This window comes from Dama dama, chromosome 19, assembly GCF_033118175.1.
Source record: "Dama dama isolate Ldn47 chromosome 19, ASM3311817v1, whole genome shotgun sequence".
In the NCBI taxonomy this organism is placed as follows: Eukaryota; Metazoa; Chordata; class Mammalia; order Artiodactyla; family Cervidae; genus Dama; species Dama dama.
In genome coordinates this window covers 45,741,649-45,885,827 of record NC_083699.1, presented here as the reverse complement: position 1 = coordinate 45,885,827, position 144,179 = coordinate 45,741,649, and the positions used below count along the sequence as shown (strand labels likewise).

The 144,179-nt window shown below is 39.4% G+C and overlaps 3 protein-coding genes across 6 annotated transcripts; 2 read left to right on the top strand and 1 right to left on the bottom strand.

The window, feature by feature from the left end:
* Nucleotides 1-38,001: 38,001 nt before the first annotated feature.
* ATP13A3 (ATPase 13A3) lies at nt 38,002-115,316 on the top strand. Of its 4 annotated transcripts, XM_061166845.1 has the most exons (33): nt 38,002-38,146; nt 59,114-59,212; nt 59,662-59,835; nt 60,708-60,884; nt 61,180-61,250; nt 63,048-63,128; nt 64,285-64,354; nt 67,064-67,198; nt 67,881-67,953; nt 71,052-71,183; nt 72,296-72,475; nt 72,617-72,774; nt 73,469-73,657; nt 75,188-75,249; nt 78,947-79,097; nt 80,869-80,985; nt 81,598-81,615; nt 81,758-81,911; nt 82,008-82,128; nt 85,539-85,663; nt 87,316-87,491; nt 88,022-88,144; nt 88,224-88,303; nt 89,221-89,263; nt 89,352-89,461; nt 89,768-89,864; nt 90,781-90,853; nt 92,475-92,652; nt 93,584-93,771; nt 98,648-98,736; nt 103,767-103,847; nt 105,670-105,759; nt 111,887-115,316. In XM_061166845.1, the coding sequence occupies exons 2-33, from the start codon at nt 59,162-59,164 to the stop codon at nt 112,082-112,084; spliced, it is 3,765 nt and encodes a 1,254-aa protein (XP_061022828.1). In that variant the 5' UTR covers nt 38,002-38,146; nt 59,114-59,161; the 3' UTR covers nt 112,085-115,316. The 4 variants fall into 4 exon arrangements, with proteins under 4 accessions (XP_061022828.1, XP_061022829.1, XP_061022831.1 ...); XM_061166846.1 differs by lacking the exon at nt 63,048-63,128; XM_061166848.1 differs by lacking the exon at nt 71,052-71,183.
* Nucleotides 115,317-119,797: 4,481 nt separating this feature from the next.
* GP5 (glycoprotein V platelet) lies at nt 119,798-122,525 on the top strand. The gene has a single exon (XM_061166849.1). The coding sequence runs from the start codon at nt 120,140-120,142 to the stop codon at nt 121,928-121,930; it is 1,791 nt and encodes a 596-aa protein (XP_061022832.1). The 5' UTR covers nt 119,798-120,139; the 3' UTR covers nt 121,931-122,525.
* A 20,912-nt stretch (nt 122,526-143,437) lies between these two features.
* Nucleotides 143,438-143,754, bottom strand: LOC133073943 (ATP synthase membrane subunit K, mitochondrial-like). Its single transcript, XM_061167922.1, has one exon. It carries the CDS (start codon nt 143,737-143,739, stop codon nt 143,563-143,565), a length of 177 nt encoding a protein of 58 aa, XP_061023905.1. The 5' UTR covers nt 143,740-143,754; the 3' UTR covers nt 143,438-143,562.
* Between the last annotated feature and the right edge of the window lie 425 nt (nt 143,755-144,179).

The following is a 144,179-nucleotide window of genomic DNA, read 5'->3' as shown; positions in this document are numbered from 1 at the left end:
ATGGACTATAGGTTGTCAGGTTCCTTTGTCCATGGGATTTCCCAGGCAAGAATATGGGAGTGGGTCACTATTTCCTTCTTCAGGACATCTTCTCAACTGAGGGATTGAACCTGGGTCTCCTGCACTAGCAGGAGGATTCTTTATCACTGAGCCACCAGGGAATGAAGAAGCAGCAATATCTTGGTAGCCTAGTATAATCTACATGATCGCTTCATTGTATCCGTATTCTTGCCTGGAGAATCCCAGGGATGGGGGAGCCTGGTGGGCTGCCGTCTATGGGGTCGCACAGAGTCGGACACGACTGAAGCAACTTAGCAGCAGCAGCAGCAGCCTACATACCAGGGAATGAATTGTTGTAAAATTTTTATGGCATACAGCATTATAGTCATATTCATAATACAGTATTGGAACATTGTTACAATCTGTGAAAACCCACTTTCCTGTGATAATAGGCTGAAATACAGTTTCTCTAAGTACTAGAGAGAACAAGAGAGGCATACTGTACAGTAATGTAATTCTTTGAAAGCGAATCTATAATATAGTAAGAAAAGTAACACAGTATTAGTTCAGTTCAGTTCAGTCACTCAGTTGTGTCCGACTCTGCGACCCCATGGACTGAGGCACACCAGGCTTCCCTGTCCATCACCGGCTCCTGGAGTTTGCTCAAACTCATGTCTATTGAGTTGGTGATGCCATCCAACCATCTCATCCTCTGTCGTCCCCTTCTCCTCCTGCCTTCAGTCTTTCTCAGCATCAGGGTCTTTTCCAGTGAGTCAGTTCTTCGCATCAGGTGGCCAAAGTATTGGAGCTTCAGCTGTACACATTATTCATATTAAATATCACTCACCTTATGCCTATGTAAGGATAGACTAATCCATTTCAGTACAAGTTTGCACATGATGTTAAGGGTAGACTAATGCATTTCATTACAAGTTTTGCACATGATGTTCATTGCACACAATGAACGCTTAGGCTATAATGATGACACAGAAATGTCTTCTACAGTTTTCGTCATTCAATTATTAGGTTTTCACATGAAGACACTCACAAACATGTACAATAAACATTTACTTACTATTCATTAGGTAGAAGTGGATCATCATAGAGGTCTCCATCCTCATTGTCTTCACAATGAGTAGGCTGAGGAGGAGGAAGAGAAGTGGTTTGGCTTGCTGCCTTAGGGACGGCAGAGGCAGAAGAACTGGAGGAGTCAGGAGAGGCAATCACACTCAGACATACATTGTTAATTTCTGACTTTTATTTTGCCTTTTCATTTCTCTAAATGTTTCTCTAGTGTTTCTATGTAATACCAACTCTTCTCCAGTTTGCTATGTCTTAGAAGTCAAAAGCCATCTTGAATATCTTGAATAAGCAGAATATTTCTGCCAGATTGTCTAATATCACTGTTTTATGGCACTGCTTTTTCTACATCTTCCTCATGTCTGACTCTGGTTCAGAAGTGCTCATCTCAAGTCCTCTTCTGTTAATTCCTCTAGTGTGATGTCTATTAGCTTCTGAATTTCTACAAGATCCATATCTTGAAACTCTTCACCCCCTCACCTTTTTTTTCCTATCCACAGTCTCTTTTATGATTTCCTTGACTGGCTGTGTCATGAATCCTATGAAGTCATGCATAACATCTGGCCAGGTTTCTCCAGTAGGAATTTATTGTTTCAGGCATGATGACTTTCACAGCTTTTTCTATAACAATGATGGCATCTTCCATGATGTAATCTTTTCAGACTTTCATGTTGTTCTTTCTGTTGAGGTTTTCTTCTGTAGCATTGATAGTCATTTCCAGACAGTACCATGAATAAATAGCCTTAAAGATCCTTATGACCCTCTGATCTAGAGGCTGAATTAGAGATGTGTTTGGGGGCAAGTAGACTATTTTGGTGGCTTCAAGTGTTGAACTTATTTGGGGTGGGGGGTGGTGCAGGCAGGAACAGTGTCCAATATCAAATGAACTATGAAAGGCATTTCTTACTGGCAAGGTACTTATTGACTTCAAGGACAAAGCACTGATGGAACTAATGCAAAAAAATTGTTCTTATTGTCTGAGTCTCTTTGTTGAGCAACCAGAAGACTGTCAGCTAGTGTTTATCTTTTCCCTTCAAGGCTCGAGGGTTAGCAGCTTGTTAGACAAGGGAAGTCCTGATTATAAACCTGACTGCATTTGTACAAAATAGTAGTATAAGCCTCTTGTCCCTTCCTGTCCTAAATCCTGGCACTCACTTCTCTTCATTACTAATAAATGCCTTGTGCGGCAATTTTTCCCCCAGAATAGAGCAATTTGTCTGCATTAAAAATCTGTTCAGATATTCTTTCTCCTCAATGATTTTTTTTTTTTCCTCAATGATTTTCTAATGGCATCTAGGATCTCCTGGCTGGCAGAAGCTGCTTCTTCTATTGTCTTCACATTTTTAAAGCTGTGTCTTTTTCTAAAATGATCAAACCATCCTTCGCTGGCCTTGAATTCTTTAGACCCCTCACCTTCCTTTTGCTTTAAGGTGTCATGTAATGACTTTGTTTTTTCTTGAAACATACTGGAGTCTATAGGTATGCCTTACCTATGGCAATATTGACTCACATAAAAGCTGCATTTTCAACACATGATAAAAAAGTATTTCACCAAAAGTGCAATGTTTTCACCCTGCTGGTGTAGCTGCACTGACAGCTTTGTGGATTTTCTTTTCTTTTTTCACAATGGTCCTTACTCTAGGTTCATTTATCTTAAAATGGCAGCAACCTCAGTTGCAGAACTCAATTTATGGTGCATATTAAGCAATTTAACTTTTTTCTGTAATGTCACGACTTTTTCTGATTCTTCGGAGAACTTCCAACATCTCTAGTGGCACTTCACTTGGGTCCCATGATGTTATTCAAGGTTTAGTGTATTGCACTAAACATGATGAAAAATACATGAAAACTGCTAGGGAGAAATTTTTTCTTTATTTTTAAAAAATTTTTTCATTAGCACTAATTACTTTACAACATTGTGCTGGTTTCTGCCATACATCAACATGAATCAGCCCCAGGTATACATATGTCCCCTCGCTCTTGAACCTTACTTCCATCTCTCACCCACTCCCACCCTTCTAGGCTGTCATAGAACACTGGGTTGAGCTCCCTGGTCACACAGAAAATTGGGGGAGAAATTTTTTTACTGTCATTTAAAATTTATTAGACAGATGAACCACATACATGGAGATGATTAGTGCCACATGGTGTTTAAAGTGGATACTCACAACACTTGAGCTTATGGCAATAGTAACAGCAGTTGGCTACAAAATTGTTACAGTAATGCTTAAGTAGTGTGTACTACTTAAGATTTAATACAGTCTGTGAGTGTTTTTTGCATATAAGTTTTGATACATTTTAACTTTTTAAATAGATTTTTATATATTTTATGGTAAATGATAAAATAGATGAGCATCTAGTATCTACATAGATTTTTATGCATTCATGACACACTTCACTTAAAAAATTACTTTTTATGCTTCTAGGTTATGTGGTTTGTCTGAGAGTTTTTTCAAATTGTCACAAATCTCCAAAATTTTTTTTCAATGTTTATATTGGAAAAAATTTAGGTACAAGTGTATCCACACAGTTCAAACCTGTGCTGTTCACAGGGCAATTATATTGGCAAAAAATTTTATATTTATCAAGGGACTTATATCCATGTATATAAACTGGGCAATAAATGGGCAATAAAATTAGACAATGTATCACAATATTCTTTTAATTGCCCTCTGCAGATAACACCTTTGCCGTGTGGGGCACTATAGTAATGTTTGCTTAAAAGTTTTTTTGCTTTTTTTCAGGAACAGGGACTAGCCTTGCCTAGTTCAAACAGGTTGAGACCACCAAGCGTTTAGTTGGGCCCTAAGTGTCTGATGATGAGCTTTTGATGTCCAAGGGCCAAAAAAACTCCACCCTCAGTTAACGCCAACACCACCATTTTTTGAACATGTGTCCCATGAAGAAGCATGTAGCTCAGATACACCTGCAAAGAGTGTATCTCACAGGTTTCCTCACCTGTCTTATATCTCTAATGACCTTTCTTCCTGATACTCATACCTTGATTTTATCCTGAGCCCGTCACCTTCAGAAGGCAGATTTAAGACTTGTTTTTCCATCTCCTCACTTGACTGCTTCCCAAATAAACCTTTTCTCTGCTGTATACCTTGGCATCTCAGTATTTAGCTTGCCACATGTTGGGCAAACAAACCTGGTTTGTCACACCAGCACTCTTACTATTAGGTTTTTATACAAGATAAATAAAATCATATATCCACATAAAATTTTTTAAGTAATCCGTGAAAGGAAAAAAAATTTGACTCCTCCAAATTAAGAGCATTTATTCCACAAAAGACCATATTAAGAGGATGAAAGAAAAATCTGAGAGAAAATATTTGCAAACCACATATTAGACCAAAAGCTAGTTTCTAGAATATACAAAGAATTCTCAAAACCCAACTGCTAAAAAATCCAATTAGAAAATGGTCAGAAGGAAAGAACTGACGTCCTGAAGAAGATATACAGATGGTAAATAAGCACATGAAAAGAGGTTCACCATCAGAGGCCATGAGGGAAATAAAATTTAAAGCACATGAATTATCACTACATACCTAGCAGAATGGCTAGAATAAAAAATAATGGCAACACCTAATGTTCATTAGAGTGCAGAAAAGCTGGATCACTGACAATCTGCTGGTGAGAATGTAAAGTGGAATAGCCACTCTGGAAACCAATTTGGATGCTCTTACAAAACTGAACATGTAGCTATCATATAACCCAGCAATTGCTCTCCTGGGCATTTCTCCCAGAGAAAAGAAAAAACTCATGTTCCTGCTAAAAAACTGTACACAAATGTTCAAAAACTTTATGTCAAATAGCCAAAAATTGAAGACAAGCAAGTATCTTTCCACGTGTGAATGGTTAAATAAACTGTGTACATCCACATTGTGGAAAACTACTCAGTAATAAAAAGGAATAAACTCTTGATGTATTCAATGACTTAGATAACTCTCCGGGAAAATATGTGGCATGAAAAAGTTGATTTCTCCTAAATTACATATTGTATGATTCCATTATATTATATCCTTCAAATGGCAAAACTACAGAAACAGATAAGAGATTAGTGGTTGCCAGGGCCTGGAGAGGGGAAAAGAGAGGTGAATGGGGATATAAAGAGGCAACACAAGAAGCCCGTGTGATGATGGGACTGTTTTGTATCTTGATCATATCAAAGAGGACAGACCTAAGGGTATATACTGTGTGACTCTATTTACATGAAATTCTAGAAAAATAAAAAACTGTAGTGAAAGAAAAAGATCAATGGCATTGCCAGGGCCCAGAGGGTGAAGATACAGAATGACTGCATATGGTTTCCAAATAAATTTTGGGGAGATGGAAATGTTCTATCAATATCACCATTGCAGTGTTAGTTAAATTACATTGTATATTTGTTAAGGATTTCCCTGGTGGCTCAGTGCTGAAGAATCCACCTTCAATGCAGGAGACACTGTTTAATCTCTGGGTCAAGAAGATCCCCTGGAGAAGGAAAGGGCAACCCACTCCAGTATTCTTACATGGAAAATCCCATGGACAGAAGAGCCTGGCAGGCTATAGTCCATGGGGTCGCAAAAGAGTCAGAGATGACTTAGTGACTAAATAACAACAAATATTTGTTAAAATTCATTGGGATTTCCCTGGGGGTACAGTGGCTAAGACTCCACACTCCCGATGAAGCAGGCCAGGTTTGACCCCCGGTCAGGAAACTAGATTCCACAGCTGCAACTAAATAAAATCCCGAATGAAGATCTAACAGCCTGTGTACTGCAACTAAGACCTGTTGCAGCCAAATAAATAAATAAAAATAAGCAAATATTTAAAAGAAACCTCAACTAATTGTGCACTTAATATTGATGATGAGTTTCATTAAATTATACCTGACTCCCAAAATGGGGCTAATACATTCAGATGAATTTGCAACTTTTTCACTTAACTTTGTGTCATGAACTCCTAGCTTCAGGGTGTATAGCTTTTCCTTCTTTTCACAACAGTTGCATAGTATTCCATTGTATGGGTGCCTCATAATGCCACAATTAATTGTTCCCTTTTGATAAGCATTTGGGCCATATCCAATATTTTATTTTACAAATAATGTTTTAATAGTTAACCTCATCATATACCTTTGCATACTGTGTTTTTATTAAATGGATTCCTAAAAGTGATATAGCTTGGTTAAATGTTATATACAATTAAAATTTTAGTAGTAAGCATCACATTGCCCAATAAAATAAGGTGGTTTAACTTGTACTCTCGCCAATGATGAGTGAGAGTCCTGTGGTTGTTCTAAGGGATTCTTTTTAAGCTCATTTACTTGTTCCTTTTCCCACAGCATTTTCGTGCAGTTGGTGTTTTCCTTTTCACAACTCCCACAGGATTTCTGTAGCTTTGAGTTTTGACTGTTGATGCTTTGCTAGGATTTGTAGAATGACCTAGTTATTTGATGAACACTCAATAAACAAGGAATTCATATGACAGTGGGGAGCTGGACATGAAAAGCAATACTATATAGCAGGATAAATGGCATGATACTTGTACATAAGTATCAAACATACTGATAATAATGATAAGAGAGATGATGATGATAATGGTAACATTAATAGCTAAAAATTATTGAGCACTTACTATGTACCAAGAAGTAGTCTAAGAACTGCAAATATATGTATTTAATTCTCCCAATAATGCTCTGAGGTAGAGACTACTTCTACTGTTTTCATTTTATAGACTCCTTGGCTGTGCATTGAAGGTTGAATAGGAGTTAACTAGGTAACGAAAGGTTGTGGATTAAATGGAATCAGGCAGAATGAAAAGTGTGTACAAAGGTCAAGGCAGAAGAAGGAAAAGTCAATTCAGAGGTCCCATGAGTAACAGCACGTGGCTGGCAACCAAAGGGAACAGGACAAGAAGAAGCTGGAGGAAGTTCATGATTGGGTGGATAGAGATGTGTCTCATTTTCTCTTGCTACACACACACACACACACACACACACACACACACTGCAGTTGGCTGTTCTCACCTTTTTAACCTATGGTTTCTAGCAGAGAATGGGGGAAGACTTCTCATTAAGAAGCAATGCCTAGTTTCAGATCCAAAGATTAAGAGCCAACCAGACAAAGAAGAGGAACCACGTGTTCAGGCGGAGGAGGTGGCGTGAAAGGTCATGACGGGAGTGCTTAAGGAACTGACTGGCTTAAAGTGGCTGGGTATAAAGAGCTAAGGGAGAGGGACCATTGGGGAGGCCAAAGAAGGTGGCAGATGCCAACTCAGGTAGAGCCTGTAGGCCACATTAAGGACTCAAAACTTTGATTGCAAAATCACTCAATGAAAAAGAAGTGATTCACTACTCTAGACAGGCCCTGTCTTGGAGGCCAAAGGAGATGCAGTGATGTGGGCTGGACTTCTCTGGTGGTCCAGAAGAACTTGCCTGCCAGTGCAGGGAACACAGGTTCAGTCCCTGACCTGGGAAGAGTCTACATGCCACGGAGCAACTGGGCCTGTGGGCCGCAACTATTGAGCCTGTGCTCTAGAGTTCAAGAGTCACACTACCAAAGCTTGTGTACCTAGAGCTCATGCTCTGCAACAAGACAACAGCAATGAAGACCCAGTGCACCTAATCAAAAAAAAAAAAAGACACATCTGTTAACATTTTAAAAAGTGATGTGGACTGCCTTTAAGAAGCTCACCGATTAGCTAAGACAGTAAGACATGAGCAAATATAAGGGAGCCAATCAATGATAAAGGGCCACATATAAAAAGGAGTGAATGTGAAATGTTGGGTTACAGGAGGGAAAGAGAATTGGCTGGGGAAGTGGGATAGTGAGGGGTGGGAAAGGAATGAAGCCTTGAAGGGTGGGTGCCATTTGGAAAGAGATGGGGAGACAGCCTTCTATAGCAGACATTTCAAGAAAAAACAAATGAGATCTATCTGATACATTTGGAAGAGACTGAGTCAGCCCACCTAGCCAAAGCATGGATGTGTGCAAGGAACATGAGAGAACCTTAGAAGAGGTGCATAACATCAAATGAGGAAGGGTCTGACATGCAAGGCTGAGGAATTTGAATTTAAATTTTTGTGGGCAAAGAAGGGCCATTCTGCCCTTTTCAGTGTCAAACAACTTGAATAAGGGATTTTGTTTTACAATTAATCTGGAACAAGAGAGATAACCAAGTCAGGGAGCCAACTTCAGAGGTCAGTGCTTACGCCAAAGTTCTGTACAAGGTTGGCCAAAATAAAGAAGAACCGAAAGACCAAAGGGAATAATGCACTGCATTATTTACATCTTTTTGCAGGAAAGTAATTTTCTTTCTTACCATGACGTACATTTTCTTTTCATGGTAATCTGCCTTCAAAGCCTTGAAGATGAATGTATTTAAAGTTCTGGAAGCCAAGTCAAAGGCATAGTATGGTGTCTTTTAGGAACATGTACTCAAGATTCTTTATTGGCATCTACCACTATATTTCATGTCCACACTCCTGTTTGCTGAGTTTCCTTTTTCTACAGGATGTTCATTATTGAAGGATTCTTGAGACAATAATAAAATACATTGCAATTATTGCAATTATTTAATTGCAATTATTTAAAAGGATATTTGCTTCTCTTGAGCGTTTTTACTCACAGCACTTCTGTGGGTTTTCTCACGCCAATAACCAGTTCTCCAACTCTCCAGACACCAACTGGGTTCCTACAATTCAGCTCTGTTCTGACACCCGGAATTAGCCCAGACTCTACAGAGTTAAGGGTTCAGTACCACAAGACTGTCCCACTTATAAGGAACCCAATATTTTCAGATGCCAGTTGAAAGTACTGGGTCCCTTGGGTACCCACACTTCTGTCCAATTTGGTTACAGAATCAGGGGTTCCCAAACTCACCCCACCAGCTTCAGGTTTGATCATTTGCTAGAATGACTCACAGAATTCAAGAAAACACTTTACTTTCTACCAGTGGCTTATTATAGAGGGTGCAAATGAAGAGCCAAATGAAGAGGTATACAGGGTGTGGTCCAGAAGGGCCCTGAGCCCAGGAGCTTCTGTCCCTGTGGAGATGGGGTGAGCCACCTTTCCAGAAGAGCAATGCATTTGCCAACATGGAAGCTCTTCCTGCCCCAGGTTTTTATGGAGGTTTCACTACATGCGTGTGATTGAGTAAATCACTGGCCATTGGGAATTAACTCAGTCTCTAGTATTTCTCTCCAGCCCAGAGTTTGGAGGTCTGAAAGTTCCAACCCTCAAATCACAGGGTTGGTTCCCATGGCAACCAACCCCACAAAGAAGTTACTTAGAGACCCACTAGAGCCTCTTTAGCATAAACTCAGGTAAGGTGGAAAGGGGCTTATTATGAATAAAATACCCCAAACATTTCTTTTCATTTCTATCACTCAAGAAATTTCAAGGGTTTTAGAAGTTCTTGTATCAAGGAACTGGAGGTGAAGACCAAATATGAAGGTATTGGGTTGGCCAAAAATGTCCTTTGGATTAAAAAGAATTAGTCAATTATTTATTTTGGCTGCTCTGGGTCTTCATTGCTGAGTGGGGGTACTCTTTGTTGCAGTGCATGGGCTTCTCACTGTGGTGGCTTCTCTTGTTGCAGAGCATGGGCTCTAGGGTGTGCCGGCTTCAGTAATTGCAACAGAGGAGCTCAGTAGTTGCGGCTCTTGGGCTCTAGAGCACAGGCTCAATAGTTGTGGCACATGGGCCTAGTTGCTCCATGGCATGTGGAATCTTTCTGGACCAGGGATCGAACCCATGTCCCCTGTATTGGCAGGCGGATTCTTAACCACTGGACCACCAGGGAAGTCCTCCTTTGGCTTTTAAGTAAAAATAAAAGATAGACTTTTCATTTTCACCAAGAACTTTATTGAACAATGTGTTTACTGTTTTGTTCCACTGCCTTCTGTGGTTTTTTTCAGGCAACTTCACAATTCTGTCTTCCCCAAACTGTTTATCTTTTGGAGCAAAGGACTGTTACAAGTGTTTTTACAGTCTTTCAATGAATTAAAATCTTTTCGTTAAGAGAATTTTATAAAGACCAAGATAAATGTACATCAGAAAAAGCAATGTCTGATGAATACAGTGGATGAATCAGAACTTTCCAGCCAGCTTGTAACAATTTGCTTGATCATCTAGAAGCATGCAGTCTTGCATGATCCTGATGAAAGATTATGTGTTTTCTGTTGTCTAATTCTGGATGCTTTTCATCAAGTAACTTCTTTCAGTTGGTCTAATTGGGAGCATTACTTGTTGAAATCAATTGTTTGGTTTTCTGTAAGAAGCTCATAATGGAGGACTCCCTTCCAATTCCACTATATACACAACATCACCTTCTCTGGATGACCAGCCTTTGGTCATCCAAAAAAACTGGTTTATTTTGTGGTTTATTTTGCTTGCCCTACAATCTCTTCCATTTCACATTATCACACAGTAGCTAGTTTTCATCACCCATCACAATCTTTATTAAAAATGTGCCATCTTTTTAAAGTAAAGTGTTTCCAGTGAACACTTAGTGTTTCTTCATTATTTGGCCCTCCCTTGTAAAATCAGACAACTTCATGAGAACCCGCTTAAAAACCATGGAGCATCACCCCATCCAAAAACACACCATGTTCACACTTACACACCCCCACCCCAAAACACACGTACAATTTTGCCTGCAATCTGAGACAGCTGAAACTTGTAGCCTCCAGGTTAAGTATCACTGTCCCTGTGTGTCCAGGGGACAAGTGCTCAAGTGCTGTCTGAAGGCCACAGAGAATTCAAACAAAATTCTGTTACCTCTATAGTATTAAGTAAAAGGAAGAGAAGACATGAAATGTATTTCAATGATAAATTTTATTAGATTTTTGAAAGGTTTAAATGGTAAGATTCATAATAACAAAAAGCTTTGCATGTACACACCATAAAATGCTAATAAATTTAAGGGATTCAGTTTCCACTTGTATATACCATATGGTACAGAGCTTAAAGTGGAAGAGAGGTCTCCTTATTTCCCCTTCCCCACTCCCATACAGTTGTCCCTCACTGGACTTGTTTTCAAGGATTTGTAACGTGACAAAGGCTATGCTGGGTCACAGGTGGTGGGAAAAATAAAGATTGTGAAGACTCTTGTCTTCTAGGGAGGTTTATAGCCCTGGGGAGAAGAACAGGTGTATAAAAAAAATCACACTAATAAAAGACATCAATGATGTGCTAAAATAGACTTGTGGGAAAGTAGCAGAGGAAGGAGGTAGTATTAATTTTGCCTGGAGGTGAATTTAAAAGGAGACCAGCAGAATGGGAAGAATGTTCAGGCCAAGTTTGTTTGTTTGTTTGTTTCTTCCCCTTTCAGCCATAGGAAGAGAGAATTCCAGGATACTTCTACCCTGGACTTGTCACTTGGACTCTCTACCTGCTATTCCAAAAAGAGAAATGACCAAGTACATTCAACCTTCTCTTCAGTAATGGATGAAGTGGCTAATGTGTGTCAGGAACACTGCCAGGCAGTTTCTAGCTGTTATCCCGAATTCTGATGACAACAAAATGGTGGTCAGTGTTAGCCCCATTTTTTCTGAGGAAACTGGGTTCTGAGTTGGGACTTCTCACGGTCATACAGTTAGAAAGTGACTGAGACAGGACTGTCTTTTTCCTCGACCCCACTTGGTTGCTTTAGGACCATGTTAAGGGCCCTTATTGGAAAAGACTGTGATGCTGGGAGGGATTCGGGGCAGGAGGAGAAGGGAACAACAGAGGATGAGATGGCTGGATGGCATCACCGACTCGATGGGCATGGGTTTGGGTGGACTCCGGGAGTTGGTGATGGACAGGGAGGCCTGGCGTGCTGCGATTCATGGGGTCTCAAGGAGTCGGACATGACTGAGCGACCGAACTGAACTGAAGCGGCCTTATGATGTTGTGTGGTGCGTTTAAGCACATGCACACACAGAGGACATTTGATACTTGTATGAATAAATGGATACCTGAGGAAAAGAACAAAAGACTAAACTTTCCCAGGGAGGCAGTTCCCAGGAAGCCTGTCTTTGCATCCTGCAGAATGAATTTATCTAACTAACTATTGCCGTACCAGCTGTCAGACCCTGGGGTCCAGAGGGACTCGCCCCAGCAGGGTGTGCCAGCCTCTGCTATAGGCACAGTCTGGAGAAGTGTACGTCTGCCCAGCCGGAAGCCATGCTTGTGTCTGAAAATTCACAGCACTACCTCTCAACTGTCCTGTCAGACTTTGCCACCACATGCCCTGGATTTCACCACATGTGAAGGGGACTTGCTTTGCCTACAAAGGCTATAAGCTTCCTGAAGATGGGAACTCCATCTGCACCAATGTTACCAAAAGGAACTCGGGTCTGCTCACCTAATATGCAGCAAAACCAGTCTCCTTCACCAAGGAAAGTACAGCTTTTTTTTGCAAAGGGACAAGCAAGAATAATGGGCAGTTCATGCTCAAAAGCCACAAACTCCCTGATGACTTCAGGGAAGGGTCTTTAAGGTAACCTTTAAGGATGAGGGTCACGGAGTTCATAATCAGCTCAGAGACATTCTTCTGATTGGTTGGTGATGAGGTAATAGGGTAGTATTTCAGGGTCTTAATCATCAACCTGGTTCCAATCAGTCTGGGGTCTTGGTGCTTGCAGTATGGCATCACCATACTAGTGATGGTGAGCCTAGGTAGGGGGGGTCTTAGTTTATGTAGAACAATACAAAATTATGCATCCAATTGTAATCTATCTTTGGGAGGAACCAGGAGTCCTGGGACTCTATTGTTTTAATCATTAACTGCTTGAGTCTGTTCTTTGGAAACTCAGGGAAGGCAAAACAAGAAGCAGGGGCCATGGAGGAACTTTTGTATCCTGGAGGCCCTCCTTTTTTTTTTAATACTCATCAGTCTTGAGGGGAACAGAAGCAGGACAAGAAAGGGAATACAGTTTTGGATAGAGAGGTTAACCATCAACTCAGCAGGGGAACTCAATTTTAGTGGGACTTGGTTTTATCACCACCCTGCTCCCTGTGGCCCTTGAGGGAACCAGAGCAGCTCTAAATTGGGAACCGCCATCCACCATTTTCATAAAGATTTACAGAGGCATAGCTGTCACTTGAAGCCTTTTAAATTATAGTGTCAAATACAATTACTGTTATTATTAGAGTAAGCACTTGATAAGTGCTTGCGAAATAATTAAACAAATGATAAATAAATGTTCCAGGAATTCAGATTAGCGTAGGGGGAGAGGCCACTGAGTAAGGGAGACTGGAGGGAGGGAGAATTTGGCTACGATGGCATATGGGAATGAGATTGGCAGTGGGGAATATTTCTAGAAGGGAGAAACTGCACCAGTATGCGGTTCAGCGACAAGCACTATTTATATGCAGCAACATCCTGGTAGTCAGAGGAGTTCTACAAGGAAGTTGTGTGGAAAGGTAACTCAAGATAGCTAACTTTGATCAAGAGTCGCTTTGTGCTAGGCACTAAGCTGTGTGCTTTACCTGGGTGGCCTCCTTTCATCCTCACAACAGCCCCATGAGGTGGTTACTGTTATAGTCATCAGGAAATTGAGACACAGAGAAGTTAATTAACTTACCTGAAGTCTTTGTTGTTAAGTCGCTCAGTTGTGCCTGACTCTTTGCAACCCCATGGACTGCAGCATGCCAGACTTCCCTGTCCTTCACCATCACGCCAAACCATGCAGTGATTTGAATGCCAAACTGTGCCCTTGGACTCCCACAGTGGCAAAGGAGAGCTGCTGAAGGTTCTTGGACAGAGAAGTGATATGGTAATATGGGTGCTGCAGGGAAAAAAAAAGCAATACAGCGCAGTAGTTAGGAGTTTGGGCTTTGGCACCAAACTATCTTTGTTTTTTTTTTTTTTAATCTCAGTTCTGCCACTTGGCATCTGGGCTCTCTTAGATGTATTATTTAACTGTCTATGCCTCAGTTTCCTCATCTATAAAATGGGGGTAATAAAAACATCTAGTTTTTAGGGTTTTATGAGGAATATTCCCTGGTGGCTCAGATGGTAAATAATCTGCTTTTGATGCAGGGACACCTCGGTTTGATCCCTGGGTTGGGAAGATCCCCTGAAGAGGGGAATGGCTACCCACTCTGGTATTCTTGTGGAGAGAATTCCATAGACAGAGGAGCATGATGGGCTACAGTCTATGGGGTCACAAAGAGTTGGACATGACAGAGCGACTAACACTTTCATTACTTCAAATGAGATAATAAATGTAGAGCACTTAGAAACATCGATGGCATGTATGTGCGTGATAGCTCTTAGCTGTTATCGATATGTTAGCTATCTGCTAGGTGAACTGGAGAGAGGTCAGAGCAGGGGCCCAGCAGAGGCAAGGACTGAAGCAGGGATGTCTAGGGTCATGGCAACTGGAATAAAAGGGTAAGACATTTTAAAGTAAGATTTAATCAGATTCATTTACTGGAAAATGAGATAAAGAATAGTTAATAATGACTCTCAGATTCCTGGTCTCATTACTGGGAGGAAAGGGATGTCTGACAGTGACAGGAACACCAGGAGAGGAGTTAGTTTGTGGGGGGCAAGACCACATTTATGGAAGGCATGGGGAGCATGTCAAGGAAACTCTGTGTTCTATCGCTGGCTCTGCCACCAGCTTGGCAGAAGCCTCCTTCTTCCTCTGGGCTTTCTCATTAGCAAAATGAAGCTTTTACGCTTGAGAGCTCAAAATCAGATATTTTCCAATTTCACCTGAGAGTACCCTAAAGGGAAATGATGCTGTCAGAATGGTTAAGGCTTTTTGAGGTTCAAGGGTAGATGACAAGAGGAAGGCAATAATAGAACAGGACTTCTCCCCTTTTTCTACTTTAAATTGAGTTATATTTGACATATAACACTATATTAGTTTCAGATATACAGTATAGCAATTTGATATTTCTATATATTACAATATGATCACTACAAGTATAGTTATCATCTGTCACCTTACTAAGTTATGACAATATTATTGACTATTCCTAGCATATTCCCTATGTTGTACATTACCTTTCATCCCTGTGACTCACTTATTTTGTAACTGGAAGTTTGTGCCTCTTAATCCCCATCACCTATTTCACTCCTTCCCTCTGGCAACCACATGCTTGTTCTCTGTATCTATGAGTCTGCTTCTGTTTTGTTTTTTTTTCCATCGGTTTTGTTTTTTAATTCCACATATAAATGAAATTAAAAAAATAAATGAAATCATACAGTATTTGTTTTTCTATGTCTGAGTTATTTCAATGAGCATAATATCCTCTACATCCATCCGTGTCATAATGGCAAATTTCATTCTTTTTATGGCTAATATTTCATTGCATATATATATATATACACACACACACACACACACACACATATATATATATATATATATATACACACATCACATCTTCTTTATGCATTCATACACCAGTGAGTACTTAGGCCCTTCCACATCTTGCCAATTGTAAATAATGCTGCAAAGATACAGAGGTGCATATACCTTTCTGAATTAGTATTTTTGTTTTCTTTGGAAAAATATCCAAAAGTGGAGTTGTTGGATCACATGGTAGTTCTAATTTTTTGAGGCACTTCTCCGTAGTGGCTGCACCACCAACTTACAATCTTACCAACAGGGTGTAAGTGTTTCCATTTCTTCCCATTCTCGACAACACCTGTGATTTGTTGTCTTTCTGAGAACAGCCGTCCATTCTGACAGGTGTGAGGTGGTTCCCCCTTTTTTTCCTTCATTCCTCCTTAAATCTTGCACCTCAGCCAGGCTTTGAAGATAGCTTGTCACATGGATCCCTGGAGGAGAAGTATCAGAGAAAGTCAAGTTCAGTGTTTATTTGATTTAGATGCTCTCTCTTCCCCTTGATAGGTTTTTCAGACTTCCCCTTGATTGGTTTTTCAGACTTTGTTTTTCTACCAGATTAGAGAAGAAAGGGAAGTTTGTTTTTAAAAGTTCACTGTCCTCAGCACTGGCATGAGAGACACAGCAACAGAGAAACTAGAACCCTTGGTGGTGGCAGCAGCCCAGGAAAGCTTGTTTACCCAGAGGGCACACCTGAGGGGGTGGAGCACCCTCTGCCTGGGACACACTTGGAACTAGCCTCCAACAGGTGTGTGCAGCAAGCTTACCGTTCAGAACGGCTATTGGAGAACGGGCAGGTGCTTTTATGAGAAGAGCCGCATTTCAAAATAGAGTTTTACATCAAGTAAAATAGAATAACAAAGCCGAGGCTTAATAATGAAGATATTGAATGCATGCCAATCAACTCAGAAACAAACACTGGGAGAAACATTTGTTAAAAATAAGTACTACTTCCACAACATAGCAGGACAGTAGCACAAAGGAGGGGCTCTCTCCTTTTTTTTTTTTTTTTTTTTTAGAGCTGACAACTGTGCTTAGACAATTTTCTTCAGGTTGGACAATATTCAGGAATTAAAATCAATTCTTACATATACTGGTTGATAGTCATTTAAAAATCTTAACTGGTTCTCAGGTTTAATGATTGGAGGAAACTGTCATTAAGTAGCCTCCTTTCAGGCTTACTTGGTGGCTCAGTAGTAAAGAATTTGCCTGCCAAGATGCATAAAAGATTATATTTTTATTACTATTCAAACGAGTGATTAAATTTACTCTTTGCAGTGAGCAGGAGTTCACATGCATTCTTTAAACTGCTGGACTTTGTTGTGCATCATTTAAAACATTTTGTATGTTTCTTCTTGTCTATGTTTACAGTGTGTTCTTGAATAATGTTCATTTGTCAGGAGAACTATGAAAAATAAATTATGTGGATACTGGAAAAAAAAAGAAAAAAAGAATCTGCCTGCCAATGCAGGAGATGTGGGTTCAATCCCTGTGTCCAGAAGATCCCCTGGAGAAGGAAATGGCAACCCACTCCAGTTTTCTTGCCTGGGAAATCCCATGGACAGAGGAGCCTGGCAGACTACAGCCCATGGGGTTGCAAAGAATCGGACATGACTTAGCAACTGAACAAAAACAGGTTCCTTTCAGTTAACACAGAGTCATCACTGTCATTTGTGTCAGCAAATATTTATTGGGTATTTTTGTATTATGTAAGGTCCTATTTATCAAAAGTATTTTAAACACTTTAAAGCACTGTGCAAAAATGTTAGTGTGTTTGGTGGAAGCACAGATTCCAAAAATTTCATGTCCCACATTTTATAGGTAGAGAAACTGAGGTTCTGGGGAGCAAAAAGACTCACCAATCATCATTCCCTAGTTTCACTACAGTGCCAGGTTGTGATCATTCAAGGAGATGAGACATGCCAAATGACTGATAGTCTAGTTCAAGAGAGGATATCGAGAAATGGAAACCATGGGGTTTTTAAAAAATTTTGTTTGTTTTTGGCTGCCCTAGTCTTCATTGCTGCACATGGGCTTTCTCTTGTTGCAGTAATTGGTACTCTCTAGTTGCAGTACTCTCTAGTTGCTGTGCCCAGGCTTCTCATTGTGGAGGTTTCTCTTGTTTTGGAACATGAGCTCTAGGATGGGCATGCTCAGTAGTTATAGCACATGGGCCTAGTTGCTCTGAGGCATGTAGGATCTTCCTGGACCAGGAATTGAACCTGTGTCTTCTGCATTGGCAGGCAGATTTTTAACCACTGGATCATCAGGGAAGTCCCAGCCATGGTGTTTGTTCTTTGTTTGTGTCCCATTCAAATAGCATGACAGATGCTTCTGAGGATGAACTGGAGACCTAGGAGCCTGAATCTTCCATGCAAGTTTGGAGAGACAGTAGTGAAACCTAATAGAAAAGAGGGCACAGAAATGAATAGAAGTGTATCCAGGACTCCCTGGAGAGATGGCAGGCTGCTGAAGACTGCTGGTGACTGCCCTGAAGCGAGCGTTCGATATCTAAGGAAAAGTCTGGGAAACTTCAATGATTGGTTAAGTATCAACACAGAAAACATGGGGAAAGAGTGCGGTGTGGTGTGGGCAGAACCCATCTTTGGCCCCATCACTCCACTGGAGTCAATCTCAGTGAAACAATCAAATATGGACAAAAGTTTATATTTTCCAGAATTATTTATAATTGCCTCTGTACTCCTCATTTTTCTTTCCACTTCTTGCACTAATCATGCTGAAATTCTTGTAGTTCCTCTGTACATGATGCATCTTTGTTCACATCCCTAGGCCTTAGTATATGGCTTCCCTGGTGACTCAGTGGTAAAGAATCCACTGCTCATGTAGGAGATGCAGGTTTGATCCCTGGGTTGGGATGATCCTCTGGAGAAGGAAATGGCAATCCATTCTAATATTCTTGCCTGGGAAATCCCATGGACAGAAGAGCCTGGTGGGCTATAGCCTGATGGGCTATAGTTCATGGGGTCACAAAAAGAGTTGGACATGACTTAGCAACTAATCAACAGCAACAAGACCTTAATATATACATTGAGTTGGCCAGAAAGTCACTTGGGTTTTTCTCTTACACCTTACAGGAAAACCTGAATGAACTATTTGGTCAACCCCAAATATTGTATATGTCATATTATACGTACTATTTCTAACTCCTTCCACTTTTCATTTTTATCCATCCTTCTACAATGAGCAAATTGTCACCTCCTTCCAGAAGCGTTTTCTTGTCACTAAACATTTTGGGCTAAATTGGGTCTCCTTAACATTCTTGTGTTAAGGCCCTGACCCCACCCAAAGCCTCAAACTGTGACTGTGTTTGGAGATAGGGCCTTTAAAGAGGTAATTCAGTTAAAATGAGGCCCTTAGGAAATGATAACTCAATCTGACCAATGTCTTTACAAGAAGAAATTTGGAAGTACAGACACCAGGGGTGCACAAAGGCGGAGGAAAGGCCACATGAAGACACAGTGAAAGGCCACTGAATGCAAGGCGTGGAGAAAGACTGTGTAAGAAACCAAACCAAACCAAACACCTTCATCCTGGATTTTTAGCCTCCAGAACTATGAGAAAATACATTTCTGTTGTTTAAGCCACCCAATGTGTGGTCCCTGTAGGTCCTTTCCTCTTTGGGTTATTGTAACCCCTTGTGCCTCCTCTTGTCACCTTATTTTCATATTGGGTTTCTGCTTCCCAGGTCTTCTTTCACCTTTTGAGTTTCTTGAGGTCTGTCTAGACTTATTCAATTTACATCTTCAAACCCAGCCCAGTGTCTGACCCGACACCCAAGGGTTCAATAAATGCAGGATGGGTGAATTAATCTGAATGAAAACAATATGCCTTGTAAGTGATGAACAATGAGGAATAGGATAAGCAAATTATAGCATCTTCAAAGGACTAAAACATGCTTATGACTAATTTTGAATAATGTAGGGGAAATGCTTATGTTCTTATATTAAGTGAAAAAAAGGTGGAATAACAGATTCTACCCTCAGGATGTACACAATGTATATTAAAAAGTATATTTTAACATACAAGATGTATATTAAAATGAATCAAAGGAAATATATAAAATGTGCCCAGTGCCTTCTCTGGGTAGTGGCAGGTTTGTCTTAGTTCTTACCTCCTGTTTTGGAAATTTTCACCCCAGTGTTTCCTACTGAGAGTCAATCTGTACTTACCTCTTTTGTTGCCTCTCTCTGTAGTTCAAATTTCTGGTTTCTTATTTCTGTTTTATGAGTCAAGACTATAAACTCCTTGGAAAAGTAGCAGTGTTTTTGTACTATTATTTCTCTGGTACTTGGCACATCCTATTAAACACTAAACATTTAGTCATTCACTAAATAATTCTTCAATGAATAATGGCAATAGCAACCACAAAAATGAAAGCCTTTTTTTTTTAAAGGAAACTCTCATTAAATCTCTTTTCCTTATGTCTGGAAATCTGGAAATATGTGAGCAGAGATGATGGCTTGTCACTATGAATGGAAGCCAGTAATGAATCAAATAACCTTGCATCAGGAAAAAAAAAAAAAAAAAGAATGAGATAGGCCCACAGTGATGAAAAGTGTTATGCAATATGGGAAAACTTCCTAAAAGACCCTGGGTCTGTCCACCCATGCAACATGCTGGGGTTGGAGAAAGAAAAATCTGACTATATTTTGTCAGATTTCTTTCGAATCCCTTCAGAGTACCGGTCAGTCTATTTGTTCCTCTGAAACTCGAGGTCATGGTAAGATAATACATGAGTGTTTACAATGAAAAATTACTATCAAAACACATGGAAAGTTTAGTTCCCACAGCTAACACTTTTTTCTCTGACTTTAGCCTGTTTATGGTGAAGTTTAATAGCAGACACCCCCAGCCACACCTGGAGATGGGATGTTTCCATAAAGGTCAGGTCAAGTTCTCCTTCCGAAGAGTGACTAATACAGGGAAACCCGCAGAGCCCCACTGTGAGCTCGGCACCCTGGGTCCATCTCAACTTCACATTCAAAACAGAAAGAAGCTTAGTGGGCCCGAAGCAGAGGTGGAATCTTAGAAAAACACAGCTGCCGGGGTTAGCATGCGCATGCAAATGCTCCTCCATGTAACGCCTGTGCCCCTTTCTCATTTACTTGGCTCTGAAAGCTGAACTTGCGGCCTTTAATTCCAATAGACCTGAATGGATGCTTCTTAACTATGCCTTGGATGTAGTAAATTAACACCCTGTTAGGAAGTCATTCAGGTATTAAATATTTAGGAACTTATTACAAAAGAATTGCAACATGTAAGCCCTCAGGCAGGAAAAGATGTTGCTAATCTGTTCCATGTATGGAGCAGTGCTAGCTGACAGGACAGGCTGCTGGTCATAAATCCATTTCATCAAATCCTATCTTGTAAATAACAAAAACATCCAGTATAACCTCGTTTCTTCACTTTTCCTACTTCTTATTATTACTTTTTTTTTTTTTTTTTGACCATGCTGCATGGCATACAAGATCTTAGTTCCCTGAGCAGGGGTTGAACCTGCGCCCTCTGCAGTGGAATCTATGGAATTCCAACTGCTGGATCACCAGAGAAGTCCCACTAACTTATTTTTAGTTTATTTATTTATTTATATTTTTTGCTGGGCTGGGTCCTCATTGCCGCACGGGCTTTTCTCTAATTTTGGTGAGCAGAGGGCTACTCTGTAATTGAGGTTCGTAGGCATATCATTGCCGTTGGCTACTCCGTGGGCTCTAGGACACATGGTCTTCAGTAGTTGCAGCTCTTGGGCTCAGTACTGAGCCCATGTGCTGCAACTACTGAACTGCAACTATTGAGCACAGGCTCAAGAGTTGTGTCACAAAGGCTTAATTGCTCTGAGGCATGGGGGATCTTCCCCACTAGGGATCAAACCCTTATCTTCTGAATTGCCAAGCAGATTCTTTACCTCTCAGCCACCAGGGAAGCTCCCTTCCACTAATTATTATTAATTTTCCTCTCTGTGGTCCCCTTTAAGTTGAAATTACATCTTAGTTTGCAGAGAGAGAGAATATTCATTAATACAGCAAAAATTTCCAGGATTGAGTACCTTCTCTGTGCCAGACATCACTCTAGGCATTTGGGACAAACCAATAAATAAGATAAAGATCTCTGTATTTGGAGCATATAAGGAGCATATATTCCAATGGGGAAAACTGACAATAAACAATAAGCATACTAGCAAACACCCTCTTCCAACAACATAAGAGAAGACTCTACACATGGACATCACCAGATGGTCATTACAGAAATCAGATTGACTATATTCTTTGCAGCTGAAAATGGAGAAGCTCTATACAGTCAGCAAAAACAAGACTGGGAGCTGATTGTGGCTAGATCATGAACTCCTTGTTGCCAAATTCAGACTTGAAGAAAGTAGGGAAAACCATTAGACCATTCAGGTATGAACTAAATCAAATCCCTTGTGATGATACAGTGAAAGTGACAAATAGATTCAAGGGATTAGATCTGATAGAGTGCCTGAAGAACTATGGATGCAGGTTCGTGACATTGTACAGGAGGCAGTGATCAAGACCATCCCCAAGAAAAAGAAATGAAAAAGGTAAAATGGTTGTCTGAGGAGGCCAAACAAATAGCTGTGAAAAGAAGAGAATCTAAAGGCAAAGGAGAAAAGGAAAGATATACCCATTTGAATGCAGAGTTCCAAAGAATAGCAAGGAGAGGTAAAGCCTTCCTCAGTGATCAATGCAAAGAAAAAGAAGAAAACAATAGAATGGAAAAGACTAGAGATCTCTTCAAGAAAATTGGAGATACCCAGGGAACATTTCATGCAAAGATGGGCACAATAAAGGACAGAAAGGGTATGGACCTAACAGAAGCAGAAGATACTAAGAAGAGATGGCAAGAATACACAGAAGAAGGGATGCTATATGTAGACAGAAAGGAAATTTTTCCTGGCAGTAAGAGGAGCTCTGAATTTGGAGTTTAACCCTGAAATTGATCATATCCCTTTATCAGTTTCCTCATCTAAAATTTAATTTTCTTTTTAATGGATTGTTGGGTTCAAATGAAAGATTAGGAAGAAGGGAATGAGGAAGCAGGTCGCGTTGGCTTTGCAGCCCATGTAAGGATGTTTTCAGCTTTTCAAGTCCACACAGAAGTTGACTGAACAGACCAGGTGGTTCTTTGAACAGAGAGTGGAATCTTGGGAATGAGACCTGGACTTTGCTTCTCCCTCTACCGCTGAGCTAATTTCCTGAGCCTGGACAAGGTCTATGTCAGAGCTGCCATCTCCAGGGTTGAATTAACTCATTCCTAATGTTCCTTCCTTTCAGTTCTGAGGTCCTGTGACCTACATGTGATAGGAGCAGCAATTGTGATTGCATTGCAACTCAAAAATCTCTCACATTGGCAGGCATCAGACCTAAAATCTTCAGACAAGCCTATAGGCCTCAGCCCTGAAGGCATGGGACCCCCCTGAACATCCAAATGAGAACTATAGAGAAAGGTAGAGCTGCATTTGCTCACAATTGTAAGGAGTTTGTGGGGTCCTTGAGGCATAACCATGGACCTTCCCCAACTGAAAGTGACCTGTGGGTTATTCTTTAAGAATCAATGCATTTAAGGAGGGTTGTTAATTTCCCCTGAACTTTCTATGAAATATGAAAATATTCCATACATTTTGAGAAACTGAAAGAATAGTACACCAAACTTCACATCTTCCATTTAAACTTCAAAAAATGTTAATATTTTATTATAGCTATGTATCTATCTTTGTTGTTTTATTGTTGTTGACCAATTAGAAAGTTGCAGATATCAAGGCACTTTCTTCCAAGATAGTTGCCCCAAGTATCGCTTAAGAATTAGAACAATCTCCTATTATACCACACCACTATTATCACATATAAGAAAACCAAGACTGATGAAATGTAAATTAAAAATTCCCTTTATTCTAAGAATCCTTTTAGATACTTCAGGATTCCAATCTAGGTCCACGTGTTGCATTTAATTTTATGATGGCTGGTCTATTTTATTCCAAAATGGTTTATTCACAATTTTGTTTTCTGATTGTTTATTTTCAAAATATTGACATTTTGGAATAGTTCAGACCAATTGTCTTATGGAATGCCCCTACTTTAGGATCTGATTGATTGTTTCCTACTAGTGTCTAACTCATTCCTCTATCCCTTGCTTTCCCTGTAAACAGGAAGTTAGAGCTAATGGAAATTTGTGAGTTTTAGTTAGATAGAATACAGTGTACTCTGGGAAGAGGTGGTCCATTTTCTAGGTATTGACTGGATTACTTAGAAGATCACTTTAGAAGATTATATTTAGCCTAGTAGGACTCCACCCCCATCCTTGACCCACCTGGGAAGGGATGCTATATCTAGACAGAAAGGAAATTTTTCCTGGCAGTAAGAGGAGCTCTGAATTTGGAGTTTAACCCTGAAATAGATCATATCCCTTTATCAGTTTCCTCATCTAAAATTTAATTTTCTTTTTAATGGATTGTTGGGTTCAAATGAAAGATTAGAAAATTCTTTTTTTAAAGATCTGTTTGGAAGTAGCTCTGCTTCAGGGACTGACATCCAGTTCAGAGACATCCTTGATTCATCTCAAGTAAGTGAGCAAAGTGTGAAACTATCTATCTATTGTCTATATACCTACCTACCTATCCATATAGAGTAATGAATTTTTGTCATCTCAAGACTGACTGGAAAGAGTAATGTGGGTCAGTTTTTCAATGATGATTTAAGATAGTGATAATCATGGGCAATTTTGCCCTCAAGGGGACATTTAGCAATGTCTGAATACATTTTTGGTTGTCTAACTGAAGACCTGTTACTGGCATCTAGTGGGTGGAGACCAAGATGCTGCTGAATATACTACTATGCACAGGACAGCCTTCCCTCACCAAAGAATTATCTTGCTCAAAATCCTGATTTAATTTAAGGTACAATTAAATATTGAACCTTAGCCCAAAGTCCTGCACCAATCCTTCAAATATTGGGATTTGAAGTAACTTAAATTCCATGCCATAACACAGCAAATTACAAATAGAAAAGAAAAACAAAGAAAAAAATGGAGATAAAAATATGTTAATTATTTCAATCAACATAATTGCTACAGTTCAACTGAGCTTTCTCCAAGGCTAAAAAGAAATCACAATCAGTTGTATAATTTTGGTGATTAAAAAGAATAATTCCTAAAGGACATTGCTTTTCCAAAAATAAATTGTAAAATGTTATTTTCATAATGTATTTTATAATATGGTAGCAATAAATGACCTGATAATGGGATGGGCAATGTTTTCAGTATTCATGCAAAAAATGCAAAAGTTAGTTCCATACGGCTATTTATAACAGGAACTTAGATAAAAGCTATGCAGAAAATATTCAGATGAAATGCCTTCAGGGTAATTCTGAGAGGCACTGGATTAATATCATTCCATTTGGAGACTTCTGTTGGTCTAATTTGATTAATGAATTAGATTATGATACCTGGAGGGATATAAGGTCTAAGTAAAGGCAAAACTGAACCATGGCCTGGAGCCCTTATTATGTTTTTAAAAACTTTTTGTAAATATACTATTTAAAAAAATATCTTTATTGAGATATTTTTCACATACCATAAAGATCACCATTTTAAAGCATGCAAGTCAGTGGCTTATGGCAAATTCATAGAACTCTACAACTGTCATCATCATCTAATTTCAGAATAACTTCATTACTCCAAAAGGAAACCCTGTACTTATTAGCAGTTACTTCTTCATCCCCCTGAACCTCCTTCTCTCACCCACGGCAAACATTAGTCTACCTTCCTGTCTCTGTGGACTTGCTTATTCAATCTTTTTATTGCCAAACAATATTCCATTATATGGATATACTCATTCATCAATTGATGGGCATTTGGATTGTTTCCACTTTATGATTGTTATGAATGATGCTATGAACTTTGGCAAATTTTTATCATGAAAGGGTATTGAACTTTGTCAAAAATTTCTGCATCTATTAGGAAGATCATATGGTTTTTGCTCTTTATTATCTAACATGGTGTATTGTTGTTGTTGTTATTCAGTCACTAAGTCGTGGCCAACTCTGCGACCCCATGAACTGCCCTAACCTAGAATACCAGCCTCCTCTATCCTCCACTATCTCCCAGAGTTTGCTTAAATTCATGTCCATATTGAGTCTGTGATGCTATTTAACTTTCTGATCTTCTGCTGCCCCTTTCTCCTTTTGCCTTCAACACGGTGTATTATATTTATTGATTTTCATATGTAAGATCAACCTTTATATTCCTGGGATAAATGTTACTTGGTGATGGTATAAAATCCTTTTTACATGTTTTTGGACTTGTTTTCTAGTAGTTTAAAGACACTTGTGTCTATATTTATAAGGAATGTTGGTCTGTAGTTTCTTGCAATGTCTCTATCTGGTTTTGCTTATTAGGTTAATGCTGGCCTCATAGACTGAGTTAGGAAATGTTCCCTTCTATTTTATTTTTTGGAACAATATGTGAAGAATTGATATTCTTCTTTATTTAAATGTTTATATACTTTGTTGGTGAGGTCATCTGGTCCTAGGCTTTTCTTTGTGGGAACTTTAAAAAATTACTAATTCAATCTCTTTATTTGTTACAGGTCTACTCAGATTTTCATTTCTGCTTGAGTCAGATTTGATAGTTTGCATCTTTCTAGAAATGAACCCATTTTGTCTAGGCACCTAATGTGTTGAATACTATAATTATTCATAGCATTCGTTTATATATCTTTTAATTTTTATAATATAAGTGATGATATTCTCTTTTTTATTCTTGATTTTGGTAATTTGAGTCTTCCCTCTTTTATTCTTGATTATCTAGATAAAGATTTGTCAATGTTGTCAAAATTTTCCAAGAATTAAGTTTTGGGATATCAGTTTTCTGCAATGATTTCTTATTCTCTATTCAATTTATTGTCATTTTAATCTTTATTATTTTTTTTGTAAATATACTATTAAAAGTTTACATCATATTCCATCATGTGGATGTGCTATGAATTACATTCCAATTTTACTGACTATCTTTAGGTTTTCTCTTCCACCATTTTTCTCCATTATGAATGATGTCTGAGTGACCATCATTATGTAAGCATTTTCTGTGTTTCAAATTCTTACATGAGTTAATAGAGGAGAAATGTCTTTGGAAGGGCACACTGGTCCTTTAATTTACCCAGCTAGTTTGTTATTAGGTTTCTATTACTGAAACATCTTGGGCAGATGTTGTGAACATTTCTAAAGAAACTTGATACATATAGGATTATTCCTTCTTAGAAAAAATTAGATAAAGAAATAAACACATAAATGGAAGAAGTCACTTTCAAAGTTTCAAAATAGGTATTTGAGGGATATGATGGTCTTTTTTAATGTGTCAATTAGATTAGAGTCCCCAGATACTCAGTCAAGCATCGATCAAGGTGTTGCTACGAAGGTATTTTGTAGATATGATTAAAGTCCTTTGTTGACTTTCAGTAGGGAGGTTATCGAAGATGATCAATTGGTTGAATCAGTTGGAAGGTCTTAAGAGCAGGGCTGACTCCTGTCTGGAGAAGAAGAAATCCACCTGAGTGTTCCAGTCTACCTTTACTGATGGTCTGCCCTATGGATTTCAGCCTTGTCTAGTCAATCCCCATGATCGTGTAGGCCAATTCTTTGCACTAAATCTCTTAACAGATATCTTCTACTGATTCTACTTTTCTGATTGATCGCTGACTTTTACAAGGAGGGCCAGATTTAATAAAATTTTTAAAAAGTTAAAAATTCTAAAACTCCTTCTACTACATTTATTAAGGCTGTAAGCTAATCTATTCAAACTCTATTGAGAGTCTACCACCTAATGTTTACTCTTCTAGTTGCTTGGGTTATAGGAATGAACAAAATAGAGAAAGTTTCTGTCTTCGTGGAGGTTACATAGCAACAATAACAATATTGACCACCTGCTACTATAGTCACATGTGGGGGATAAAAAGGTGAATATGACTGTACCTTCTCTTTTGGAGCTTGCAATAAGTCTGTGAATATTTGAATTGGTATGAAGGAGAGTGAGACTGAGCATGAATTTTAATTGTAGGAACACATAATTTCTAATGGAGAGATAAAATCAAGTGTTTCAGACACCCGAAGGAATATTCCCTTGAAGGAATATTTGAGATCTTTAAGATCCTGAGACTTCAACTTCATTTATATTTTAAAAATGAAATTAAGTTCATAAATGTATTTAAAGGTATCCTAAAGAAATCATATAAGGTTAAAAAATTATAAACGGAATTGTTAGTAAAACTCCAAGTGGTTTCACTTTGGTGTTCTTTGTGGGCAATGTAAACAATTTATATTTAAAGAGTCCAGTGTCAAAAAGCAATAAGGAAATAGTGAGATGTTTCTTGTGTTCTCCACCTTAATGCCTTGTTTTATTTCATTTTGTGCCTGCAGCTGCTGTGGAATTTGCAAAACCTTGAGCTGTTTGGACTCTGCTTTCTAGCCTGGATTAGGTTCCAGGTAACCTCATGGTGGAGTTGTCTTTTGGATCAACTTACTTTTGAAATGCTCCTGAAAGAAATTCTTTGGTAATGGGACTTCCATACAGTAGCTCAATCAGTACAGTATTGTCTTAATTTGCCAATTTGGTAGAGGTATTTTTTTCTTTTGAGAAAAGAAGAAAAAGAAGAAGAGCAAATGGGTTCTTTTTCTTTATAACTATAAAGAAGCAACTGTCTTCAGCACACAGACGATAATAAACAGCCTTCTAGTGATCTTGAGTTATGAACCCATAGTTTGTAGCAGGATGAAAAGCTATCGACCTGAATGAGGCAATCATTCCCACCCAGCTGACATATGCCGGTCCTTTCACCTTCACTGAACAATTCTTTTCTGTTGCCTGGAGTATAAAGGAAACAATCACCTGTAGCTGGACTTGTTCCTCATTCGTTTTGGAAGCCAGAACTACCAGCTCTGAAAATAGGTCATGAGTATAGTAGTCCCTGAGAGGCTCACAGGAAGTAGTTGCAAAGACAGGGTAAGTTTTTAACGACTGTCCAAGAGGCCAGTGAATGACAGGTGTTCAGGAGTTTCTCTGCTTGGCATCTGAAACAGCCACGTGGAGGAGCTGCCTTGGGGACAGAATGACAGGTGTGAGCCTGGCACCTGAGCCCCATAAACGTGGTGACTTTGCTCTGTTGTACAAGAAGCCATGACTACACATATTGGGAATCATCATGTAGGGCTCAAAGGATGATCATGGAGGATTTACGGCATTAACTTCAGAACCCAATACAATAGTTCCAGGTGGAGAGTCAAGGTTGTGATGAACAATTTCTGAATTAATTCCAGTTCTGTGAGGTTGGGATCCCATGACATCAGGCATATGTTTCTGCTAATAATTGTTATCATGGATCATTTGTTACTGAAGTTTACACCTTATTGTTATAGTACAAATGCCAGGGGACAGTGGCAAAATTGTTATGGTACAAATGACAGGGTACAATTACAAACCTGACTTTATGTTTCACTTGTCTTACTGGCTCAGAACACAATTTCAGAACCAGTTTGACCTTGGGAGTTACTAGGTTCTTAATGAAAATCATTGTCTCTCCCATACAAATAGGCAGGATACCACAGAGCAGGGATCAGCCAACCTTTTCAGTAAAGGGCCAGATATTATAAGTATTTTGGGCTTTGTGGTCATATGGTCTCCATCACAAATACTCAATTCTGCTATTGTAACACAAAAGCAGGTGTATGTTTATTTATGTAAGTGTTTACATAAACAAAAATGGTTATTTATGTAAATAAACAGACATGGTTGTATTCCAATAAAACTCTATTTATAAAATCAGGGAGCTGCTTTGACTTGGGGCCCTAAAGTGTAAGAGCACAGACTTTGGAGCCAGGTTCAAATCCTGGCACTATTGCTAGTTGTGTGACCTTTGAGAACTTAGTTAACTTCTCTGTGCTTTGGTCTTTCACATCTCTCAGTTGATAGTAGTTGTTTTTGTTCAGTCGCTAAGTTGTGTCCACCTCTTTGTGATCCCATGGACTGCAGCAGGCCAGTCTTTCCTGTCCTTCACTATCTCCCAGAGTTTGCTCAAATTCATGTCCACTGAATTGGTGGTGCTATCTAATCATCTTATCTTCTGTTGCCCTCTTCTCCTTTTGTCTTCTATCTTTCCCAGCTTCATGGTCTTTTCCAATGAGTCAGCTCTTTGCAACAAGTGGCCAAAGTATTGGAGCTTCAGCTTCAATATCAGTCCTTTCAATGAATATTCAGGGTTGATTTCCTTCAGGATTGATTGATCTCCTTGCTGTCCAAGGGACTCTTAAGAGTCTTTCTCCAGCACCACAATGTGAAAGCATCAGTTCTTTGGTGCTCAGCCTTCTTTATGGTCCAATTCTCACTTCCATACATGACTACTGGAAAGACCATGCTGCTGCTGTTGCTAAGTCACGTCAGTCATGTCCAACTCTGTGTGACCCCATAGACGGCAGCCCACCAGGCTCCCGTCCCTGGGATTCTTCAGGCAAGAATACTGGAATGGGCTGCCATTTCCTTCTCCAGTGCATGAAAGTGAAAAATGAAAGTGAAGTCGCTCAGTCGTGTCCGACTCTTCACTACCCCATGGACTGTAGCCTATCAGGCTCCTCCATCCATGGGATTTTCCAGGCAAGAGTACTGGAGTGGGGTGCCATTGCCTTCTCCGGGAAAGACCATAGCTTTGATTATAAACTGTTGTTAGGAAGATTAAATAAGTAAATGTGTAAGATATTTAAATAGTGCTTAGCTGATAGTAACTGCTTTATAAGTGTTCATTAGATAACCAAGTCCTATATAAGTGTTTGTTAGATAACCAACCATCCTGTGAAGTAGGTAATAATATTCCTATTAAAATTGAAATTTTAAGAAATAAATATGTTACTTCTAAGGAGGTTAAGATTAGAACCTAGTTTTCCCATCTCCAGTACAATTCTCTTTTTTTTTCATCAGAAGTGAAATCATTATATCTAAACACAGGGAAATTCATAGGAACAATTAGCTTGTATTTTTTCTCCCCATCCATGGAAGGGGGTACTATAAGCAGTAGTGTGCTGGCACTGATTTGTGTTGGCTCATTAGAGCAGATTGCTACATTTTCAGGAATTTTGTGAGCTGTGTCTACTGTTGGTAGCTGGAATATGGCTGTGGTGGGAATATTGACACCATGAAATTGGCAGGTGCTACAAATCAGGGCTTTTTCCCTCCAGGAGTACTGGTTTACCAGCACGTGATGGGCTACATGCCAGCAGTGAGCAGTCCTCCAAGCATGGGTCCTATGGTTTGAACAGTGAGTTTGTAAACCACATTCAGTGGCATGTGACCCACCAAATCCTAGGGCACCGTGGCCTGAGAAGAATGCAGATCTCTGGCTTTCTGTCTTGTGGCAGAGACAGAGAAGATTACATGCTTTGCTTAGCAACAGAAACAAGTCTGTGGTGGCCTCTGGACCCTGATTTCTAGACATCTGACTCACAGCTCTCCTTCTCTTCTTGTTCCAACACACACACACACACAGACACACACACACACACAAACACAGAGGCATGTGTGGTTCAAGCTAAATAGGGACAAAATGACTTAGGAAGAACTAAAGGAAGTAGAAAGCTTGTTAGGCGAACACCATAAAGTACTTTAATGGTCACTTTTTATAGGAAAGGCAGTGAGTGCTATGGCATTTTTGCAATTTTTTTTTTTTTTTTTTAGTTTTTCCTAAGGTGTAGTCCTTCCTCAAAACTGTCCTCTAGGCTTTTGTGGAAGCAGCAGAAGAAATAGCAAAGAGGCTGGAGTCAGTCAGTAGGACAGTAAGTCAAATTGCTTCCTCTTATGAAGTTGTGAACCTCATTTTTCTTCTCTATAAAATGGGAAGCTTAGTCATTTCATTGTTAGTTTTGCATTGTGATTGTGAAAATCATTGGAAATTTGTTATTCATTTATTTAGCATATTTATTACTGAGTACCATCATGAACTGGGTCCTACATAGGTGCTAAGGACGGATAAGTCAGGTACCTGCTTGTGAAAAGTCAGGGTCTGGGTGCTTAAACAGATAATCCAAAGGGTTTGGATCCAGAGGCTAGATCCCTACAGCTTCATTTGGTTGTACTGATCAAGAGTTTGACCCTGAAGCCAAGCTTCCTGTGTTGAATCCAGGCTGTGTGTTGTTTATTAGCTCTGTGACTTTAAGAGAGTTATTTATTAATAGTATATTTTCCTGCTCTGTAAAATGAAATTTTAAGCTTTCCTCAGTTTCATCTGTAAACACTGAGATGACGATAGTACCTACTTCCTGAATTATTCCAATGATTAAATGAAATAATACATGTAAAGCTTCCTCTGTTTCTTCATCTATAAAAAATGTAGATAATAGTAGCCACAGCTTTTAGTGTTGGTATTGCTGTAATGATCAAATAACATATGACAGTAGTTAGAATTGTAAAAGCAAAAACATGAATATAACATAGACTAATGGAAGACAGACACTAAACAAGGTACTTATTCAAGATTGTAAATGCAGTGGAAAAGATGAACAGAATAGGAATCCTTAGCCTGAGAGTCAGGAAAGGCATTTAACAGAGATGGTGTTTGAGACTGTACATTCATTCATTCACATTTGACAACAAACATTTGACGGTCTACCATATGTCAGGCTTCATGAGAGTGTGCTCAGTCACTTCAGTCGTGTCCAACTCTCTGCAACCCTATGGACCATAGCCCGCCGGGTGCCTCTGTCCATGGATTCTCCAGGCAAGAACATTGGAGTGGGTTGCCATGGCCTCCTCCAGGGGATCTTTCCAACTCAGGGATTGAACCTGTCTCTTATGTCTCTGTCATTGGCAGGCAGGTTCTTTACCACTAGTGGCAGGTGGTAATCGATCCCTGGGTTGGGAAGATCCCCTGGAGGAGGGCATGGAAACCCACTCCAGTATTCTTGCCTGAAGAGTCCCATGGACAGAGGAGCCTGACGGGCTATGGTCCTGAGGGTCGCCAAAGTCAGACAGCACTGAAGCGACTTAGCAGCAGCACGAGTGCCACCTGGGAAGCCCATGCAAGGCTTCATCCAGTGCTAGATGTGTAGTGATAAACCAAACCAACTCAGCAGCACCAGGAGACGGCTTCTTGGGAGGGCAGGGGAAATGCTTTCTGTGTCCCTTCCCCTTAATTCCAAAACTCCTTTGCCCTTTACAAACATGGAAAACTGATACTTTTTCAGTCTTACATAAAGTGCCATGCAAACCTAGCCTCAAGACAAACCATCTCCTCTCTCAAAAAGACTACCACTTTTAAGCCCCTTCTAGAAAAATTCTGGCACCGTAATAAGTCCTCATCTTTACAGAGTTGAAATCTGGTGGGGGAGATAGTGTTAAATACATACATAAACTCACAGGTAACTAAAATTGGGATGATGGTTATAAAGAAAATAAATGGAGGGCATCAGAAAATAAAGGAAACAATGACTAGCTAGGGAAGGCCTTTATCAAGAACCGATGTACACATATTTAAGCCAAGGGCTGAATTTGCGAGGGTTAGCCAAGCAAGGAAACAAGGGAAAGAGAGAAATGGTTGTGCAAAGTCCCTGAGGGCAGGAAAGTGCAATGTGTTTGAGGAACTGAAAAAAGGCTTGTGATTGGAATGAGGTGAAGTAGGGAAAAATCTAGGATGGGAGGAAGGTGAAAGACAGGAGTGCCAGTAAAGGTGCAATGTGGGGCAGGCCACATCCAACACTGGACTATGTAGGTCAAAGAAGTTCACATTTTATTTTCAGTGAAATAAGGAGCAATTGAAGATGTTTATCAGAAGCTAGGCTCCAAGTCACACATAGTAATTCACTTTGCTGTTGTGTAAGAATGGGATTGGAAATGGGTAAGGATGAAATGGTTTCTGGGAGGGCAGGCATTCCTGATGTGAAGAGCCAACTCACTGGGAAAGACTGAAGGCAAAAGGAGAAGAGGATGGCAAAAGATGAGATGGTTAGATAGCATCATGGACCTCATGGACATAAATCGGAGCAAACTGTGGGAGATAGTGGAAGACAGGGAAGCTTGGCACGCTGCAGTCCATGGAGTCACAAAGAGTCAGACACAACTTGGTGACTGAACAACAACAAGGATGAAATTCGAAAAATCAGTAGGAGGGTAAGGCAGTAGTTCCAGGTAAGAGATGGAAGTGGCTTGAATTATTCTAGTGGAAGTAGAAATGGTGAGATATGAAAGGATTTGTAGTGAATTTGATAATGAATTGGAAAGAATGACCCCTAGGTTTCTGGTTTGTGGAGCTGAGTAGGTAACAGGGCCACCAGACCAGAAAGCCTGGGTGAATGTCTGGTTTGGGGAAGAAGGGCAAGAGTTGAGTTTTGGATGAGGGAATTGATGAGGTACTAGTGAGATGTTACGTGACATATGGCTCATGGACATATGGCCCAGGGATTCTGAAGTGAGACCTGGGCTACAGATTTATATAACATATAATTATGTTATAAATGTACATACAGATGATAGCTATCACCATGGTGTTTGATATCATTTGGGGGAGCAAATATGGATAAGTGCTGTTATCCTTTTGGGGGGTTCCAGATAACTTTGAAAAGCTGATAGAAGCTATACTTCTTCCGTTAAAAGTATTTGTTTTCATTCAAGTTTAAGGAATTTACAGACCTCCTGAAGCCCACCCACAAGTTTTGTAAGGTCCATAGATGACAAAACCAAAGCAAACCAAAACAAAGACCAAAATCCAACAACAACCCAAACAGACTGTACAGACAGAAAAACGGGCCCTGGATTGAGCCTTGGGGAGCAGCACCATTTAGAGGTGAGACAGAGGCAGTAGCCACAAGAGTCTGAAATGATACACACAAAGAGGGTGGAGGAAATTCCAAAGAGACATCAAAACAGAGAAAAGTGTTTCAAGAATGGGAGATAAAGTTGCTGAGAGGGCTGAGAGATAAAGACTGAAAAGTATCCACTGGAGTTGGCAATAGCAGTGACCTTTGGGAGGCCCAGGACTATACTTAGAAAGGTTAGAGCTCTTAGAAGGAGGCACTGTCTGCCCCTCTGCAAAAAGGTGAGTGAGGGAGATACTCCATGCACGTGTGGGTTAATGCATAGATTTGTGGGTGTTCCCTCTTGATGGTCTACTTTTTTTTTTTTTCAATGAACTAGAAAGGTAAAATGATGGTAAGAGGGGAAGACAATCGAGAATAAGGGTGGAAAGTGACGTGAGAGCTTACCAAATGACTGAGTGACTAATCACATGCACACATGGAGGACTGTTACCTATTTGGAGTTGTGATTGAAGGTTGGGTCTTAAGGAATGAGGAGGATTAGAGGGAAGGGCTGGGCTCAGCATGAACAGAGGTCCAGCTCCAGAATTATCCTGGGCCAAGAACCAGTCAGCCTTCCAGAACATTTCAAGGCTCGCTCCACTCCCTTTCTCTTCATCTTTGGCTTCTCCTTTCCTGGCTTGTCTTTCCCCTTGACCTGTAAACATGCTCAAGCTTTTCCCAGTGACTCAGCAGCTCCTCCCATCAGTGTTCAAATTCTCTTCTTTCCATACCCAGAACATCTGTAACAGAAAACTGTTTGAAATATTCAATTGCCCTTTTTCTTCCTATAACTTTTTCTTGTTTGGTTGTGTGTTGCCTTACTTTGGGGACGTTGGCTGCTTCTTGAAGTCTGGACCTCTCTGTGGTCTTTTAAAGGCATGAGTGCATCGACAAGTTCCTGTTGGGTTCCTCTGAGATACATGCAACAGCAAGACACCAGGGGGAACTCCTGCAGGATTTTAGATACGTTTGTGTTTTAGATAGTTCACTCTGGAGGCTGAGTGGAGGATGAATTTGTCTGAAGAGAATGTTAGGAGGTTACTGTAATAGTTCAGGCTGGAAAGGATGACTGGAATGTTTGCCAGTGGAAATGGGGGTAGAGATTTGAGGTTTATTAGGGAGGTGAAATAGAAATGACTAGATGATTGGTTAAGACAAGGGGCTGAATCAATAATGACTTACACTTGGACTTTTCTAATGGTTCAGTGGGTAAGACTTTGCCTTCCACCGCAGGGGGAAGAGTCGGGATGGGTGGGCAGGTTCCATCACTGGTCAGGGAACTAAGATCCCGCATGCCCTGCTGCAAGGCCAAAATAAAATAAAAACACTCACATTCATTCTCAACTGTCTAATTCTGATGGCTGTGGATGCTGGTGCCAACAGCTGAGGGAGGGGCTGCTTTGAACGCAGAGGGCAAGTTTAGTTTTAGACAAGCTGAGTTGGAGGTGCCCCTATGATACCTAGATAGAGCTTCCTGGCAGACAGTTGGATATTTGGGTCTAACTCTTGTGGAAGAGGTCTGGGCTGCAATTGCTGATTGGGTAATTGCAACTGTGAGGTTGGAGTTCATCTCCTAAGAGTGGAATAAGAAGAACTGTGGGTTTGGAGTCTTGCATATAAGGTGGAGATTCACAACTAGTGGCACATAAGGATGCCACCCAAGGAGGCAGAGGCCTTATTTACTGAGATGTGAGAACTGGAAGAGTATACTCTTCTGCAAACCAAGAGAATGTTGAGATTCCAGAAGGTGGGGGTCATCTGAATTGTCATATGTAGCAGAGGGACCCAGAAAGAGAATGCCTGCAGGGTGCCTACTAAGATTTGGGAGAATGCAAGGCAGGGATTCTCTTGCCCAGGCAGGGTGAGGAAGGGTGTGTGTTGGGGAGAAGAGGGGAAGCTAGAATGCCCAGTGCTGAGAAATGAGGAAGTGGAGACAGCAGAGAGACCACTGTTTAAGAGGTCATGAGAGGGAGAGAAGCCCTTGGAAGCTAACTGGAGAAGGGCACTTAGAGCGGAGGTTGAGCACCATAGTTTTGTTTTTAGGAGCTAAGCTTGTTTAAAGGCCAAGGGAAAACAGCGAGGATCCAAGCAGCTGCAAGAGGTGAGGAAGGAAGGTTTACGGGCTCAACCCCACCAAGACAGCTTCTTACAGTATGCCCAGCAACTACCACACTCCTTATCTCATTTACTCATTTGAGGGAGGAAACAGACGGTGAGACTGATCCCATGGGCTGGAGAGAGGGCTGTAGATCCATCTGGGTACCGTGTGTGCCCACGCCACGAGAAAGTGCGCGTAAACTGTCCCACTCCACGTCACGTAGGGGCCCAGGAGCAGCGTGTTCCTGGCTCCCCGTGAGGCGACATCGATGCTACGAGTGTGTGCTGTCTCAGATGAGGTGTCACCACGTGTCGCGGATCAAGGGTAGCAACCCCCGACTCGTAGTATCATGTGCCAGGAACCAGAGCCTGAAAGCTCCCGAGGGCGGTGCACCAGAGGTCGGGAGTCTCTTCCTTACTTCCGCCCCTGCAGATGGGAGTTCTGTTGGCCGCGAGGTGAATGACACTACAGTGATGGCGGGGCCTAAAAGGCGCGGGCGAGAGTCTCAGGGCGGAAAGATGGCCGGAGCCCGAGGCAGCAGGTGGCTGAGCGCGCTCCGTGTGCGCGTTGCCCAAGGGACGCCGCGAAACCGAACTCGCCATTTGTTACCCGGCCGGAAGATTAGTTCATCTCTGTGCCCCGAGATAAACCTTCTACTAGGGGAAGTATTTAATTTGCATCCAGCGCTGTCGGAAGAAAATCCCTACCCCTGGAGGAGGTGTAGTGGGCGCGTGGGAGCTTTCTCTTGGGTACGCCTTCCAGTCATCTTCCCAAGGCTGGGCACCGCTGAGCTGGTTGTTAAATGCGATCTATAGTTTTTGGTTTCTGCAAGGGCGAGTGTAATGTTAAGGAACTGCGAGCCGAGCCAGGATCTTACCTCCTCTCCATCATTGTTGTACAAGCTACCTCTGTGACCTTGACTCTGGGCAAGTCAGGCTAGGCCCCTCACTACAACTCGGTTTCCCTGTTCATAAAATGAGGATTTGGACTGTAATCTGGTCTTTGCACGGCGGTCAGGATGGCAAATACCACGTCCTCCCACCAAAAAAAAAAAAAAAAAAAAAAGCCGTCCTGCGTTAGTAACACCTCCCCAACAGACAGCCCCTCTGCAGCGCTCTTCCTCCCTCTTTCTCTTTGGCTCCAGCCTGGGGAAGAGGGGCTCAAGGAGAAGATGTGGGCGGGGCCCGGCCTTCGCCCCGCCCACTCCGGCACCGCCCCTCCCGACGTACCCTCTGCGCCCCTCCGCCTTCGGCGCTGGATGAGGCAAGCACGTGACCTCACATCCGGCGCGGGAGTCCCGAGCTAGCAGCGCGCGCTCTCCTGTTCGCCCGCTGGCTCTCCCCGCAGCGTGATCCAGGCGCCACCGCTGAGGGGAGGGGGGTTCGCTCCGTCGCTGGAGGCGAGAGGCAGTTTCGGAGTGCAGAACGCCCCCCTCCCCTGCCTACCTCCCCCTGTCGTCTGCCCTTGTTCTCGCCCTGCTCCGGCTGCACGCAGCCGCCGCGGACGCAGAGGAGGAGAGCGCGGACGCCCTAGCGCCCGGCTCGGCCCGGGCCCCGCCGCGGCGCCTCCCTCCCCTCACCCGGAGCCGCAGCGCGCGGCGGCGGCGGCTCCTCGGGCTCGAGAGATCCGCTGCCGCCGGCGCCGGCCGAGGGCGATGGGGCTGGGCTGAGGTGAAGCGGCGGCGGCGGCTACAGCGGCGAGCCCGGCCCCGGCCCCACACGGCCTTTTGGCAGCTCCGGACGGGAGGCCGCCCGGGAGACGGCGCGGGGGCGCCAGGTGAGTGGCCGTAGCTTCCCCGAGACGGCGGAGGGCAGGGTGAACGGGGCGTGGAGCGGGTGGTGGTGGTGATGTGGGAGGTTGGAAGAGGGGAGTGGTATTGTTGGGGGTGGCGGGCCCCAGGTGAGCTCGGGGTCGGCCTCCCCGGGCCGGAATTGGGCATCTTTTTTCGGGGAAGGTCTATGTAGGGTGAGGAGGGGAGCTCTAAGACTGCTGATTGTCTGGGACAGGTGAGGCGAGAAGAAGGGCTCCACGTTGTGGGTGTGAAGGCCTGGTTGGGACACGCCGCTAGTTGGGGAGGCAAGTGTGTTGGGGTTTGGGAGTGAGATGGTGAGGTGGTTCAACGCTTTTAGAAAGTCCTGGAGATGGTGAGATCGAAGGTAGCAGTATTGGCAGGGAGCTTGATGGGTTTGCTCGTGTGCTCACTGAGGAATCTTGAGTTCGTCCTAAGCCACGGAGTAGTAGCCTTGCCAGTCATCGCATTAAGCCGAGTGAGGCCCAGAGAGGAAAAGTGACATAACAACTTGCCCAAGGCCTTTCACTTCGACTCTAGAAACACCTAGGGCCCTTTCCTCCAGTACTTCCGTGACCTCTCTCTTTATAGCTTTTCCTTCTCCCCATGTCTTCCACATTCTGGTGGATGTGTGACCTGGTTTTTTCTTTTTCTTCTGCGGGCGCGGGGAACCGAGGGAATCTGATTTTGTTGTGGTTGTTCAGTCACCAAGTCGTGTCCGAGACTTTGCGACCCCATAGACTGCGGCACTCCGGGCCTCCGTGTCCTTCACCGTCTCGGAGTTTGCCCAAATTCATGTCCATTGTATGGGTGATGCCATCCAACAATCTCATCCTCTGTCGCCCTCTTCTTCTGCCTTCTATCCCAGCGTCAGGATCTTTCCCAATGAGTCGGCTCTTCACATCAGGTGACCAAACTGTTGGAGCTTCTTCAGCATCGGTCCTTATAATGAGGATTCAGGGTTGATTCCTTTTAGGATTGACTGGTTTGATCTCCTTGTTGTCCAAGGGACTTTCAAGAGTTTTCCAGCACCACCAGTGATTGGGGATTGACAATAATTCAGAGCTTCCGAATTTGGAAAGCTTTTGTAACAGGTGTTTATCGTTCCTTTCCCCATAGCTCTGACAGAAACATCCTTGGATCTTAGTGTCTGGACATAGATCTTGGTGTCTGGATCTTGGTGTCTGGACACCATTAGATCAGGTGAGGGTGAGACAGCTAAGTGAGATTTTTGAACATTAGAACAACAAAGCCTGTTTTTGATCAGAGAATTGGGTAAGAAAAATGTTGATCCTGGTTGCTTTGAATCCTAAGTAGTGCAGTTATAATAAAGTTATTAAGTAGCAATTTCTTTTGAAAATAAAGTTGACAGTGTTTGACTCCGTGTCCAATTATGTAGTAAGAGGGGTGAGTTCTTTGTCCAGGAAGTGTTATTTGGGGTAGCTCTGGTTATTAAAATTATCATACTGTTACTTTGCTTAACTTCCCTGTTCTTCTTTTTCTTTCTTTTTTTATTAACAAAGGAGAATACTAGTACTTACATCACAGTTTTGAGGACTAGCTGAGAGCATATGTAAAGGAAATAGTAAATAGTTTTTTTCCCCCTTCCATTCCATATACTGCATCTGGCTATGCTTGTTTAGTATGGTGGTTTTGTAACCACTGTGAGTATAAAGTTTCAAGACGTGAATATACTTTATTGCTAAAATTGATGGCAATCCTAGGAAGTGGGTAGTGATGAGTGATATGGGGTGTCCTGTGGAATTTTGTCTTTCTTTTGTAACTTTTCCCACTGGTCTAGGTGATGGTGGAAATGGGAACTTCATCCCTGTGAATGACAATGAGAATTGTAATTTCTAAAATCTTAGGAGACAGAAATAGAATTTTGTAATGATATTGATTACTTGGTTCATTTAAAGCTGGTTTCTGTTCACTGGTATACTGGGTAACCTAAGCGGGAGACCTTGTGAATGCATCTTAAGTTGAATAGGAGTTAGCAGCTTATCACTTACTGAAAACAACATTCTTAAAACAACTGTCAGTGGTATGCTAAAGGAACATAGTCTAATGTCTGAGATCTACTTGACACATATTCAGAAGGTTTGTTCCAGTGATGGAATGTGTTCTGAATGTGCTAGATAGGTCATCTGGTTCAATCTGGATCTAAGAGTTAGCTGATGAGATTTAGTCTTTGGTTTTGGAACATAGTTTTTCTGTGTGAAATGAAGACCACTGGTTTTTTGGAGAGAGTAAATCTGTAGTTATCAAAACTGTATTCTAATTGACCCACTTAACTAGTCCAGGTAATGTGCAAGGAAATTATAGCGTCTTTAATCTTCATTTGTTGAGAGTAGAGGAATAAGAGAGGATCAGAATTGGGCCACATATTTTAACATTCAGGTTAAAAAGTAAAAGGTTCTAGGCTTTTTAATCTGGGGAAAAGTCAGTATCATTTATAAGGTAGAATATGTTGAATTAATGGTGACCTGAAAGTTGTTCAGTCGTGTCCGACTCTTTGCGACCCCATGGACTATATAGTCCATGGAATTCTCTAGGCCAGAATACTGCAGTGGGTAGCCTTTCCCTTCTCCAGGGGGTCTTCCCAGGGATCGAATCCAGGTCTCTCACATCGCAGGCAGATTCTTTACCAGCTGAGCCACAAGGGAAGCCACAAGGGAAATTAATGGTAACTAGTAATTATAAAATTGAGATAAAAATATTTGTATTAGTAAGATTAAACATAGAGGCAATGTGAAATGTCATGAATAAATGGTAATTGGAAGAAACGATCTCTGTTACAATGGTGAGTTGAAATGATGTTTTGATCTTCAGTAAGAAAGGAAAAACGTGGAATGAAGGAAAGGGAGAGTTGGCCAGGTGTCAAATGTCTGAGAGTGAGGAAAGTTGAGGATGAGGAATGCTGAAGAGTTTCCATAGACCAACTGTCCTGTTTCCTAACACCAGACCTCATGATACCTAAACCCAAAGGCTTGTATTGGGGCCTTTGCTAGATGAGATGGTAAGTCATTAACTCATAACAAACTTAGAGACTGTCCAAATTTAAAAAGAACTTATGTACCATAAGGTGTCTCCACAAGGGAAGAGTTCTTACAGATTTATGAAAATTTAGCTGCCCAGAGGCACATGTCTTTGAAGTTACAGGTGAAATGCATCTTTCACCCCTTCTATCACCAAAGGCCACTAAAACTAGTATGAACTGAGAATGCAGGAAGGAGTAGTACTCTGTGTTTGAAGTCTTTTTTTTTTTTTTTGCATGTGACCTGAGATGAGTGAAGTAAGTTGTAATCAATCTCTTAATCAAAATTTCTGTCTACTTAACCCTTTCACTTACTTGCTGTGGATCTTGTTTTTAAACAATCTGTTGAGGGAATTCCCTGGCAGTCCAGTGTTTAGGACTCTGTGCTTCCACTGCCAGGGGCCTGGGTTCAGTCCCACAAGCCATGCCCCCCGCAACCCCCCACCTCCCCCAGAAAAAAAAAGCCATTGACAGTCAGATACTAGTTAGGTTAGAAATAAAATTTCCAAGAACAGTGAGTTAGAGTAGAATTTCATGATTATATGATGTGAAACTTGCTGATGTCTATATAATCTTTCTCAAAAATTTTAAATAAAAATATTTCTCACCATTGCTGGTAGCGAAGTGAAGAACTGTTCTACCTTAGCACACTTGATTAATTGATTCTTACTTAGTTTTTCTTATTTTTTTCACAAAAGATTTATGAGTTGGACATTGAAATAAGGAGGTATGAGATTGGAAAATAATAATGTTGAACAGTCAAAGGTTATTTAAATTAGTCCCTTCTTTTTATAGAAAAGGAAACTGATGTCTGGAGAGGTAAGTGACCGCGTGTTGGTAAAGGAGAAGCTTTCTGTTGGTTGGGTCTTCTTTTCACCTTGTCTTTAGTTTGTACTGTGTAGTAATGGCACATCTCAAAGCTTGGTGGATGTTTGTGGGTTTGTTTTTTCCCTCTGTTGAGAACCAGCTTTAAAGGATTGCTTTTGATCATTTGGCAGACTTCTATTACCTTTTGTTTATTTTAAAGTAAGTCATGGAACAGCTCTCACATGTGTTTAGTATGGCTTCTTTACAGCATCCTATTGCTCTCTTTTTCCCACTTGTGAAGTAGGATGAAAAATACATTGGTAGCTTACTCTGCTATATAAAAGACAAATGTTTGGATCTTCTTTCTGCTCTAAAGACCTGAGTAAAATGAAATCCAGTTTTATGTAGGAGCTTTGGACTTAAATTCTCATCTAAGGTAAAATCCTGTGTAGTCAAAATTACCCGTGAAAAAGGGGTTTAGGAAGGCACCAGTTTGAAAACTGGTTAACCGACGTACTGTTTTTCAGTTCTCACAAGCTAGTGTTTTCCCCAGCTGTTAGTACAGGTGACTTTTTTTCTGGAGTCGTAATCTCGACGGGTGACTGGACTTTGGATCGACTGAGGAACAGCAGTCAGTCTCAATTGCGTGCTCACTCTGGGACGAGGATGTGAGGGCAAGCATCCTACCACCGTTATTTAGAGTATTTTTCTCTCTTGTTTTTCTTTTTTTCTTGCAGCACAGATAATTGGATTGATGTAATTAAATCCATGTGTGATGTGATTCTACAGTGTGAATAATACAGAAAGAAATTAGGTGTTTTAGAAAATCTATTTCCCTCGGGTTATACTAGGTGTTTTATACCACACACTAGCATAATTAAGGGCTAAGGAATAAAGTTGGGATTACTGGGGCACTGTTGGCACTTTTTGTAGTTTTAGGTGGATATTCAGCTGCTTTCAGTGTTTTTAAGAGTGAATGTCACCTTACTAGGAGCAAGATTTGCATTGTATTAAAACAACTATAAGTTGTTAATGTTTTCCATGAAGCTTAAAGTATTTGAACTTAATATCACTCTGGTGGTAGCACAGTAAGAAGACCCCATTCTTTAAAGAAATGTCATGGTGTCTGAAGATTTAACAGTCATATGCCCCAGTAGAGGGCATGGTATATTGGTTAAAATGTGACCTCAGAACCTTACACACATAAGAGATTTTGAATTCCAGCCTCGTCACTTAACTACCTCTGTACTTAAGTAGTTTTTAGTTTCTTCATTTGCTGAATGGAGGTATTAAAACCTAGAGAGTTCTGAGGGTAAGAGGCCCAGTAATTGGTAAATTACTATTGTTAGTTTATTGACTTCCCTGGTGGCTTAGACGGTAAAGTGTCTGCCTACAATGTGAGAGACCCGGGTTCGATCCCTGGGTCAGGAAGATCCTCTGGAGAAGGAAATGGCAACCCACTCCAGTACTCTTGCCTGGAAAATCCCATGGACGGAGCAGCCTGGTAGTCTGCAATCCATGGGGTCGCAAAAGAGTCGGACACGACTGTAAACTTGCAACTTGCACTATTGTTAGTTTAATAATGTTTAACATAATCAAAACAAGTCGTACCATGTGTGTCTCTGTGTGTGTGTGTGATGAGAGAGTGTGTGGATTGTGATTGAGGATTGCTTGTTTCAACTAGAGTAGCAGGCCATAATGACATACTGTTCAATTCAGGCTGTTAATAGGAAAAATACCATGATTTGGCATCTTTGGTAGCAACATCCTAAAAAGTGTTAATTTCATGTGTCTCTAGTATACATTTGATGTATATTGTTACTGGGTGTGTCTTCAGACTAGTCCCTGCCCTGCCACTCCTCCCGCCCCCCCCCCCCCTTCTCTGTATTACTGTTAACCTGTTGTTTCTCTCTCTGGCTACATTTGTAAAATTTATTTTATTCTATTTTATTTTTTTTCTGGCTACATTTATAAAATTTAAAAATATGTTTAATTATGTTTTCTTAATAGGATTTTATGTTCCCTTATTTAGAAATTCTGATTAGTGAAATATGTCTTCATCTTTTCCTTAAAAAGAGGGCTTGACATTTGTTTCATTTCTGTGGCCTTTGGATTGATTTCTTTAAAATGTGAGTCACTGGTTCTTCTTGGACCAAATATTTTTTCCTTTCTATTTTTATTATATCCCCAAGCACCAGAGGTGAAGTTCTTACTTGTCTGCTAATTATCATAATATAATTCAGTTTACTAAGTAAAATGTAAAGTACTACAGGCAGGTGATCTAAGTAGCACTTAATTACTTGAAAGACTAACCTAGCAAATTCTTAGTTAAAATAGATTTTTATCTTATCTATTTGTTATTTACTTATTTTTATTTATTTAATCTATTTTTATCTGACTTCTTTTGATGTGAAAATATACTTGTTATGATCCATGGGTGTTTTCAGTTCAGTTTTTAGTGAGAAGAATAGAAAAACTGTTTAATTTTGTCAGGTTCAAAAGCATCTTAATGTGTTTTCCCCCAAATCCTTTTTCTGCATCCCATAGTGAATGACCTTTCTGCATGTTCTTTTAAAAGTTGTGGCAGTTATCAGTTACTATAATGCATAAGAGTTGTGATTTTATAGGCAGTAAGGAAGGAGGCTGGGTTAGGGCTTCTTAGTTGAGCCCTGAGATTGTGTTAGCATATCTAGCTGTTGGATACTCTGTTAGATCCTGTGGGTGCCCAGCACAGAACTGAACGTTGGGTATACACTGAGAAGTGAGTCTGCCTTCTTGGAGGTACACAGCCTAGCAAGGGAGCTCAGAACTGCTGCACTGCACCCCATTTACATGGTATTCTTTGGGAATGTGGGCCCCTCCTCATGGCTTTGGGTCTCTTTCAGTTGAGAAAAGTTCAGAAGCTTCATTACATACAAGTTAATCCATAACTTTATCAAACAAGGTCTTTCATCATAATTTGATTCCGTGCCATCTTTTAAAGCTCCGTTTCCAGCCGTTCATCAGAGGCCGTCCTGAGCTCCAGCTAGTTCAGGCAACGTGTATTCCCTGACATTTTCTCAGATTTTGTACCTTAGCACTTCTGCATGTGGTAATTCCTCTACTTGGATTCCATCCCTCTCTGGTTTCCGGTCTTTGTACTGCTTGTTTGCCCGTTGAACTTCACCCGTCAGGTCGTCAGATCTTGGATCGAGGGAGAGCTGGCCCTTTTCTGCAGACTCCTCTGTCCCCGCACACCTCTCCTCCCTCCCCGGGCCCCGCCTGCTCTCAGCGCTCCCGTGGTGCATACTTCACTGCAGTCTGCAACCGCTTTGTGTGACATGTTTGTTTGCTTACTTACTTGTCTAACCTAGATTTGGCTTCTTGAGGTTAGAAATGTAATCTTTGTAATCTCCAGAATGTAGCACGTACTTGGCATGTGTGGACATAACATTCCAACAAATGCTTTTTTATGAAATAGGAAGTAGTGATCAACCATAATGATTCTTGCTGGAATGCTAATATAGTATTATTAGATTTATTTTGAAATAGTAGAGTACTTTGGCAAAATCTTGGTTTCCTCAATTTGCCTTTCCCTAAATCAAACAATTGGTCTGGGGTTAGGTTTGAAGATACTAATACTTGGTTAGGATAAAGGCCCTGTTTTAAGTTCATTGATGAACATGTTGGGAGACTCCCTGTCCATAGTAATGAAAAATTGACCATCAGTGGTCTCTAGAACAGAAACAAAGCTTTTCAGTCCAAGAAGAATGGGTGATCCATGGGCTTGCCACAGCACCAGCTCCATCTGCAGCTGCCGGCAGCACCCCTACTGCTCCTGGGCAGGGGTGGATGAAATGACAATGGGGAAGCCCTGCAGGGAAACTCAGTCAGAAGTACTCTTAACTCTGACATGAGCCAGCCTCTCTGCGTACTAGGCCGCACTGCCCACTCCATACTTAAAAAAGAAAAATTTCATTACTTAGAGAGTCATCAAAGCTTCCTAGAGGAGGTTGTTGACCATGGTCTGGAAGGACTAGCAGGAGCTCTTCAGCCAGACTAAGGTAGGTAGGGGAGGGCATTCTTTGCAGAAGGAACAACATATATAAAGGAATGGAGTGAGGAATCAGTAGGGCTCTTAGAGGAACTGCAAGCTGTGTTCTGTGTAGATGGGATTAAGGTTTGTAGGAGGTGAATAATAACCATTGTTGACTGGAGGATGATGTTGACAGCTGGGCAGGGCCAGGTTCCGGAGGATTTTGTCTTCCAGTTAGTTGTGACTTTGTCTGGAGCCCTGTCAGGCCTCTCTTCTGCCCCAGTTTCCTATGGAGGGCAAACACATGGTAGTATTGTGTGTTGTAAACTTTCCAAAGTCTTGCTAGTGAAAAGGCTGCTTCACTTTAATTCAGCACTTTTCTTCAATTTATATGAGCAGGCAATGCCTTAAAAATTTTGGAGGGACTTTTATCAATTGGGAAATGCTGCTGCAGACAGTAGGAAGCTCTGGAAATTTTAAACAAAGAGAAATGATCCTATCTTGTTCTTCTATTGATTTGAATGAGGGAGACTGGAGAGGGCTCTGGACCCGAGCTGAGGCATGCAGGTGCAGATAGGGGAGGTGAGTATGAGAAAAGCAGAGATGATAAGACAGAGCCCAGGTGGATATAGAAGGTGTGGGATAGGTAGGAGTCTAGGATGACTTTCAAATTCGTGGCATGGTTTTTGAGGCAGGGGCTATCTGTTAAAGAAGTAGAGGGAGCTGGTAGTAGTGGCAGCAAGTGGGAGAGCAGGTTTTTGGAAGATGAAACTAGCCTTTTGGGTGTTAGCAAAATGTGGTCAGTATATGTTTGAATCTGTGGGTCTGGGAGAGAGCAGTGCTGACAATACTGATTGGTGGTGGCCATGGTCGATGGGACAGTGGTATCACCCTTTACCCCTGACAGAAGCATAGAGAATATTAATGGCTAAGAAGTGGGCAGAAGAAGTGGAGGCTTGGGGAATATTAATAATTAAGAAGTGGGCAGAGGAAGTAGAGGCTTGGTCACCTGGCTACTTGCCTCAAGACCCAGGCTAGTGTGATAGGAAGTAGAATTCAGCTGCATTATGGAAGGTAAAAAGGTCATTTGTGCTCTGTCTTGGGAACTTAGTCACTGTTTTCCGTATGAAAGTATGTATTTCAAGTATGTGTTGCTTTCAGATGAATTTTTGGAAAATGGATGGTGCTATCTACATGACATCCCTTAATTTGTTGGTAAGGCTTTTCGATAATAAAGTCATTCTATGCTTGGCTTTCTAGGGAAAGTGCAAAATGCTAATCTTAGTTAAGTGAAGATTATTTTCCTTCAGTCTTTAAAAGACAATATTGATTGAAAGCTGGTAAATAAAGTAGATAATGCCAGTTAAAATATTTTGGACACTAAAAATCCTTCTACAAATGTTAGTCAGTATTATTATAGTTGACGTAGTACCCAAACACATTGATTTTTTTTCTTTAATCCTGAATAGTGGATTACAGAATGACCATAGGAAATGAGGAAGTTTAGATTTCTGTGATAGTTGTACCTTGAGTAAGGCTGTTATCCTCTCCAGCAGAAATTTAAAGTTCCATATCATTGAAGTGTTTGTTGAATGCAAATGTAAGGTCCTTCCCATGCTGAGTCAACATGGGTAAGTTTCAAATTGGAGAAAAAAGAGTAAGGTGGGTTTTCCCACATTCACTTGATTGAAAAAAGCTGATGCAAGTGCCTATCAACTGTAATTGTGAATCTGCAGGATTGGGTTTTTTGTACAGAATGGTTTCCTGGTGATTTTGTGTTCTTTGGGGTTGAGTCTTTATAATGTTTGAAAGAATGAAATGTGAGCCATGCTGAACTACTGAGTTAATGAAGAAAAATTATTTGGAGTTTGTTGTTATAAGAAAAATGAACAAATCTGTAGTCCATTTGTGACTCCTTAACATACTGAAGATTTAGAAGTATAATTCTCTGGAAAGTTCTCCTGTTCTCCCCTCTCTTTTTCTTTCCCCTCTACTCTTCCCTGTCCGCCCCCCCCCCCCCCCCACACACACACTGTTTCTAATCCTGGTCCTTCCTTTCCTCTGCTGCTGTATTTTGATACTTTTCTGTGCAAATGATCACTTTATGTTTTAATATTCAACTACAGTGTAGTCTTTTGGAATACTTTTAATCATCAACTTAAACTGAGCATTGTAGTGCCAGTAAAACACTTTACTCAGCTGAAATGACAATGCTATAAACACTGTCCTAGGAGCATGCACTGATGGTTGCATCACTGGGGTTACTGTCAACTGCAACAGTGACGTTTATTTAAGCTATATCCCAGTTGTACCTATGCTAAAATGTGAAATATGAGTCTTAGAATTAATGTGTCTAGATTTCAAAGACCACCTTTTAAATTGCTGATTGAAATGTCAAACAAGCTATTATGGATTTGGATTAATAGCATTACAGTTTAGAAGAAACAGTAATTTGCATTAAAATGGAAGAAACATTCATGATATATTGCTTAACGAAAACCTTTACCGCACCTCTATAAAGTAACTTTTTAAAATTGAAGTATAGTTGATGTACAATATAATGTAAGTTACATGTGTAAAATAATGGTGATTCACATTTTTAAAGATTAGGCTTCATTTATAGTTATTATAAAATATTGTATTCCCTATTTTGTACAATATATCCTTGTAACTCACTCTATATATAATAGTTTGTACCATTTAATCCCTTTACCCTAAAAGTCTAATTTTTAGTTTGGGGAATTAGGTTCAAACAATTTGATTTATTTACATAGTTATTAGAACTCTTGATTTGTCAGTTCCTATTGTATTAAATGCCCATGCTATACAGTTTCTTCTGAGTTTAAAATACTATCATTTGTTTCAAGTAGATTTTTTGTAAGTACCCATTCTCACTCCCAAAGGAAAAAAAAATCCAAAACTTTTATATTCTGTTTCAGAAGTCTAACAATGCAGAAAGGAATTTGAAGAAAGGGTTAGTGATAACATACATGTATAGGTACGTGTGTGATTTTTAATTGGGATTGTTGGATCAGAGTATGTAGGAGGTTTAAGTTTTCGTCTATAGTCAGTTGATTTTCCAAAAAGCAAGTATAGATTCACTCTTAGCAATGTATAAAGGTGCTTTTTTTTTGTTGCCAGTTTAATAGATAAGTAATGTTTTATCACATCATTTCATACTTTACCTTATCTTGTTCTCCAGTAGGATCATGTGCTCTTTAACTGTTACTGTTTTCCCTCCTCCCTGGTTCTACAACATTGTACCCTAAATTCTAGTTTTAGAGGAGTGTGAATTGGGGAATAATCTGTATGAAGGGAATAATACATCTGCCTTCCCCTCCCCATTATCTTGTGTTTTATGTTTATTGTGGTGTCTTATTTTCCATTGAGATACATGAAACAGTATTATGAGCAGCTCCTACTTTGTCATATTAATATTTGCATTGGTACTAAAAAAATTTTGTATAAAATTTCTTACCTTTAATCATACTTAATTGCCTTGTCAAAGTTGTGAAAACTGTCAGCCTTTCTTGCCTGTGTTGGAGCACCACCTAATGGTGAAAGAGCGCAACAGCGGACTGTATACACAGGCAGTACTTCAGGGGGTCAGAAACTTCCATGGTCGGAATGAATCGTGACTTATTACAACTGTCTCATTTTAGTGGAGGAATTGAAACCAAGTTGGGTGAAGGAACTTGCGAAATAGTTCATGGGGAATTAGTCGACATTTAAGAACAACTTAAAGCTGACTCTTGAGTTCTGTACTCTTCTTTCTGTTTTTGTTATTTTTTTTTGTATTTTGGGATAATGGTGTATATCTCTTACTGTTCCTAATATAGTAACGAACATGGCATATATGCTCACTTAGGATTTATAGATTAATTAGTTTGATAAAATAATTTAGAATTTGCTGTTGCTTATGCTGTATCTCTGGTTAGTACTTTTCCTCAGTGGAGCCAAAATAGAGGAGGAAATAGAAAAATAAAATAATAAAAAAATAAAAAGAACCAACTGTAGCTTTCTTGAAATAAATTTGTTAAGGGAACCTTCAAAATGGCTACTTTATCGTGTCTGGGGTAAAATAACAGTGTGAGAGAGTGCTATTCAGGCAGAGAGAGTGGAATGCTTTAATGAGACCATTTGGAGGTTCCCACAGGTTCAGGCCCACAGGTGGCCATGTGTGGTAGAATTAGAATTCTGTACATATGCTCAGTCTTTCTTCTTTCTTTCCTTATCTATTTAAAAACATTATTGCACATAGATGTTAGGAGCATTCAAAGAGTACTGGAGTCTCCTCCCTTCCCATCCTGACACCCTGTTGCCCCAATAGCTATGTCACCAGTTTACAGGTCTGTTCAGCCTTTTGTTTTAGGGGTGGGTGCCAGTCTTCTTTTGAGGCCTTTTTGGTTCTGCCAGTTTTGAATATTCACTGTTTAGGACTGGTCTTAACCACAGTGAGCCTTTCTACTAGTAAGATTTTGATATCAATCTAGCAATTATAGTACTTTCAAAACTTTCCTTGAGTAGGGAGTTTTAGAAGGTTGAATATATGAGGAAGATTTAAGGGGAAGTATAAAAGTTTTAAGATCAGAGTAACTTGAATAAATGAAAAAAAACTCATTTTAAGTAGACAAACTTAATTATTTAACTATGTGAACTTAGTTATGTATGTAAATGATTAATTTTACTTATTTCCTTTGTAAATTAAAATAATAAAAATGAAGCATAGATGCCATTTGTCAGTTCAAAGGTGCCTTCTCCCAGTTTTCACTGATTAAATGCTATACAGTTGATTGTAATACTCAAAGCCATTATGTTATGTAATGATAGTCTTACCACGTGGAATTTCTCTGAATAAATGGGTTTGTTTCTTTCTTTAAATAGTATATATAATGAAAATGATTAAAATGTATGCATATATGCTATAGTGCAGGTTAAGTTAGAACTCTTAATGTTCTTAAATTGACCCTAAGACAGAAAATTGCATTACCTTTCGTAATTATAACTTATTTTGTTAAGCTATCACATTGTTTTGTAACTTACAAAAAAATAAGTTATACAAAGACTGCACTTTGCAAATGTAAATACAGTTTTGGTTTGGTGTATATTGGATACAATGGTCTTCCTTAAGCCTAAACACAGAAACAAAAGCATGTATTATAAGAGAAAGTTCAAGATGGGAAGTGATAAAATGGGTATTGAGTAGAGCTTTGTTAAAATTTAGCTGGTATCCTTGTAAAATTTCCATGTATTCACTAAATTATATTATGTCATTCTTATTGTTAGGAGCTGACTTGAGTGTTAAGTTTTACCCTTGTCACAATTTTGTTACTGCAGTTGGGAGATTGAGATTTTTTAATTCTTTTTACACAAATATTTGTATAGATATTAAAATTAAGGTTGTACAGTGAGTAAAGATTTCATGTTTGTTAGGGCACATTTTATTTCAGTTGACTCCTGCACATTTTATTTCAGTAGAACTGCTTTTGAATTGCAGAAGGTCATCTTAATTGCTGAGGATGCTACACATTTGACAATGAAATAGTACTCAGAATGCTGGCTGTGCTGTTTATTCTTTAGGATTTTTATGACACCTTTTGCTTTGTGATCTTGAAAGATGTATTTATCAAATCTTTATTTAACATGAGTAGATTTGTTTAATTCTAAGGAAAAAAATCTAGAACTACAGAATAAAGTAGGATGATTCATTTTGTTTTTCAACAATACAAGGTAGCCCCAAAGTTGAGTGCAGTTTTAACTTTTAAGACTTCAAAAGTGCATGTTTACAGACTTATGAAGTGTATCATTTGAGAACTTTTTAACTCTTGATTTTGTGGTCATTAAATAGTATGTTTTTATTTCTTTTAACTCCAGTCTCCCTGAAGTTGGCAAATACCAACTGAAGTAAACAATTAAAAATATTTATTCAGAATATACTTTGCTTGAGGTTTTACTTGAGTGGCAGATCATTAATGAAATCACCTTGTAAAATTATCTACTTTGGAATTTTAGGCATGTACACATCCTCAAAGAAAACCTGCCACATACACTGTTATAATATTGTTACATACATATCTTATAGGCACATACATATCCTCAAAGAAAACCCTCTACACATAGTCTTATAATATTGTTATAGCTCATGTGAAACTCAGGTTTGAAGCAAAGATACCTGAAGTTTGGGGATTTCTGTTCTTGTTGAGGCCAACTCATTCTGTTTTAGGAAATGAGATCGGACTCTTATTCTAGATTTAATACTGTATATAATGTAGAAAAAAGTTAACTTTCACAAAAATTAGATTTAGTGAGATTTATTCCTGATAGCTTCCTTTTGTCCTGTGCTGCTGTTTTTACTCAACACAAAAAAAATCAGGTTCATTGTAAATGCAAGGAAGGGTTTGGTTAAGCACAATAGCCTATAAGCTGCTTGCTGTTTAGATAACATCAAGGCTTGTCATGCACTGTGGAATTGGGACTTCAGTACACTAGCTAGATGCGATTTATTCAAATATTAGGAGCTTTTCAGTAGCAGTCAGATGGCAGAAAGGTGTATCTTTTGAAAATCCACTTAAAATTGGTGCATTAAAAAATTCTGAATTTTAGTGTCTTAGTCATTTTGAAAACAGTTCAAAAAGAACTCAAACAAGTACGAGGCAGAAAATTCTTGTTTGAATGAATTTTTATGCTTAGTTTTATTTTGTTTTTTGTTAAGAGTTGGCTTTTGAAAGTTCTGCTAATATCGCAGTTGGAAGGAATGATGATATAGTGCTATTGGTAAGAAAAATTTATTTGTTTTTTTATGGTCTAGAAATTGACTTGATTAAAAAACACATGCACTCAAACCACCAGAAGTTATACTTCTGTAAGTCAGTGGATTTTAGAAGTTTGATATTAAAGCTTTAAATATTTAATTGGAAAATTAGTAGACTAGGTTTACCATGTATTTTCACCTTTATATGTAATTTATTTTGAAATGTTTATATAGATTTTTATCTTCATAGATATGTCATAGAAAATGTTAAGGGATTTCTATTTATGTACATATTTTTAAAATTTAACTATACATTTTCAGCATGTTTATGTTCATTTGTAAGCTGTTGCAGTTGTCTCACGGGGTTTTACTAAAAGTTTATGTGAAAAGTGAAATCTTGGTAATTTCCTTTGAAGTATAATATGTCTAGGGAGGATAGTAATTGGTGACTTTTAGAGAAACTTTTTATTTGAATTACTTAAATTATTTTTACTGTTTCAACTTTGATAAAACTTGGTAACACATAAGAACTTTGCCTTAAAAAGTAAGTTAAATTTCAGAGAAATAACACTTGTAAGATGAGTAATGAGGTAATATGGTTAAGAATTATGTTTAAAAAAGTGTGAATTCAGATTGTTCTAGGCAGTGCATCATGTAATAGCTCATTTAAGTATTTTTGCTGTGGTCATATGAAATGAAAATGTAGTTATCTTGGACTAATGTGTACTCTCTCAAGAGATATTTTAAATAGTTATGAGTATAGGAAATTAATGAAAAGATTGATTTTTAATGGTAATTTTTTTTCTAAAATTATAAAAGCATGTTATTTATCTGCAAATATATTCTATGCTGAAAAATTAGAACTTAGGCAAGTGAGCATCTATGTTTGTACGCAATGGATAAAAGATGAGAGTGAAGAAGGATTAGATTCAAAACCCAGGAGTAAGAGTTTATGGATAATACCTGATACATAATACGTTGAGTCAGTAGATTTGGGATTCAGAGGTAGAGTCCTCAAGATCTTATCCCTTGGTGCCGGGAATGACTGTTCTCTGAAAATTTTCTTCTGTTTTCTCCTCAGATGCGTGGCTTTTTAAAAAAAATTATTCAAGCATGATTGATTTACAATATTGTGTTAATTTCTGCTGTATAGCAAAGTGATTCAGTTATTCACACACACACACACACACACACACATTCTTTTCCACATTCTTTTCCGTTATGGTTTATCACAAGATACTGAATATAGTTCCCTGTGTTATACAGTAGGTCTTTGTTGTTTATCCATTGTATATATAATAGCTTGTATCTTCTAATCCCAAACTCCCAATCCATCTTTTATACATATTAAAAAGTAGAAAGAATAGTATCATCTTTGAAGAGTAGAAAAATTAGTATAATGAACTCTAATGGACCATCACTCAGCTTTTAAGTCAGTTTTAGCAGTTATCAACTCATGGCTATTCCCTGGTCCATAATGATTTAAAAAAAAAAATTTTTTTTTTTTTGGAAGTAAGTTCAGACCTGCTGAAAAGTTGGTATGTTTGTATCAAGTTGCTTGTTGGTTCCTTGATTCTCCTTCTGATATCTGCATAATCTACCGCAATGTCTTCTGCCGTAGTCCTAATATTGATAATTTGTACCCTCACCCCCACCCCCCGACTTCCTCGTGCAACTAGAAATGATAATTTTATTGATGTCAAAAAACCAGGTCTTTTTCTTTAATTTCATTTATTTCTCTAAATTTTAGTCTCTCTCTTAATTGCTTATACTGGGTATTACTTGCCATTCATTTTCTGCTTTCTTAAGAACCTTATAAGAGTGTGCTTTCATTTCTCAATGTTCTTTGTGTTGTTGTTTTGTATAATTACCCACGTAGTTACAGTTTCTGGTATTCTTCAGACCTTTGTAGATATCTGTATTACCATCAGTTATCTTTTTTACCCCCTGTGTCTGAGGACTTCCTTTAACTTTTTATAGTGTAGGTTTGCTTTTTTTTTTTCTTTTCTTTTTAACCAGCTTTTATATCTGTAAAAAACTTAGTTCACCTTTGCTTTTGGAAGATATTTTTTTGCTGGGTATAGAATTCTCATCATAGTTTCTTTTTCTTAATACTTCAAAGATCTTCCTCTGTTTTTACCTGCATTGTTTTTAGCAAGAAATTTAATGTCATTTTAAATTTATTTTCATCACAATTTTGAGCAGTTTGATGGTGATATGCCTTGATGTAATTTCTTAATGTTTTTGCTTAGTGTTGGTTGAACTTCTTGGATCTGTGGGTTTATAGTTTTTCATATAATCTGGAAATTTTGGGGCCATTATAGAGTTACATATTTTTTGTTCCTTTCTACCTTACATGTATATCAGAGTATTTGAGGTCATTTCACAGCTTACTGATGCTGTTATGTTAGCTTTTTCCCCTCTCTTTAGTCTGTTTTTTCCTCTGAATTTTTAATTTTGGACATTTCTGTTACTTTGTCTTCAACTTCTTTGATTTTTTCCTGTAATATCCAATTTACTGTTAATTCCATCTAGTATATTTTTCATCTCAGACATTATACCTTTTGTGTTCAGTTTGGTTATTTTTTTGTATCTTTCATGTGTCTGCTTCACATGATCAGTCTTTCCTCTTGTTTTTTGAGCATGTAGACTACAGTTACAGCAGTTATTTTAATGGCCTTGTCTACCAATTCTGTTAATCTCTGTCAGTTCTAGGTCCTCTTTTGTCCATTGATTTTTTTCATTATGGGATGTCTCTGTTTGGTTCTTTGTAAGACTTAAGTTTTAATTGGATAGCAGACATGGTAACTAGATAGTTTACATTCCTGTAAATCTCCTTGGGCTGTATTCTGTGAAGCATTTACTTGGAAACAATTTTATTCTTTCAAGTCCTAGAAGTTTTGTTTGGCAGGACCAGAGTAGCTTTTGGTTTGGGGCTAGTTTGAACCTACTACTGCTGAAGCAAAGTGAAAGTCACTCAGTCATGTCTGACTCTTTGTGACCCCATGGAATTCTTCAGTCCAAAACACTGAAATGGGTAGCCTTTCCATTCTCCAGGGGATCTTCCCAGCCAAGGTCTCCTGCATTGCAGCCGGGTTCTTTACAGCTGAGCCCACAAAGGAAGCCCAAGAATACTGGAGTGAGTAGCCTATCCTTCTCCAGCAGATCTTCCCGATCCAGGAATTGAACCTGCATCTCCTGCATTGCAGGTGGATTCTTTACCAACTGAGCTACCAGGGAAGCCCACTGAAGCAAAACCCTCTGGGTCCTCCTGATTCCATGCAACTAATGAGGTTTCCCAGTGTGGTTGATGGGAACAGGTACTCTCCCCCATGTGAACCTGCTGCATTCTTCCCCTAAAACCTTTTGAATGGCTTTCCCTGGTCTTGGTAGTTTTCTCACACAGAAATGCCAATCAGTATTCAGTTGAAGACTTGAGAAGAGTCCCTGCTTTGGAAATTTTTAGTGTTCATTCTCTGTACACACCTCTTCTCTGGTAATCTGCCTTGCAAACCCAGTCACTTTGGCACTTCCTTAGACTCCCAGCTTCATCTCTTCAACTCAGGAAGATTGTTGGGCTCCCCCTGGGTTCCCTGTCCTACTTTTTTATTTATATTTTGGCATCCTGTAATTACTCAGTTTGTAAATTGGGACAATTATAGAGCTCACCTAGGTACTTCCCATTTTTATATCAGTTTCTTCTGTTGAGTGAGACAGTTGTCAACAGTTGAAAGAAACAGTGACACAGTTGAAACAGTGACAGTGTTTTTTTCTTGGCTCCAGAATCACTGCAGACAGTGACTGCAGCCATGAAATAAAAGACGTTTGCTCCTTCGAAGAAAAGCTATGACAAACCTAGACAGCATATTAAAAAGCAGAGACATTATTTTGCTGACAGAGGTCCATCTAGTCAAAGCTATGGTTTTCCCTGTAGTCATGTATGGATGTGAGAGTTGGACCATAAAGAAAGCTGAACTCTGAGGAATTGATGCTTTTGAACTGTGGTGTTGGAGAAGACTCTCGAGAGCCCCTTGGAGTGCAAGGAGATCCAACCATCCTAAAGAAAATCAACCTTGAATATTCATTGGAAGGACTGATGGCTGAAACTGAAGCTCCAGTACTTTGGCCACCTGATGAAAAGAGCTGACTCATTGGGAAAGACCCTGATGTTGGGAAAGATTGAAGGCGGGCGGAGAAGGGGACGACAGAGGGTGAGATGGTTGGATGGCATCACCGACTCAATGGACGTGAGTTTGAGCAAGGTCCAGGAGATAGTGAGGAATAGGGAAGCCTGGTGTACTGCAGTTCATGGGGTCGCAAAGAGTTGGACATGACTGAATGACTGGACAGCAATTTTGGTTGATGTCCAGTTCCTTGAAAACTGTATAGTTTTAGATATTTTATTAATTTTGTTATTTTATTGGGTTGGCAAAAAGTTCGTTTGGGTTTTCCATAACATCTTACGGAAAAACCCAAATGAACTTTCTGGCTAACCCAGTAGTTAGGATGGCTAGTCTGGTCTCTGTTTGTACATCTTGGTTGGAAGCAGAACTCGCTTCCATTTAAGCATTTGAAGAAGTTCTTCTCAAGAAGCATATTTTAGGTGGTGGTGAGAAATGGGGGTCAGAATTATACGTTTTGGTTGTTAAAAATGAGTGGGAAATCCTGAGCGATGACCCTGAGATTCAGGCCAGAATTTAAGGAAGGACCACAGATTAAAGGTTAAGAACCCCAGATTGGATTCTTTAGTGGGGACAGTGTCAGAGCAGAGTTCCTTTGCCTTACCCTTTGAAGATAGGCATATGCACATTTGAAACCTTGCAGGATTGGACTAAACCTTACAGGCTCAGGCAACAGCAGCTGACCTTTTCTATACGGAAAGAGGTTGGATTTGCTCATTCTGCATGTAATCTATGGCATCAGGTGTATAGCCCTTGAGAACAACTGCTACCTCAGGTCATATTGATTTGATGGAACAGGCTTATATTGGTGGGATGACTCTAGTACTGTACTTTTTTACAGCTGCATCACACCCTAGTGTGAGAAGAAATTGTCACTAAATTACCTAAAAGGTTTTTTATGATAATGAAACTTATTTTCCTCTGAAAAACAGGATAACTCTGAGGCTTCTTTTCCATGATGGCACCAAGTCCAATGTATATTGTGTGTGTGTGTGTGTGTGTTTGTAGTCAAACTCTTGCATTTTATTTCTGTGGAAAACCCTGACTCTACTTACCATCAGCCCTGTCTTCAGGGCTACCACAAGGTAGAGAAACTTTGAGTGCCCATTCAGGGACACATCAGTGTTTTTTATAGGTCATTTTCTTGATGACATAAATCAGGAGATTTCAGTAGTCAGATGTGGGGGATTAAGTTGAAATTCTGCAGTTGTTTTACTTACCTATTAATTCATATCAGGTAAACATTATATAGCTAAATTCTTTATCAGGTCACTCAGGAAGTATTTTTTGAGTACCGGCCACGTGTCAGGATTGTGCTATCCACCAGGTAGATGACTGGAGGCATGGCATCTGAAATGAGGGAGGTAACATTCGCACCGTGTTCCGCAGAGGTCAACCACGTCTAAAGCAGTGGCTCTCAAACACTCATCCATCTCAGGGCTCAGACCTTTTTACATTCTTGAAAATTATTGTGAACTCTAAGAAGATTTTGTTTATGTGGGTTATATCTATTATTGCCACATAGATCTTTAAGAATATTAACTTACTAAAGCAGTAATAGATAAGTACATTTTCCCAAATATATATTTTCCAGAAACCCAAAAAAGAAAAAAAAAAGAAAGCAAGAAAATCTGCACTGTTTTCCATTTTGCAGCTCTCTTTAATGTTTGAATTTAATCTTTTTTAATACAGGAGAAATTTTTTTGTCAGTGAGTTCAATAAAGTTTCTGCTAGAAATGAGCATCATGGGTAGTCAGAAACAATAAGATTACTCAGTGGACTTGGAATCATGGTGGTCTACAGTAGGGGTCCACCTGCATTAAAGATTCACCCTTGGCCAGGGATTGCCATACATGTGGTAGGTGCTCAGTGGATGAGTCTGGAGATTGAAAAAGGAAGATTCTGTAATTTCTCTTAGAATTTAAATGACTTTGCAGCAGGGCTAGTGCTAGTATAAATTAATTAGTGAAATATATCAAGTTTTATAATAGTAAGTAATTCAGTTTCAAGAATTGGCACACCATTGAAAATATCATGAGAATCAGTTAACACTTTAGTGATTACTTAAATATCAGTTAAACTTTTATCCAAACAAGAAGTCTGATAGTATGCAGTTACTATACAGTATGCATCTACTAAGATGTTTGTTACTCTTTCCCTCAGTTATCTTCAATTGTTCTGAAGCACACTACCTTTCCAACCACTGTAGATATGGACAAAGAAGAAAGAAAGACTATCAACCAGGGTCAGGAAGATGAAATGGTAACCAGCTTTTACAATTTACTTGTGAAGTGTGAGTTTATTTTTCTAGGGAAGTAGAAAAGTACATTTAAAAAAACACTAAAATGAAACACAATAAAACAACAGCTAAGTCCATGTGGTTTTTTTCCCTTCTGCCTGTGTTTTTGAATTGGGCTTATGTAATACCTCTGGTATTATTCTCCTACGGCTCTAGTGTGCTTCCTATTTCACTTGTGAACTGTTAAAACTCAGAGGAAAGAGATGTTTTTTCATTTGATATAACTTAAGTTATGTTAGCTAATGCTTATATATAGTCCAAAATTTCTAATTTTTCCTTTATAAGAAAGTTTAAAATCAGCTTAATAAAACTCAGCTCTTTCTTCGTGGTGTGTGTAGGGGAAAGATAGGGTTGTTACGTTGGAACTCTCATAACATTTGATATGTGGTTATTAATCACTGTGTCCATGCAGGAGATTTATGGCTACAATTTGTGTCGCTGGAAGCTTGCCATCGTTTCTCTTGGAGTGGTGTGTACCGGCGGCTTTCTTCTCCTGCTCCTCTATTGGATGCCCGAGTGGCGGGTGAAGGTGACCTGTGTGAGAGCTGCAATCAAAGACTGTGAAGTGGTGCTGCTGAGGACTACTGTAAGTCCACATGATTACTTGTAGTGGATTATTTGTGGGGTAAAATGATATATTTATGTGTGTTTTGTTCAAAATAAAATATGATGAGAACATCATTGCTAGGATACAATGAGAAATACTAATCCTGGTATTTCTAAAGTATCTGTGTTCCAAGTGACTAATATCCCAGTGATTTGAGTTTAAAGGAATCTTGAAAGGGAAAAAAAAAAGCAAAAGTGTTAGTCACTCAGTCATGTCTGACCCCTTGTGAACCCATGAGCTGTAGCCCACTAGGCTCTCCTCTGTCCATGGAAGTCTTCAGGCAAGAATACTGGGTGGGTAGCCATTCCCTTCTCCAGGAGATCTTCCCAACCCAGGAATGGAACCTTGCTCTCCTGCATTGCAGGCAGATTCTTTATTGTCTGAGCCACTCAAATCTACCCTCTTTTATAGCTCTTGATGCGCTGAGAGATTAGATAAATGGCTGGTCTGTCAAGGTTACCTGAAAGGACTGTATCCCAGATCTCGTCTATGCAATGTTGCTGCCCCCCAGGTTTTGTTTTGTAAACCTAATTGGAAGTATTTTATAAGAGGCTTTAATACCTAGTCTCAGTATGTAGATGGATTAAATCAAGAAATTACTTAATAATCTTTTATGAGATCCTCTATCAGTAAAGAATGACATATATAAAATGGTAAGTGATCAAGAACACTTTATGTTTGAATTTATGCATCTTCATGAAATGGTTTAACATTTAGTGAGTAGAAAGTGACACTTTCTCGTTTAGAGGTTAGTATTAATAAATAGCATATCATGTAAAGAATGGAAACTGTATATATGGTTATATAATATGCATAATTGACTCTTTACCCTTATTCCTTTCTCTTTGAAGGATGAATTCAGAACATGGTTTTGTGCAAAAATTCGCTTCCTTTCTCTAGAAACTCCCCCATTTTCAAGTTCAAAATCTCTGGTTAATAAAAATGGCCATGCAGTTCACTTAACTGAAAATCTGGCTGAAGAGAATAGGCTTGAGATGAATAAATACTCACAGCCTCAGTCACAACAGGTATTGTTATCTTAGTCTCAGTGTTTCTTTAAAAACTGGAATTGTTACATTTTATGCTACTGTAGATAGCCTATAATTTTGTACTTGTACTTATTTTTAAGATAAAACTATATGCATATAAAATACCTGTTTATCACTACATGTAAAGTTTAAATATTTACTAGAAGAAATGGATTATGTCACATGTGATTGCTTTAATTTTAATAGTTGTTATATGCTAAATTTGTGTTAGTAAACTTAATTATTAGCAAGTGATGATAATGCTTTTGATGTAACCTTTTTGTATGTTCTACAGATTCGCTACTTCACTCACCATAGTGTGAAATATTTCTGGAATGATAGCCTTCACAATTTTGATTTCTTAAAGTAAGTATTCTTCTTTTGTTTGGATTGTATGAGTGTATTGATTATGTTTTAGATAGAAAATAATTCATTTTAGTGTTATATAAGATGGAAGATTTCCCTTCACTTAATTTTAATAACTCTCTGGTGGTATTTGAATACTCAGCAATACTCAGTAACCAGTTTAGAATAAACCCCATCTGCAGGTTGTACCCTGGCAAAATTGACACAGAAGTTAGAAGCACCATGCTCCCAAAATCTAGTCTAAATCCTTTTCTTTTTGAGGATTCATCTCAGAGTAAATTTTGAGTATACCTCTTAGCCTGCCTGAGTATCTGAATTAGCACCTCTCAATTTACTGATGGTTTCATCCATTTGTATTCAATACTTGAGGGATGGAGTGATAGACAAACATTAAATTTAACTTTCATATGTAGATAAAGATGAGACATGGTCAAATGTGTTAAGCCTTGGGTAGAACAAATTGGAATACTTCCTTAAAATTTGATTTTTATGGAAACTTCAAGTTACATCAGCACTGAATTTACTAGGATTTTATTTATTTATTTATTTTTGCCTGCGCCACATAACTTGTGGGGTCTCACTTCCCTTACCAAGGATTGAACCTGGGCCACAGCAGTGAAAGCCCAAAACCCTAGCCACTAGGCCACCAGGGAACTCCATTAGGATTCTATTTTTATTGCTGTTAAAGTGATTATCATAAATACCTATTAAGTATCCTTGCTTGAGAGTGGCAAAGGAATTCTTTTTTTTTTTTTTAGGGATTCTTAATATTAGCAGTAAGAAGAGAATCACCTTATGAACATTTAAAATATTCATGCTTGGACTTTTTTCCTCAGATGTTTCCTAAAGAATCATGTAATTCCTAAACAATATTACTGTATTCCTAAAGAATTGGAATATTATGGAATGGAGCAGGGCAGTTCTACCTGCCTAGTTCCGAAGACCATTCCTAGTTAAGAACCATTGCTTTTTTTTAGAGAATACTGCCAGTGAACTGTCATTTTGTTCTTAAAAAAATTTTGACTTGGAGTTGATCCCTGCTACCCTGGGGGAAAATCGCAAACATGTTTGCTGTGGAGGCTTTGCCAACCACAGCAACTTGTAGGATTTAAACTTATTCCAATGATTGCAGTTAATTATGGAGCTTAGTTTTTTCTTTCAGAAAAAGTAGAAAAAGATTTGGAGTTAATTCTCTATAGAGTTTTTGTGAATAGTATCTTGGTTTAAATAAGCATAATTAAGACATTTGAGAGGAAAGTAGGTATGTTAGTCGAATCTCAGTTTTAATCATTACAGATTTTAGACATTGTCTGTGACTTAGACGAATTCCGCACTTCTCCTTAGATGAGAGAAGGATTCAGATTGATGCTTTTGTAGAAAGAAAAACAAGTGAGTAGGACTTACTAGTGTGAAGCTTCAAAATTTAAGAAAGGAAATTCGATAAAAAGTAAAGTTTGAAACACTCGAGTTAGTCATACTTTACCTTTAATTTTTTTGGTTATTAAATGTTACAGCTTTGGCACAGACTTAAAGGATAATAATATTGTTGTATAATCTTAACCTGTGATAGATACATTGGGTAGCTTAGAAGTTGCCACATTTGAGATTTAGGCCTTTTATTACTGTTTATCTTAGGAAGTGGATATTTAAAAATTCTCATCCATTGTCTCAACTTTTGTTAGGGTTTTCTATTTGTAAGGAAATCACACTTTAAAATCAGGAATATAGAAAAATGAGGCATTAAGAAATTTGGATATTTTAAACTTTGTTTAAAGTAAAAACTTTGGATTTATTTAGGGGACTGGATGAAGGTGTTTCTTGTACGTCAATTTATGAAAAGCATAGTGCAGGACTGACAAAGGGGATGCATGCCTACAGGTAATCTTTATCCAACTAAAGTTAGATCTATTATCAAAATTCTGAAATAAAGTAGTTTACCCTTTTACCATATAGTTGTAATATTAACAAGTATTTAAATATTATAACATAGTAATTGACAGCTTATTGATATTTTATTTGGGTGAGACTCTCTCAGTTTAAGAATTATAAAAGTGTTGAAGCTGATTTTGAAGTGAATATCCCTGAAAATATACTGTATTTCATCATTTCTAAGGTGCACACTTTCCTACATTTTAACATGTCTAAAAGGAGGGTGTGTCATACAGTGGGTGGAGTGTCACCCTTTACTTGACAGCATTTTAATCTTTCTTGATAGTACATAAAATCATGGAATGTCTTATGATTGATAGCATCTTCGATTTACTGAAATATTGGGAATTGTAAGCATGAGCTCAGATTTACTCAAATGAAAATTTGTAAATTGGGAGACAATATCTTTTTTATAGTGTTATTCTTTGCTAAGGTATAAAAGTATACCAGTGTATTATGTATTGTAAACGCCGTTTTCAGATTAAATTAGGAATTTTCTTGTACTCCTCTAGCATGTTCTTTTAAAGGGTTGCAATATAAATTCATTCATTCAGACTTCTGCTTCATAAAACATGAGAATTAATTTATCATCTAGAGAGTACTATTATAAAGAATTTAAGTGGAAGGTTTTAAGCAACTTTTCTTAAGCATTAAAAAAAGGCACCAAATGTATACTGTTTTGAAATAAACATTTTTAGTGCAGTATTCTTATTGGAAAAATAGTACAGGACACCTCAAATTACTTATATAGTCTCTTGAAAAAATTAATTGCAGTTCAGAATTATTGAGCTGTATTGTGTATATGGGTGGAAAAGAAAATCTTTTGCTGACATGGTTTATTGTAGATGAGTGGGAGAGGTACTTGTCACACAAAAGATAAAATAATAGCAGTGTAGTTATCCAGTATTGACTATGTTGATTTAAATACTGTAGATAGAGAATTTAACTTGTAGAAGACAATTGTTTAGAAAAACGAATGTTTTAAGTTCCAGAATTAAGGAGCAGTTGGTGTTTTGAGCCTTATCTAATGCAATGCCTTCCGTAAATTGCACTGTTAAAATACAGTGTAGTGTAATATTATTATTATTATATTTTCCTGTTATAGAAAATTGCTTTATGGAGTAAATGAAATTGCTGTGAAAGTGCCTTCAGTTTTTAAGCTCCTGGTTAAGGAGGTAAGACAATTGTACCTGTCTTAACATTTGTGATCAATAGGTTTGTCAATTGAAAAGAGCCAGAATTTAAGTAATAAGAAGATAGTCTTGTTTTTTTGTTTCCTAACTTCTCTTTGCTTATTTTTTTTCTTGGAAGGTCAGAAAGCTCTTTCTCCAGTAGATCAGTAATTTGGGGGCATGATTACTTTTTTATTTTGTCTGATTTTTTTGGTTTTCTTGTCTATAGATTTTTTCTTATTCTCAGGAAGTTGTGCATCTAAACCTTGCCCTATTTTGCAGATGTGTACCTCTGTCTCCCCCACCCCCAATTTTAAAAACAGTTTATCATGTTTTCTTCACGTGGTACACTCTTAGGAACTAGGCATCATGCCAGATGTTTGGAGTTAAAAACATAACATGATGAGTGACAGGAATTTGTACTTTAGCCTAGGGGGAATACAGGTCAGTAGTTACTGTAGCGACTTTAGTTTGTAAGAGCCATAGAGGAGGCCTAAGTAAAGGGTTGTGGCATGTAAAGAAAGGGAGTAAGCGGCTTTGCCTAGGAGAGTTAGGCTCTCCCGTTTTCTTTCTGATTTTGGGCTAAAGATCAGAATTAGCTGTACTGGGTCAGTACTTTGAGTAGAAGTTAGATTGCCTTCCATCATTTCTCGAGAGTAGCTGTGTAATTGAGCCTTAGAGCACAGCAACGTGTAACGAGTCGGAATTAGAAAGACTGGCTTGTAACATGACTCCATCTGTAACCAGCTCTGATCATTAGAAGCCCTTCTCCCTGCTGCTCTTGTATTGGTAAAATTGTAGTAAATCCTTTAATGGCCTCATTTGATTTTGAAGTAAAATAGGATTATATATGTGAAAGTGCTTTGAAAAGTACAGAAACATCAATTTTAAGACATTGGAGATTATTAATGAAATTGATAAAATACTATAAAATTTGGGTAGTCAAAGTCCTTTAGCAAGACTCTTTTTTTTTGGGAAGTAAACCTGCCAATTGGTTTTTTATTGGCCAAATCAGATGCAGACATCTTTTAAATTTTTTTAGATTATGAAAGGATGATAACACATTTATAGGAGACTTGGAAAATGCAGAAGAAAGTTACATATAGTTCCACTATACATTACAGTTATTTTTTTAAGTAAATTAAGGTTTTTAATTGGAGTTTCAATATCAAACTCTCAAAAATTAATAGAATAAATAGAAAAGTAGAAGGATGTAGTAGACCTAAAAAGCAGTATGAACCAATTCAATGTAGTAATAATTAAGATTTATATAATTTTCACATAACCACAGGATACAATTTCTATACAAGTTCCCATAGGCTATAAACCAGAAGACACTGGAACATATCCAGGGACATAAAACAAGGGGGAAAAATTTCATGGTCCAAAGGTACTGAAATCACACAGTCTATTCTCTTTACCACTGTGGAATTATGTTAGAAATCAATATCAAAATATACTTGAAAATAACACACATACTTTCAAGTGCTATGTGACATTTACTGTTAGAGATCTTTGACTAAGCCATTAAAAGCCTCAGTAAAGTTAAAAGACTGAAAAAACACAGAAGGTGATTGCAGAGAAGAAAGGATTTAAGTGAGAAATTAATATCAAAGATACTTTAAAGGTCTCATGTATTTGGAAATTGAATGTCCATGTTTAAATGATGGGTGTATGTAAGAAGCCATAACAAGGAAGATTAGAAAATATTTTTAACAGAATAGGAATGAAAAGAGAATTTATCAGAATTTGTTGCATGCAGCTGAAGCTGCTCAATGCAACTAAATATAATATGAAGTCTTGAATAAGGTATGAAAACAAAAGAATGGACAGTAGTGTAAAGTTTTGTGAAATTTGAACAAAATCTGTACTTCTGTTAATACTGTATCACATGTTAATTTCCTGTGTGGGTTTTTATTTTTAGTGTTTCTTCATATTCTTAGAATTGGATTAGAAATTTCAAACCTCATTCAAATTTTTTTTAAAGTCACTAAAATAATAAGTGGGGAAGTGCACACATGCACATGTTTTCATCCACCTAGCCAGCCTATGTTTTTTGGTTGGTGCATTTAATCCATTTATATTTAAGGTAATTATCACTATATGTGATCCTGTCACTAATTGTTTTGGGTTTAATTTTTGTAGATAGTTTCCTTTTCTTGTTTTTAGCAGGACTCCTTGTTTCTTTTTTTTTTTTTTCCATTCAGGTTTTAAGCCTTATTTCCTTAGAGAAAGCAAAGCAGTGTAACTTATCTCATATTTGTCTTCTCTTTGGACTTCAGTGAACCTTTGACTTATAAGTAAATTAGTGTTTCAGGTTCATAATAAGTAAATGTTTGTTCCATTTGGTTAAACATTTTGTACTCTTTTACAGCACAGTAATTATTGAAAGTAAATGTGCTTTTTTGCTAAGGCAAAATGAAGAACAGCTAAATTCACACATTTTAGCTGTTTCTAGCTGAATCTATATATGGGTTTGGTATCAATCTAACTGGATGCTCCCAATTTAAATTAAGCTTATTTAGTCAAATTCTAGTAGTTTAATGATTGTTTTCTAAAAAGGTAGTATCTTGCTCTACTTTTTGGGTAGTTAGTTACATGTTGCCCTAGGGTACTATACAGCTTATCCTGTTAATATCTTGTTAGTTATTTCTTAAATCTGTATGGTTTTAAATATCTCATTCAATTTGACTTAAAAATTTTGTTTTTTAGGTTCTCAACCCATTTTACATTTTCCAGTTGTTCAGTGTTATACTCTGGAGCACAGATGAATATTATTACTATGCTATAACCATTGTGATTATGTCTGTAGTATCAATTATAAGCTCCCTGTATGCCATTAGAAAGGTGAGTCCAATTTATTATGGTTTTCACAACTGTATTTGTACTTTATAATAACACATAAGGTGTGCAGAATGATATTTGGCATAAAGCATGTTCTTGTTACAGTTTTTCTTTTAGTTATGTGAATATGTACTCCTTTGCCCTCTTTTTGAGGTAGAGGAACACAGATGCTTTTTAAAGTCAGAGTATCACGTGATTGCTTTGGGGCTGTAGGGGTCTCTAGTTGCTTATCTTAGACTGGAATACTGGAGGGCTGAATCTCCTGTTTTTAGGGCTGTCTTGTTAAAGTGTTTCTTATTTTGTTTGGGGCTGAAACATTGAATGATCTTTGAATCTTTTGGTATTGACTTTTTTAAAGGTAGAGTAATATGTGTTTATTATATTAGCTTGTGTGCTAAGTCACTTCAGTCACGTCTGACTCTTTGCGCCCCATGGACTGTAGCCCACCAGACTCCTGTCCATGGGATCCTCTAGGCAAAAATACTGGAGTGGGTTGCCATTTCCTCCTCCAGGAGATGTTCCCAACCCAGGGATCGAACCCAAGTCATGCATCTCCTGCATTGCAGGTGGATTCTTTACCACTAGCGCTATATTAGCTTATCTTATTTTATATTACCCTTGCTTTCTAATAGATTGAAGACAGAGTTTCTATTAATGAGTTCAAAATTTTTTTCCTCTCATTCAGCAATATATTATGTTACATGACATGGTGGCGGCTCATAGTACTGTGAGAGTTTCAGTTTGCAGAGTAAATGAAGGTAAGTACTTCATTTTACTCTTAGGAAAGTAAATAGAAAAAGATATCCACTATGCACTAATGTGTGAAGCAAGCCCAATATATTATGCATATACATACAGTTCCATAAGAAACAAAAATGTATGTTTGGATTTATAGTCATGTCTCTGTATCAAGTTCATTCATTTATGTGAAATTGTATTTTTCTTTTTCTGTAATGTGACAGGCACTATACTGGGCTCTCAGGATGGACATAGTCCTTGCCATCATTGAACTTCAGTCTAGTTGGAAAGACAGATGATAAACAGAACAATGAAGTGTGATAAATGATAGGGAGAGTTCAGGGAACTTAGATATTAGAGCTCATTTACTATAGGTGTCACGGATGGCTTCTTTGAACAGGTATATTTTAAGTGATTGAACTAGCCAGATAAAGTATAGGTGAGAAAGTGATAAGGCAGTGGTGAGAGAGGGAGATAAGAGGATTCTAGTGCCCAAAGGCCTGGAAATTAGAGAGTTTGTTCATTGTAATAACTGAAAGAAATTCAGTGTGGCAGATGCAGCAGTTAGAGGGTAGATAGTCTTTTAAGGCTTGTGAAGGAATTTGGACTCTCCCAAAAGGCAGTGGAAAGACATTGAAGGGTTTTAAGTAGGAGAGTGATATGATCCTATTACTTCATGGCAAATTGGTGGGGAAACAGTGGCTGACTTTATTTTTTTGGGCTCCACAATCACTGCAGATGGTGATTGCAGCCTTGAAATTAAAAGACGCTTACTCCTTGGAAGGAAAGTTATGACCAACCTAGACAGCATATTAAAAAGCAGAGCCATTACTTTGTCAACAAAGGTCCGTCTAGTCAAGGCTATGGTTTTTCCAGTAGTCATGTATGGATGTGAGAGTTGGACTATAAAGAAAGCTGAGTGCCAAAGAATTGATGCTTTTGAACTGTGGTGTTGGAGAAGACTCTTGAGAGTTCCTTGGACAGCAAGGAGATCCAACCAGTCCATCCTAAAAGAGATCAGTCCTGGGTGTTCATTGGAAGGACTGATGTTGAAGCTGAAACTCCAGTATTTTGGCCACCTGATGCGAAGAGTTGACTCATTTGAAAAGACCCTGATGTTGGGAAAGATTGAAGGCAGGAGGAGAAGGGGACGACAGAAGATGAGATGGTTAGATGGCATCACCGACTCAATGGACATGAGTTTGGGTGAACTCCGAGAGTTGGTGATGGACAGGGAGACCTGGCGTGCCTTCAGTTCATGGGGTCGCAAAGAGTCAGACACGACTGAGCAACTGAACTGATATGATCGTAGTTGCCTATTTGAAAAAATCCTTCCGATTGCCATGTTCAAACTTATTTAGAAGGAAGTAATATTGAAGGCATGAAATGAATCAGGGTGAAGGTTGTGGAGATGGAGGGTGGAGAGATGGCTTTGAAAGATACTTAAATGTGGGCACTGAACAAGATTTGCTGATAGAGTGGTGTCAGGCTGGCGGGGGATGGATGTTGGTGTCATTAAATTAAAATATACCTGTTCTCCTCCACTGGAGGAGAAGCAGAATTGTAGGGAAGGATAACATTTTGGACACATGGGTTTGTCCTGTGATATATGGAAGAGGTTAAGGATACAGGGGAGGCAGCTCAGCATCATAGGTCTTGGAAACAGCAGCCTCTGATTTATCAGGAAAACCAAATCAGCCTGCATTCTCTTCGACTCGGTATCCCACATCCAAGTGTGAACCGAAGTTGACCTAGCAGGTTGTTTTCTTCCTTGTGCTTCTTGGTCACTTGCTACTTTAGCTGATTATATCGCCTTTCCTAGTTGCAGTCTTAAGATGTGTGGTTTATTGATGCTCCTTCCCTTCCCGCACTGCCACTACCAAAGATGCTGGGCATCTCTCAGTGTATTTCTTCCTTACCCCCTCAGTAGTCCAACAGATCATTGATACTTAGTTTCCCCGTATACCTAAGGGTTAGAATTTCAAGTGGCATGAGGGCATTGAGTCAAGTTTATATTTTTTTTTCCGTTTTTTTTTTTTTTTTCATTTATTTTTATTAGTTGGAGGCTAATTACAATACTGTAGTGGTTTTTGTCATACATTGACATGAATCAGCCATGGATTTACATGTGTTCCCCATCCCAATCTCCGCTCCCACCTCCCTCCCCGTGAGTCAAGTTTTTAAAATAAAGGATTATATTAAGAAATGAAGATTATTATACTTACTACATGCTAAATAACTTTAGAATTCTTTGCTTTTAGCTTAGTAAACTACTTCTACTTTTTTTTTTTTAAAGAAACAAAAGAATATTTGTCCTAAGGGCCAACATCACAAACAGTAGTTTTCTTCTCACCCATCTTTGCTTAGAAACTAGTGTAAGTCTCGTTTAAGCATAGTTTAATAAAATCTAGGGGTAGAGGAAGAAAGAATGCCCAAATATAAGGCCACCTTTTACTTAAGAAGATCTTGAAAGAAGTGTTTGACTAACTTGAATATAATACATAAATTTCTAAGGAAGTAATGAACTAGATATGATAAGTTTTATTTTATACATTTATTTGAAATAATGTCTAAGATACTTTGGAACTGTTTTAGGAATACTGAGAAGACAGTGAAACAATATGGATTATAAATAGTAGTCATAAGGAAAAGAATCCTGTTAGAAAGTGCTAAAATTTCAGTGCTTTTCTCTGTTTCCGGGGGATTATAGAAGTCTGAGGTTATGTACAAATTGCAGGGGAGTGTCCTGGGTGGACTTACTGCCTGTTTAGCTCACAGGGCTGATAGCTAAGACTGACCATCCACTGTTGAAATGAGTGTTGAAATCCACCCATCTGTTAGCTTAGAGGGGACTTGGCATTAACTGTGTGCACTTGGTGTACTATCCAGGGACAAACTAGCTGACACATTATAGACACTGTGCTCTGTTAGTTTAAGGAACAATAATTTTGTCAGAACTCTTCATCTATTGGGATTTTCTTATTTAACTCCATTATATTTTTAATGTCTTACTGAGATCAGGTAACCTTTGGATAGATCTTTAGCTTGTTGTATTTTTATTACAAGTTAAAGAATACTCTTTCCAGACCTGTCTTTCTTTTTCTTTCCTTAAATTCAGAAATAGAAGAGATCTTTTCTACAGACCTTGTGCCGGGAGATGTCATGGTCATTCCATTAAATGGGACAGTCATGCCTTGTGATGCAGTGCTTATTAACGGTACTTGCATTGTAAATGAAAGCATGTTAACAGGTAAACTAAATTAAATGAGTAAAAGTCAGCTGAGTTGCTTATAATGATAGGACTAAGTAGTTACTGATTAAGCTTGTATCAGTATTAACTATGCAGTTTGTATCCTTTATTCACAAACATCATGTGATAGATATTGAAGTTTTTTTTTTTTTTTTGAGGGAACCAAATCCTGCATTATACTCAGCTGTAATACTGAAGTATAATGCTGGTGCTAACATCTCTTGTCCAGCTTCTGTTCATTCTTCTGACAGGAGGAAATGCTTTATAGAAGGGACTCGGAAAAAAGATCTTTCCCCACAGCATATTTACTGCTGTTCACTTTGATGTACAAAATGTAGGAATAAAAGAGTTGATATTTTTATTAAATTGGGGAGAAATAGACTGCAAAATAACTTCCCTTTGGAAATTCAGAATCTAGAGGTAGAGCTTTATTTCTTTTTATCATATGACTTTTTTAAGTGTCATAGTCAATCTGGCAAGAAAGTGATTCTTATATAATACATTTTTGAACTATTAAGAGTCTGTCTTAAAACACACTCATGCACATAAACATCCCTGCACACCTGTTGCCCTTGACACAAGAAGTGTGGATGCTACAGAGCATAACATTGTAGCAGTAAAATAATTTGTCTGTTTGTTACTGTTAGAGGATTACCATACTCCTCTTTTCTCAGATGTCTGTTCTCTTCTTGCCTGTGTGTGTGTGCTGGGGGGTTGTTGGGAGGTGAGGGTGGTTAGGAGTGGATCTTCACATATTGTGTGTTCTTGGGGTTGCAGAGTGCTTCCCAGGTTAGTTCTCAGGGGTACCAGAACAGGTGCTGTGGTGAGGGCAACAACCTTGTCTTCTTAAGAAACGTGATGTAATTATTTCCAAGTGATTACCTTTGAGTCACAGATGACTTTCGAGAATTACTGTGGAAGACAAGATTTGCTGTTTCTGGGTAAGGAAATTGGAAGATAAAAGGCTGATTGATTAAGCTGTGTTATTCACATTTGAGAACTTTTAATAACTGTTGTTAACAGTTATTAACTCAAGTTATAAACACACCACTCAAAATTTGTGTGTTTGATACTGATTTCTATGCTTTAATTTATGAATTTTTTTTTTAAAGGAGAAAGTGTTCCAGTGACAAAAACTAATTTGCCAAATCCTTCAGTGGACATGAAAGGAACGAGAGATGAATTATATAGTCCAGAAACACATAGACGACACACTTTGTTTTGTGGGACAACAGTTATTCAGACTCGTTTCTACGCTGGAGAACTTGTCAAAGCCATAGTAGTTAGAACAGGTAGAAAATACTTAATCTTTTCTTGCATGGTTTAGCACATTTGATGCTTATTGCATGTTTAAAGAGAGATTCTATTTTGAGAGATAATTATCATTTTCTGATAGAGAATCATTTTCTTCTTTATTTTTTTTTTTAAAAAAGGATTTAGTACTTCCAAAGGACAGCTTGTTCGCTCCATATTGTATCCCAAACCAACTGATTTTAAACTCTACAGAGATGCCTACTTATTTCTACTGTGTCTAGTGGCTGTGGCTGCAATTGGGTTTATCTACACTATTATCAATAACATTTTAAATGAGGTATGTACGTGGGAAACCTTTAATAGAGTTTGATTTTTAATTATCACATGTGGCTATTGAGGATTTGAGATGTGTCTAGCGAGACTGGAAAATTGAAATTTTAATTTAAATTAATTTAACTTAGAGCCATATGAGACTTGTAGCTATTATGTTAGAAAATACAGATGTAGAAAATATATCACCATTATAGCAGAAAGTTTTTACCAGGTTTAGATGGTCTTTTATTTGCTTTCTTGTGACTTATAAAAGGGAGGAGTGATCACATACTCACCAAAAGTTTTATTCTTTTTTCTTTTTTTAACCTCTGGTATATACAGCATTAAAATTATTTGTGATTACTGAATTGAAAATATTTCTAAGGCACCTTGTCAGATTTCTTTTTTCTATTCCTTGTAGAGACTCTGATAGTAGTAAGAGTCAATATCTAATAATGTTGTTTACTTTAAAGTATGTAGTGTATGAAGTATATGAGGCTATTAAAGTAGGAATTTTTTTAAAAAATAGCTCTCATTTCACAGCCCACTGACAATTCATTGAGCTTTCTATTTTGCAGCATCTCTAAAAGGGAAAAAAATTGTTTATAATTAATAGGTGAATATATATGTGCTTTATATATAAAGCTAAAGAAATACTCATTGGATTAATAAATATTTAATATTGGGGGGCCTGATATTTATTTTTATGTTAACCGTAGGTTGAAGTTGCAGATATAATTATCGAGTCTCTTGATATCATTACAATTACTGTGCCGCCTGCACTTCCTGCTGCAATGACCGCTGGCATTGTGTATGCCCAAAGAAGACTGAAGAAAGTGGGTATTTTCTGTATCAGTCCCCAAAGGATCAACATCTGTGGACAACTGAATCTTATTTGCTTTGACAAGGTTGGTTCAGTTTCATAATCATTCTCAAAGGTCACTTTGTAGTTTTGTAAACCTAAAGTATTTAGATTAATGGTTTCTGTGTTCTTTATCAACTAATTTGCACACATTTGAAAAGAAATGTTTTTCTAATTTTCCTTTTTAAACACTTATTTGGCATCTGTATCATTTTTATATTATTTTTTCAATTTTTATTACTTTGGATATTGCTTATTTGCCCAAATCTGCAATTGACCAGTCCTTCTAGAATTATACCTTGTAGTTAGTAGTTAAATTTATTTGCTGTTTCATGTTTTTAACAGAATAGACTTCATACAGATATGTTTCCTGGAATGTTACTGCTCTGAAGTATATACATTTAGTGTTTGCTCTATGATTTTATTGAATGTGTTATAAAATTACAAAGGACACTGATTATATAATTTCATGTGAAAAGGACAGATTTTTTTACTTGTTTGAAATACAGAGGGTTCTCCTTTCCTCATGTGGGATCAGTTTTTCTGAAAGTTCAGAGAACTAAATCTTGACCAGGTTCTTCTGGGTAACTGATAGGATACACATTTGATTTTTGTGTGTCCTCTTTATTATTAAGAAAAAAAAGTGAGGTGTATTTTATTAAGAAAAAAAGAAGGTTGTAACTTAATGACTGTTTCATATTAAATTAATCTGTTCAGAAAATTTTATCTATGTTTGAGCTTTTTTGGAAATGTTTGAAAAGTTTTTAAGCAGACCCAGAAGTGGAAAAAAAGATGCAAGTGAAATAAACCCTCATTTACCCATTATCCTACTTAAACAGTTAACCAGCATTTTGTCAGTCTTACTTTATTGTCCCCTCATTTTGAAGGTGGCAGCATCAGACATTATATTACTTTATCCATATACTTCAGTATGTAGCTCTAGAAGATAAAATAATGTTTTAAAAACACATTACCACAATACCGTTATCACTGCTTACTACTACACTTACCAGAATTAACAGCCTCTGTATTACCTAATATCCAGTACATATTCAGGTTTCCCTGCTTTACAGTCTGTTTTCAATTGTAATCCAAATACAGATTGCAATGATTGCAGTTAATCGGTAACCATTGTTTTTCTTGCCTTTCTTTTCCAGTCATCTTATTGGAGAACCCAGCTTATTTATTTCCTGAATTTGGCTGGTTACACTTCTTGATGTCATTTAACTTTGTTCTTCTTCCCTATTTTGGCCCCATATGCCCTAATCTCTCCCTCCTGTGTTGGCATCCATTGTGATAGGTTGAGTGGCACATTGTTCCACTGTTTAATAACACAAGCACATAAGTATACATTTCTACACATATCTCCCCCAACCCCACCCACATAGAGGAACTGTACCAAGGGAGTGTTCTACACCCTTTTCCTCAATTTTGTCTTGAAAGTTATTTTCTGTTAGCACACACACAGAGATCTTACTCATCTCCTTCCCCCTTTTATATCTGTATAGCACTCTATTTTGTAGACATAGCATAGTTTTTCATGATTTTGTAAATGTGTGTGTTTTTTTTTTTAAAGACTGGAACCCTTACTGAAGATGGTTTAGATCTTTGGGGGATTCAGCGAGTGGAAAATGCACGGTAATTATCAGCTAGATTTGACCATTTGTTGTTGTTGTTCAGTCGCTCAGTCACGTCTGACTTTTTTTGACCCCGTGAACTGCAGCATACCAGGCTCCCCTGTCCTTCACTGTCTCCCAGTTTGCTTAAACTCATGTGCATTGAGTTAATGATGCCATCCAACCATTTTGTCTTCTGTTGTCCCCCTTTCCCCCTCCCTTCAATCTTTCCCAGCATCAGGGTCTTTTATTAGTTTATTTTTAATAAATATATTAATATATGAACATTCAGACATATAGAAAGTAATACGACAGATAACTCTGTACCCACTACAGAGATTAAACGTTGACATTTTGCCGTATTTGTTACAGATCTCTGAAGCAAAAAGATTTAAAACATTACAGATACTGCTGAAGTCTTATCCTATCCCTTTGTCTATCCTTGCCATTGTTCTGAAGTTGTGTTTTTATCCTCTCATGTTTTTATAGTTTACTTCCTGTATATCTACCCATAAACAAGATCTGTCCATGAGTATATATGACTGATATGTACTGTATGTGTTTTTGCCACCTTTTGGCCTTATAACATGTTTCCAAGATTCATTCATGTTGATCTGTATAGATCCACCTTATTAATCTTAACTATTTTTTAGTATGCCATTGTGTGACTAAACCATAATATTTGTTCTTCAGCCAGAGGGCAGTTTCAATTTTTCTCTATTTTTTCTTCCACACTCATAAACAGTGTTGCAATTAAAATTCTTAGTGTTACAACTCCTGTGAGTATGTCGTTGAGTTTGAGTAAACCAGTTTTTTCACAGTTTCAATACTGGATCATACAGCACATGCATGGCCACAGCTCTAGTAGGTACTGTCTGCTTACTCTCGAAGTGATGGTGCAAACTCACTCTCCCTCAGTGTATGGGTGATCCTATTGCCCTGCATCCTTGCCAAACTTGGTATTGCCAGACTTCTAATTTTCCCAAATGAATAGCTATGAAATATTATTTCATTGTGGCTTTGTTCGGAGTTTCTTCATTACTTATAAAGCTGAACATTTTTTCAAATTTTTGGAAGGAGGATTATTTGGCATTCTGTGCATTGTCAGTTTATATCCTGTTTTTTTTTTTTTTAATGGTGGTGTTTGTGTTTATCTTATTCATTTGTTAGAAGTCCTTTGTATTTTCTGGGTGATAATTTTTTTCAGTACTATGCGTTACGAAAATATTTCTCCAGTCTCTGTTTTATATTTTTTTACTTTGTTATTGCTATCTTTTGATGCTTAGAAGTTTTACTACTATAGTTGTGTTTTTGCTTTTTTTTTCCCCCTCTCTTGAAAGTATAGGATTTTGGTTTATACAGTTTGAGAGACTGTTGTTTGGTTCATGTAATGTCAGAGTTGGCACATCTTGGTAAATAGCATATCACATTGTGAACTTACTTATCCCTAATGATGCCTGTTGCTTTTTAATTCTGTTTCATCGAATATTTGTGTGCTTACATACCAGCTTGCTCTTGCCTAATATATGCCTATGTATCTTTTTTCCATCTCTTTTCACTCTTTCTCTGCCATTGTGTTCACATTTATTGTGATTTCAGATATATTTGAAATTATTTCTACCACCGACTCTCTTACCCCAGTTCCCACACACAGGTTTCATATTTCTCTCATTTTTCAGAATTTATACATCCTAATCTTTATTACTTGTCTGTAAGTTACTAATATTCATATTTAGAGTCTAAAGTCTATGAATGTCTTTTTTTTTTTTTTAAGATTTTATTGCTTCTGTTCTAAGTTTTGGTTTTTTGGCCGCAAAGCATGTTGGCTCTTAGGTTCCTGAACAGGGGTTGAACCTGCACCTCCTGCATTGAAAAGTGAAATCTTAACCCTGGACCGCCAGGGAAGACCCTATGGGTGTCTTTATTAGTTTCTAACTCCATAAAACCTACGGACTGTAGACTACTTTTACTTTTACCTCCCTTTTTGTATGCACTTGTTGTATAGCATTTTATGATTTTGGTTTCATATGCAGTCTACATGCTAAGATGTACCCAGATTAATGGATGGGTTTGGTAACCATTGCTTCTTATATCCCATTCCTGTGGATTAAATTGCCATATTCATAGATATCTTAGTCTTCTTTAGTAATTTTTTTTTCTCCTTTGTTGTTTAAAAAATACTTCTTTATGCTTGATTTCTGCAGTTTCACCACGATCTTTTGTTTGTGTGGGACTAATTTTGCTTCTTGATTCCAAAGATTCATTCTTTTCATAAATTCTGGAAAGTATGCAGCTTCTTTTTATTCCCATTGTGGCTTTCCTCCCATTCTTTCTCTCCATCTGGGAATCCTAACCATATCCTGGATAATAAATTTCATTTGTTTTTTTTCAAATCTGGCTCTCTCCTTTCCCCACCATGGTGTCTTGTTCTTTTTCAAAGTCTATAATTTTAAAATGCCTTTGCATTCTTTCAGATCGCCATTCTATTATCTCCTGTTTATGGGATTCTAATTCTGTCTTTGTTGTGTCTGTTGAGTCATGAGAATTATTTCCTGGTTCATTTTTAAATTATGGATTCATCCTTAGTGGAATATTTTGGTGAGACTCCTTTGTAGCTGTGTTGTGGGAGTGCCTCTCCAGAGAGTTTTGATCTTTCTTGGCCAAAAGTAGTGTCAGTGGTGCCAGGCAAACTTTAATGTTACTTTTATAACTTAGGGATTTCTGGACTGGACAGGAACATATGTATTCAAACCCAGATCCCATCCTGAGTAGCTTAATGGTTCAGACTTCAGGCCCTGACACCAGACCTCTTGTGTTTGAACCCTTGCTTTGGCACCTGTATACTGAGGCTTGGCAAGTCCCTTAAACCCTTCTGCTTCAGTTTCCTCATCTATAAAATGGTGATAATAAAACACCTTTTGGTGGTATAGGATGAGATGAGGCAAATAAATTTAAAGTTCTTTGAATAGTGCCCAATACATAATAAATATTATATAGATATAACTATTTTCTTGAACTTTGAGTGGGGGAAAAGAGATAAGCTTGTTCTTACTTATGCATTTGAGTCTATGGGTGAATCTTTTCTTTTTCCAAGGTTGTAGTTCTTCAAGAGCATCTTGGTGAAAGGGATTCTCTCAGTTCCAACTTCCTACTTTGTATGTGGCCAGGGCTTTGTCTCTTGTTCCTGTATAGTTTTTAAAACCGAAGGCCTTAAGTGTACTGAGAGGGCTCCCTTCCCTTCTTCCTTCTCCTCCTGTAGTCACAGCGTTTGTTTAAGGTCACACCCCTTTGGTTGTCCTTTCCCTGTTTTTGGCACTTAAAATTTTCCCTTTTTTTCTTACAAGCTCAGTTTTGTATTTGAAAGGTAGTGTGTTACATAGTCATTTTATGTTTTTGCAAGAGAGTGTGTCTTCTAATTTCCCATATGTTCATAGGCAAGAGTTTTAATTATTTAGTATGTAATATTTTCCGTACTGGTACGTCTGGTCTATTTATTTAGAATCTAAGATAACACTATATTTTACTCATGTATAATAATTTTCATGGAAGAAAATGTTTTTGAATGTCAAAATCTGTAATGAAATTAATACATGCAATACGTGCATAAGTGCAAACATTTTATTTCTACTTTTAAAAGTAATAAAACCTGAAAAGTTCTGTTAAACTACTGTCTTCAGTCTTGGGGTTTATGAATCTAATTCAGTGTGTTTTCTGTATAGTTTTCTTTTGCCAGAAGAAAAGGTTTGCAGTGAGATGTTGGTAAAGTCTCAGTTTGTTGCTTGTATGGCTACTTGTCATTCACTTACAAAAATTGAAGGAGTGCTTTCTGGAGATCCACTTGATTTGAAAATGTTTGAAGCTATCGGATGGGTAAGTTCAATGTTTTAAAGTACAGTTAACTTCAGGAAAATAGTAAAAATTAACTTACAGAAGAATTATTTCTTCAACTTGTTTTGATTTTGGTCTGTCCCATACTATATAAGGAACTATGTAATTTCTAAAGATATGTCACCAGAGAGATATTTACAGTTGTGTAGAAATTCTGCTTTAGTTTAATTGACTCATTCAAAGAACCTTTAATAGAGGAAGACCTGGACCTACTCAGGGCCCTGCTTTATGTGTACAGGAAAAAGCAGGATCAGTATCTTGAGGCAGTAGGTCTAAGCAGTAAGGTGATCTCAGTGACTCAGTTTGTTGGCCATAGGGAAAAAGTATAGTGATCATATGTCTTCAGTGCCCACATTCTACTTCCTGTGTCCTTTCTCTCTCTCTTCCTCAACACACACATGTGCACACATGCTCACAGAGGTTTCTGTTTGTTCACGTCTTTGTTTGTTTTGTCATTGATTATTTTAATTTCCGAGTGTTTGCTCTGGTTGTGAGTATTTTCCAGCCTCCAGCTCTTGTTTTACAGGTATTAGTTTGTATTTAAAGTTCCCTTCTTGCTTCTGAATTCTTCATTTTCTCTAGGTTCAGTGTTTCCCCCTTCCTCTATGTAATCTTCTCCTTTATACTTTCAAAAAAAATTGAGGTGTCATGGACATCTCCTTGTTGATTTTCATTATATTTCTTCATCCTACTTTCATATTTAAGAATGAAGCTTTGATTTGATACTCTGGGTAGCTGCTGTAACAAGGTTTTTATCCTTGCCCATATGTATGTTGGTCCTGAGAAGTATGTTGGTATGTTGGTTTTCCTGGGAAGGGTCTTCCCTGAATGCGAAGGCTGCCTGGGGGAGCCTGTTGTATTGGGGCCCCATCAGCAGGCCTTGAGTTCAGGAGAGAAGAAGTGGTCTTTTGGTTGCTTTCCCACCCTCTCCCACAGTGCTTGCACAAGCAGTACCCTGGAATACTGCCCCTCATTTTAGCAGCCCTTCCTCCTCTCAGGGATGTAGTTTATATCTGTAGAGTATGACCTCTGTGACTTGTTTTTTCTTTTGCTTTGATCAGCTATTCTGACTGATAAGTTTGATCCCACCTCTCCTCTATGTCCTTTTGTGTTTATCCTGGGCTACTGTTTCCCTATTGCTGTATCCTGCCAATGCAGGAGAGTTCAATGCGGGTTCAATCTCTGGGTGAGGAAGGTGCCCTGGAGAAGGAAATGGCAACCCACTCCAGTATTCTTGCCTGGGAAATCCCATGACAGGAGCCTGGTGGGCCTACAGTCCCTCAGGTTGCAAAAGAGTTGAACATGATTTACCAACTAAACAATAACAACAACAAGCTGGAAATCTAAATTTACATCTTCCTACCTCATTGAGCCTCCTGACCCAGTGGTTCTCTTAGCCATATCTGAGCTCTGCATATTTTTAATCCTCTTCTGTTAGCAGCAAGGAATCTCTGGATGATAGACTAAAAATTTTTGGAACTGCAGGGACCTTCTGTATTTTACAGAACTAGTCTCTAGACTTAACTGGTTATAGGAGCAATATTAGAAGTTTTTCTCTTATTTCTTTACTAACCTCTACCTCCCTTCTCCCACAGGTTACTAGGACTTTAAAACTAGTTTTATTTATATTTTGTTTTACTTAAAAAAGAAAAAAAAACCTTAACTGAAGATAGCCATGTTTTATTTTAAAATGGAACCAGTGAGTTGAATTTATGAGTTTCATGAATCAATGTATTGATTATTTTCCTTTTAGATTTTGGAAGAAGCAACTGAAGAGGAAACAGCACTTCATAATCGAATTATGCCAACTGTGGTTCGTCCTCCAAAACAGCTGCTTCCTGAATCTGCACCTGCAGGAAACCAAGAAATGGTATGGAACTGCTTAATAATACTTTCGGTGCTCACATTTTCTTCTCATTTTAAAATATTGCTGGAAGATGGAATTACATGTCCTTTTAAAAACTCTAATGCAGATATGAATATCTTTACTGCATTTATCAGAAACTATGCCTGGTGTGTTGCAGGCATTCCATGTAAAACATTGAGATTGAATTCTCAGTGCTGTTCCGTTCATTCCTACTTACCAAGCAGCTTAGAGCCTTGTGATTTAGATACACGGTGGTTAAGACTTTTAGTTTGCATCTGTATTCCTAGGATTTAATAAAAAAAAATATGTGGAAGCTTTTATTTTTAGGTTAATTTTTAAATATATACCTCTTAGTTTAAGAACTTAATATGTTAATATTCCTAGGATAGCAGAGTGTTTTAAAATACTCAAGAATAAACTTTTTTTTTTTTTTTAAAGAAATGGGAGCTGGTAGAGAAGCAGTCTTAAACCTGACTTTGAAATATTAAAAATTCCGTGTTGTTTTCCAAATAATTGTTTGTGGATATGCAGTTAAATTTTTTTGTTGTTGTTTGAGTGTGTTAATTGGCTTAATCTGTACTTTTACTTTATTCTTTTTGTCTTGTTTATTTTTAGGAGCTGTTTGAACTTCCAGTAAGTGAAGAATGTTTACTCATTACCTAAGTATATCTTAAAAAAAATTTTTTTTAATTGAGGTATAGTAAATATACTGGTGTATCTGTTTTAATTCTTTGAAAAATAATGAATGGTTTGTGCATCTTTCGAAATTCTGTAGGCTGTTTATGAGATAGGAATTGTCCGCCAGTTCCCATTTTCCTCTGCTTTGCAACGTATGTGTGTGGTGGCCAGGGTGCTCGGGGACAGAAAGATGGATGCCTACATGAAAGGGGCACCAGAGGTCATTGCTGGTCTTTGTAAGCCTGAAACAGGTAAGGAAGCAGCAAGGCATTGAGTGAAATTCTGATATTTGTGTAAGCTGCTAGTCACAGTTCTAACAATGACCTTCGTTTTCTCTTTTTTAAAAGTTCCTGTTGATTTTGAAAAAGTTTTGGAAGATTACACCAAACAGGGCTTCCGTGTGATTGCTCTTGCACACAGAAAATTGGAGTCAAAACTGACGTGGCACAAAGTGCAGAATGTTGGCAGGTACACGTTGATGAGTGGTTTTACCTACAGTTTTTCCAATAAGGCATCATTTATGTTTATGAAAGTCTTGTGCAATCATTTATACTCAATTTATTATTTATTAGGTAAATTATTATTGGATATGTGCAAATATATAACATAATTCAGTGTTTTAGGCAATTGAGATAAAAGTACAACTCCCTGGAACTATTTTTAATTTATTTTCTCAATGTTTATTGAGTGCCTGCTATGTGTTGGGCATGTTCGAGGAACATAGTTATGTTTTTGGTAAACATAATTTTACAGAAGTTTATTTTCCAATGATCTACAGTTATTCCTTGGTATCTATAGGGGATTGGCTCCTGGACCTGCCGTGCAGATTCAACTGTGGATCTTGTAGTACTAATAGTATTTATTGAAAAAAATCCATGTGTGAGTAGACCCACACAGTTCAAACTCATGTTATTCAAGGGTCACCCGTACTTGCTTTTGCCTAGTAGTTGAAACCACGTGCTCCTTTGATCAGGGTATCATGAATCACAATAAATACACCTTCCACCCTCACCACCAAAGGTCAGGTGGCCATTATCAACATCACATTTACCTCCAGTTATAGCTATGTTTCACATTCAAGGATTCTCCTTTTACAGTAAAACTGATCTAGCCTGACCTTTTGAAAATAACACTTTTGGTTAGGAATATTTCATGGTGTACCTAGCATTTCAAAGCAAAAAGAAAGATTTGTTGGCTGTCCTGCTAATTATGCCTATCAGATAGACTTTTCTTTTCCCATCCCCGCTGTCATTGTCTCTAATTCAGGGACTTAGCTCTTTTCTCCACTTTTTCTTTGTCTAATCTGTGTACACACTCTGTCCACTGAGAGGTCTTTAACATTCAAATCTAATACCAGTCTTCTACCTGGAATTCTTATAATAAATGGCTCCCCATCACCTTTCAGAGGAGTTCATGATCAAGAATATAAATCGGGAAAGAAACAACAAACACATACTTAATTTTTAAAAAAGGGTAAATGATACAGATAATTATCAGAAAAGGACATATAAATGGCCACTGAATACATGAAAATGATGAGACACTTCAGTTTTGGGGGAACTACAGAATTAAACCACAACCAGAGTTTTTTCTTCAAGTTTACAAAATTCAAAAGATTGATGCTATCAGGTGTTAGCGAGGGCTTGAGAAAATTTTAACCAAAATACTGCTGCTGCATTATTGTAAATTCATAAAGAACTTGCATAATACTTATTAAAATCTAAATTTACTTACGCAATTTGACCCAGCGTGTACAGTTCAAGGAATTCAGCCGAAAGAAATATGTCTATGTGAGATAAGATTCAAGTTTAAATAGTGTAAAGATCATAAATATGATAGTGGTTAAATTATGGAGTATTAATGCTTCTTTTAATTATTCTGAGCTCATTAAAGGAAAAGTGCAGTGTTTACAGTGCAATCCCATTTTTCTGGATGAAAATTAAAGGGAGTGGAGTGGATAGCTAAATAATAACTGAAAGGAAAAGCAACTTTAGGAGTTCTACCCATTAAAACAGAATATTGGGGGGATTTGACCTAAGCAGGGACATTAAAAAAACAGTAGTAATCAAATGGTTTGAGGCATACTTGTGATTAGGAGCCACACATGTAAAATACTGTATCCTGATTCCTATGAAGGGTACGTTAGAGTCGCCTTTATTTACAGCTTTGCCTTTGGCCACTCCTCCTCCCTGACCTTAAAGACTGATAATTGAGTTGCCTCTGATTCTTGAGCCTGTCTTTCAGGCAACCTTCCAGCCTTGGACCAGCTGTTCCGTCTGCCCAGGATACCCTACCCTCCCTATCAACTCTTCTCTCTCTCTGCTTTCCTTCCTCATCTTTCAATCAAGATCTTCTCTGTGTTTCCATTCTACCTGTGGAAACAGGTTTTGGCATTTTTCTTATAGCTTGAACCTGTGTATTTTGAATTGATTATTGTACTCTTCATTAATTAGAGGGCAAGATTTCTATGACCGGTATCATTCATAGGAGAGTTAGGAAACCGGCTGCAGGCAGAAACCAGTACAGGAAGATGGTTACAGAGCTTTGACCCAGTAGTTTCACATTGGTACAGCTTTGTGCTTTGAAATGCATTTTCAAGTTTCAAGGCTTATTTCTCCTGTTACTTCCAGCAGTATCATTTGTATTAAGTTTTCTAACTATTCTCTAATATCTTTACCACCCATTGTATAAATTATATAATTTTAAAGGTGTTTAGATTTAGTTGCTGTTTACTTAAGCACCCTTATAGTTTAATTTTATGTAGAAAAACCACTTGGTTAATCCAAGTCTGAAATTTTGGTCCCTAATTTCAAGCCATGCTTTCCCCATTGAAGAGAATATTTCTGTAGTAGGATTTCAATAGCTTTAGCTTAAGAATGCTGCTACCACTGAATAGACTTCTCTATTATAGTACTGAAGCACATATTATTTTTGTGTGATCTCTTTGCTTGCATGTCTGTTTCCCTACAAAAGGTTCTTGAGAGGAGGAGGAGGAGTAGTGTTAGTCACTCAGTCGTGTGTGACTCTTTGCGACCCCATGGTTTGTAGCCTGCCAGGCTTCTCTGTCCATGGGGTTCTCCAAGCGAGAATACTGGAGTGGGTTGTCATTGCCTTCTCTAGAGGATCCTCCTGACCGAGGGATTGAACCCAGGTCTGCATTGCAGGAGGAGTCTTTACTGTCTGAGCTACAGGGAAGTTGAGAGTAGAGATCATGGCTTTTCATCTTTGACCTTCCAGTGACTTGTGTGTATTTGGTGCATAGTAGATAATTACCTCTTTGAAGGAACAGCATCTTGATAACTACTGAAAATTAACATTGTAGAAGACCCATCTTTGGGTCCTGAATAGATCTCATTGTTGGACTGCTAATAGTTTTTGCATCGTACTTCCAAGATCAAGATTTTGATCAAGAGTTTTATAAAATTCCTCAAAGACTTGATAGTGAATTCAGTATAACTGTTGAATGTGCCTGTGGTACAGTTTTTTCCTTTTCTCTTAACATTTAAATTAGGGTATGTTGTGTGGGAAGACAGTAAGGAATAGGTGTATTTTACGTTCATTCATTTTGTAGGTAAGATACAAGATGAATATTCCTTAGTACTAGAAGAGTTCTGTGTCTTACAAAGATATGCATTTCCTAAGAATCTTTATATACCCATGTTTCAAAGGGTAAAATTTAATTTCAAAATGTATTTCTTGGGAATTACTTTTTCACATTTAAATTTTTTGAGGTTGAACTCATAAACTTATACATTTATTCAGCATATAAAATATTTTTCGTTTATAATTGATGGCTATTTTAAATTGCCTTATCAACAAAGTGAACAAATGCTTGTTCTCTTGACTAAATCATTATGTTAAAATTTCTTTTTCTGCAGAGATGCCATTGAGAACAACATGGATTTTATGGGATTAATAATAATGCAGAACAAATTAAAGCGAGAAACCCCTGCAGTACTTGAAGATTTGCATAAAGCCAACATTCGCACTGTCATGGTCACAGGTTAGACTTTATAAAAGGACACACAAAAAAATTGAGTGTGACTCTTAGAGTTCATGTTATCCAATATTGAGGAATGATCAGTGCATTATAAAAGCCTACTTATTATTATATAATTTCATCTAATACTGCATTATTATCTTATAAGTCAAGTAATTAAATTTATCATAGAGTAGCTCCATCCTACATTGCCCTGTTTCAGCTCTGAATACTTTTCTAAGATAGAGGACAACTTCACAATACACTTTGGAAATCCTTTAGATCTATTTATAATAAGTATAATAAACTAGTGAAGGACATACTATAAATATTCAGCTATGCTGTTTTTTGTTATCTCTCTTTAATCATATGTTTCTTATAGCAGTTATTTTCCTTTGCTTGTGTTAGTTGTTTATAGATTTGTTTTCTCTACTAGAATACAAGATTCTTGAGGATTAAGAATATGATTGACTTATTTTGGGATTGTCTATAATTTTTAGAACTGTGCCACCAGATACATGGGAAGTGATTGGTTAGAGTTATATTTTTATATATAGAATAGTATATTTATTATTGTTTGAATGTGTAATAGTGAAAAGAGCCATTTTTTGGTTTCTTTCTTAACTGCTGCATTCAAAAGATTCTCTTGGTGTTAACACTGTTGATAATAGCAGATAGTTACCATTTCTTAACTGTATGAAATTGTGGCAGCTCTAAAGTTTTCTTTCTTAGCAAAGAATCAGATTTAAGGCATTCACTTTATAACATTTATGTGTTTAGTAAGAGACTTATAGAGAAGATCTGCATATGTTTTTATGTTTAGAAACTCTGAGGTCCGTCTGATACCAGATTGCTTAAGTAACCAAATTTATTAGCGTCCCAGCAATTCTTGGTTCTAGTGACTTTGCTTCAGAGCTCTTTCTGTCTGTATCGCTTGTCCTTGTTGTCCTGCCATGACAGAATATGGTGTGTCCCAAGAGGGTCTGTCAGGTCACAGGAAGACATGCTTGGAAACAGTGGGTGGGATTAAGGGAAGAGGAAACAATAGTACCTTCGTTCTGGTAGCAGTGGTCTTCCCAAACCTTTGCCTTCTTCTGTGCATTTGTATTTTCCTCCTTAATCTTGTCTTTACCAGTGTCCTTAATACTTTCCTCTCATGAATGAGAAGTTGTCTGTCTTGCTTCTCTTTATGTTTTATAAAAATTGTATACTTGTTACTTTGCTTTTTTGTGTGTGTGTGTGTTTATGTGTAATCTTGCCTTTGTAATTCACTTTTTTCTTTATGTTGTGCTCATATTCTTGTACAGATTACCAGTCACTCTGTGGTTATTTCAACAATATTTATTGAGCACTGTCCCAAGCATTGAATGGGTACCCCTAGTGCATGACTCACAAAGGTTGAGAATGTATTTGACTTTAACAGTTGTGGGTGAGAATGTTCTGACTATTTAGTATCTATCTTCTTTTGATTTGAGGCTTCCTTTGATATATGTATGTCCTGATTAACTTTTAACTCCAAGATAACTTTTAAATTCCAAGAGTAAGGACTATACATTAACTTCATTTTGCCCAGCCCACTCATGGGGACTGTGGTAGATTCTCTGTAAGTACTTGTTGTTTAATACATTTATGTTTTCATTTTAATGTTAATGTATTTTCAATGTTTTGAAAATTAGGTGACAACATGTTGACTGCCGTCTCTGTAGCCAGAGACTGTGGAATGATACTACCTCAGGATAAAGTTATTATTGCTGAAGCATTACCTCCAAAGGATGGGAAAGTTGCCAAGATAAATTGGCATTATGCAGACACCATGACACAGAATAACGATTCATCAGCAATTGACCCAGAGGTAATGTCAAGTAGAGTTTTCTTTTTTGAAGCTTGCTTGTTTTAATTTATTCTAATAAAAAGTGGTGCATTAAAACTCAACAAAACAAAAAGTTAACAAAAACAGAAGCCTGAGCTGTCTCCTCAGAGAACTGGATTCACTAGAATGGGGCCAGATGCAATATCTCAGTGTTTAATTTTTGATGTTTTTAGCCAAAGTTAAGAAGCACAGTTTTATACTATAAGAATCCCAATTATTTATCCTATTTTAAAAGTAGTGGTAAATGGTGCAGATGGTCCATAAATTTGGCTCATGGATCATTTCAAATTGAAGCTGATATTTAGACTTCCTTAAGTGTTATTCTTTAAATAAGCAATATAGATGGATTATCTTAAAATTGAATTTTCTTTAACATTCAATAAATGTTCAACACAGCGTTTTATATAAAACATCAAATGAAAAATTTAGTTTTGAATCAAATATATTCAAAATAGGATTTTTTAAAATTTGATCTGGCTGCCTGAATACTGTTCTGAATGTCTTATACACAGGCTATTCCAATTAAATTGGTCCATGATAACTTAGAGGATCTTCAGGTGACTCGTTATCACTTTGCAATGAATGGAAAATCGTTTTCAGTGATTCTGGAGCATTTTCAAGACCTTGTTCCTAAGGTTAGTGATTTGGGATATGTATGTTTTCATATGACTATATGGCAAGCAGTATTTTAAAGAAATTTCATGTTTTTTCCAGTTGATGCTGCATGGCACTGTATTTGCTCGTATGGCACCTGATCAGAAGACCCAGTTAGTAGAAGCATTGCAAAATGTAGAGTAAGTATTGGTGGGTCTTTGTTTTGTTTTGTTGGCCACACTGCATGGCATGCAGGATCTTAGTTCCCCGACTGGGGATCCAACCCGTGTTCCCTGCAGTGGAAGCTCTGAATCCTAATCATGGAACTTCGAGGAATTTTCCTGTTTTTGTTTTTTACTATTTATGAATTGTAGTTTTGTTTTCAAAACCAGAAAAGTAACTAATATTTCATGTATATAAATGTGTCAACTCTAAGACAGGTAAGCCTCTTTAAAAGAGACTTCCTGGTGGCTCAGTGGTAAAGAATCCACCTCCAAAGCAGAAGACTGGGGTTCTCTCCCTGGGTCAGGAAGACCCCCTGGAGGAGGAAATGGCAACCCACTCTAGTATTCTTGCTGGGACAATTCCATGGACAGAGGAGCCTGGTGGGCTCTAGTCCATGGGGTCCCAGAAGAGTTGGACACAATCTAGTGACTAAGCAACCAACGAGTGCTTATTTATTTGAAGTACATGTCCACCATTCCTCTTCTAGGTGATATCCGTAAGGTAGAGTTCATTCACTCAGCTTGATAGAAGTAATGTTACAGTTTTAGTAAATAATGTTGTTTTCAAGTTTTTAAAGGAGAAATCTTTACTGATTGTCTTAAAAGTAAGTACTGAAGACTAGGCTGGCCTGAGTCCTTTGTGCTAAAGATTAGGCAATTGAGATGTCCATGTGATAGAAATGGAACAGTGACCCAAGTCATTTGAGTTGTAGGTTGGTGCTATTTGCGGAGTAACATGCCTGTGGTCATTATAATGAAAAGATCCATTAGTTAGCAGTGGGGGAATCTTAGTTTGTTAACTCTTCCTAGTACCATACTGGAGGAAATCTTAAATTAAAAGTTGTGTATTTCAAGAAATTAGTAAAAATCTTAATGTAATTTTTGTTTCTTAGTTACTATGTTGGGATGTGCGGTGACGGTGCAAATGATTGTGGTGTAAGTATAGACTTTGTGATTTACAGTTCTTTCTCTGGCTAAGTCAAGTACCCAAAACTCAGAAGAATTTTCTTCTTTAATCCATTAGGCTCTGAAGAGGGCACATGGAGGCATTTCCTTATCAGAGCTCGAGGCTTCAGTGGCATCTCCCTTTACCTCCAAAACTCCTAGTATTTCCTGTGTGCCAAACCTTATCAGGTAGTATACGTTAGAAATCTTCCTATTATCTTTTTGTAGCTTGGTCTATTAATATAGAAAAAAAGGTCACAGAAAGTAACGTGAATTTGTTTTAATGGTATGTTAGTGTACTTGATCTGTGATGCTTTGGAGTAGATTGATTGCTACTCCTCATTTCTTCCAGTTCTGCTTTGGCTTAGTTCTTTTTGGCAAAAAAGTGCATATTGTTGTAACTTGAATGTTGATGTTCATCTGTCAAGATATAATTGTGGTTTGGAGGAGGCATTTAGAATACTTCTGTTCACATGCCAACATTTGTTTTCACAGGGAAGGCCGTGCAGCTTTAATGACTTCCTTTTGTGTGTTTAAATTTATGGCTTTGTACAGCATTATACAGTACTTCAGTGTTACTCTGCTGTATTCTGTGAGTACTGACATTGCCAACAGAGATGGTACTTAGTGTTAAGACATTTAAATTAAAAATACTGGACATATATGTTTCAGTTTGAATATATTCATTAATTGTGAAACTTAAATAACTAGCACCTATAAATTTTCCTTTGGTTTACTGAATTTTGAGTAGCAAATTGAAAATCTTGTTAATCTGGAATAGCATTTTCTTTAAGGCCAGCAGCTGTGGCTTCAGCCTTGTGAATTAAAGATAACTGTATTCTTTTTTTGCCTTTAGCACAGATTGGACATTTTTTTTTTTCAAAACTCTTCAAAATGTCAAGCTGTGACATATTTTAGAATTGCAGTTAACTTTGCTATACATTTATAAGGAAAGGCCAGGATGAGAGAAGATGTTTCAGCTGTACTTTTAGGACTTGTGTAAACAAGTGATGTCCCTAGGTACTCCATGGATTTTGTGGTTGAAATGATCTCACTTTAGATTTTTCTCTGAGTGAACATTGGTGAGATGCCAAGGAGTCTTTGTGAAACTATCCCTTTTTACCATGTGTGGAAAATATCAGGAGGGATGGTGTTGGATATTAAGGAAGGGTCAAGATACTAGTTTTCAAGAATGTTAAATATTGTGGGTAGAAGTCTGTGCTTTCTTTTTGCCAAAAAACTTTTTAAAGGTTTTTATTGAATGGATTTTTAGCAGCTACCTTTTATACTAATATATTAAATTGTAAATATGTTCTGTTTCACTAATCTAAAAGCAAATGTGTTTAATTTTTAAGCAGGCCAAGTGTCATTTTGAAGTCATCATTATTGGGGGAAAAAATTAAAACCAAGGAGGAAAAAGTTAATAAAAGCAGGGGGAAAATAGTATAAAAGTGGTACTGTAAGAATAGTTCCTGAACTCTATTTAAAAAAAAAAATCCTTTCTCTAGATCTTAAGTAACCTGGGAGACTTCCAGTTTCTCTTCATTGATCTGGCAATCATTTTGGTAGTAGTATTTACAAGTAAGTATTTTGTTTGTTACTGTTTTTAAAGCATAGGAAATTCTGATGTGGCTTATTAAACTTTGGTAAATTTTCATGAACAATTATAACACAGTGCATATCTTTCCATTTTCTGTGTAAGGTTCTTTTATTTCTGGTTGTTTATATTTTGCCCCATTTGTTTTATTCTTTCTCCATTTGTTTCTGAAATATTGGAGACTATGTTTACATTATCATGCCCCTTTGCCACTGAATGTTTTAGTATATATTGTCCCAAAGTCATTCTCTTATCTAGCTAAACACAGTTATAAAGACCAAGAAATTTAACATTGATACAATATTACCTAACCCATACCTGTATTTGAGTCTTGTCGTGTGTCCCAAAAATAACCTTATACCCATTTTTTCCCCCTAGTCTCTTGGCCCAAGATCTAGTCCAAGCTCACAAACTTCATTTAGTTATCATATCTATTTTGTCATCTTTAATTCAGAATACTACATTCAGCCTTTTGGGGAGGCTTCTTGATGTTGACTTTTATGAAAGATAATCAGTTATATGGGTTTGTCTGATGTATTCTCATTAGACTCAGGCTATGCATTCTTGGCAGGAATATCAAAGAAGTGATGCTGTGTCCTCCTGAGTACATCATATAAGGAGACAAGGTGTTGGTTTGTTTCAGTATTGGTGATGTTAACATCAAAGTAAATAATGATGGTAATGAGATATGATCTGTTTAATCGTATGAAAATTCACAAGTCCATACCTGAAATAAGTAATTGGGAGAGAAGGGAAATCTCTTCCTTATAGTAGAATGCTAACTAACAATATAGAAGAAATGATTGGCTTATACAGTGGAAAGACCCTGGTCTTATTGACATTTTAGAATAATTTTTTATTGTGGGGGTACTATTCTGTTTTTCAGATTGCTTACCAGTATCTCTGACTTCTACTCACTTGATGCCAGTAGCACTCTCCCATTTGTGACATCCAAAAATATCTCCAGACATTGTGAAATGTTCTCTAGGGGTCATACTCAATTTGGTTGCGAACCACTGAATTTGAGAGTCTTTAGTGAATGGTAAAACTAGTGAATGGAAGTCAATAAGAAACAGGATTTTTTACACAGTCTTAGCATCTTTCTACAAGTTACTTATTAATTACAAAGAGAAAAATAGAAATATTACGGTGGAGAAACTTGGCAGCCCCCACCTTAATAAGTGATCAAAGTCTTTTTTTAATGTTACTGTTATGTTTATATAGTTTCAAACCTTTGTTAATGTCTTCTTATTTTAACTGTAGCTTTACAATTAAAGATTCAGAAATAAATTCTTAGTTAAACATATAAGGGTGGTGATGATATGTGCTTATATTTAGTATGCTTTTTACTTGTACTAGTGTTTCCTTTGACTTTTAGTAGACTAAAAAGTACTCCTGAGCCATTTCTTGAAAAAGCCTAAATTGTTCACTTTTACAGTTTACATAAACATGTATGGCATCTGGGTTGGTTTTTGGAGATTTTTCATGTTAAAGATTTGTTAGAGAAAAACAGTTTTTTTAAGTTCCTAAGTGAATGTGATTATGTATTTTATAATGACAAATTAATTTAGATACAAATCTTTCCTCTTTTTCTTCTCAATGTAGTGAGTTTAAATCCAGCCTGGAAGGAACTTGTGGCACAAAGACCACCTTCAGGTCTTATATCTGGAGCCCTTCTCTTCTCCGTTTTGTCTCAGATTATCATTTCCATTGGATTTCAGTCTTTGGGGTTTTTTTGGGTCAAGCAACAGACTTGGTATAAAGAATCACATCCGTATTCAGAGTAAGTTGGTCAATCCATTAAAAAAAAAATGTGTAGAGTATATGAGGTTGCAAAGAGTCGGACATGACTTAGCTAATGACTGAACAAAACAGCAATATATATGCATGTAATAATATGTTTAAATTTATGTAAAAATTGCATGCAGCTTGATTACACATTTAAATAATTTGACCTGCATTTGACTTTATCTCTTGGAAGATGGTCAGGCCAGGTCCTAATAATCATGACCCAGATGGAAGCACTGGACCAGTTTCTTAAGTTGCTATTGAGCCTTGCTTTCCTTATGTGTAAAATGAGAGAAGTGAAATTAATTACTAGGGTCTCTTCTAAACTCAGAATATCTATGTGTCTAAATTTTCTACCCTCACTTTGGGAAATGACATTTTGAAACTTAAAAAATTTGAGTAAAAGTATTAAGTGGATCTTTTATTTCTTTATGAGCTGAATGTTTTCCAGTTCACGAATTATAACATTTTTAAAATTAATTACACATAGGTAAACTTAAATTCTCTCTACCTTTACTATGCTGAAAGTGCGTGCTCAGTCGCTCAGTTGTGTCCAACTCTTTGGGACCCTGTGGACTGTAGCCTGCCACGCTCTCTGTCCATGGGATTCTCCAGGCAAGAATATTGGAGTGGGTTGCCACTTTATCCTCCAGAGCATCTTCCTAACCCAGGGATCAAACCTGCTTCTCCTGCATTGGCAGGCGGATTCTTCACCACTAGCGCCACTGGGGAAGCCCCTTGCTAGAAGTACTCTGCAAATTAAAAGAGTGGGGAAAGGGTTTATTAAAAATGAGGCTTATTAATTAATGAAGTTTCTTTCGTCTAATTTTTTAAATTGACTGGAATGTGACTAGAAAGAAAAATTGGTTTCCTTTGGGACATAGATACTGTGTTTACTAATACAAGGGTTTTTTTGTGTGTTGTAGTGCTTTTAATACAACAGGAAGCCTAGATGGGAACTCTTCACATTTGAATGATGAAGCCAATCCTGATAAGCATAACATAGAAAATTATGAAAATACCACAGTATTTTTTATCTCCAGTTTTCAGTACCTCATAGTGGCAATTGCCTTTTCAAAAGGAAAACCCTTCAGGCAGCCTTGCTACAAGAATTGTAAGTCTGGCATTTACTGTGATTTCCATCTTGCTTCCCTTCTTCAAAAGTAATGCAGGAGTATAGTTAAAACTGTCCTTTCAAAACAAATAGATCTTCACAAATAGAATGAACCTAGTGATTTAGATGTTTACTCTCTTGTTTTATTCTCATGATAGCTGCCACCCTAGGTTTAAAATTAAAGTCAGCAGTTCTAAACATTCCTGGTTTTCACATCCTATTCCTCTGGCTCCAACTTTTATTTTTACAGCCTATTGCAAAGTTAGAATTAGAAGCAAGAACAGAGGCTCCTCACTTGGAACAGTGGGTATTATACTTTGCTCCTGGGTGGTCTGCATAGCACCAGCTGTTTCCTCATTTTTGACACCGTTTCAGCCAGTATTCACCTGGAGTTCTCCATTTCTCTTACCTTTGCATCTGCCACAGAAGGGGCCAGTAGAATGAAGGCTTGTGCCTATGAGAACTTGTTTGCCTGTGGCTGTAAGAGACAGCATTTTGATCGATCACAGTTAGGGTTTTGGGGGAAAAAAACCATTCACCTTATGTAAGTTGCTGGTTTTAAGAAATTGAAACTGCAGTAATCAATATACCAAACAATGTTAATTTTTTTTTTTTTTCATATAGGACTTTAGACTTTTGCAGTGTCTTGGGGTGAATAGTAGTTATTCTCATGCTATAAGGGAGTCCCAGTGTTCTGGTTGGCACGGTGTTAGGTCTCAGCTTTTGGTGTCTCATAGGAGGGATTACTGTGCACATCTCTGTCTAATGTAGCGTTTACAAAGCATATTCACATACATTGTCATATTTAGTCTTCTACCCTCTGGTTTGTAGGGCAGGCTTTATTACTTTATATTTTAAGCAGGTAAGACTGTTCAAAAATTTAAATGCCAGTAATAATTGAAATTTGTTTTTACTTTTTTTCTTAAAAAGTGAACTGATATTTCTCATCTTAACCAATGAAGACTATATTATTGAAAATCATATTAAAACCATTGAGGACAAAAGGCCTTGCATAGAAGATGTATCACTGTACTTTTTAAGAGAACTTCATAACTAAAGTTATATTATTATAAGATGAACTTGTCAAACTTACGGTTGATATATTTTATCTTTAGTTGAGTATCTTAAAATTTCAAGGAAATACTGAGCATGCCCAAGGGCAGCTAAAACATCTATCAAAGAGCAAAACTAGTTGGTAATAAGCAAGACAGTCACACCAGGAAAGTTCATTTTAGAGATCTAAGTAAGTCCACCCTATTAGATATTAGATGCCTATTTTCAAATGCATCTTTTATATTATTATGGGAAACTTCAAAAAAAATTAAAGGCTTAAATGTTTTGTATTCCCATTTAACTTCAAGTTGATTTAAATAAACTCAATTGTTGATGGCCATACTTTTTTTTTTTAATGTATGTTAAAAATGATATTTTAGTAGAAATGTAGACACAAAACCTTTGTCCTTACTATTAGCAGCTTGTGCGTTTCTGTCAGTAGTTACAGAAGTGCATACTGTCATAAAACATGCCTCCTGGAAAATGTAATAGAAACAAGAAAGTCAACATATATTAATACATACTTTGCTGATTTTCACATCTTGTCTGTCTCTCTGTGATTGAAGTCCCCTGATCTGGGAATGTAGTTGATACTGGTAAGTAAAGAAAAGTAGAGAAGAAAGTAAGAAATGACAGAAATAAAGTATTACTGTATAAAGTGATATACAATGTAAAGTGTAAATATAGATGGAGAAGAGTAGGGGAAAGGTTAAGGCTTTCCTAGAGTGGACATTAGCTTTTCCTTTTCTAGAATACAGAAACAGGTCTTCACTGGGGCCTGCTACTTGCTGTTCTCGATATCTAAATAGTATTAATATATTCAGTCTATCTTGAGGCGGTTTTCGTCAAGAATTAACCTTAATCTTAGGCATGTAAGGCTTTATAGAGTTTTGCTCACTTCTAGTGGTTCAGTTTGATTCTGAGTAAAACCTAATTTCAGTCTGGTTACCTATTTTTGATGTTAGCTCAGCCTAGTTATAGTTTTGTGTTTGACTATGCTGTCATTTCAAGGACCATGATCACACGGATGTAGTTCTAACACTTTCTCTTAACTAGATGTGATTTCTTGGGATCTGGCTTCAATTTTTGCTACACTTTTAAAAATTTGATCCCTGTAATTTACTGCTTGTGAAATCCAGTTCTTTTTCAGTTTTTGAAGGCATTATTACTGACTTGCCAGTGTCTCTCCTTTTCAGGCCTGTGTGTTTTTTCCTTGCCTGAATTGGTTGGAGCAGATTCCTAGGGGCTCTGAAGGATAAGGTGGCCTTTTAAAGACAAGTAACTGGGTAAGGAAGGAAGGATTAGGAATAAAAAGACTTGAAATTTGTGGTTATAGGTCAGACAATCCTGGTTGGTAGTTTTGAAGAAGGAGCAAGAGGTATATGTCAGAGCCATGGACAAGTATTTTGGATCTATTTACTCTATATAGGTTTTTATTTTTGAGTTACTTACTAAGGTAAATATGAAGGAAATCCTTTATGGTGCCTTATTTTGATGCCGTATTCCATCAGAAGGAACTGATACTAAGAACAGTTCTGTGACGCTTAGGCTGAGACATATGAATAATAAATCTACTCTTTCCTATAGGAACCTCACCATATCCCCATTTTATAGCTAAAAATTTAACTATGAATGACTTGCTGATGTTCACATAGCCTTGTGGCAGTATCTGAAACAGAATCTAAACCTTTAACTTGTGGAATATTTTCTCAGCTACCGATCACCACCAATACAGAGTTTGATAGCTGTCTTCTGGTGAAATGTATTCCTTGCACTTCGTAGGATTTACTAAGGAATCACTGACTGTGCCAGGAGATTCCAGGAGCTGAGAGCACAGTCTCCTAGAAACTCATACGGCTACAAAATGAACGCCTGACTTTTCCATTCTTGGTTGAAATTGGTATTCATTTTTCCATTTTGGCTGTTACACAAATCTGCCAGCCATCAAATCTGACAAATCTGCCAGTCAAATTCCTTTGAACAGTGCCTCTTTTTCTCCCCTGGCTAAACAAAGGAAGGATTCAATTATTTATTTTCTCCTTCAGATGGAAATCTTGGCAGATTTTTAGAGGTGTGATCAAGGGTAGTGGTTATAGGAGAAAGAAAGATGAGAATTTGAGAATATTGTTGAGGTAGATGTAAGAAGTTTTTTCAGCTTGAATAAAAAAAAAATTTTTTTTTCTGGTAATATGTGAGAACTAGATTGAAAATCTGTTTTTGCGTATCATTGTAAAAATGTAGTAGGATTTGAAAAAGATTAATTATGGGCTGTTATTTCATTGAAACAAAACATTTTCTGTGTCTCTCTCTGGCATTTATATTCGGACCTTTTTTCTCCCCAGTCCTGTTTCTGATTTAGTCTGTGTTTTTGTATATGTTCATGTACTCAACAGCTCGCAGCTTTCCAAACTCTTTTTCTTTAACTGACTATGTAAATATTTGAATGGCTGTATTACTTGTAACATGTATTACTTGTAACACATATTACTTTTGTTGCTACATTTATTGAATAGAATGTCGTATTTCCTGTTTGGAATTTAGTAGAAGTTTGGTTAAAAAAAAATATAGAAAAAATTGCTTCTTTTATCTTAAATGGGTTCCAAATTTTTCACCCTGTTGGTCAGAGCCTTCTAGCGAAAAGATTCCTCACTTATGGCATGATTGGTAACACAACTTTCAGCCTAAGCGCTAGAACAGTAAATAAATATTTATATATATACAGCAACAAACTGTTTTATATATAAAACAGTATTGTTTCTATAAAATAATAAGTTGCCTATAGTTTTCAACTGACACTAACAAATTTCATATTTACAAATGTCTCCCACATTTAAAAATATTGAAACCCCCCCTCATTTACAGTCTGTAAATAGGATATTAAACTTCTTTACTCAATCTGAAGACTTCACAATAAGGTTTTGATTATATGTGGTCATAGTAAAGTTTGAGTTTGAAGCTGACCTCAAATAGGAACTTAGAAATAAATATCCAGACCAAGGGAAAACGGAGGGAAAAGTTGGAATCTGCCAATATAATTGAGATTATCTCTGAACCCGCCTCATAGCTTGTTACATAAGGGTGTGCTTTTATGTGCATGTGAAAGTATGTATGTACAGTTAACAAAACTGTCATAAGCAGAGAGTGTTTTGTTTTTGAGTTAGGAAAGTGATACAGAGTGCTGATGGATGAAATTTACCATCTCTGCCTACAACAGCAAGCCACAGGGCTAGCCCACACTTAAAGTAGCAGATCAAGCAATTCCTGGGTTTTGGCTAGTGTTTTCTGTGGAAATATTTTCATGGAGGAGATTAATGAAAAAGTGGGATTCACTCAAGTATAGAGTATAGAAATGTAAGTATAGATATAGAAATATACTTACATTCAACTTAGAATGCCTCTATTTAGGATTATAACTAATACTGATGATAAATATTACCAGCATTTTTACAATCAGCAATAATTGTCTTTGCATATAGTTTTAAATGATAATCTCATTTTGCCCTAAACAGTCTGGTCTCCTGTTTGTGAATTATAGATTGGCTTGATTATCTTATAAAGTGGCTATCTGTGATAAATACAAATAAATGTCCATAAAGGTTCATCCCTTATTTTTTTTTTATAAATCTTGATTATTTTCACATTACATAAATAAATCCTTTGGGCCTGTATGATCTATCATATTCTAGGAAATATCATATAGCACACATTTTATATACTTCATCCACCTAAATAGAAGTATTCAAATCAAATTTAGGATTGACACTATACCAGTTGTTATTATATGCCTTACTCCCTAATTTAATTGTTTTACTTTCTTTTCCAGATTTTTTTGTTGTGTCTGTGGTTATGTTGTATGCTTTCATATTATTCATCATGTTGCATCCAGTTGACTCTATTGACCAGGTTCTTCAGGTAAGGTTTAAGCACATCAGTTATTACTGGTTGTCTGGAAAATGATAAGATCTGGGATAGCAGTGGTTAATAAGATAGTAGGGGAAGATGACACATTATTGTTACACAGCAGATGAGAGTGCTGGGTGATTGCTAGGGCTTAAGATTTATCCCCCTCCGTTGTGCTTATGTTACTGGGGGCAGAGACTAAACTGGCTGTGTTTATTTTGTCTGGTGTGCTCTAGGATAATTTTGAGCATGCCCAGCTTTCTAAAGTCCCAGTTGCTTTTCAAAGTGTTTGTACCACTGTATGAGAGCTTTTGTTCCACGTCATTGCCAACATTTGTCTAATGGGTATAAAGATGTCATGTGACTTTGTAAGTAATTTTGATACATGGCTGGGTAGGATCTGTATCCTCAGCTCACATTGTTGTTCATCATGATCTTTTTGGCTGTTCCTGGGCTTTTCCTCCTCCATATAAATTTTAAGTGTAGTTTCTCAAGTACCAGGAAAAGCCCTTTTGGAATTTTTATTAGAATTACACTGGGTTTATCAAAAATTGAGGGGGAGGCCCTCCCTTACTTCTTCAGAGTATCTTTTTCTATAAAGGTTTTTAATACAAGTTTTTATTAGATTTATTCATGTAGTATTACGGGATTTGTTCCTCTGATACGTATCTGTTTAAAATTACATTGTGTGATCCTTTTATGCTGGTGAATCAGTGTAGTTATTTAGACATTCATCTCACATATGTCAGCTTTGTCAGATTTTATTCTTGGATTTTTAGATTCTCTTGGATTTTGTTTTAGACACTTATCACTTATAAATAGTGACTTTTGTTTCTCACATTTCAGTCCTTATGTCTTCTATGTATTTTTCATGTCCATTAACAACATGAATGTTGGTGTGATGGTAATGTCCTTATTTCTATGGGGAGCGTTCCTAGTATTTCACCATTGGATATATTATGGGCTGTAGGTTTCTGGTATATACTTTTTACCAGGTTGAGGAAGCTTACTTGTATGGTGTTGGTGACATAAATATTTAATTTTATCTAATGCTTGTTCTACAGCTATTGAAATGATCACATAGTGTTTCTCCCAGAAGAATGTGAATACAGTTGACTGATATTCAAATGTTGAACCAGTACTGCATTTGGAGAATAACACCAGTTTGGTCATGATGCATTCTTTTTTATATCTGCTCAATTTAGTTTATTACGATTTTCTTCAGGATTTTTGCTTTTGGTTGCATGAGTGAAATCAGACTTAGTTTTCTTTTCTTGATGTTATTGACAGGTTTGGATATAAAACTTAAATGAACTTTATGGATGAGCTTTATTTCATTGACTTTTCTATATTTTAACTAATTCCTTTAGTGGATATTTAGGTTGTCTCTGCTGTTTTGCTATTATAAACAGTGCTGTATTTGCAGATTCTTGCATACTTCTACTTCATTAAGAAAGACATATTTAGAAGTCAATGTCAGTGGTAGAATTTCTTGGTCAAAGGATGGCAAGGATATCTAGGATCTGAATTTTTATAAACATTACTGGACTCTGGAGAATTTGGCAGTTTATAGTCTTACTGACAAAACATGGTCCGCTGGAGAGGGAATGGCAAACCACTTCAGTATTCTTGCCTTGAGAACCCCATGAACAGTATGAAAAGGCAAAAAGATATGATACTGAAAGATGAACTCCCCAGGTCGGTAGGTGCCCAGTATGCTACTGGAGAAGAGTGGAGAAATAGCTCCAGAAAGAAAGAAGAGACGGATCCAAAACAAAAACAACGTCCAGTTGTGCATGTGACTGGTGATGGAAGTAAAGTCTGATGCTATAAAGGAACAATATTGTATAGGAACCTGTAATGTTAGATCCATGAATCAAGGTAAATTGGAAGTGATTAAATAGGAGATGGTAAGAGTGAACATCAGCATTTTAGGAATCAGTGAACTGAAATGGACTGGAATGGGTGAATTTAATTCATTTGACCATTATATCTACTACTGTGGGCAAGAATGCCTTGGAAGAATTGGAGTAGTCCTCATAGTCAACCAAAGAGTCCAAAATGCAGTACTTAGTGCAATCTCAAAAATGACAGAATGATCTCTGTTCATTTCCAGGGCAAACCATTTAGTATCAGAATAATCCAAGTCCATGCCCCAACCGCTAATGCTGAAGAAACTGAAGTTAAACGGTTCTTTGAAGACATACAAGACCGTCTAGAACTAACACCAAAAAAAAGATGTCCTTTTCATCATAGGGGACTGGAATGCAGAAGAGGGGAGTCAAGAGATACCTGGAGTAACAGACAAGTTTGGCCTTGGAGTGTAAAATGAAGTAGGGCGAAGGCTAACAGAGTTTTGCCAAGAGAATAGACTGGTCATTGCAGATACCCTCTTCCAACAACACAAGAGACAACTGTACACATGAACATCACGTGTTGGCCAACACCGAAATCAGATTGATTCTATTCTTTGCAGCCGAAAATGGAGCAGCTCTATACAGTCAGCAAAAACAAGACGGGGAGCTCCTTATTGCCAAATTCAGACCTAAATTGAAGAAAGTAGGGAAAACCACTAGATCATTCAGGTATGACCTAAATCAAATCCCTTACGATTTTACAAGGGAAGTGACAAATAGATTCAAGGGATTAGATCTGATAGAGTGCCTGAAGAACTATGGACAGAGGTTCATGCCACTGTGCAGGAAGCAGTGGTCAAAACCATCCCCAAGAAAAAGAAATGTAAAAAGGCAAAACACTATTTGTGAGGAGGCCTCACAAATAGCTGAGAAAAGAAGAGAAGTGAAAGGTGAAAGAGAAAAGGAAAGATACATCTATCTGAATGCAGAATTCCAAACAACAGCAAGGAGAGATAAGAAAGCCTTCTTCAGTGATCAGTGCAAAGAGAGAGGAAAGCAATAGAATGGAAAAGACTAGAGATCTCTTCAAGAAAATTAGAGATACCCAGGGAACATTTCATGCAAAGATGGGCACAATAAAGGACAGAAATGGTATGGACCTAACAGAAGCAGAAGAGATTAAGAAGAGGTGACAAGAATACTCAGAAGAACTATGCAAAAAAGATCTTGATGACCGATATAACCACGATGGTGTGATCACTCACCTAGAGCCAACATTCTGGAATGTGATGTCAAGTGGGCCTTAGGAAGTTATCACTACAAACAAAGCTAGTGGAGGTGTTGCAGTTCCAGTTGAGTTATTTCAGATCTTAAAAGATGATACTGTGAAAGTGCTGCAGTTAATATGCCAGTAAATTTGGAAAACTCAGCAGTGGCCACAGGACTGGAAAAGATCAGTTTTCATTCCAGTCCCAAAGAAAGGCAATGCTGAAGAATGTTCAAACTACCGCAAAGTTGCACTCATCTCACACTCTAGTAAAGTAATGCTCAAAATTCTCCAAGCCAGGCTTCAAGAGTACATGAAACAAGAACTTCCAGATGTTCAAACTGGATTTAGAAAAGGCAGAGGAACCAGAGGTCACATTGCCAACATCTGTTGGAGCATAGAAAAAGCAAGAGAATTCCAGAAAAACATTTACTTCTGCTTTATTGACAACACCAAAGCCTTAGACTGTGTGGATCACAACTAACTGGAAAATTCTTAAAGAGATGGGAATACCATAATAACCTTACCTGTCTCCTGAGAAATCTGTATGCAGGTCAAGAAGCAATAGTTAGAACCAGACAGGGGATAACAGACTGGTTCCAAATCAGGAAAGAAATATGTCAAGGCTGTATATTGTCACCCTGCTTCTTTAACTTACATGCAGAGTACATCATGTGAAATGCCAGGCTGGATGAAGCACAAGCTGGAATCAAGATTGCAGGGAGAAATATCAGTAACCTCAGGTATGCAGATGACAACCACCCTTATGTCAGAAAGCGAAGAGGAACTAAAGAGCCTCTTGATGAAAGTGAAAGAGGAGAGTGAAAAAGCTGACTTAAAAGTCAACATTCAAAAAACAAAGATCATGGCATTTGGTCCCGTCACTTCATGGCAAGTAGATAGGGAAACAATGGAAACAGTGAAAGATTTTATTTTCTTGGGCTCCAAAGTCAGTGCAGATGGTGACTGCAGCCTTGAAATTAAAAGACACTTGCTCCTTGGAAGAAAAGCTATGACAAACTTAGACAGCATGTTAAAAAGCAGAGACACTACTTTACCAACAAAGGTCTATCTAGTCAAAGCTATGGTTTTTCCATTAGTCATGTATGGATGTCAGAATTGGACTATAAAGAGAGCTGAGTGCCGAAGAATTGATGCTTTTGAACTGTGGTGTTGCAGAAGACTCTTGAGAGGCCCTAGGACAGGAAGCAGATTGAATCAGTCAATCCTAAAGGAAATCAGTCCTGAATATTCATTGGAAGGACCAATGCTGAAGCTGAAGCTCCCAATATTTTGGCCACCTGATGTGAAGAACTGACTCTTTAGAAAAGACCCTGATGGTAGGAAAGATGGAAGTCTGGAGGAGAAGGGGATGACAGAGGGTGAGATGGTTAGATGGCATCAGCGAGTCAGTGAGCATGAGTTTGAGCAAGCTCCTGGAGTTGGTGATGGACAGGGAAGCCTGGTGTGCTACAGTCTGTGGGGTCACAGAGTCAAACACGACTGAGTGACTGAACTGAACTGATAGTTCTTTTTTATGAATTTGCTTTAAACAGTATAGAGTTTGAGTATTACCTCATTGTTAGATCAGTGTCTACTTCACTGTTTAAAGATAGGATTTTTTTTTTTAAAATAAGGACATGTTAGAATTTCATAATCTAGTAGAGTATGGGCTTTTGAATTTGAATAGGAATTGTCTCAAGTTCAGCTGTTTAATGTATATATTAAGCATTTAGTTACTTCACTTTACATGTTATCATCTGAAAAGTGGATGTAGTATCTGCCTTGTGGCGTTGTTGAGGATTGAGTAGATAGTATATGTGAAAGTGTTTGGTATATAAGAGGAATTAAATAAATTTGGAAATTATGATATAATGTTGTTATATCAACTACACACTATATTGACTTTTGTCTTACAGATAGTGTGTGTGCCATATCCGTGGCGTATAACTATGCTCATCATCGTTCTTGTCAATGCCTTTGTTTCCATCGCAGTAGAGGTAAGTAGCACTTCACATAATCAAATGGCTACCTTGCTGCTTTGCGATTCTTGGTGACTTAATGGTAATACAGGAAAAGGATAGGTAACATTATGGAGATCCACAAAGAGTTTGTTTCACTCTAGTTAAATTCTTTTAGCCTTCTTGTCTCACTTTTTCTATGAGCTAATAATAGTCATATTAAGAGATATGAGGGAATTCCCTAGTGGTCCAGTGATTAGGACTCCACACTTTTACTGTGGAGGACACAGGTTTGATCCCTAGTCGAGGAACTAGGATCCTGAAAGCCACGCAGTGTGGCCCCCAGAAAAGAGAGATATGACTTAGGTACAGTCATAAATAAGCAGTTAGAAAGAAAAAATCAGTGATTGGGAAGACTGGTGCTCTTTTGGCTCATAAACTGGCAAACCGAGGCCATGAGCTCAGAGTACCACCCGAGTCCTGTGATGTACAGTAAAGCCTCTCATTCAAGGGAGGAGAGGGACAGGGCTGTCTCCTTGAAGTACAGTAAATATGAATAGTAAGAGAGTTTACTGAAAATATAAAATAATGACTGTTATAAACTTATTCAATTGCTGGAACTTCTGCCTTGGTATTTACTTATAAGTTTCCCTAGGAGGAGGAAGTCTTAGGTATTCTTTGATCCATTGTATACCATCCGGTTATTCTCTAGGATTGCCTTTAGGTCATCTTTTCTAAAAGGAGCTAGTAAGTTCTCATTTGCTGCTTATTAATAAAATTTGGTCTCTTCTCAGAACTGTTGTTATAATTCACTCTTAGAGTAGAAGTATATCAAATGAAGAAGGAGATACAGTTGTGATTTTTTAAAAAAAATTTATTTGTGGCCATGCTGGGTCTTTATTGTTGCACGTGGGCTTTCTCTAGTTGTGGTGCATGCGCTTCTGATTGTGATAGCTTCTCTTGCTCCAAAGCACAGGTTCTAGAATCTGCAGGCTTCAGTAGTTGAGGTACATGGGCTTAGATCTTCCCAGACCAGGGACTGAACTTGTATCCTTTCCATTGGCAGACAGATTCTTAACCACTGGACCACCAGGGAAGTTCCAGTTGTGATTTTTTTAAGTTAAGGGTTTCATAGAGTAGGCTTTTGAATTAAAATTAGGTATTTGTGGAAAATATGTATATTTTAGAGATAATAGTTGTAGACTTAGAAATTATGTTTAATTTGTTATCTTTCTAAAAAATGACTTGGTATTAAAATTGGGGCCATAGTGGGTGGCCTGGTAATATTATGGTACTGATCTTTTTAGGTTGCCCAGTTTAATGTATTTTTGCTATTTTATGGAAAGCACATCTAAGATAATGTATATTAAATGCTTTCCTTATTCTGTAGTTTATCTTTTCATGTAAATGTTATTTAAGATAAAATATTTTTAAAAAACAGATTTCGGGGGAATCCTTTCTAATCTCCATTGATTTATTCTTGCTCACTATCAAAAGAATTATTTTTCATCATGCTCACATAGTTATATTTAAATATAAATAATTCACTGTTACAAAAACTAATTCAGATTATAAAGCATTATTTTAATATGAGAAAGGCTTGAGGATTCATATAAAAGCCATATTCTGTAGAAAATTTAGAGACCCCATTTTACCAAGAATTTTGTGATGATTTATATTTGTTACAAAAGTCCTGTTGTTATTCTTTATCCTTTTTCAATATTAACTGAAATTCTCTGTGTGAAAACCAAATCATGTTTTTCACTAATGTTTCTGCATTGTGTGAGCTTTTTTAAATGTGTGCATTAATAAAGAATGACGTAGTTGTTTTTAATGCTTAACTCACTGGACTGTCTCTCAGAATTTCTTCGTTGACATGGTCCTTTGGAAAGTTGTGTTCAGTCGAGACAAACAAGGAGAATATCGCTTCACCACCACACAGCCACCACAGGTTGGAAATCAGCCCTCACTCAATTCTTCACGTCAGTTGTGTACTCTGCATTGTGTAGGATGGTACTCTGTTGTGTGTTGCTCAACCTTTCTCTCTGTGCCTGGAATTTCATTTTTTTGTAAGACATCCTAGAAAATTCATGGCACGCATTTGTTACAGATGTTTTAGGACTTCAGAAATTTCTAAATCTCTTTTCCATTCCGATCTCTTTCATGTCAGTGTGTGAAGGTCTTGTCCTCAGTGGTAAGAGTTAATTTTTTCATTTCTGTCTGGCTTTCATTTTGTTTCTGGTTTTTATGAAGAGTCCCATTAGAAGCTAAATGAGATGGATGTAAATAAAGTTATGAAATGGAGATTGTTTCTTCATGGGTGAGTGTTCAAAAGTCAGAATTCTGAGGAATTATTTCTGATTCTTTGTTAGTTACTATACCTTAATTTTGGGTTTCCCCAATCTCTCATCATTCAGAAAATTTTTCAGAGAGAGTGCTCATTTTTATGCAAACCATGGTTTAGGACTTTTTACTGTTTTTGTAGTAAAAAGGAAAGAGAAACAGAAGAATAAAACCAATTTTTTTTTGGTGTTAGGATGTTGAAATTCTTGATAGAAAATATAGGTTAGTCTTATTTTTTAAACCAGTACCACTGAATCACAGCACTGAGCCAGCTTTCTGAATGCAGAGAACTTGACAACATAAAGCCTCACTCTCTCATTTTGCCCATTGCTATTTGTAGGTACGGTTTATACACATGAGTTCTAAACCTTTCACTCATCCCAAGCCACACAGACGCTCTCCGAATTCAAGAGGATTCCCTGGCATGGGTCACTCACTATTTTTAGCCTTCTTTTACCTGAGCAGCTGTGTTCTGCACTTTGCTGTGGTAATTCATTAGGCTTGATGCCTAGAATAGTATCACAGGATCACTTTATAAGAGGTCCTATAGAGCACCATTTTCTCTTCTCATGTTCGATGATGGGTAGGGATAGTTTTGTAATGATGTGATGAATCTGGAATCTGCTTTCACTTCTTTTTCTCAATACAGTGTAATACCCAGTGGTCCCCAGTAGTGTGCCCAGAGCTGTATTAGAGACTCAAGTCCTGAGCAAGACCTCCTCTGTCCTGGTTATCTCACTGCATTACTTCAGAGGGTTAAGTCTGTGTCATATCATCGGTCCTCATATAAAATGTCTGTACTGTCAAAGCCTTGGCCAAGGAAAACATTTCTGTTGAGTTTTTAGTTTTTCCAAAGAGATCTCCAACTATTAATCTAAACAGGAAATGCAGATTCTGAAGAGGAACTATACCCTGATTAAGTCAAAAGTGGGTATCATAAAGCTCCTTTAAGCCATTTGAATTGGAAAGCCCTCCTCACTTTTCAATCAAAATTAAGTGGCAGAAAATTCTATCATTTGTTATATCTGTTTTCTAAAAATTATCAGTGAGTCTGTGTCCTCGTTGTTTGTAGGAGTTCATGCCTCTCATGTGAAGCTGTGCCTCAGGCGCTGTGGGGCAGAGTGGAGGTAGCAGAGTGGTCTGGAGCAGGCGGCTCCAGCGGGCCGCCGTGTTCACCAGTTCTGAGCATCACTGAGCAGACAGACGTTTTGGCCTTCATTATCTAGGATCATGATTTAAGGAAGCATTTTTAAAATTACTGGCTTTAGTAAAGAGAGTTCTTAGAAACTTAGCACAGAGTGCTGTGCGTACGTCTTCTGACACTTCCATCTGTAGTTTACTCTCACTGTTCATATTTGTGACCCTTGGAGACCCATCAGCTAGTCAGATTACTGTGAGACTCAGTGAGGAATAATTACAGTCCCCCCACCCCCCCGACACACACACAAATCCTTCCAATCTTAAGGTATTTCTAACTTCAGTTAATACATAAAGAGCATTCAGTCAGCTTGCCATGGTTATGCAGCTTAGGAGAGTGGCAGAGCTAGGAGTTGAAGCCAGGGTTTCCAATTTCAAGAGGAATGTCTTTTCCACTGTGCCTCACATTATGGGGCCATAGAGATGCAAACTAATGTAACAGTCAAGTGACAAAATGGAGATAAGCAATAGCTACTGTTTCAGTACCTACTTTTTATGGTAGACACTGGGAGGTATTTTGTGTAAATTCTAATTGTTACAGTCACCTAAGAGATTAGGATAGAGAAATTAAAGATATTCCTGTCTTCACAGATGAGGAAATGTTGTTAGAACTGGAATTCAAATTCAGTTTTATGTGGGTCCAGGACCATGATATTCCTGTAACAGAAAGGCTCCAGAGGCTTGAAAATTCTTGAAAAACCAAATAAGCTTTTAGGTGTCATTTTATTTAATAGTAGATGTTTTAGATATATATATATATATATATATTTTTCCCACTGAATATTCATGCAGCTAACCTAATTTAGATACAGGTAAGGTTTTTATATAATAGTCATTTATTTCCCATATTTTTATTACTAATAAAATATTAATAAGTTTTTTTCTTATTAACCCTCAGTGGCCTCAGTAAATGTCTGCTAAGTCAAATTGAATCAAATGGTTAAGTAAACCATTTGTAAATAATCAAAGTTAAAACGTTAATGTAACTAAATATTTTTTTTTCCTACAATGAACTTTAGTGGCCCCAGATATTAATTCTTATTCTCTGACCAAAAAGAAAAAGAAAGGAAAAAAGATTCTTAAAATGGCAGTGCTTTTCAAGCAAGGACATTCACAAAATGCCTGAGCTCCACCTTTCATCTGCTGAATGAGAAGTGTTCAGTGGAGGACCCCATCACCTGTGGTTTACTATGCAGCTTTACCTGTGTTTGAGAAGATCTGTGCTGCATATTCTTTTAAGGAAGCGTTTGTATGTATCCTGTATCTGATAAACCGAGGCTGCTTAGTGCTGGATGTAAAACTGAAGTCATTTATATCAGGTATTTTGATAATGCCTGAGAATTTGTCCTGATTTTGTTTTCCTTTTAGACGGAAAATAATCCAGATGTCAGCCACAGTCTTTATGCCACTTAGGATATTATTCGAGCTTATTTAGATAGAATGCTAATTCTGATTGTTTTATATTCAGGATTGGTATGAAAAAAGACTTACATGAATACCACAGTACCATTACAACATTTTCCCCATAGCATAGCTTTATGTTTTACTTTCTACCCCTGAAAACATTTCCTAAAAGACACTGCTAGGAGTAAGCTGGCATTGGGATTCTGGAATGAGCAGCTTGGACTGGTCTTCTAAGAAGCAGGAGAATTTTAACTTTTTGAAAGTTCTTTGTGGTTTCTCTGCTGGGCTGCAGTAGCTGCTTTCCCTTCTCTCAGGGATACACTTGGTTATTTAATCTTTCCTTTCAGCAGCAAGTCACAGGATCCTGTTACTGGGGCTCCTGTGTTCTGCTTCAGGGACTTGGCCTTGATGTTTAGAGAGGCCTGGTGCACACTCAGCCCTGGGACGCAGCTCTCCCCTCCTTGCACAGTGCTTGCCTTTGTCCTCTCGCCACCATCTTCTCTCCCTTGATTTAGTTCTCATTTTGGCATGCCTGTAGCACCTTTTATTTTCTCCACCAATGAATTACATTGTTTGAGGATATCTGTGGTATGCTTGTGTCTGTAAACTAACAAGTCTGTGCTTGCTTATGGTGTATTTTTGTGTATAGTGTTTAGGGGAGGTGAGGGTTCAAGAACAAAATATGAATCTAATGTGCAGGGGGGGATCCCTAGTGTTCCATGGGACTTAATTTATTATAACAAGTATATGCTGCTTTTAATAGGGACATGGGGATTTTTTTTTAAAAAACATACACTTTAATGTAAAAAGAATACTATTCAGTTGTGATTCTGTTTGCAATGGAATTTGTTTAAAATGTTATTGCTTGCCTTACTTTACTGGTGGGGAGTGATGGATTTAATTTAATTTGTGTGTGTGTGTTGTATGTGTGTGTATCTTACATTTGAATACAGCTGACTGTGACTTTCCTTAATTCAGCCTGTTATGCATTGCTTTCAGCCTAGCTGAATCATCTGGGCAACAATGCCTATATGTTTTTGGTCCCCCCTCTCTTCTTTTTTTTTAAGTCACCTTCCTTCATTATCTGCCCTTGTCTGTGATCCTTTAACAATGTCATTTGCTGTAAAGTAAAAAGTGACAGCTTTCACATTGATTTAGGAACAGTGATTTTTAATTTTTTCTGCAGTTAGATTGAAGAATTTGAACAAATCTTGGGGAAAAGATAGGTCCAAGTGGTGAACCATAATTTTAGATTAAATATGTCGTGCATATGCCTGTACTGGAAAGGAATTATTTGTTCTTTGGATCAACTGAAGAATCCTCTGTCTAGTCTCTTCTGTATTCTAAAGCAGATGCTTTCCTGTGGATTTCCTTTAAGGTGATGATAACTCTATTTTTAGCTATGATAGGCTACTAGATAAATAATCCCCAAATCTATATCCCCAGTAACCCACCCCACCACTTATTTAATATAGCTTACCCGTGACAGGTCACAGTTTTTGCCTTTAAACTCTTGGTAATGGTGCAGTTTACTATGTTTTGTTGACAGAGTAAGCTAGAAGGCCTTTACAAGCACGTCGTTATGGTGTCTGTATATTTCATGGGGTTGCAGAGTCAGACACAGCTGAGTGGCTTTCCCTTCTCTCGTGGTGTCTTATGTGCTTGGCGCTCTGCCACGTGCCCATCCCCAGTTTTGGAGGAGGAGAGAGTAGTAGGTCCTGGAGACCTGCCGAGTAAAAGTATGAAGAAATTTTTAAAAGGTTTTCATTTTAAAGTATTGTTGCTGTTCTCCATTGTTTCAGGATCTATGTTACATCAAATTTGTCTTTCTCGATCATGAAAGTATTTTGAGAGTTAACATTAGAATGTCTTTGTCAGTTAGGTTGTGTTTCCATTCTGTGAGATTACAGGTGATCCTTGAATATGGCAAGGATTAGGGTCGCTGACCCTCCCCGCAGCCAAAAATCTGCCATGATTTATATAATTTATAGAACCCCCAGATAATGGGGCTCCTCCATACCTTCAGAGTCACTGCATCATGGATCACGTAGTACTATACTCACATGTAAGTGGAACTGCGCAGGTTCAGGTCCATATTGCTCAAGGGTCATCTTTACTTCAGTTGAGATTACACCTGGTTGTAGCCTGGGTTATATGTTGATGGCAAAACAAAACAACCTAGGGTTTAAATATTCTTTGTAGAAGAAACAGTCAAAGTAATTTAAGAATTGACTGTTCTTCAGAGATGAATGTAACTGCAGATCTCAGTATAGTCATTTGGTTTTATTTCCAGTTTCAATTAAGACAAATTCTGAGGACCTGTATTGAATTTACATTTTTTTGTACAGTAACCAGGAACTCTGCTTTCTTGTTCTCCAAGAACTATCTAAGATCACATTCAGTAAAAACATTAGGATTGATCAGAAGGATTTCTGTGACAGCAGAGCTTTTTATAGTGATATAATACTAAGAAATAGTACTTGCTTTATACCTCTCTTTCCAGTTGTGGAATACCAAGGGTGTTCACTATAAAATAAATTTGTTTCATGTTAATGAGAATGTGGTTTTAAAAGAAGTGAGAGACATTAAACATGATCTAAGCTCTGATTTTGACCTAACAATATTTAAATAGTACTTTGAAAGGTGATACTAACAGTAGCAGTGGTGTCTTTACACCGTTTTCTTCCAAAAATGATCAGGTGGTTAAGTTGCTAGAAGCAATTGCACCAAAAGATAGTTTGGGGCTTTCATATTAACAGTCTTTTCTCTTGCTGAATAGTTTAAAGTTATTCTCAATACATTAGATGTTTTGTGTAATGGAATCATAGACTCCAGATATACAAGTTATTTTTTAAAATGTGTATGCATACAAGAGGAGATAGGAACATAGAACTAAATAAAATGAAGTAAATTACATAGATAATTTTAAAAATATACTCTTAAAAAAATAATGTTCCTAATTAATTGAAAGCTGACTTTTTTAAGTGTTTTTTTTTTTTTTTCATGTATTTCTTGTACTGAGAAGTCATTTCCTCTTATTTTTCTGTGCTGATGAACTATGCTTTAACAAAATTGTTAAAAAGAGCAGCTCTTAATTTACTGGGTGTCCCTTTTTTTTTTTTTTATGTTCGTAGGAGTCACTGGATTGGTGGGGGAAATGCTGCTTGTCTTGGGCCCTGAACTGTAGGAAGAAGATGCCAAAGGCCAAGTACATGTATCTGGCTCAGGAGCTCTTGGTTGACCCGGAATGGCCACCCAAACCTCAAACAACAACAGAAGCTAAAGCTTTAGTAAAGGAGAATGGGTCATGTCAGATCATCACCATAACCTAGCAGTGAATCGGTCTCAGTGGTATTCTAGTAGCAGTATTGAGGAGAGTGTAAATGTAGGACTTTATCTGATCCTGTGCGTCAGAATGGCACCCTTTCAATTTGTACCCCTTCCAATATAGTAGCTGATTTGAGAGCTTTTTTTTTTAAAAACAAAAAACAAAAAACAAAAAGAAATTGGCCTGCCAGTTAAACAATTATCTATAAAGTCCTATACCTTCATTCAGTAACTCTAAATATTATATTTCCAGAACTTGCTTCCTTGTTACCCTCAGTGATACTCTATAGGGTAGAGAAGAAAGTTGGTATCTGAAAGGTGTTTAGATATTATTTTCTAAGACTTATTAGTTTATGCCTTTAAATTTATTTTCACAGCCCCCTTTTTAGAAAAAGTCATCATTTATATACAGTCCCTAAATTTGTGATTGATAAATGAGTGTTCATTAGCCTCCAATGAAAATAGGTTAAAAGCCTGTTTTCATTTGATTTCAGTATTTCTCCCAAAGAAAACTTTGTATATATACACCAGTTCTCTTTGATAGCCTAGAGTTAGGAGTGAGTTTAGGGTGTTGCTTATAGAACAACTCAGGTAATTTCCATTTATGGTTCTATATTTTCTGTACAGACTGCCTGGGTTTTATTTTTCTATCAGCAGGGTGCTTCGCTGCCGTCTGAGACGTCCCTCAGAGCTCTTAAGTGCGTCTTGGGCTCCGTCTGGTGTCAGTAGTGTGATTTGCTTTAGTTATATGTTGCTAGATATTTCTTAGTAGGAAGAAAGCTTATTTCTCTTGGCAGTAGATGTAGATCTATCTTTCTAATATCCTTTCATACCTGTTTTTTTCCCCCTCTCAGGTTTTATATTATTTTAAATGCCTTTTTATTTTCATTTACGTCTCATTACCTAAAGACATAGGATAATTGTCTTTTGGTTTTTTATGTTTTAGTTTTTTGAGTTAGAATTTTCCCTCTTAAAATTTTAAAGGTTTGATGTAGGTCTCTCCTGCCAATAATGAAGCTTATAAAACGAGCGGCTTTGAAGGACTATTTTTTCAAACCAGTATGAACCTGGTGAGTGTGTTTTATGCCATTAGGTGGCGCCAGAGGTCAGAGCGTACCTATTTTGGATTGGGTGTTTGCAAATGAACATATTGGGTTGTGGAAATTTCTGGGAGGAAAAAAATGAAGTTAAAAAAAAAAAAAAACATTCATTGAGCCAAAAGAAATGTGGAACATGTTTTTCACCTTTCTGTTTTTCCTGGTTAGTGTTTAAATTCTAAACAAAATTAAGGTGATTTAAAAATGTCTTTATAGGTAAGATCCAGTAGTTTGGCAAAGTCCAGAGTTCTGATAAACAGGAAAACTGATACTGCTGTAAAGTAGCTACTAAACTACTAAGACTGTATGATCTTATCCTCTGTTCTTCCTTGACCAGTAGCATGCTTGTGCTTTCTGCTTCTAGCTGATCATTATCTTCCTGATATGTATTTACCAATTTGATCACATGTTACCCAGAACCGTAGAACCACATGGTTCTCATTTTTTATGCTGCAGAGACCTGATGATGTTTGGTAACTGTAGAAAAATGTAAGTTACACTCAGGATCACTGTTACTGCTATGGCCACTGATGATTCTTACAAAAATATAATCGAAGTTTTCCATCAAAAAGTATGATACTATATTAATACACATTAGATGATAAGAACAGTTGTTCCATGAATGATTCTATGAAGCTATGCATCTTAGACCTCTTGAGCTGTGAATTAGCACTTTTTTCTATAGTTACTCTCTTAATCATTTTATAATTTCCACATTCAATTCACTTTCAATACATATGAGTGTATCCTTTGATTTAAATACTGAAGCATATAATTAATTGCTAAGTAGCAGCTTAAAATCCAATTATTAGATTGTATTTAACATCCTTAAGAGCATGATCATAAAAGAGCTATATTTTTGACACCCTCCCCCCTTTTTTAACTTTTAGATTTTATAAGGGTTTTATATCACATCTTCCCATATTGTTTTCAGAGGAATGAGGTTTTTAGGTAGGTAGACAAAGCATTTGTAGGAGGTTAGATTTGAATATAGACAAGGTGGGTTGTCCAGGTTGTTATTTGATGGCTTCCAGAATGTGATTTGAAGAATGTCTGTGAGTCCAGGTGTGGGTCCTGCTCAGTGCCATAGATAGAGTCCTCCTCTCTCTGTAGGTCACCATTACATAGTAATTTCGATTCTGAATTTCACATTAAATTATTTGAGTGTATACAGATCTAAATTTTAAAATCTGTACATATATTATTTTGATGTATTAAGATTAATAAATATTGCTGATTTAAATTTTATTTATGCACATACTTAAAGGACAGAAATGTCCAGAAAAGTAATTGTTAAATAATATGTAACTTTTTAACTTTTTAAATAAATAACAAGATTTTTAATGTGTGTCTCCCTCAGGGTTGTTTAAAGTTTTTTTTTTCCCTCCCTCAAATATAAATAGTGGTAACTATATGTTTTGTAACTTTTAGCACCAACTGCTGTAAAGCAATGCTGCAAATAATGCTTGAATAAAAAGTGGCTAAGCCAACAATAAAATAAAAATTTTTTATATTAGTTTTGTAATCCCTACATTGGAAAGCTTTCCAAATTCTACTTGCATTTAAATAAAACTGTTGCAGTTTTTACTATTTATTTTGTTTCCCATGTTTAAGAAAATAACTGCACAGTTTCAAAGGCATGGAAAGAAAGTTATATTAGCGTTTATGTACTCTGTTCCCATAATGGCTATGGATCCAGTCTCCAGAGAAGAGCAGAATTCCAGCTTTAGAAAAAACATTCTAAGATTTCACGCATGCAGTTTTGACATATCTGAAAATAGACTTTTGTATATTTATGGTGGGAGGTGGTTGGGAACTTTTAACAAAATGTTAATTTTTGTACAGTCTGTGGGCATTTACACATTTTTAATGCATTAAGATTTGGTAATTATGTGCACATTAATAGTTACTTTCTGTTATGATTTGTGAATTCCCTAAGACTTTGGATTTTTTTAAGTAACTTTATATCAGAAATGATACTGCATCTTTATATTTTTAAAATTGTATTGCTGCTCAAGAATGGTACCCTGATGTCAAAAAGGCATACATTCAAATTGTACATTCAGCACTGTAAATAACCTTATGAATTTTTTTTTGATTGAAGCTGATCAAAATAAAGATTTAAATGAATGATATAACATTTCTTTTTTTCTGTGTCTTTATATACATCTGTTTGCTCTTCAGTTACATGAATACTGCCCACTCTGGATTTATTTTCCTGGATTCAGTATTTCCTGGATTTAATATTTCCCCCGTTTCTTTTTTTTAACTTTGAATTTTTCAAGAAAACAATGCAGCTTTCCACATATTACATGTCTGTGACCAGCCCATGGTAACCATTAGTCAGATGCATTGTAGAGCCAAATGTTAGTATCAGGAGATCTGAGGGAAATAGTGAAATAGAAGACTAGGGATTCAGAATTATTACTAGTTAGGAAGATCAAACTAAAAGCTAATGCCATGTAAGCCATGGTAAGCTTGAGGTGAAGCGGCACCCATGAATGTAAAAAGAGCACTCCATGGAGTGGGAAACCTTGGAACTAAGTACTGACCATAGGAATCCCAGAGAGGGCAGGATGTACCTGGCCTTGTGTTTGGGTAGGAGGGCATTCCTTGTATCATAGGTTCTGCAGGAGCTGTGTGTCTGCTGTGAGCCATGTGGATGGTTGCCTGGTGTAAGACCTAGTTTGAGCCCAAGTTCCTTCCATTCAGTGTAGGTTGGTCCTGTCCCTTGCACCACAGCCTGCTGGTGGTGGCACAGTTGTGCTGGTCTCTCCATCCTCTTCCCTCTCCATCAGTTCCAGGTGCCTTACTCTGGAGTATACTGCAGGGGAGGACAGAGGGAGTCCCAGGAGTTTGAATGAGATTGTCCCCGTGCCAAGCTGGGGTTGTAGTTACTCCCCAGGCACAGGGAGATTCCTGCTGTCCCCTGGCCTTGGAATCTCCCCGTGTGGAGGAAGAAAAGCGTGTATCATTCAGGTGGATAATGTGCTTTTGAATGGCCAAACCCTGTAAGCCAGGGTTCTGGGACTTTGATCCAGAAGCTGCCACTTCCTGCTTGTTTCATGAATTCAAAATCCAAAGGACTGGAAACGAATGCTGTCATTACTCAGTGCTCAAAGTTCTCAGTAGCTCATCAGTTTGTCCACTGAATGAACTCAGTGTTCCTCCACCATCTGCAACTTCTGTGCCCAGTGTTCCCTCCTTGGGTAATTATCATGTTCTCTCTGCAAAATAAAACTTGGAGGTAATTCTTGGAAATCTTCCTGGGGAAATAGGCCAAGGAAGTTTCTCCTGAGTTTGACTCGAAGTTGTACTTTGGTCCACAGCACCTCTTCCAGGGCTGGCTCCTGGCATTTGATGGGCAAGGGGCCTCTCACTTGGTGAGGCCGGGTATGTGCATGACAGACTTCCTCTTGGGGAGCTGGTTTGGGCTCTGGAGTTGCTTCCCTTGATTGGAGTGGGAAGACTGGCCTCCCACAACACCTGGCACAGGCAGTGTCTTTCCCTGTGGTTTAGGACTATATGCCGTAAAAGGTGATTTCAGTCAGTTTAGCATTTAATGGGCTTTGCCTGCATTGGACTACATCAAAGGCTGAATGATTTCAGTTCCTTTTCTGTTACACCTGCCAGTGTCGGTGTTCCTGGTTTTCCCAACCAGGATAAAAGAAAGACCATTTCTGCAGTACCATTCCAGTCAATAATTCCAGAAGTTAATGTTTATTCTTTTGCAGTTCAGGCACTGGCTTTTCCCAGTATTTTAAAATACCTATGTTCTTTCCTTTTTTCTTAAAAAAAGCCATTTTCCCTTCCAAATTACTTTATATTTGCATTTAAAAAATTTTAACAGTAACATTAAGCACATTTGATAAAATTTCAACCTCATAGGTATGTAAGGAAGTCGCCTTTTTCCTAGTTTCTCTCCCAAAGGGGGAATACTAAAGTTTCTTGGGTGTATTCTAGAAAATATATATATATATGCTCATGTTTTTAAAAATCCTACACGTTTGTGTAGAACCCCATGTTATATGCTACATGGCCCTTGTTTTACATCATTCAGTGTATTTTAGAAAGTTATGTTAGTAGTTGCAGCTCAAATCCATTGTTTTCAAAGTCTGTAAGGCATCCTATTGCATGGATGTATGTACTGTAATTTAAATGACTACTTCCCTATTGATGGCCATTTAGGCTTTTTTTCCCCTATTACAATCCTGCAAATAAGTTTTTGTGTAGATGTCTTTAATGAGCATTTTCATAGCATGTATTTTTAGTAATGGAACTATTGGACAAAGAATATGTATATTTAAAATTTGGCTGATACAACTAAGTTTTCCTCCCCAAAGTTTGCTACTATTTATATTCCCACCAATGTATGAGAATGTCTACTTCTTCACACTTGATAAAACACTGGATATTTTCAGGCTTTATATTTCAGTGTGGTGTTGGCACAAGGATTATCAAATAGCCCAGAACACAGACCACACATTCATCCAATGGTGATCTGTGACAGTGCTGACATTGTAGCTCTGAGGGAAGAAAGGATATATATATATGTGTGTGTGTGTGTGTGTGTGTGTATATATATATATATATGTATATATATATGTATATATGTATGTATATATGTATAGATATATATATGACAACTGATCCTTTAGTGGAGAAAAAGCAATTGTACTTACATCATATACAAAAATCAGTTCTAGATGGAATAAAGACCTAAATGCAAAAGACAATATTCTAAAATGTAATAAGTTATTATAGGAGAAGTTTTTTGGTTTGCAAGAAGAGGAAGAATTATTTTGATAGACACAAAAATCATAAAGATTAATAATTACCTATATTAAGACTTCTGTCCAATAAAAGACATAAAAGGGGTGAAAAGGCAAAGCACACATTAGATGAAGATATCTGCAACAAACACCTACAACCCACAAAGGACTAATATCCAGAATATATAAAGAATGCCTACAATTCAGTTTTTAAAAGACATAATCATTTATTTTTCCATATAGAAAAATGGTCAAAAGAACCCAAATTTCTCAGAAGATTGGCCTTTAAAAAGAGGAAAAATGCTCAAGTTTGTCGTTCAGTAGGGAAATGAAAAACTAAAAGCACACTGAGACAACTATTTCATATGAGTGGCAAAAATTAAAATTAAAAAAAGTTTCAAGGCATGGGTGGAGATGAAGGACAGGACCCGTCATACATGGTAGGTGACAACATATATTGGTATAACTACTTTGCAAAGCAGCTGGACATTCCTATGTTCAGTTGAACATGTGGATACCCTCAACCCAGCAAGGCCATTATGGAACACACTTGAAAATACTTTTAAAAGGTGAGTGGAGCACTTGAGAATGTCCTTAACCTTGTTATTCCTAAAAGGGGCAGAGGGGAGCCTGAGTAGAATTGGAGTGAAGTAGCAGATAAAGGAAGGTCTGAAGGAAGTGTAGACCAGGGATATATGGCTGCTGCAGTGGTCCTTCCATGTGACACTTAGACACACATCACCAGGTCTTACTGTGCCAGTTATGAAGAAACTGCGCCCCTCTTGCTCATCTTTGGGCTTTGGCAGCAGGACTTGGGTTACAAACGGTCTCTTTCCAAGTTTGAAGATAGTTGTCATTTGTCATTAAAAAACCAGAATATGCCCTCTGCGATAGGGCTCTTTCCATGACTTTTGTTCTGGGGAAGTCTTTATCTTCAGGATGCAAAGATACTCCCCTCTTCCTTTGGAAAGTGCCAAATCACATGCAAAGCTCTAAACCATTCAGTTGCTTTGGGGGTGCAGCGCCATTTCAGGTAAGGCCAAATATTCTAAAATATTCTAAAAATTAAATGTGGGTAACTGGAGGGCTTGGCTAGTCTGTACAAATAACAAGTAAAATTTAGTACAAGATGCAGTTTATTTGAAATTACACGTGGGAAACATTGTTTTGGCAGATTAGTATTACTGTGTGTGTTTCACGGATAATTCAGTGCCTTGAGTACTAATTTTTAATTAGGCATCTTAGAAGTGATAGTTCCTTATTTATGGCACAATCAGAAATACTTTCAAATTCTAGCTCTGTGACCCTGGTTAAGTTACTTAACCTTTCTGCGCCTGCAGCTGCATCACCCTTTAATTGTGGATAACCTAACTCACATGGCTCAGACGGCAGTGAGTCCGCCTGCAATGTGGGAGACCTGCGTTGGATTCCTGGGTCAGGAAGATCCCCTGGAGAAGGGACCGGCTACCCACTCCAGTGTTCTTGCCTGGAGAATTCCATGCACAGAGGAGCCTGGCCTGCTAGGGTCCATGGGGTCGGAGAGTCAGACACGACTGAGCGACTTTCACAGGGTTACTGTAAGGAGTAAATGCATTAATTTAAATACAGTGCTGAGAGCAGTGTGCGGCATAAAGTGATGAAGTACTGTTAGCCTACTTGTCTCAGTGTGGCTGAGACTATTCATTATTTTGAGCCGGTCCTGTGTTAGTGGAGTAAGAAGGCACTGCAGATACAGTGTGATAGTAAAAGAATCAGGCAGTGGTTGCTTTTGTTTTATCAGACTTCGCTGTTCCCTTCAGGGCTGTCGGTCATAGGCACCCCTGGCTAAATTATAAATAAATTAAAAAAAATTTTTAAGGTGAATCCAAAAAAATTAATAAAGTCAAGAGCAGGGTTACTTTCACAACGGGCACTGCTCTGTGATACCTCCAAGCTTGATCGTGAGAAAGATTATTTTAGTTAGTTCTTGCTATGTACAGATTTAAAGGTATTACCTTTTCCATACCTTGCAAATGCTTTAATTTTACCGATTTGAATTAAGAGTGGAAAATCAGTGAAACAAGAGGATGAGACCTCGGAGTGCAGAATGAATGTCTTTTCACCACCCAGGAAAAGTCAGCACTGCTGAGAGGGAGACGTAGCGTGGATCCGTATAACATTTAAAGTCAATGATAATCTGGGTGAAAGGATCATGCAGGATTACGAGCGTTTGCCCTTTTGCTTAGCCCACAGATCTGCCGCGGACGCCGTCGCAGACATGCTGAGGAGCGCTCTGCTGGTCGCGGCGCTCTGGCTCCTGCGCGCGCAGCCCTTTCCGTGCCCACCCTCCTGCAGGTGCGCCTTCCGCGACGCCGCGCACTGCTCGCGCGGCACGGTGGCCGGCATCGCCGCGCTCGGCCTGCCCACCAACCTCACGCATATCTTGCTCTTCCAAATGGGCCGCGGCACCTTGCAGAACAACAGCTTCAGTGGCATGACCGTCCTGCAGCGCCTGTTGCTGTCTGACAGCCACATTTCCGCCATTGCCCCGGGTACATTCAACGACCCGATAAAACTTAAAACCCTGAGGTTATCGCGCAACAAGATCACTCATCTCCCAGGCGCACTGTTGGATAACCTGGTGCTCCTGGAACAGTTGTTTCTGGACGGCAATGAACTAAAGAGCCTTGACCAAAACCTGTTTCAGAAACTGGTTCACCTGCAGGAGCTCTTTCTGAACCAAAACCAACTCGCTTTCCTGCCTGCTAGCCTCCTCACACACCTGGGGAACCTGAAACTGTTGGATTTATCGGGAAACAATTTGACCCACCTGCCCGAGGGGTTGTTTGGGGTTCAGGTTAAGCTGGAGAAGCTTCTGCTCCACTCGAACCGGCTGGTCTCTTTGGGGTCGGGGCTGTTGGACAGCCTGCGCGCCCTGAAGGAGCTGCAGCTCCACACCAATCACCTCCGTTCCATCGTCCCCGGCGCCTTCGACCGGCTGCGAAGCCTGAGCTCCTTGACCCTTGCCGGAAACCGCCTCGAGTTTCTGCCCTCCGCCCTCTTTCTTCATTCGCACAATCTGACCTTCCTGACCCTGTTCGAGAACCCGCTGGAGGAACTCCCCAAGGTGCTCTTCGGGGAGATAGGCGGCCTGCGGGAGCTGAGGCTGACAGGCACCCAGCTGCGCACCCTGCCCGCCGCCGCCTTCCGCAACCTCACCGGCCTGCGCGTCCTGGAGGTGTCGCTGAGCCCGAGGCTGAGCGCGCTCCCGGAGGACGCCTTCCGAGGCCTCGGAGAGCTGCAGGTGCTCGCCCTGCGTTCCACAGCCCTGGCCTCGCTCCCCGCCGGCCTGCTCCGCGGCCTCGGCCGGCTCCGCCACGTGTGGCTGCGCAGCAACCGGCTGCGCGCCGTGCCCAGCGCCCTTTTCCGCAACCTCAGCAGCCTGGAGGAGGTCCAGCTCGACCACAACCAGCTGGAGACCCTGCCGGGCGACGCGTTTGAGGCTCTGCCCCGGCTGGCGGCGGTCCTGCTGGGACACAATCCCTGGCGCTGCGACTGTGGCCTGGGGCCGTTCCTGGCGTGGCTGCGGCGGCACGCGGACCTCGTGGGTCGAGCCGAGCCCCCGCAGTGTCACGGGCCCGGGCCGCACGCCGGCCGACTGCTCTGGACCCTGCAGGCCGGCGACCTCGGCTGCCCGCGCCCCGGGAGCCCGCCTCCCAGCCGCCTGGCCGGGGGCTACTCCGAAGGCCCCCCGCAGCCCACCCTGCCCGCCGCCCCTGCCCGCGCTAACTTGGGACCCAAGCGCTCCGAGTCGTGGACCCGGCAGGTGGCTGAGGACCAAAGTCAGGACCATAGCCTGTTCTGGGGTCTTTATTTTCTGCTTTTAGCCGCTCAGGCCCTAATTACCGGGATTATTGTGTTTGCGATGATTAAACTCGGCAGGCTCTTTCGGAAATTAATCACAGAGCTCTGGTTCGAGGCGATGAGAAAACCTTGCAATTAATTAAAACGTGACCGGAGTATTGTCAGACGCGGCTCCGGGGAGAGTCCAGACCAGCTGACGCTATCTTCCTCTCCCTTCTTCCTCCTCTGCCATCCCCTTCCCTCCCTCTCTCCTCCCCGCTCAGTGACACCTCTCCCTCTGAGCCCCCCTACCATTTACAGTGGTAAACCCTGACTGTCTGTTGTACCTGCCTTCCCATCCGCAGCGTGCTCCTGGCAGCGCGGACCGCGACGGCCCCTCCCTGTGCCCACAGGGGGTCTCTCCAGTATGAACTGAGGGAGGGTGCAAAGAAGACAGCCAACTCAGGCCAGGGCCTGCCTCCTGCAGCTGGTAGATGGCTGCAAATGTTAAAATGAATAAATAGAATGCGTGGGATCCGGCGATGGTAGCTTTTCCTAGGGGAGAAGATGGGTTGCTCTCTTTCCCTTTATCTGAAGAGCAGAACTCTTTCACAGTTCTTTTCGTCCCGTTTTTTCTCACTCTACGTATGTCTGACCTGTGGGATTTGGGAGAAAGCGCTGATCTCCATCCACCCAAGAGTGTAGACAGGCTTGTGTGGCTGACGAAGGGCTGAGAGAGACAACCCAGCCCTCCCCCCAGGAGGTCTGTACCCAGCGCGGAGCCCTTACCGCGGCTTGCGGGCTGAGTGCCGACGAGCTGGAGAAGGGCGGGCACCAGGGCGGCACCAGGGCGGGTGGGACCGGGCTTGGGGGAGGAGCGGGGACGTTCCCGGGGCTCTCAGGGTGCTGCTGGGAGACGCTGTTGATCCCGACTGTCCCCGGCTGCGTGCCCGCGGAGCCCTGCTCCGCTTGTTCACGTGAGCTGTGAGTTCTTACTTGATCCCTACCAGGGTGAAGTCTGTCATTTCGACACTGGGTTGGTTTTCATTTCCTGGAACCAAACGCTACCTCATTTCACAAGCATTTACGGAACGCCTGACAGTGACAGGTGTTCATGAATGTAATGATAAGCTTGGGTTCTAGTTTATTATGCTCAGATCACGTTCTCATTTATCCCAATTGAAGGCAGTAAAACCCTCCTTTCTTTAATTGGGTGTCTGCTTGGGAGAAGCAGTGGTTAAAGCATGGGCTGGAAAAGAGTCAGAGACCAGTGGGTTGGGATCCCAGCTCCACCTACTAACTGCATAGGTCTGTGGGGGACACCCCTGACATCTCCAAGGCTTGGTTTCCTTATCCCTGGAAACGGATAAATAGTACCTGCCTTTTAGAGTTGTTGTGAGAACTAAAGACAAGCTTTTGATGACTTAGCCCAGTGCCCTGCATACAGTAAATGCTCAATAAATGGTAGCTCTTATTATTAAAGGGCAAGCAATTATTACTGCTGTCACAATTTTAAAAGAGCTTTGAGCTGGTAGGTTTTTTTTTTTTTTTTTTCCCTCTGTTGTATTTAAAGGTGAGACCAAACATCCTGAAATGGGTGATTACATTCAAGTTAGTCTGTCTTCACTTGTGGGTGGTCTCAGCCCTGTGTGGTCAGGCTCTCTGCTCACGGTCCAGAGAAATAGATCCTCCAACAACAACCACGGGATATGGAGCAGGAAAAGCTGGGGGTTCCTGGCATTTGTAGGTGCACTTTATTTTCAAGATCAAGTTCAGATGTCTCCTCCTGGTGAAGTCTTCCTGACTGCCCTGGCAGACTAAAAGTGTCCCCTTCTGTGAGTTCGCTTCTCAGGCTATCAGGCATTGGGCATGCACGCCCCTTCTGTGAGTTCGCTTCTCAGGCTATCAGGCATTGGGCATGCTCACCACTCCATCTGGCCCGCTCACCTTGCACTCTAGGGGAATGTGTTGTGTATGTGTGTGTGTATGTGTCTCCTTATCTTATTTATTTCCACTCCTCCACACTTTGAAAGTACCTATAGCATAGAACTCAGACTTTTATTTTTTATGGACTATGGACTCTAGTCCTAACCAACATGCTTTCTTGCAAGGATGAAATAATCCAGGCCAATGCATATGGGGCTTGATAGAAGTTGGCTATTACTGTGATTTGCTCTTTTAGAACACAGCATGTTCTAGCATGTCTCAATGCCTTTGCATACATTTATTTATTCAGCAATTATTTATTGACTACCTCCTCTGTACCAGGCACTCTTCTAAGTGGAAGGATAAAGTAGCAAATAAAAATAGCAAATAAAACAAAATGTTTACATTTTGGTGTCCCCTTCAACTAAAACATCTCCCCCAAACTCCTGGTCATTATCTTCAAACATTCAGAAATGTGTGGAGAACATCTTCGGACACCGTAACCAGCTGTGTCAAATCTTGATACTTTGCTTTATTTGCTTCAAATATTTTTTTAACCAAATAAAATGCAACAGATAAATTTGAAGGCTCCTGTCTCCATCTTTCCCCTGTTCTCATTCCTCTCCTTAGAGGTAACCGCATTAATAAATTTAATCTTTCACATCCCTAGATGTCTTTTAATACTCTTACTATATGTGCCCACACTCTCTAAGCAAGTGGAATCCTTTGCCTATTTTCAAGATTGTATATAAATGCTACTTTGCATATAGTATTCAAATTTTTTCCTGGGCTCGCATTTTTGAGATTTATCCACATGAAATATTTGGCTCTAGTTCATTTTAATAGCTATATAATAGTGAATAAATATACCACAACTTATCTGTTCTCTTGTTGATGGACATTTACTCCCAGTGTTTTTTTCTTTTCTTTTTATGCCCCGCTACTCTACAATTTCACCAACTCTCGATAACATAGAATTTTAAATTTCTGTCAATCTGAAAAGTAGGAAATGATATCTCATAGCTGTTTTATATTTGCCTGATAACTAGTGAGCTTGAACTTATTTTTAAATGTTTATTGAGGGTTTAGATCCTTCTTGGAATTATCTGTGCATATACATCAACCAATTCATGATGGGACATTTTGTCTTTTCATTATTACTGATTTGTAAGAACTCTCTACATATCCTGGACACTAATATTCTGTAAATTATATGCTTTGCAAGTATTTTTTTCACTATGTGACTTTCTTAAAAAATAATTTTATTTATTTATCTGGTTGTTCGGGTCTTTATTGCTGTGTGAGTTTTTCCCGAATTGCAGAGGTCAGGGGCTCCTTTTTGTTGTGGTGCTTGGGCTTCTCACTGCAGTGGCTTCTCTTGTCGTGGAGCATGGGCTCTAGAGTACAGATTCAATAGTTGTGGTGCATGGGCTTAGTTCATCCACAGCATGTGGGATCTTCCTGGACCAGGGGTCAAACCTGTGTCTTCTCCACTGGCAGGTGGGTTCTTTACCACCGAGCCACCAGGACTGAAGCAATTTAGCACTCATTGACTTGTTTTATGGATGCAGGCTCTTGGATTTCTCTTAGGATACTAGAATTTAAAATTTTGTAATTATTTTTAAACTTCTTATTTTATATTGGGGTATAGCCAATTGACAAACAGTGTTGTGATAGTTTCAGGTGAACGGTAAAGGGACTCAGCCATACATATACATGTGTTCATTCCCTCCCATCCAGGCTGCCACATGAGCAGAGTTCCACGTGCTATACAGTAGGTCCTTGCTGGTTATCCAAAATTTTGAGGTTTTAAAGGCTTCCTTTCTGAGCTGTATCTATTTCCTCTGTGATTTGTTGTTGTTGTTGTTTGCTTCCCTTAAGTGCTTAGTTATTGGCTCATACGTGAAAAGTGAGGCAATAAAAATCACCGACTCTGAGAGCTTTGTGCACATGGGCAAGCTTCATGTTAAGAGTTCTGGAGCAGCAGGCTGAGTATTATCCTGGGGATCTCGACAGGCCAGAATATTTGTGGAGGGTTGTTTTCTCCAGCACAGTGTAATTTTAAAAACTAATTTGTTTGTTTTCCTAGGGACAGAAGCAGAGGCAACTGTCCCATATAGTAGCTTTCAAACAGCCCCCTGGATTTTAATCCCATATCTCACACCCACCTGTCCCGCACTGAGTGGGTGAAAGTCACTCAGTTGTGTCCAACTTTTTGTGACCCCGTGGACTGTAGTCCATGGTATTCTCCAGGCCAGAATACTGGAGTGGGTAGCTTTTCCCTTCTCCAGGGGATCTTCCCAACCCAGGGTTTGAACTCAGATCTCCCACATTGCATGAGAATTCTTTACCAACTGAGCTATCAGGGAAGCCTGAAAACTGTCCTGCATTGTTCCTGGTATAATCAATTTTCAAGCCTCTCTGGAGCTCTATTAAGGAAATGGGATATCTCTGCTCAGCTACCTTCAACTGTTCTGTTCCATAAATGTGCTGAAATCTCTAGTCCATTGATAATCTTTTTTCATTCCCTGTGATGTAGTGGGTTTATCATTTCAGTTCCTTTGCTGCTATCTATGTGGGGTCCCTGGAGGGAGAGGATATAAATGGGGACAATCAATTTGCATGTTTAACTGCAGGTCCATCCATGTCTATTTCCCAACTTTCCAATCCCCCTTCCCCACAGCGTGTTGTAACTGGCTTCTCTTTCTGGAACGACTGCAAGTCAGACTCTGAATCTCTGCTTACGTTGGGACTGACCAAGTCTGTTTTGGGAGAAGTCACTCTGGGCTTCCCAGCTTTTAAAAATCTCCATTACTACCAGGGCGTGCCGAAGGCAGGGAGATTCCGGGACTCACTGCCCAGTAGTTGCACACACCCTCATTAGGCATCTGGAATGTTACAAGATGATTTCCTCACCATCATAAAGAGACAAGCATTAATTGAATTCAGTGGCTGGATCCGGAGTACTGGGAGCCTGAAATGCCCCCTGGTGAGGGAACAATAAACAGCCCCTCCCCAGTGACACTGACACTCTTTCTCCACCCCCTTTCCACCTCTCTGTTGATGCTTCTGGGTGCTTCTTGACTTTTATTACCCCAGCACAGATATTGACATTTTCAAGTCCACTGCTTGGGAGGGTTCTGTGTTCCAGCATCTGCCGCATTCAACCAAGCTTTATTAAACATCTAATACATGCTTAGTACCATGAAATCAATTTTCCTAACCCTCAAACTGCCCTGAGAGGTAGTTGTTATTATCCCACTTTATTGATGAGAAAACTGAGGTCCAGAGTGGAGCAGTAATGTACCTAAGGTTATGATTGGCAGAGCTGTCTGTGGGCTCTAGTCTCCTGGCTTCTGGCCTAGACTAGTCCAAGCCCCCAGTGCTTCTCCTGGTATGGACAGGTCACCTGCTCAACCCAGGACATGATGATTATGGGAGGCAAGCACCAGGGGGACATTCTTTTGTGGTTGTAGACATCCTGACATAGGAGTTCTAGTCCCTTAAGCCTACTGGGAGCTCCCTGAGAGCTGAGAGTTATTTGGGGGCTTTGGTTGCTGAGAAGGAAGAAAGAAGCGAGGATAAAGAGAGAGGAATAGGGAAGAAAAAGGGGTGGGAGAGAGGTAGTTGAGAGGAGAAAGAAACAAGAGAAAGGAAGTAGAAATCTAAGTGCAGGCCATTCTGACAGTGGCTGCAAGGGTGGTCTCAACCCAGCAGTCACCGTCAAGAGCCCACGGGAGGCCCTATTGTATGGCGGGAGTGGCAGAGGGTTGGTCTCAGCTGTGGGTCTCAGCAATGCCACTGACTGACTGCCCCCATCCTCTTGGGGGTATTATCAGAGTCAAAGAAAGGGACTTCCCTAACAGTCCATTGGTTAAAGCTCCACTGCAGGGTGAGCAGTTTCGATCCCTGGTCGGGGAACTACGATCCCACATGTCGCGTGTAGCCAAAAAAAATCACATCTGAGAAGATCATGGTGTAAAAGTGCGTTGTAAACCAGAATTCTGTTCAACTGGGAATGGTCTCCTCGTTGGCAGCACACCATGAGGGCCGGGTGGTTTTTGATCCACGGCCTCCGCATCTCAGAGCGTAACGCAGGACAGTCCTGCTCAACACAAAGAAGACCCAGGATTGAAAAACATCAGCAGAGGATGCAAAGGTACGACAGGGACACAGGGTGTGTCTTCTGCACAAGCCTTTCCCGTGGTCCTGTCCTCCCTCCATAGGCCCTGCAGCCCAGTGCACTCACATTCCCCTTGACCACCATAGTGGGGGCTGCCAGACAGAACCCCAGTAGAACCCCAGAGAGCTGGGGGTTGACAGAGCTGGGAGCTTGTCTGGGTTTTGTCTCTGCCTTGACAGAAGCAATTCAGATCCCCAGTGACATCAAAAGAGAAACAGAAAATGTCAGTATTTCCATGTTTTTGCCCCCTTCAAACTCAAAGTCAAAGTCGGCCTCAGTTTAAATTCTTTTTGGTTGATTTGTAGGGCAGGGGCAGAGGAGAGGACTGCAGTGAAACCCTGCAGGCCACCCAGCTTTGGGGATGCTAGTGTTCTAATGAGTTGTTGGCCTCAGGTCTCCAGCATTGGGAGGCATGTTCTTTACCACTAGCACCACCCGGGAAGCCCCCTGCATACAACTACAATGCCTTAAAAATTCTATTCCCACAAGCAATTAGTTATTCCCTATGGAACATAATGGCCAAAATAATGGCCACCAAATATGTCCGGGTTTTAGTCCCCAAACCTATGAATTTATAAATAGTTTACTTTACAAGGCAAAAGGGGTTTTGCTGAAGTGATTAGGTTTAGAATCTTGAGAAGATTATCCAGGTGAACCCAATCACAAGGGTTCTCATAAGTGAAGGGAGGCAGAAGCTGGAGAGAGAATTGAAGATGTGACACAATGCTATTGGCTTTGAAGATGGAGACGGGGGCATGAGTCAAGGAATGCAGGCAGCCTATAGCAGCTGGAAAAGGCAAAGATGTGGATCCTCTCCTGGTACTTCCTGAAGGAGCCCAGCTTGGCTGACAGCTTGATTTTAGACCAGGTAGACACATGTTGGGTTGGTGGCCATTCATTATTACAGCAATAGGAAACTAACTTTTCCCATTTTCATGCCTTGATCACAGCATCTAGCAATGTTTACTGTAATTCTGCATGTATGGATCTCCTTAACTGGGCTCCTTGGAATAAAAGCTATATATTAAGTAGCCTTGTGCCATGGTGCTCCTGGGTCTAATAGGTGCTCAGAGCTTGCTCTCCTAAATGAGTATTCCTTACCTAATTTGAACTCCAGAATCAGACCTGACAGAGGTCAGCTACCACACAGATGTCCTGCTTTTTAAAGAATTAAATATTCTTCCTTTTTAAGGTTTTGGAAAATCAGGATTTACCATGCATGTAATTATGAGCACCGGTTCACGTAACTGTTCTCTGAGAAACTGTGGCCTTTGTGTGTGTGTCTCTGAAGCTTAGAGAAGAGATGGCAGGAAGAAGGGGCCTGTGAATAAGCTGCCCCCTTAGGTCTCTAGGAGAGTGATTTGAGATGTTGGCCTTCACCTTGAATATTATGTGGAACCAGGATTAGTAATTAATCTAGTGGAGGCAGTGTAGTAGGAAATGATTAGCATGAAGGGTGGGAGGGGGAGCTGGTGAAAGACTAGCATCCAGGTATATGGAAACCGGTTGAGAGAAGCAGGGGTGTTTAGTCTGGGAAGGAGAGGATTTGGGGGGCTGGTCTCTGTGTCAGGGCTTCCCAGGTGGCACTCGTGTTAAAGAATCCACTTGCCAGTGTAGGAGACACAAGAGACTGGGGTTCAGTCCCTGGGTTGGGAAGATCCCCTGGAGGAGGGAATGGCAACCCACTCCAGTATTCTAGCCTGGAGAATCCCATGGACAGAGGAGCCTGGTGGGCTACAGTCCACGGGGTCGCAAAGAATCGGACACGACTGAGCACACATACATCACTGTGTTTAACCAGTTCAGCTTACTATGGGAAAGGGAGAGGGACTTGTTTCATGGGGTCTCAAGGGACAGAACGAGGACCACTTGGCAGGAAACACACGGTGGGTGGTGGGGGAGACGCTTGGCCCAAGGATTAGAGTGGCCGTCACGTGGGGGCATGAGCTGTCTCTGTGAACTGCTCAAGCTACAGCTGAGCCACCCGGAGATGGAAGGAGTTTCAGTGTTTGATGGAGGCAGGTGTGAGCCTGGAACATGCCCTTTAAGATCCCTTCTCCCTCACACGGCCTGTGATTACTCTTACCTTGCCCTGGGTTGACCTGGGCAAATATGGGTGTAACCCACTGCCCAGACTTGGGCCTCCGGAGACACTGGCCATGGCCTTGTTGAGCTGCTTTGAACAGAAAGGAAAAGCAATTTGCTGACCCTGTGTTGGTGTGGGTGCCTAATGCCCTGGGGTCAGTCACGTCCTCAGACATAAAGCCTGCTGTTCCAATAGCAGGATTTTTGCAGCTTGCTCTTTTTGGGGAGGAGGCCTGTCACTGGCCAGCAGGGCCTCCCAGGGGTTTCTATTCCAGATTGCTTTGGAAAAGCTCAGTCCTAGGTTCCCACAGTCCTTCGAAGGCTGGCCCCTGACCAAAGGGTGTGTTTGCTTTCTCCTCACTTCCTGTGCCTTCCCCTAGGCACCCGCTCCCCCAGCTCCTCCACTCCGCCCCCCAGGGATCAGATCCTCACTCTGATACTGACCAGCTGCGTGACTCTGAATGAGTTCTTTCCCTTCCCTGGGCCTCGGTGTCCCCATTGGTAAAGTAGGGGTCTGGATCCGAAGGCCCCTCCCATTCTGATGCTACTGGAGCCCAGAGTCTAGACCCTGGAAAAAACACTTCCCTCCTCTGTCCGTCTGCCTCTGTCCTTTCAAAGACACATCCCTGCCACCTGTCTCCCCACCCTAGGCTGCCCTTGAATAGTTGAGGGTCTCATCTCCTTCCTAACACTTAAGCAGCTACAGAAAGGGCCCCTTTGCAGTCTGAGTCTGTCCAAGTGTCTCTGTCCCCATATGCACTCCTACCATCTTTGCAGAAATGCATTTTAGCATTATTCTCATGACTCCTGGTTGGAGAGCACCTCGGGGAGGTCCCCTCTGAGCCGTGGGCTCAGTTGGTGCTGTGGCTGGGCCCAAGGCTCCCTGCTAACTGGGAACACAGCCTGCCTGTCCTGCAGCAGCTGCCCGCCGCCTCGTCCCTGCCTTCCTCTGGCAGTCCTGGAATCTCGCTCATCCTAGTGTAATGGCAAGAGTTCTCTGCGTAATCATGGCCCTGCCCTCTCCCCGCACCGATGGCTGGACACAGGCGTTCTTGGAACAATCATGGTGAGCCCTGGGTGAGGAAGTGTTTTGTGAGCAGCAGAGTTCTGTGTGAGGAATGACCACATCTGGGAGGTCCACTGGGACAGTCAGGCAGGGCCTCCCTTGACTGGGCCATCCCTGGTAGCATCGGGGGAGGCATGTTAGGTCAACTGGTGCTACTGGGCTTAGACATGTGGAGTCAGATGCTTCCTGGAGAGAGAGAAAGAGCAAGACAGAGACAGAACGAGACAAAGATTGCGTGTGGACTCCATCTTGGCCATGCCCCTCACTGCAGGGCCCTTGGTCAGTTCTCCGTCTCTGTGAACTCCATTCCCTCAACTGCAAATTGAGAAATTTGCTCTCAATGTCAGACCACCACGAGCCCCTGCTATCAGTGAGGCTCTGTGAACTCAAGGCTCTTCTCTGCCTCCCTGGGACACCTGAGTTGTCACCAAGGCTGAGGCAGCAGGGACCAGAGTGGCCTGGGCAGAGGAGGGAGCCAGTGGGGCCGCGGAGACCCCCACTTGGGCCATATCCCCACGGCCCTCCCACCCCGAGGAGGAACCTGGGGGAGAAGTGGGGCGGGTTTCCAGGGGTTCACTTCTGTCACGGATGACACGGCTTCCCGGGCACGTCAGCCTCCTGACGGGCCTGCAGTGCCAGCCTCTTAATCAGAGCCCTGCCCTTTCGACGTGGTTTATAGACTGAGTTATGGGATGTCACTTAAACACCCAGTGGAAAACCAGTTCCCACATCTTTGTTTCTTCCTGAGGAATACCTGCTTCTGCTCAGATTAACCAGGTGGTCCTTTTTTGGGCATTTAAAGACTCTCCCTTTTAAAAACACTAGATTTTATAAGAGGTCAGCTCCAGCATGGGTGGGTCTGGATTTCTGGGGAGAAGCCCTGTACTTTGACACTTGGTCTAGACAGCAGAGTTGGCCTTATGGCCACATGATGTTCTTTCAAATCTCAGGTGAGTAGAGCAATATTTAGTGCAAGTTGCTGGAAAGAGAAAACACGGAAAGTGGTTCAGGCACTCCCCCAGGCCCCCTAGAAGATGTCCCTGAGACAAGCAAGCAGTGTAGAGAGCTGTGAACGGGTTTTTTAAATTCCCACCCATAAACCCATACAGAAAAGTACATAAATCACGTGTGCCACTGAATGATCACAAAATGAAGTTTGAAGTGTTCACTTTGAGTCTCGTTCTTAAGACTTTAGTCCTTCACTTTTGTTTTTCCTCCTTCTTTCCTTCTTCCTTTTAACTTAGATTTTGTTTATAAATGTTTTGTTACATTTTATTTTGTTGTTGTTCAGTCGCTGAGTCGTATCTGACTCTTTGTGACCTCATGGACTGCAACACCTCAGGCTTCCCTGTCCTTCACCGTCTCCCAGAGTTTGAGATGACACCTTTGAGTCGGTGATGCCATCCAACCATCTCATCCTCTTCTCCTCCTGCTTTCAATCTTTCCTAGAATCAGGGTCTTTTCTGAAGAACTGGCTTGTCACACCTGGTGGCCAAAGTATTGGAGTTTCAGCTTCAGCATCAGTCCTTTCAGTGAAAATTCAGGGTTGATCTCCTTTAGGATTGCCTGGTTTGATCTCCTTGCTGTTCAATTGACTCTTGAGTCTTCTCCAGAATCATGATCTGAAAGCATCAGTTGTTTGGTGCTAAGCCTTAATGATCCAACTCACATCCATACATGACTACTGGAAAAACCATAGCTTTGACTGAACGGACATCATGACTATATGGACCTTTTATTTGAGCTACCTCAAATCCTTTCTGGAACTGGGAGGGATGAGAGTAAATATGCAAAAAGACGAATGAGTGTCTGGATAAATACACAGTTCTCTGAGAGGACTGGGAAGCTGGTCCACTCAAAGTAACTAGTCCTGAGGACCATGACTCCTTCCTAGACATGAGGAAAGGCTTCCCAGGAGGGATGGGTGATTAGAGCAGGAGAAAGCCGGGGGGGATCTTTGTTCAATCCTGACACCAGCTCTGACACCAGCTCTCTCCTCCTCACTTGTCACCTTGGTCTCCACTCAGCCTGTTAACCACTTGCCACTTCCTTCTAGGTTCCAGTTGTAATAAGCTCCATCACTGGACTTCTGTCTTCAAAATCCTCTGCTGTCAGGAGCAAAGCTTAGTTATCTCTCTTAATTTGTCACCAGGGAAATGACTGGTGCCAGAGAAGACAGCCTGTCATTCCAAGGACTCAGGTGACAGCTCTGACGATGGAACCCAGTCACCACTGTCATTTACCCTCCGAGCAATAACCACAGCTTCATTAGTGAGGAGCGGCATCTTGTTCAGCTGCCTTATTTCTTATGCAAAAGCTGACCAGAAGGCAGTCTTAAGAATAGAAAGGTGTGGGGGTAACAGAAAATGCAGGATTCTAATCTCAATCTCTGACCAAGACCTCTCTGGAATTCAGTTTCCTTTTCTAGAAGAGTGTAGATTTAAACTAGATGAGGTCTAGAGTCCTTTCCGGATCTTGGCTTCCCCCTAACACCTCCCCAAAAGCATATGATTTAGGTGGGTAGTATTGTGAGGACCCTGACCAATTTTTTTTTTTTTTTCAATTTCTCCTTTATTTATTTATTTATTTTTTCCAGTGGGTTTTGTCATACATTGATATGAATCAGCCATAGATTTACACATATTCCCCATCCCGATCCCCCCTCCCACCTCCCTCTCCACCCGATTCCTCCGGGTCTTCCCAGTGCACCAGGCCCGAGCACTTGTCTCATGCATCCAGCCTGGGCTGGTGATCTGTTTCACCATAGATAATATACATGCTGTTCTTTCAAAACATCCCACCCTCACCTTCTCCCACAGAGTTCGAAAGTCTGTTCTGTACTTCTGTGTCTCTTTTTCTGTTTTGCATATAGGGTTATCGTTACCATCTTTCTAAATTCCATATATATGTGTTAGTATGCTGTAATATTCTTTGTCTTTCTGGCTTACTTCACTCTGTATAATGGGCTCCAGTTTCATCCATCTCATTAGAACTGATTCAAATGAATTCTTTTTAACGGCTGAGTAATATTCCATGGTGTATACCTGACCAATTTTAAGTGATAAAAATGGTTGTGGATAATAACACATGTATAAGCAACTGTTTGAACAAAAGAAGAAACCCCAATTCTTTCTGATACTGATTTTATTTGAAAAAATTTATAGACTTATTTCTTTTTTGCACAAGACCTTACAAGGAGGAATGGGAACCTTGCTATGAAAATGTCTCAGTTTCTGAACAGTAGCTGCCACAACCTTTCAAGGTACAGGATTGAATAGATGGCCTAAAAACACAAGTTGGGAGTTTTTTGAAGCAAATGAGGAGCAGCATTACAGAGGCCTCAGTTCAGGCATGGAGAAGGTAATGACAACCCACTCCAGTGTTCTTGCTTGGAGAATCCCAGGGACAGGGAGCCTGGTGGGCTGCCGTCTATGGGGTCGCACAGAGTCGGACACGACTGAAGCGACTTAGCAGCAGCAGCAGCAGCTCAGGCAAGCCATCAGAAGGGGCTCCAATTTGAAATGCCCTTTTTAGGTCCTACTATGAAACTGAGTTGCTGAAGGCTCCAAGTGCAATGAAATCTTTGAAGAGCTAACTATGTATGACAGTCTGTTATTCTGTGAGAAAATCTGGGTCTGGGACTTATCCAGACCCAGCTCAGCAGACTCCCACCCTGCAAGAGCCACAATTCCCCCAGCCAAGTCTAGGAGGAGCCTGGTTCCCTCTATGCACCTGTGTGGTAAGAGAAGGCCTTCTCCACTCTTGTTTACCATTTATATATAATAAATAACAATAACAATAAATAAAGCTGGAAGCTGTCGAGTCTGGGTACTATGTATGTGGTGCATAGTACGGAGTCAAAAGGGTCTGAAATTAGTCAAAGTTAAGGTGTTACTCACTTAATCATGTCCAGCTCTCTGCAACTCCATGGACTGTAGTCTGCAAGGCTCCTCTGTCCATGAAATTCTCCAGGCAAGAATACTGGAGTGGGTAGCCAATCCCTTCTCCAGGGGATCTTCCCGACCCACGGATTGAACCCGGATTTCCTGTATTACAGGCAGATTCTTTACCATCTGAGCCACCAGGGAAGCCTGAAATGAGTCAAGACAAATGCAAATATAAACTGTGAATAAAAATTTCCCACCTTCTTCCACCCCTTCTTTCCTCCCTCCCTCCTTTTTTCCTTCTCCTTTATCAGATGGAATGTGATGAAAATTTATGATTTTTTCACAGAAAAACAGACTGTTATCAATAGTTAGCTCACATAATGTCCCTACTTTATGGATGGGAAAACTGATACCCCCAAAGGGGACATGACTTACTAAGGTCCAGATTCTGGGCTCCTGGCTGTCCCTGACTGTCTTGAACATGGTGGTCTAGCTAAAAGCATCTTCTTGCTCCTTTTTGGGTTGCACACAGAGAGGTATTTGTGATGGGAGTGATGAGCCAGGCAGGTTTCTCAAAGTGGGGATCAAGGGAAGAATGGAGCTCCTCAGACTGAGCCCACATGCCCCTGGGTTCTTGTGCAAACTTCAGTCACGTAGGGCATTCAAAACAGACCTGTTCGAGTCATAATTAAGGAAAACACAGCTACTCTCCCAGCGCTCATCTCTGACCTTTAATTAGGTGTGGTGACGCGCTGGAGGCTGCTCTAGCCATGAGGACCACGAACTTGCTAGTTTAATCATTTCAAAGGTTGCTCTGTTTTATTGTTGCATAAAATTTGGAAGTCTCACATTAAAATGTACAATTAAATGTAACTCGAATAAATTGCTTTAGGCCAAAGAGAACTTTCCCTTCTTCTTCTAGCTCTGTCCCTTTCCCACCCCTGTCTGTTAACTATTTTCAAACTCCCTGAATCGCTTTGAGGGAAATGGAGGATGGGGCTCTTTGAAAAGCAGTGTTTAAAAAGACATTTGGCAGGTTTGCTGGAGTCAGTCTGTAGGTTCAGAGACAGCTACTGGTTAGGCTCACACTATCCTCCCGGCATGACTTGAGGCTGCCAGGACAACAAAGCAGACTCTGAGGCTCATGGTCCAGGTGGGCTAGTCTCCTGATACAGTAAATGAAACCATAGCCACCACCAACCACTCTCCTGGTTTTTGCAGTCAGCTGTGGAAGCCCAAATCTCTCAGCCGGATATACAAGGGCTTCACAATTGACAACCAGCACCCTTCAAACAGTACACTTTCTTGCCTTTGATCACCCCATGGCCCTTGTCTGGAATGCTTCCTCACCCCCTTTAACGCATTCAGAACCCCATTCACCCTCCAAAGCCTGCAACCTCCCTGCCATGGCTTCCTTGATCTGTCTTGGCTGGGGAACCTTGCCCTCTTCTGTCCTTTCCGGACACTCCGCTTGCATGAGATCCGGTCCTGTTTTAGTTTGAGATGCTTTATGGTGGCAGGCCCCCTGAGACTGACCTCTCTGGATGCGGCCTTGAAGGTCATTCCAGTTTGTCTCTGCAGGCAATTTTTCCCTATGAGTGCCTACCAGGAGCCCAGTTGATGGCCACAAAGGTTTGCTGGGACGTCTGTTCATCTGGCCTGTGAGCCTAACCTATCCCTGTGGTCCTACCTGCATGACTCACTTAGCAAAAGAGCGTTTCACTCTTTTCACTGTTCAGGGCTGGTCCTGAACAGTGGGGGTCCCTCCTGAGAAATACTGAGCCCTCAATCACAGGAGCCATCATGGAGGATGGGGCCTTTAAAATACGGGGAATTTAAGAAATGTTTTCTTCAGTGTAAAAATCATCAAATCAATTACAGAAAATGTGGAAAAATTACAAAAGACAAAATTATAGGGGAGGGAAAGATGGCTCATATGCTCATCACCCAGAGGCAGGCCAGTCTCTCTCAAAGGCTCAGACCTGTCTGCTGGGTGAAGTGAGCTGAGTTCTGGCCAGAGCAGAAGGGTGAGTTCTATGACCTGTCCACGTCCGTCTGAACCAGGAACCAGCTTCCTTAGACTGGGTCTCTGTTTGTCTTTGATAATGTTTTCAGAAAGGCCTAATTTTTAATTGCATAGAAAAATATCTCACCAGTTAAACAATGATCATCAATTCTGTCTAGCATAATTCAGTACTAGAATTGTTCATACATATGTATTATATACATATATGTATCTCATATATATATATATATATGTATGAGATAGATATATAGTTGTTGTTATTCAGTTGTTAAGTCATGTCTGACTCTTTGCAACCCCATGGACTGCAGCACTCCAGGCTTCCCTGTCCCTCACCATGTCCCAGAGCTTGTTCAAACTCGTGTCCATTGAGTCGATGATGCCATCCAACCATCTCATCCTCTGTCGTCTCCTTTTCCTTCTGCCTTCAGTCTCTCCCAGCATCAGGGTCTATTCCAATGAGTTGGCTCTTTGCATCATGTGACCAAAGTATTGGAGCTTCAGCTTCAGCATCAGTCCTTCTAATGAATATTCAGGGTTGACTTCCTTTCTGATTGACTGGCTTGACCTCCTAGCCGTCTAAGGGACTCTCAAGAGTCTTCTCCATCACCACATTTCAAAAGCATCAATTCTTTGGCTTTCAGCCTTCTTTATGGCCCAACTCTCACATCCATACATGACTACTGGAAAAACCATAGCTTTGACTAAATGGACCTTTGTCAGCAAAATGATGTCTCTGCTTTTTAATACGCTATCTAGGTTTGTTATAGATTTCTTTCAAGGAGCAAGCGTCTTTTAATTTCATGGCTGAAGTCATCATCCTCATTGATTTTGGAGCCCAAGAAAATAAAGTCTGTCACTGTTTCATTTTTTCCCCATCTATTTGCCATGAAGTGATGCCATGATCTTAGTTTTTTGAATGCTGAGTTAAAAGCCAGCATTTTCACTCTCCTCTTACACCTTCATCAAGAGGCTCTTTAGTTCTTCTTCACTTTCTACTATGCATATCTCTAAATGACTTGAAAGATAAGTGTACACCCATGTTAATTGCAGCATTATTCACAATAGCCAAAAGGGAGAAGCAACCCAAATATCCAAAAGGACAAATGCTGTATGATACAACTTAAAAGAAGTGCCTAAGCCTTCATATTCATTAAGGTAGAAAGTAGAATGGTGGTTCCCAGGGGTTAAGAGAGGGAGGAATGGGGAGCCAATGCTTCATGGGTGCAGAGTCTCAGTTTGGGGCAATTCAAAATTTTAGAGATGGATCGTGATGATGGTTGCACAATAATATGAATATGCTTAATGCCATTGAACTGTACCCCTAAAAATGGTGAAAATGCCAAGTTTTATGTTATATGTATTTTAAACACACAAAAAGCAATTCTCATATCGAATTGTGTGGGACAGAGTTGAAGATCCTTGTTTAACTGGTGAAATGTTTTCCTATGCAATTAAAAATTAGGCCTTTTTAAAAAGATAAACACAGAGACCCAGTCTAAATGAGCTGGTTCCTGGTTCACCCAATGTGGACAGGTCATAGAACCAACCTTTCAAGTCATTTGGATAAATATATATAGGCTTCCGAGGCTCAGCAGTAAAGAATCTGCCTGTGATACAGGAGACATGCAGCAGACCTGGGTCCGATCCCTGGTTGGGAAGATCCCCCTGGAGAAGGAAATGGCAGCCCACTCCAGTATTCTTGCCTGAGAAATCCCATGGACAGAGGAGCCTGGTGGGCTACAGTTCATGGGGTCACAAAGAGTCGGACACAACTTAGTGACTAGACAAGAACATAAACGTGTGTGTGTGTATGTGTGTGTGTGTGTGTGTGTGAAATTGCTGGGTCATCCAGTAATTGCCGTGTTTAATTTTATTTTATATTGTAGTACATTTGATTTACAATGTATCAGTTTCTGGTGTTCAGCAAAGTGATTCAGTTATGCAAATAGATATATCTATTCTTTTCAGATCCTTTTCCTATATTGTTTACTACAGAGTACTGAGTGGAGGTCCCTGCTCTGTTTAATTTTTAAGAAACCACCATATTTTTATATACAACAGTTGCATCAGTTTTACATTCCCACCAGCAATACACAAAGGCTGCAATTTCTCCACATCCTCTTCAACATTTACTAGGTTCTATTTTGGGGATAGTAGACATCCTAAGAGTGTGAAGTGATACATATTATGGTTTTGGTTTGCAAGTCTCTGATGACTAGTGATGTTGAGCATCTACTCATGTGCTTGATGGCCAGTTGTATATCTTCCTGGAGAAATATCTACTCACGTCCTTTGCCTATGTTTTAATTGGGTTGTTTGTTTTTAAGATTGCTTTTTCACGTGTGAAATCTTCTCTCCTCCACCCACTGCTTCCAGGCTTGACAGCCTCTGACCAAACAGCCTCCTTGGGACACTCATAACTCTAAACACATCATCATCATCAGGAACAGAATGCGAGGATAAAGAACCATCTCATGACACTTAGAGAACTACCACTAATAACCAGTTATGGATGGAGATGAGTCTGGGAGTTGTCACTGAGGATTTTAAGAAGGTAACTTTCAGAACCCTTCTACACTGTTGGCGAGAATGTAAATTGGTGCAGCCACTATGGAGAACAGTATGGAGGGTCCTTTAAAAACTAAAAATAGAGTTACCATATGATCCAGAAATCCCACAGGCATATACCTGGACAAAACTCTGATTGGAAAAGATACATGTACCCCTAAGTTCACACCTGCATTCTTTACAACAGCCAATATGTGGGAGCAACTTAAATGTCCACCAACAGAGGAATGGATAAAGAAGATGTGTTATATATATAATGGAATATTACTCAGCCAGAAAACAGAATGAAATAGGCCATTTGCAGCAACATGAATGGATCTAGAGATTATCATACTAAGTGAAGTAAGTCAGACAGAGAGACAAATATCCTGATATCACTTATATATGAATCTTAAAAAATGATACAAATGAACTTATTTACACAACAGAAGCAGACTCACAGAAATAGAAAACAAATTTAGGGTTACCAAAGGGGAAAGAGTGGGGAGAGATAAATTAGGAGTTTGGGACTAACAGATACACGCTACTATATATGCAGTAGATAAACAGTAAGGACCTATTATATAGTATAGGGAACTATATTCAAGAACCTGTAATAAACTATGATGGAAAAAAAATAAGGTGACTTTCTGCTTGTTTGTCCCATTAATTTGTTTGTCCTAATCTGTATATTCTAAGCATTTCATTCTTCCTTCATGAGGCTGGTATACAATCCTTTAAATGGCCAAATCCTGACACTTTGGGACAAGTAGGAAGATTATAAAGTCATTTTCTTAAAGACTGTCCTTTCCCTGAGAAGTAAAAAGCAGCTGTCCTGTAAGGAAGGGGAGTATGGGGAGAAGAGAAGGGCCCTCCCAAGCACTGAGCACCTTCTGTGATCAGGATTGATCTGGGTATTTCACCCATGATTTTTCTTCTCATCTGAGTTCACACACAGAGACAAGGAGGCTGGGAGAGGTGACTAACTTATCAAGGACCCAGTCAGAGAAGACAGGCAGAGGTGGAAGACACCCCAGCAGTCTGAGCCCTTTTCTGTGGCAGCAAGAAAAGGGTGCAGCTGTGGTCCCTGGTGCAGGGACACACCTGAAGCTGGTGTCAGGAACCGGTTTCAAGAAGAAGATATAATCTGTACTATCTCTCTCTTCACAATCCCACTCTCTCTGCTGGACATTTCCACTCAACCTCTGACACACTTAATCCTCTGTTTCCCCAAAAGCCCTGTGTCCCCTCCAGGATGGGCCGTTTCTCCCATCCTTCCCTCCGGGACCCCGTCTCCTACATCTGCTCTAGTTCTGTACACTACTGCCATGTCTATAGGCCCCGCCCATCAACCGCCATCCCCATCTTAATTCTCCATCCTGCTGCTCAGCACTACTGCCTTCCTTACTGCTTTCTGGTCCCTCTGGTGGGCTCCTCTTCCTCTGCCTGCCTCAATAATATTGAGGAGCCCCAGACTGCCTTTCTGAACCCCTTCTTACCTTCTTACTCTGCACCCAGACCCCTGAGAATCTGATGCCAGCCGCGGGCTGTCTCCCTAGAAAAGTGCTCATGCACAGCCCATGCTTTGACAGGCAATCTCAGGGGGTCACAGGTGGCCTCTCCCTCTCGTCCTCTATGTGTAGAGCCTGCTTGAATGGCTGGGGTTCTTGGACTCCACATCCAGCACTTTTTCTGGACAGTGTCCTTATTGACAGTTCCTCACATCTCCATCCCCACCCAGCCCCTCCCCTGAGCTCAGACCCTGATCTTGGACTTTGCTAGACAGTCTACATTATGGTCCCATAGGGCTCAAATACAGTCTGTCCAAGTGACTCTGCCATCTCCCCACAGGCCCTTCCCTGTGTTTCCTCCTCTTAACAGAACCCACCATCCACTCAGTCACTCATGCTGAACACCTGCCCGTTTTCCTTCACGATTTTTTTCTTTTTCATCACCTGTGGCATGGACTGCTGCGAGTTCTTCAGAGGCTGCTCACCCCAACTTCCATAGTTATAAGAGCTTTGCTTTTCTACACGGCACTCAGCTCAAGACTGCATTTCCCTTACAGGTAGTGGCAGCCACGCAACCAAGTTCTGACTGATGGAATGTGATCAGAAGTGGTATGTATAGCCTCTAGGTCATTTCTGTAAAGAAAAGGACTGAGCCCTTCACCTCCTCTTTCCTTGCCTTTCCTTTGGCTGGAATATGAATGTGAAGGCTGGAGCTGGAGCGGCTATTTTGGATATGAGAGGGCAACCATGGATTGAGATGGGAATTCAATCTCAATCAGATAGATGGGAACTCAGCACCTCATGCAGCACCATTCCAGCTCTAGATGGAAAATAAGCATTCATTTAAACTCTTGCTTTTTGGGGCTCACTTTGTTGTCATCTTATCCATATAGTAACAGCTCTCACTTAACCACCATACCCAAATCCATCATGTTTTACCAGTTTAACTCCTAGTATAACTTTTGATTCAGGTCTCTCTCTCAGTCTTTGTCTTATCTTAGCTCAGGCTTTCACCGTCTCCCATCTGAGCTATTGCTATAATTTTTTTCATGTATCCATACCCCTCTTCTTCCCATGCAATCCATCTTCTGTACTTCTGCCAGAACTGTCCATCCTCTGTATCCTCTGTATGTGATTCTCAACCTCAGCACTCTTGACATCTTAGCCCAGATAATTCTTTGTTGTGGGGATACTGTCCCATGTCTGGGAAGATGTTTAGCAACATCTCTGACGTGTACTCACTAGATGCTACTTGCATTCTCCAAGTTGTGACAACTAAAAATGTCTGTAGTCATTGCCAAATGTCCCCTGGGGAGCAGGGTGGCAAAATCACTCTTGGTTGAAAACCACTGCTTGACACCAAGCTGATAAATCTCTCCTTGACTAAACCCTTCCATGGCCCTCCACGGCCTGCAGAATGAGTCTAGCTGGTGGGACCCTTCACATGGCACACTCTGCTTTCTTCCCTAGATGGTGCTGCTACAGAACCCTCACACACACCTTGCCTGTGGTTTACAGGCAACTTGGATACGCCATGGTCTTTGGTGCCTGTGTGCCTTTGCAAATGCCATTTGTTCTTCTCAGAGTGCCCAAAGGCCTGCCCACCCTACCAGGCTTAGACCAAGAGTCTTCTCCTAGGAGAAGCCTTCCTCTTGCATCGCAGGCAGGCTGGGCAGCTCCCTTGTGTGGCCCCACCTCACGCAGGCCTTATGCTTGACTGTGACTGTTCACGTGTTTGAGTTCCTTTCAGACAAATACATTTCTGTATGTGGGCCCCTGGCCAGGCCTGCTTTTCACTGAACACTCAGTTTGCTGAGTGAATGCTGGGGCTCCAAGCTGAGCAACCAGGATGGTGGAAGGAAGGGACTGTGTGATGTGTCCAAAGGGGCAGGAGAGGAGGGGGCTCTGGAAAGGGGTGAGCCTGCTCATGGGCCCCAAACTTCCAAGGGGTTGGCCCATAGGTGAGAGCAGGCATGATGGGGCCTGAAGCAGGAGAGAGACCATTGGTAAAGGGCCCACGGAGATAGGTTTCAATGTGATAAAATGAAACATTAAAAAATAGAATTTTATTTTTATCTTTTAAAATAATCACTCACCTAGAGCCAGACATCCTGGAATGTGAAGTCAAGTGGGCCTTAGAAAGCATCACTACGAAAAAAGCTAGTGGAGGTGATGAAATTCCAGTTGAGCTATTTCAAATCCTGAAAGATGATGCTGTGAAAGTGCTGCACTCAATATGCCAGCAAATTTGGAAAACTCAGCAGTGGCCACAGGACTGGAAAATGTCAGTTTTCATTCCAATCCCAAAGAAAGGCAATCCTAAAGAATGCTCAAACTACCTCACAACTGCACTCATCTCACATGCTAGTAAAGTAATGCTCAAAATTCTCCAAGCCAGGCTTCAGCAATACGTGAACTGTGAACTTCCAGATGTTCAAGTTGGTTTTACTTTTTTTTCCCAGGTTCGTAATTTATTGTACAAATTGAGTATCACATGATGAGTTGACATTAGCTTCTTCAGGCATGGGAACTTAACAGATAATGTACAGTTCAGAATCTGTTTATGTTGCTTTCACAGCTGGAGTTTTTTTAGACCTTAACTTGAAGTATAAGACTATCAAAGCAACACTTCTGTTTGTGGCCAGCACACAATTCATTCTCCCTGTGAGGGTATAAGAATTGAAATATTTTTTGATACCAGTGAAATGGAACTGGGCATCAGCTTCTGGACCTTCCATGATTTCAATCTTTCAAGGGGTTCAAACTCCACGGCTTGTGTCTTTCACCGTACGCTACTGCCCCTCGATCCCGCCGGAAGACACCACCTCTCAAGTTGGTTTTAGAAAAGGCAGAGGAACCAGAGATCAAATTGCCAACATCCACTGGATCATCAAAAAAGCAAGACAGTTCCAGAAAAACATCTATTTCTGCTTTATTGACTATGTCAACGCCTTTGACTGTGTGGATCACAATAAACTGTGGAAAATTCTGAAAGAGATGGGAATACCAGACCACCTGATCTGCCTCTTGAGAAACCTATATGAAGATCAGGAAGCAACAGTTAGAACTGGATATGGAACAACAGACTGGTTCCAAATAGGAAAAGGGGTACGTCAAGGCTGTATATTGTCACCCTGCTTATTTAACTTATATGCAGAGTACATCATGCAAAATGCTG

Coding starts and splice junctions, on each gene's coding strand:
- ATP13A3 (XM_061166845.1), top strand. CDS start 59,162: ATGGACAAAGAAGAAAGAAAGACTATCAACCAGGGTCAGGAAGATGAA. Junction 59,213..59,661: donor AGGGTCAGGAAGATGAAATG/GTAACCAGCTTT, acceptor GTGTCCATGCAG/GAGATTTATGGCTACAATTT. Junction 73,658..75,187: donor ATCTTATTTGCTTTGACAAG/GTTGGTTCAGTT, acceptor TTTTTTTTAAAG/ACTGGAACCCTTACTGAAGA.
- LOC133073943 (XM_061167922.1), bottom strand. CDS start 143,739: ATGGAAGGTCCAGAAGCTGATGCCCAGTTCCATTTCACTGGTATCAAA.
- GP5 (XM_061166849.1), top strand. CDS start 120,140: ATGCAGGATTACGAGCGTTTGCCCTTTTGCTTAGCCCACAGATCTGCC.